General features: G+C 49.1%; 1 protein-coding gene across 2 annotated transcripts; it reads right to left on the minus strand.

Moving 5' to 3' along the window:
- Nucleotides 1-6756: 6756 nt before the first annotated feature.
- Nucleotides 6757-99070, minus strand: P2RY6 (pyrimidinergic receptor P2Y6). Of its 2 annotated transcripts, none has more exons than XM_048839504.2 (2): nucleotides 98962-99070; nucleotides 6757-15685 (listed from the first exon to the last, which is right to left on the minus strand). In XM_048839504.2, exon 2 carries the CDS (start codon nucleotides 15638-15640, stop codon nucleotides 14648-14650), a length of 993 nt encoding a protein of 330 aa, XP_048695461.1. In that variant the 5' UTR covers nucleotides 15641-15685; nucleotides 98962-99070; the 3' UTR covers nucleotides 6757-14647. The 2 variants fall into 2 exon arrangements, with proteins under 2 accessions (XP_048695461.1, XP_074982137.1); XM_075126036.1 differs by lacking the exon at nucleotides 98962-99070 and adding an exon at nucleotides 43032-43225.
- Nucleotides 99071-144179: the final 45109 nt, after the last annotated feature.

Genomic DNA, 144179 nt, shown 5'->3' on the forward strand with positions numbered 1-144179 from the left:
TAATTTTACCAGAAAAAGAAAATGAGGAGAGAGGAAATACGGTAACGATGAGTCCCCGGTTTGCCTTTTATTTTCCAGTGTATTCACAGGTTACATCTTTTGGATCTGCTTTGGCTACAGATATAACGCTTTTTAAAGATCTACTACCCAGCCCCTTGTCGGTTTTGTTTTGTTCTAACTTCTCTCTGAGCCTTTCAGGAAGACAGGGCAAGAATTTACATATTTTAAGGCCTTTTGCTTGTTTTCATGGGGTGGATTTCCCCTAAACATAAAAACAATCAAAAGGCCTGAGGTCTTAGGTTCCTGTCTTCTATTGATTTCAGTGCCTGGAGAGGCAGCTGAGAAAGCAATCGACTTTTCAGATTTGGAAACGCTGATGACGTTTTTCTGCCAAGGTTTCAAGTGCAGGGAAGAACCAGGGACATTGACAGTTTCACGATGTCCCCCTCTCCTCCCCCGCTTTTAATCAGCAATGAACTCTGTTTGTGACTTTTTAAAAGGCTTTTTTAATACATACACAGTCAGCTTTTCAGGGCCTGGACTAGCTTTTGCTATATAATTATACACCTCCGCCACCCCCCCTCCCAGTCTGGAATGCTGCTGCTGGGTATTACCATAATGCAAATGAATATTACTAATACTAATAGCTCAATAATTGACTTAGACTGTGAGTTCTTTGGGGGTGGGGGACTGTCTTTTTGTTCTGTGTTTGTACAGCGCCTTGCACAATGGGGTGGCTGGCACTCATAGGTGTTCCTACAAGACAAGTAATAACAATGTCTGTAGCTAAGAGACACAAAAATCATGGCCAAGGTTTTGAAAAAAGGTGTCTGAATTTGGGCTCCTAAATCCATACAAAGGCACCTAACAAGGAGGCCTTCAGCAAGTGCCCATTGACGGCAATCATTAGAATAAAACTTTATTTTATTCCTTTTTTGGTTGATTGGTGGGTACGCAAGTTCCCTCTGGGCTTGAACTTCCCCTCGAAGTGAACAGGGAAATTCTCATGGGCCGCCCTGGCTGAAATGCTGTGAGCTGAGACTGGAAAAGGGTAGCATCAATGAACTGGTGGGGGGCAGAGGAAGGCTCGTCCAGGTTGGGAGAGATACAAAGGAAGAGGGTCTTGCATACATGGCTAAAGGACCTAGAGGAGGCCAGGGTAGATGACTAGAAGTGGGATAGGGAAGAAGAAGGAGAGGCCCCGGGTTCCATCCCCTGCTACAGCCTCCCCATTCTGGTGACTTAAAAGGCCTGATAACGTTATGGAATTCACTGTCACTGGGGAATCTTTTGTGTAATCCATCCCCCTGCTCCCAGGATCCGGTGAAGGGTTCCCTTCAAGGTCATGATCTGCAGCGCAGGAAGGTGATGGAGCAGGGGTGGGCCACATGTCACCCCTGCTGCAGCTCTATGCAGATCCCCTGGAAAAAGGAATAGTGGCAGGATGTCTCCCCTGCCCTCCTCTCCGCAGGAAGGGGTGTCCTGGGAGCAGCCGGGACCAGGGGTGGCCTGATAGTGCAGCTCCATTGGAGCCATGCTGGCAGGGCAAGGAAAGGGGGTGTCAGGAACCTGGAGAACAGCATGGCTGAGTGGCAAACCCTTCTCCATCACAGCTGCCTCTTGCAAACGGGTAGGAGGGCAGAATCATGGTCTCGTCTGTGTCCACCTGGGAGCTTGTACAAACCCCATTGCCACCGGAATGTGGGGATCCCTGCAGAGATCCTGCTCCCTCAGCTCCTGACCACCTCCCATGGCAGAGGAGGTGTGACAGGGTCGTAGGATGTTTATGTGGCAAAGGATCACTGCTGGGCCAGGATCCCACAAACGGAGCCCAATTTGCAGCTGTCTTATTTGCTCAGCCCGGCACCGCTCCTGATAGCTGAATGGAAATTGCTCGTTGCTCCTGTTCCCCAGCATTAAAAGCCTCCGAGCTGGCAGACTAGTGCCAAGGGGATCAGGGCCCCATTGTGCTAGGCACTGTACCAAAATGCCCACAGGATACATAAATCAAAACTTTGGCCTCACCCTTCTGTTTTAAGAAGAGGTCAGCCCTGGGGCTGCGCTTATGTTGCTAACCCAGCCAGCTAGTGGGCCATGCTGTGGCCCCCACAACATTGCGTGGAGAGGTGGCGAGGCAGGCAGAATTCACGCCCGTCATTCCTGGAGCCCTGGCATGCTGCAAGTTGGCCTGCTGGATGGAGCTGGACCAGAAGGAAAACAGGAACCAGGCAAGAGGCCAGAGTAACCTGCTAGAGGGACACAAACCAATTACATCTTCATTCTCTGCAGCACTTTGGTTTCACTATTAAAGTTAGTTCTAGACACAATAGACCTTTTTCATCAGGACTCTTTCCAAACCTGACTGTGTTGCGCCCCCTAGTGGACATGGGGGAAGGTGACTGCTTCTACACTGGCAGTGTCAAACCTTGGGTATCAGAGGAACAGCCGTGTTAGTCTGTATTCGCAAAAAGAAAAGGAGGACTTGTGGCACCTTAGAGACTAACCAATTTATTTGAGCATGAGCTTTCGTGAGCTTTCTGATGAAGTGAGCTGTAGCTCACGAAAGCTCATGCTCAAATAAATTGGTTAGTCTCTAAGGTGCCACAAGTCCTCCTGTTCTTTTTACGGATACAGACTAACACGGCTGCTACTCTGAAACCTGTCATCTTGGGTAGTGTTTCTTTCGCATAGAAAGTATGTGGGAAAGTGAGTTAGGTTTTCACTGTTCACGGTCCCCCCCCCTCCCAGTTGTTGTTCTTCTAAGTGTTTTAGATAATTCTGCTTAATCTTTTCTCCAAACCCATGAATCGTCGGAGTGGCTCAAACCTGCTCCCATTAAAGTCAATGGTAGTTGTGGTGCTGACTTCAACACAAGTAGAGGGAGTGTGGTCTAGGGGTGGCAGGACTCCTTGGCTCCCTAGTCCTGGCTCTGTCACTAACCCAGAGCCTGATCCTGGACCCCTTATTCTGAAATGTGGTCTGTACTCCTGGGAACAGTCCCATAGATGTCAATTACTCTGTTACATGCAAGTATTTGCATACCCCTAATCTCAGTGCTTTGCCACAAAAAGTGGATGCTCCCGTTCACGGGACGACACAAGTGCAATGTAATCAGAGTGCACCTCTGTGTTTGGTGCCCCACAAATGTTCTCCTTCCAGCTCATGAGAGGCAAATGAAACCTTTTAAGAGAGGGTTCCTGTGAAGATTGCTCCTTTTAAAAAAATCCACTGTGTGAACTGTCCTTTAGTTACACTTTAACCAGCAAAAGCCAGCAGGGTAGAAAACCCCTCAGAAAGCATGGGGAAGGCTACTAGGCCCTGGTCCATTCTCATCCAGCCTTTAATCAGTAACTCATTGAGTGTCTGTGCCATGCACCACTAGGAACTAGTTATAATGGATAATTGGGGCCCTTTGTGCTTATTCAATTGCCTGGCACTTTCTGAAAAAGGTTTGCTGGAGATTTAGGTGCAGCCCGTTGGTGATGTGCCTCAGAGTTGGGCCGCTGGGTTACTGAACAGAAACCCAAGGTACTGCTGGGTCCAGTACTGCAGCTCTCCTGCCCTGTATGCTGAACTCTCTCGCTAATGTGGCAGGACCCGGTATTGGAACTGGACAGATTTCCACAAGGCTTCAAAAGCACCGTGTGTGTTTTAGACAGCGGTGTAGTCACGAAATTTGAACACCGCCCAACTCGCTGCTGCAAATGATGGTGCACAGAAAATCATTAGTAGCAATCCAAACTTCTTCTTGTGCAATAATATTAAGGCTTGTACCCTTTTGTAGGCTGCCGCCGCTAAGGGGTGACATTCAGCTCAATCCCAAGCAGGCCTGAGGTTCTGTGTGGCAGAGGGCAGACATTGTGTGAGAACACGGGCAGACTCTCATACTGAGATGTGTAGGGCTAGATGATTCCCTGCTTGCTGTTAGTCACCGAGGAGCTTCTGAAATACACACGTCCCCTCCACAGTCATGAACCCATTGTTTTAAGCAGACTCTGCTGTTATATCACAGGGTCTTCTTTCCCCAGTATGCCTGAACAAATAAGGTTCTCTTCAATAAGTTTCCTCCAGCCACTGTTTGTGTGTAAGTCTGCTAGCAAATGTAGCATTCCTTCCGGGCAAATGGTTGGGTCCAGGAATCCGTGGTGGGAAGCGGAGCCGTTCACCTCCAAACCCAGGGTGCAGATTGTGCCCAAGGAGCTGAAATGGTTATTTCTATATTCCTGGCAGTTTCCACCACCCACAGAGAGATCAACCTGGTCGCTGCCCCCAGGAGCTTACACTCTCACAATAGAACCACCCAGAGGGCAATGGCTGGGTAGGAGGCGTATGGGAGACCCCACTGGTGAAGTGACAACCCAGAGGGGATCCATGAAAGAAGCGGGTTTGACAAAGATCAGGGAAAGGGGAGAAAAGGTACTTAGCAAACAGGGATGGGGCCCAGGCCAGGAGTCCATAGCTGCAGGCTCTGGAGAGAGGCCAAGGCATGCACAAGTAGTGGGGACTGAGCCTAGCTCCATCCACCTGGGCTGATACATGTGGCAGGGCTGTGTGTGCACACACGCGTGCAGGGGAGTGGCGCTCTCTGGTCCGTGGGAAAAACAGGGCTTCACCCTTAGGGGTTCTTGCTCGCATCGGACTCAAATCCATTTAGTCAGACCTTCAGAATCACCTGCCCTTCTCTGAAACCTGGGCTTCAGGTCAGCGTTTCGGAAGCATAGCAGTGGCAGTTAGGAAAGGGGGAAAAAATCACCCCCAACCATCAGAGCTGGGCCAGCACAAGTCCCAGCGTAGGTGCACTTTTATCGGCAAAAAGGCCTGTTTCCGCAGAGCAGATTTCGCTCAGGGAATTGGTATAAGCTACACCCGCAGCAGCGCTCTTGCTACTGTGTCAGAACAGATAACGTGGACCAGGCCTTAGCTGTTGTCCTGTATGGACAAACCCAGCTCCTTCACTTGCTCTGCTAAAGCAATTCAAAATTAAACCAACTAGGCTTTCAGCGTTAAACTCCACACTCTGTCCAGCCTCTCCCTGTGCAGCCATCAACCCCAAGGCTTTCGAGGTGCAAAAGGGCATTCCTCTTCCAGACTCCATGGAAGAGATTGAGCACAAAAGGGACCCCATTATCCAGTTTCGGCTATTTTGTCAATCTTGAAATAAGTCTGTTGCTTCCTAGGAACTTCATAGTCAGCCTTTCTTCTGTCTCATGGCCATGCAGAACGTCACAGCAGCAGAGGGCATTGAATTCGGATCTTTCTGCTTCAAAAGCACAGGCCTCTTACCACGGGAGCTGAAGGAGAAGCGCCATTAGCTACAGCAGTATAAGGCTTATGACATGCAATTAAGTGGTTCTAATTCTGTCCAGCAGAGGGCCCTGGCACTCAGACACCGAAATATCTTAATGTAGCACCTCTACTCTGAAGGGGTAACAATGGCATTGAGAGGCTCCATGCTTCTGACCTGTCTCAGAGACTCCTGATCAAACGGGCTTAGATCATGAGTACAAACAGATTTTTTTTTCTCTAAAGGCCACAAACTCATACTGGGATCTGAGAGCCAAGCTGAGTTCCCCCGCCTCCAACCTTCTTCTGAATGATAATTTAGAATACAGATTCTGCAGGGGACAAACTTTGGCCTCACGGACCCCTGTGCAACCTCCTTGTCTTTTACGATGGGGGAAGCCTGCTCAAACTCCCTTTGACTTCAGTGACAGAACATTTGGGACCCCAGGTTCTTTAAAAACTTCCATTCTGTGTGGAGATCACCTGGAGATCTTTTTTGTGTGTGCAAGAGAAGCAGGTTTGCCCTAACATCTTTGCCCCAAATCCCTCACTCCGTCCCCACTATTATGCACCATGCTGTTAGTCTCTGCTGTGTACTGTCTTCTGTGCCAGAAGTGGCTGCACTTCAGTGATGAACAAGTATCTGAAATATCTCCACTCCCCTTATCAGTCCCTTAGAGGAGGCCTGGAAGCATCTTTGATGCTATCAAAAATGAAAACAACGCTGTCAACTGTTCTTCAGCTAGATTGCTGAGTCTGCTGTCCGTGGCCCCTTTCCTTGGAGAACATCAGAGAGCACCAACAGAGCCACTGACGTACTGGAATCTCCATTTTATTTCCATTAGGAATTCTGAAAGGACAATACAATAGTTTATCTTCATCTCAATGCTACAAACTTACGTCTGAGAGGGAGGTGGTAAAACAGGGCCCTGACAGTAGCACGGTGCTAGCAACGCCACCAAGCACGACCCAGAGTCACCGGACGGTCAATACATGCAAGGCACGTGCACTGGACAGCTCACCATCGACACAAGGGATGCACTGATCAAAGACGCATGATCCAAACCACACCCCACTAGCTGCAAGTGCTTCCCAAGGTGGGGCAGGGAGAGCACAGAACGTCGCGAGCGACCGGCGTCTGTCCGTCTCAGGCGGTGATGATGCCCTTGTCAAAAGCAGCAGTACTATCAGGCCTGGCAAGGAAAAGAGGGCAGCACCTACAGTTGCTAGGGGTACGGGACCATCACCTTGCCGAAGCAGAGATGAGCCCAAATGGACAAAAAGAACAGGAGGACTTTGGCACCTTAGAGACTAACCCATTTATTTGAGCATAAGCTTTCGTGGGCTACAGCCCACTTCATCGGATGCATAGAATGGAACATGTAGTAAGAAGATATATATATATATATATATATATATATATATATATATATATACACACACACATACAGAGAAGGTGGAAGTTGCCATACAAACTGTAAGAGGCTAATTAATTAAGATGAGCTATTAATAGCTCATCTTAATTAATTAGCCTATTAATAGCTCATCTTAATTAGCCTATTAATAGCTCATCTTAATTAGCCTCTTACAGTTTGTATGGCAACTTCCACCTTCTCTGTATGTATATATATGTATTAATAGCTCATCTTAATTAATTAGCCTCTTACAGTTTGTATGGCAACTTCCACCTTCTCTGTATGTATATATATATAATAGCTCATCTTAATTAATTAGCCTCTTACAGTTTGTATGGCAACTTCCACCTTCTCTGTATGTATATATATATTTTCTTACTATATGTTCCATTCTATTCATCCCATGAAGTGGGCTGTAGCCCACGGAAGCGTATGCTCAAATAAATTTGTTAGGCCTGGTCTACACTGGAGGGGGGATCGAGCTAAGATACAAGAATAGAGTAGCTGAAGTCGACGTATCTTAGATCGACTTAGAATCACTTACTTCGCGTCCTCGCAGGGCGGGATCGACGGCCACTGCTCCCCTGTCGACTCCGCTTCCGCCTCTCACCCTGGTGGAGTTCCGGAGTCGACAGCAGAGTGATCGGGGATCGATTTATCATGTCTACACTAGACGCGATAAATCGATCCCTGCTAGATCGATCACTACCCACCGATTCGGCGGGTAGTGTAGACGTGGCCTCAGTCTCTAAGGTGCCACAAGTACTCCTGTTCTTTTTGCGGATACAGACTAACACGGCTGCTATTCTGAAACCCAAATGGACAGGGTTTGAAGTGTGCGGCTTGGGCCCATCTCCATCACGGGCAGACCCATCTAAGATGGTACACCATCTCCGACCAGATGCTTCAGAGGAAGGTTACAATCCCCATAATGCATCTCATTGTTCCATATGGGCCTGATCCAAAGCCTATTAAATTCAGTGTAAAGATTCCTATTTATTTCAAAGGGTTTTGGATCAGGCGCTGGATTTCTTCTTACCCTCCAGATGAGAACTTCGTGGTGCAGACCTTAACTCTAGTCTGGGTCTATCTGAAGCTCTCCAGATCTTTCCAGCTCATCATCAGGCAGGATGAGATATTACTAGCAGAAAGTAAAATCCTGCCACTGGTTTTTATTTAAAAAAGAAGAAGAAAGCGCCTAGCAGCTGGGAAAAAACAACAGAGAGAAAACTATCCCAGAGGACGGGACTATGGAAGCAGGGTCTGCAGTCGGATTCAGGATTTGTTGTTCTTTTCTGTCTGGGGAGCAGAACAATGCAAAGCAGAGCATGGAAAATAAATCCACCCTTACACAACTAGGGAGGGAAAACCCTACAGGGATCTGTTTAAAATTTAAAGGGCCAGTTCATTCTTCCTCCTTCCCATGCAGTTGGTCACCCACATTTCTCCCTCCTCTTCCCCACTCCACCCCTTTCTTCCTCCTCACAGCAACAAGCAAGTTTTTTCCCCTCTGCACACCCTGGTCATTGTTTGGTGCCCTGTCCTGGGAGAACAGTGGAACATAAGAGTTTGTACAGCTTCAGCCATGGCATGTTATATTGCTCAGATCTGGATACCCTGTGTTTGATCTTCCCCTTCTTAAAGGAGGGGGTTTGGTTATGGTCAAATAGTGAAAGCAGGCAGGGGTGGGAACTGGATTTCCTGTCCTTGGCTCGGGGGTCGGGGAGCGGGTGTTATGCTGCAGGGTGCTGTTGCATGCCAGACTGGCACAATACGATATATTTACATAGCATAACTCATCGTGAGGTTTACTTAAGCCCATTAGGGACTGTGGCCACTCGTAACATTACAGTGGATAGAACCTTTTCACAACAGACAAGCCAAGCCTAAGTTACATGAGACCTGATCCAGATCTCCCGTACACCACGTTTATACTGGTGCAACTCTATGGGTTTCAGTGGCTTTGTACCCACTTCAGTGAATTTGGCCCAGAACGTCTGGGTTCAGAAAAGACCAGTTAATATTTTCTGCATTGCCTATGAAGCAGCTAAAGGGACTGGGGCAAGTCAGGGATCCAAAACAACCAGCGTGAGTCCTCAGTCCAGACTTAGTTTCCAGTAACAAATGCAGCCGGCTGGTCATTTCATCCCTAGAGTTAATTTAGGGCAGTGGGTTTCAACCTGTGGCCCACAGGCCCCTGAGGGTCCGCAGACTATGTCAGAGTTCTCCAAAGGAGTCCACACCTCCATTCAAAATTTTTTAGGGGTCTGCAAATGAAAAAAGGTTGAAACTCCCTGATTTAGTGGAATAAAAGCCAGCCAGCCCACATATTAAATTGAAACCCTGTCCCAGGGCAGTGCTATGAGCCCATTTACTGCTATTAAGGGATCCCTGGGACCATAGAGTTCAGAGGACATTTATAAATAAAACAAGAAATGGACAAAGGGAAATCGTGTCTGTAAATTCTAAACTGTCACTCAGCTCCATGTCTATGATCTTTCTTTACAGGCATCTCTTCTGGGCCTTCTCAAAGCCCAAATCCAGACCTAGAGTAGTCAGGGACAACTAATTAGCTACAGAAAAAGATTGCAGGGCTCTCAATCTGTCTGGGTGTCCCTCTCAAGTGCAGAATCCCTGCTGAGTCAGTGATGAGACCAGCCACCAGCCTGGCTGAGAGCTCTTTGTGTTTAGACTAGCACCAGGTCCAATCAGCACTTGGATTCGCAGTCTGTTACCCTCCAAGTTTGAAGCCCTCAGCCATTTTCAGCTTTTTGATACACACAAATTTCCGACTTACCCCTGTGACAGTACGGGCCTTCAGCTAGTTATCGTTCTTGGTCTGACAGCAGTGCTTAGGAGCCTTAGTCAAGATCAGGGCCCCATCGTGCGAGGCACTGCATAAAGGTAATAGTGAGATAGGCTCCCTGCCCCAAGGCACTTACAGTCTAAACAGAAAAGAAGGCCAAAGGGTGGGAGAGGAAACAGAAGCGCAAAGAGAGGACGTGACTTGCTCAAGGTCACACAGCAGGTCAGTGGCAGAGCCGGGACAGGAGGCCAGCTCTCGAGTCCCAGTGCAGATTCCTACCTACTAGAGCAGTGACACTCAGACTGAGGCTGGGGAGCCGCAAGTGGCTTTTTACTGCGTTTCCCGCGGCTCTTTGTAGCGCATGATATTAAAACTCTGGGTGATTTAATTATTAACCAATCAGGAGGCTTTTACTATGTTATTAACCAACTGTAGACTACTTGGTCAGCCATTTTGCTGTGAGAATAATTATATAGATATAAAAATTGTAAATGAAACAATGAATTCACACTCCTGGGGCTCTTTTGGGTTCTGCTGATGGCTAATTTGGCTCCTGAACCACTGAAATCTGAGTATCACTGAACCTAGAGACACTAAAGCACCTGGGAGTTTTGCCTGATGATGGTGGAAGTGGTCCTATCTACCCCAAGCCTCGATATGGCCCAGATAGAGGGCGCTGCTCTCAAGCAAATGTCGGTCAAACCCAGTGATCTCCACCAAGGAGAAGGAGGCCTGATAACCAGGCCAAATAGCTGCATTAGCACTCTCCCTAGGAGCTTTTCAGACACCAGGATCAACCAGAAGAAATGCCCCAATCCTAAGCCCATTGAGTCAATGGGAGTTTTTCCTACTGATGTCATTGGGCTTTGGGTCAGCCCTAAAGGCATAGGCACCGATTATGGTGCTCTGGGGCTCAAGCGTCACTGCCGATCAGCTGTTCTGAGGCTGGGGGAGGCACTAGTGGGAGGGCAGAGAGCCGTGAGCAGGCGGGGGCCTCGGGGGAGGGGTTGGAGCGGGGGCTGGAAGAGGAGGAGCGAGGGTGGGATCTCGAGGGGAGGAGCAGAGTGGAGGTGGAGCACCCTGGGGAAAATTACAGGTCAGCGCCTGTACCGAAAGGTGAATTCTGGACTGTAGATTTACATCTGGGGACCAGCTGGTAACGCCACGGTTACTCCACACAAAGTCCCTCTACAGCGTCTCAAAACACATGCACCAGATGGTGGCGGTTTAGCCTTTCCGTTCCCCCTAGGTAAGGTCCAATGTGGGTTCAGTGGGAGCTTTAGGTGGGCAAGAACTGGTAGTTCAGATCTAGCGTTTGCAGCCGTAGTGTCCAGTGAATGGCTAAGAGTTCCAGCGATGGACACCCTGCGGGATTTGTGTGTGTGGATGAGGGCACGTGTCACCTGTTGGCTCAGTGGATGCTTTGCCTTCGACCTTACAACGTCCATAGTACAACTTCTAGTTGCATCTGTAACCAGGCAGTGGCCTGGTTGGCTTGCCTCCACCGCTAACACTTGGTTAGCAACCATGGCAGCAGTTCCATCGCTACCTGAACCCTAGTCCAGCCCGTGGATGCTTTCCTAGAACTGCTTTGGCACAATGTTACCTTTGCAGTGTCCACGGTACCCCCACACCAGGCTTGCATCACTGGCTTGGCCCGGCCTGCTCCCTCCCAGCTGTGTGTGTGGTAGGACATCCCAGAAGGCATTGCTGCACATGCTGCTGGTGCCAGTCTGGGCACGCTATCGCCTACTGAGGCACTATGGGATAGTTTTCCCACAATGCACTGGTACAGTGCGGTCGGGGTGGATTCACATTATACTATTCATTTGGATTTCGGAAGTCCCCCAAAGTCTCATTCGGGGCCCCACTGTGAGAGGTGCTGTACAAACACAGATGGCGACACAGCCTTTGTCACAAAGGACTACAGTGAAGAGTATTATGCAAATGAGCTATGTGCAAAGCTTCATGGGAAAGAAGCTCCTGTCGGGGAAGTGGGATTATTCTTCAGTGCAAATGACTAGAGTGCTGCTCATGGCAATGGTTGTGGAAGCACCATCACTGGAAGGCTTTAAGGGCAGGTCAGACAAACACCTGTCAGGAATGGTCGAGTTATTACTTCGTCCCTCCTTGAGTGCAGGGGACAGGACTAGATGACCTCTCAAAACATCCACGGTCATCTTCCGGTCCTACACTTCTGGGATTCTATGGTTGGAGAGAGAGATGGAGCTGCCGGGGGGATGAGACTGGGAGAGGTGTGAGGCCTGGAAGGGACTGGCCATGGGCGGCACGTGAACTCCCGTTTGGGGAGGCTAGCCCCCTGCCCTGCCTCTTCTGCCCAAGGCCCTGCCCCCTCCTCCCCTTTTGCCTGAGGCCCCTTCCGCCACCCTGCTCTCACTGGCCGGCCCGCTCGCACAGCCCTGAGCCCCAGACAGCCTGCTGGAGCCTGGAGCAGTCTGGAGGAGCTCTGAGCCGCAGCTGGCCTGGGCTGAATCCTTAGCCCAGGCTCCCCAGAGGAGCTCTGAGCCCTGCAATGGCCCAGGCCCAGGGCTGCAGTGGGGAGCATTAGCAGAAGTTTGCGTCCCCCAGCCTCCATTACCCCTGGCCCATGGGAGTGGTTGGTTGGAGAAGAGGAGGGGTAGGTCGGGGTAGAGAGGAAGATGAGCACATCTGGTGCACTGAGACAGGGAAAAGCAAATGGTATCAGTAGAAGTCAGGTTAAATGAAGCAGAGTGTGGCTGTGTTGGGAATATAGCTGCTGTGTGGACACAAGTCCACCAGGTGTGGCGTAAGTGTCATCCACTGGTGCGGGTATATCTGGTCCGCTGCTGTGCTCACCCGCAGCGATAGACGCTGTTACAGCTGCCCACAAGAGGGGCTAGGTTCCTTAGCTCATGGTGTAAGTGCTTGTGCTTTTAGCTCTGGAGATCCCTGGATCAATCCCTGGTATATAGGCCAATGTGGCAGACGTCCCGTAAACAGCTCAGAGGACAAATGTCACGAGTGGCTATGACGTGACAGTGCTGGTCGACAGATGCCACCTCACTGCTCAGAGTAGTGCCTAGGAGAGGTCTGGCTACTTGTCTCAACGCTGATTTCAGATGCACCCAGCACGGGAAGATACAGCACCTACACTTCCCCACTGCATCAAATTCACCCCCACTGTCAGCAGATGCAACTCCACAAACTTCAAAGTGATTTTATCTGCGGTGTGCTAGATTACCCCAGGGCTAGCTTTGGCCCAGTATGTTGACTCCACCTTTGTTCAGTTAAATTCTTCAATTCTTATTTCATACCCTGTCCATACTCACTGGTTAGTTTCTGCTGCTAATCAAGAACCATCTCAGGCGTAAGCATTGACAATCATTCCAATCATTTCTTCCACTCCCACCCCTAAATTAAATGTTATTCAGTGATGTGTCACAACAGAGTTGATTTGCTTAAAAAGCCCAGTGCAGCCTGTCATGAGATGTAGCCATGCAGATGCTAACTCCAGTGGGGACTGAACCTGTGATATTCAAAAACACGGGTCTCTATTGCATGAGCGAAATTAAATAGCAGTCTTATATCTAGGATCTGCCACTAGAGGGAGATATGCTCATACACACTAAACCAGCGTATCATAAAACCACTGCAGCTATATTAGAAATTCTTTAAAAATATTCTGGTGTCTAGTTCCTTTTTTAAAAAACCCCACAAGATTAAATTGCCCATGAACTAGATCTTCGCTCAAAATGCTGGAGATGATGTGAGAATTCTTTTATAATGAGGGTGCCCAAAAATAAAATAAAATAAAACAAAATAAAAATACACCCGAGCCCTATTAGATCCAGTCAGGCAACTTATGAATCTTTAAGCAGTAGAAACCAGGAAGATCGCATTGTAAGGTGCTCAGATATTACGGTGATGAGAGTTGTAAGACGACCTAGATAAAATTGAATCAGACTGTTGTAGTCAGGTTAGCTTAATGATTGTGTCCTCATTGTTAACAGCCAATAATACTGTAGATGTACTCGCTAGATTTCCCTTTTCCTGCCCTCCCATGTGGATCAATCCTTTTGTAGACTCATGTGGTCCCAAGAGACCTATTGTCGTCTCTAAATTCCCAGTGTAGGTTTTCCTTGCATTAGTAAAGCAGCTTTCTGCTTGGGAAACTCAGCTGAGTTACTGTGGCAAAGCAGTGAAAAAACACTGGCTGGTGGATAAGATGACCAGATCCCAGTAATTTGTGCACTGGCAAGTAGCAGTTGATTCCCCTATTCCCGACCGGCTAGTTCTCAGAGGTGATCTCCTCTCTAGGGAACTGACGTGGAGGGAGATTTTTGTCCACCAAATCTAGGTAGTTGTAAACCAGAGGAAGCACTGAACTACTTGCTAATAACTGATTTCCCAAATCTACTGGAAACATCATTCTGAATGAAACACGTTGGGACAAACCCAGGTGTGCTGCAACTCCAGTGGCGCGGAGTGGAGCCCACTGTAATCAGCGTCAGAAGCACAATTCCCCACAAAACCCCGCGCGCGGTTGCTAGGGCTTTGCCAGTCAGATATCTGTGGCAAGGACCGCCAGTCCCTCAGCGGTCCTGCTGAAATCCACAGAGCGAGCAGCAGATCCGCAAAAAGCCCCGCTCCTCCTCAAAGGTGACAGCTGCGGTGCACCACAGTAGCCGTTCTAATACTGCGTTCAGACACCACCTAGCCCAGCCCCAAAACCTGCTCCCAATTATTTTCACTTCCCTCTTTCCAGCTGTTCTGGAACCTCTCCCAGCTCAGGCCATTTGCTGGAATTTTAAGGATAAACTGTTCTTAGCATGGTCCAGCCTCAAAGCACTTTCCAGGCCCTGACCAAGGTGTGGTAGGTCAGCATCATTTTACCTGTTATTTACAGAATATTGTTCTCCATCCTGCAGATGGGTAAACAGAGGCCCAGAGAGGCCCAGTGACCCACCCATGGCCAGAACTGGGAGTAAACTCAGAAGCTCCTGGCTCCCAGCTCTATGCTCAGGACCATCAGTCCTTGCCTCCTGCTCTCTCTCTCTCTGTTGCTGGGTAAAGCAGGGCTGGCTGCAATAAAGCCACAGCCGTTCAGTCCTCTGCTTCCGCGCAGCAGAACAGGACCCCTTCATTCTTCTTTCCCCGGAGCCTACGACTTGTAGGTGCGGCATGTGTCGTGTCTCCACTTGGAGCTCACTTTTTCCAGCAGGTGGCGTGTGCTCTCCCGGAACTTGCGCTGGGTGAAGTAGAAGAGGATGGGGTCCAGGACGCTGTTCATGCTGGCAAAGGGCCTAGTGCACTTGTAGGCGATGGCAAAGGTTTGCAAGACCAGGCAGGGCACGCCCGCCAAGGAGCGGATGATCAGGTAGATGGTCTTGGTCAGGTGGAAGGGGAAGAAGCTGATGGCGAAGACGATGACTACAATGATGATCATCCGGATGGCCTTGTCCTTCTTCTTGCGCACGGCCAGGCCTATCATCTCGTCCTTCTGGCAGAGGATCTTGGTCATGCAGCAGTAGCACACCAGGATGAAGACGAAGGGGATGAGGAACCCCGTGACTGTCAGCGTCATGCCGTAGGGGAAGTAGCTGGCGGAGCGGTCCGGGGGGCTGAGGTCGTAGCATACGGTCCTATTCCTCTGGATGCCCGTGGAGGCAAAGACGAAGGTGGGCAGGCACTGGGCGATGACGATGACCCATACCCCGCCGCACACCATCCAGGTAAACCTCTTGCCCCTCTTCTTGTGCCAGGATGACAGAGGGTGGCAGATGCCCAGGTAGCGCTGGACGCTGATGCAGGTGAGGAACAGGATGCTGCCATGCAGGTTGCTGTAGAACTGGAAGCGGACGAACCTGCAGGTGAAGTCCCCAAAGGGCCAGTAGTCCTTCTGCGTGTAGTTGTAGATGAGCAGCGGCAGGGAGCACACGTACAGCAGGTCGGCCGTGGCCAGGTTCAGCATGTAGATGGCAGTGCGGGTCAGCACCTTCCTGGAGAGCCAGATCTGCACAATGACGATGAAGTTCAGGGGGAGCCCCACCACAAAGACCACAGAGTAGACCAGGGGCAGCAGGATCTGCTTGAACTCCTCATGAAAGGTGCAGGAGTTCGTCGCCGCAGCCACAGTATGGTTCTCCATCTCCATGCCGGGCTCAGCCTAGACCCAGCAGGCCTTCCGGAGCAGAAGAGCCTGCAAGTAAAACAGAATGGGAGAGTCAGGAACTTGTTCCTCACCAGGAACCGTCGATACCCCGGCACGCACGATAGCCATGCTGACACCAAACTAGCCCTGGACCAAGGAGCACAAGCACATCACCCCTATCCAACAAATGACCCCACTGGCCCTTCATTCAGTTCAAGGTCCAGCTCATAGATCTGAAGGCCACCAACGTGATCATCTAAGGCTGAGCTCCTGCGTAGTCCAGGCCAGAGGATTTCACCCAGTGATTCCTGCATTGACCTCAGAACTACGTGCGGAGCCAAAGCATAGCGTCTCCTCCCGTCTTGATTTAGTGAGGCTGCTCTCCTGTCTGCCCCACCTCTCTACATTATCACCCAGCCCCAGACTGCACAGAATTGCCCCTCTCGCTTCAATATCCTTCATGGACCTTGTCTCTTCCCGTTCTGTTCCCCATTCATCTAGCACCAGCCTCCTCCCCTCCCCTCCCCTCATGATGTATTAATACCACTCTGGCGCCCAGAGACCCCACACGAGATCACAGCCCCGTTGTGCTAGGTGCTGTACACATGCACAGCGAGTCCCTGCACCGAGGCGCAGCCAATGAAAATGGACGAGAGACAAAAAGTGGGAGCAAGGAAGGGTTAGCTCTCCATGGGGCTTTGAGACAGACAGAGATTAAATTAGTTGCCCAAAGCCATGCAGTGAGTCTGTGTCAGAGCCACAAATCAAACCTAGCTATCCTGGATCCCAATCCAGTGCTTTAACCACACGACAATCCTTCTCCTTCCCGTTGCTGCCCTGTCGGTGCAAGTGCCTTCTCCCTTGCAGCTGCTGCCATCTCGCCATGCCTCTGAAAACATGTCTCCATCTCTTCCCCTCCACTGTATTATCCCGCTCTCCAAGCAGTTCATTCAAGTGTATAAAGCCCTTTGGGAGAGCTAGATTTTAGACTTTTTAGGGGCAGGGACTGTGTCTACCTCTGTGTTCACTCAGGGCTCGGTACAGTGGGTGGCTGATCCCGACCCGGGCCTCTGGGCGCTAGTGTAATATAAACACTCACCTGGCATAAATCAGCAGCGGCATCGCTTCACTGAAGTCAACTGAGCTACAGACAAGTGAGAACACGGTCCCCAATAAGCAATGGTAAACAGCGCACTTATGGAAGATGCTACCTAGTGTAAAATGGCCCAGAACTGGCCATGGCTCACTATGATTGCCTTGTGACAACGCTTATCCAGTGCATTAACAGCACTGGCATGCTACACTCATTGCACCCAACCCAGGCACCATCCAGGGAAGATCTCAGTGCCCCGTCTACACTGTGGCCTCTTTTGGCCGTCAAACAACCCCCCAGTCTCATCTGGAGCCAGCTCCACACAGACCAGTACCCACCAACACAAAGTGGCACCAGTCCCTGCCTTAACCTCAAATGCAAAACCTGCAGAAATATCACAACTGCTACGATGTTCCATACCCCACCCCCAACACACCTTTCAAGCTCCATGAGTCCTAAAAACGTCCATCACCACGTGTGACGCACCTCATCCAGTGCACTAAACATCCCAATAACAACTGTGTGGGGGACAGCAGACGATCACTCCGCTCGTGAATGAGCTCAAACAGGAAAATGATTAAAGGCAAAAACACCCTCTCACCCCTGGGCCAACACTTTTCACAAAGTGATCGCTCCATATCTGACCTCTCAGTCCTCGTCCTTCAAGGAAACCTGCACAACGCCTTCAAAAGACAAGCCTGGGAGCTTAAATCCATAGCTCTGCTAGACACCAAAAACGATGGACTTAATAGAGACACTGGATTTATGGCTCACTACAAAACTTTGTAACCCACTAACTCCTCTGTTGGCCTATGACTGTAGAAGTACCACCTGCCCACTTCAACTTGAATGGTCTCTTGCAACATGTGTTAACTCCTTAGCTGCTCCACCCTTTAGCTGTGATGCTCTGAGTGCCTTTCCCAGACCTGAAGCAGAGCTCTGCGTAGCTCGGAAGCGTGTCTCTCTCACCAACACAAGTTGGTCCAATAACAGAAATCACCTCACCCAACTTGTCTCTAGTATCCTGGGACCAACATGGCTACAACACTGCAAACAACAATGGGAGTAAACAGTCCAATGGTGATGGGTTAGTATGATGTGAACCAGAAATTATTAGATCCTGTAACAATAACAGGTCCTCCTAACATGGACAGACAGCTTTCTTCTTGGAACAGGCCATGGATACAAATGCCACAAGAGCATATAACGGGATGACAGGCAGCATAATCTTGGCAGAGAGTAACTAGATCCCCAGAGAAGGGTCTGCTCCAGTTGCCACTGACTTCCATGGGAGCCTATTGACTGCAATGGGAGTTGAATCAGGCCCTGGCTCCTTATCTATCAAGTGCCATGGGGCTGGAGCGTGTGTTAACTGCCTCCCCTCCTTGGCAGAGGGACTGTGCTCTGCGACACAGGGGTGCCCCGAGCGCTTGCCAGGAGCTGCGCTGAACACACACAGTGCCAATAGTGAGGCCTGACTCGGGCCGGCCTCCCAGTGAGTGCGACTGGAGCAGGGAAGGGATGGGGGAGGAGTTGTCTTGCCAGGCCAGGTACAGGAACCAGCAAGGTGACCAAAATGGCAGCCAAGGATCGGCCGTTAGCAGGGGGACGGGGGAGACTGGGAAGAGCTCAATCCCCTTGTCCCAGGAGGTTTGCTGGCGGCTGCTTCCCACAGGCGGACCGTGCCCCTGGAGCGCGTCAGGCCGGGACACGCTGTCGTGCTAACAATAACTGTTTATCTAAAAGACACCGGGTCGAGGCGGAAGGTCCTCTGGGGAGTTACGACTCCAGTGTCTGAGAATCACCGTCAGTGACGCAAGAGAGCAAGCGGGGCCAGACGCCCTGCGTCAAAGCCATTCCTGCTGGAGCCGCGGTGACTTGGATCCGGCCCACAGATGTGTGGTCTGCCCTGCGACTGTGCTCTGGCCAGCCCTGCTGGCATGGGGCCTGTGTGGTTAGTGGGCAGGATAACGTCACCGCCATGCTAGGCTCTGTGAACCCCATCCTGAGCGTCTGGGGGGAGCTCAACATCTCACGGGCTGGGAGAGCTCACAGGATTGGGGCCTACGCCAGATGGGCTCCGGAGCCACTAGGAGGTCATCAGATTGACAGCCTCGTGCCTTGAGCAAGAATGAGGTGGTCAAAAAGCACAAACGTGAGAGCGAACCAGCTGCTGAAATCTGAGCTTCGCTGGGAGAGTTCGGGACAAAACCACAAGCGTGAGAGAGTGGGGTTTGCAGCTGACCCGAAGGAACCCTCTAGCCCAGCACTGCTGAGACCAGGGGCGGCAGCATGGGCTAGCAAGCGGGGCATCGTGAGACCTGACTTTTATTCCCAGCCCTGCCACTAATTCCCTGTGTGATCCTGGGCAAGTCACTTCACCTCTGTTTTCCCCTCCGTGGTCTGTCTGCCTTGTCTTATTTAGACTGCCTTTAGGGCAGGGGCCATCTCGCTCTGTTCTTGTGCGGTGCTTGGTGCAAGGGGGCGCTGCTCTTGGTTGGGGCCGGTGGGTGCTACGGTTGGTCTGACTCATTATCGAGGAATTAGGGCTGTCAAGCAATTAAAACAATTAATTGTGATTAACTGCAGTTTTAATCACACTGTTAAGCAATAATAGAATCCTTTTTTAAAAGATATTTTTGGGGGTTTTCTATATTTGCAAATATGTTGATTTCAATTACAACACAGAATACAAAGCACACAGAGCTCACTTTATAGTATTCAGTTTGATTACAAATATTTGCACCGTAAGAAAGATAAACAGAAGAAACATCATTTCAATTCACCTCGTTCACATATTGCAGTCCAATCTTTATCATGCAAGGAGAACTTACAAATGAACGATTACGATATTTGCATAACTCCCTTCAGCTGAGCGAGCCCTTGTTTGGAAGGGAGGGTGGATTTTACCTCCGGGACTCTGCATGCGGCCGGTGAGGAGAGGCTGAGGCAGAGAGGCTGAGCTCGCCAGGCCCCTGTTCTCTATGGCAGCGTCTCTCAAGTCTTTTGTGCTGGTGACCCCATTTGGACTTAAAAAAAGTGTGACCGCCCCACACACACACACCTTCAGCCCCGAGGGGCTTAGGGCTTCAGCTCCACTCAGGGTAGGGGGTTTGGGGCGTGGGGCTCCAGACTTCAGCCCCCCTCAGGGTGTGGGGCTCTGGGCTCCAGCCCCACTTGGGGCTCCAGGGCTGGGGCTTCAGCCCCCCCTCCCCGGCTGCTGGCAGAGCTGTGGGCTGGGATTTCAGCACTTTTCCCCCCCGAACTCTGGGCTGGGGCTTTAGCCCCATGCTGCCCCCTCCACCCCGCCCACCAATGTCTCCCTCCCCGCCCAGACTTATACAATTAATTGACGAAAAAATTAACGTCTTAATGCCTGCAATTAACGGAAAACAAAATTAACTGCGCTTAAATGACAACCCTAGTACAGTAGGAATTTCTCACAGGTAGAAAATGAAGGACTAGAAGAACCATTGGAAGGGAGATGTATTTACAGAAAGCAATATAACCCCCGCGACACCAGTTTGTTCGTCCCAAGAGCGCTGTTGCTAGTTAAACCAAGAGCAAGAAGCCCTCGTAGAAAGGAAGATTTATGAACAATTAGCCAAGGAGAATCTAGGTTGAATATCAGCAGGAACTTCCAAATGGCGAGCTGTAATGGGCCGTGGAACAGACTTCCAAGGACAAGGGAAAGACACTCCATTGCGTGAGACATTTAAAACTAGAGTAGTCGGAGTACGAGCGGTAGGGGTAACAACGCTGCCCCGGCCCGTGGAGATGGACGAGAGGAGGGGTGTCCAATGCACTGAGGGGAGACGGTGGAATTGTAGGGTAATTATGGTGCCTGGGGCTGGAGCATCATTTCAGGTGTATATATTCCCCCCCCCCCAGCGCACCCTGCACACCCACTGGTGGCTGAAGGAGGTCTGCACAGAAATTGAGGGGACAAGTACAGCCCGTTTGTAGTGACTGAACATTTATTTACTGTTAGTGCAGGTGTTACCGCTGCAGTCCTCATCAGAGCGAAAAGTCTGTTCCCCTTGTGGCCACTGTTGTTCCTGCCCTTTGTTCCTCTCCTTTCCCCATCCTCCTTTCTGTTTCTCTCCTTCTCCCTGCTCTCTCTCAGTCTCCTCTGTCCTGTCCTCTGCATGTCTCCCCCTGCAGCAGCTCCCACCCTACCCACTAGAATGGTCAGTGATTAATGAGTTCTCACAGACTTTAAGGCCAGAAGGGACCTGCGTGATCATCTTCTAGTCTGACCTCCTGCACACCGCAGGCCACAGAACCCCACCCATCCACTGCTACGATAGACCCATAACCTCTGGCTGAGTTACTGAAGTCCTCAAATCATGATCGAATTACATGATTTCAATTCAAGTTCAATTCAATTCAATTTCAAGTTACAGAGAATCTACCATTTACCCTAGTTTAAACCTGCAAGTGGCCCATGCCCCATGCTGCAGAGGAACGTGAAAAACCCTCAAGGTCTCTGCCAATCTGACCTAGGGGAAAATTCCTTTCCGCCACCAAATATGGTGATCAGTTAGACCTCGAGCATATGGGCAAGACCCACCAGTGAGACATCTGGGAAAGATTTCTCTGTAGTAACTCAGAGCCCTCCCCATCTAGTGTCCCATCATCTGCTGTTGGAGATATTTGCTATTAGCAGTCGCAGATCCGCTATATGCCAGTGTAGGCAGTCTTATCACACTGTCCCCTCCTAAACTTACCAAGCTCAGGCCTGAAGCCAATTAGGTTTTCCGCCCCCACTGCTCCTCTTGGGAGGCTGCTCCAGCCTAAACTTGTTGATGGCCAGTTTATAGCTATTTGTTCTTGTGTCCACATTGGTGCTTAATTTAAATAACTCCTCTCTCTCCCTGGTATTTATCCCTCTGATGTATTCATAGAGAGCAATCATATCTCCCCTCAGCCTTCGTTTGGTTAGGCTAAACAAGTGAAGCTCTTTGAGTCTCCTCGCATAAGGCAGGTTTTTCATTCCTTGGATCATCCTAGTAGCCCTCCTCTGCACCTGTTCCAGCTTGAATTCATCTTTCTTAAACATGGGAGCCCAGATCTGCTCATTTAAAGTTGACGTGTCACTTAAAGTCAGAGTAATAGGGGTCGGGGAGTTCACCCCTCTAAGCCATTGTCTCAGGCTATCTGCAGACGCAGGCAAGCAGTACTGCATCCATTACGTTTGATTCACATTGGGAAGGGTCTCTTGGCAGCCAGGAGGGCTAGAAACTTACCTTTTTTTAATATTAAAGCTGAGCTACAGCATCTGACTGTGCCATGCAGGCTATGTGACTACACAATGGAGAACAGATCCGGCCTACAGGCCGTGTGTTGGACTCCCATCTAACAGCGCTGACCTCCTCTCCCTTGGATGATTTCCTTGTACAGTTCCTTTACAAGTTTTGTGTGGTGCCACTTCCTTTGATATCAGGTAAAAGTGAAATTAACCAGGCAGATACAGCTTTCGTCTCACGACTATACGGCTGATATTCTGAGATACACATATGCATATGTACACACACGCATGCGTAAAAACATATGTTTTTATGCTATGTAGTATAATATCCGGTTAACATAGAACTCCACCAGTGCAGGTGGTCTGATTCCTGAATTTCAGAGCTGCTGCACAGTGCCTGTGACTTCCGTGTGAGTGATAGATTCTGCTCACCTATGAAAACTAGACCTCTGTTGTTTAGGCACCGGAAGTTCGAACATTTTGCCTGAAGTGTGTATCCATGTAATTTTATACACAGTGGACTAACTTCTGCTCTCAGTGACACTGGTGTAAATCCAGAGTAATAGCCAATGGAGCTACTCTGGGGTTCCTACAGGCCACCACTGCAGAATCTGGCCCCAGGCATATGCCACCACTATTCCTGTTGTTGCACCCATCAGCAGGGATTTATGAATGAGCGGATGCCATGGGATGTACACAGCCCTGGAGATTCCTGCCAGCAGATGAAACCTTGGGAACATGGTCCTGGTTAGCCAGGCTGGGCTGTCTCATTGCCATGGGAGCTCATTAACTGTCCAAAGCATGTCTTAGGCCTTGTCTATACTGGGGATTTTAGAATCATAGAATCACAGAATATCAGGGTTGGAAGGGACCTCAGGACGTCATCTAGTCCAACTCCCTGCTCAAAGCAGGACCAATCCCCAACTAAATCATCCCAGCCAGGGCTTTGTCAAGTCTGACCTTAAAAACTTCTAAGGAAGGAGATTCCACCACCTCCCTAGGTAACCCATTCCAGTGCTTCACCACCCTCCTAGTGAAAAAGTTTTTCCTAATATCCAACCTAAACCTCCCCCACTGCAACTTGAGACCATTACTCCTTGTTCTGTCATCTGGTACCACTGAAAACAGTCTAGATCCATCCTCTTTGGAACCCCTCTTCAGGTAGTTGAAAACAGCTATCAGATCCCCCCTCATTCTTCTCTTCTGCAGACTAAACAATCCCAGTTCCCTCAGCCTCTCCTCATAACTCATGTGTTCCAGTCCCCTAATCATTTTTGTTGCCCTCCGCTGGACTCCTTCCAATTTTTTCCACATCCTTCCTGTAGTGTGGGGCCCAACACTGGACACTGTACTCCAGATGAGGCCTCACCAATGTCGAATAGAGGGGGACGATCACGTCCCTCGATCTGCAGGCAATGCTGCTACTTATACAGCCCAAAATGCTGTTAGCTTTCTTGGCAACAAGGGCACACTGCTGACTCATATCCAGCTTCTCGTCCACTGTAACCCCTAGGCCCTTTTCTGCAGAACTGCTGCCTAGCCACTTGGTCCCTAGTCTGTAGCTGTGCATGGGATTCTTCCGTCCTAAGTGCAGGACTCTGCACTTGTCCTTGTTGAACCTCATCAGATTTCTTTCGGCCCAATCCTCTAATTTGTCCAGGTCCCTCTGTATCCTATCCCTGCCCTCCAGCGTATCTACCTCTCCTCCCAGTTTAGTGTCATCTGCAACCTTGCTGAGGGTGCAATCCACACCATCCTCCAGATCATTAATGAAGATATCGAACAAAACCGCCCCAGGACCGACCCTTGGGGCACTCCACTTGATACCGGCTGCCAACTAGACATGGAGCCATTGATCACTACCCGTTGAGCCTGACAATCTAGCCAGCTTTCTATCCACTGACACAGCCACTGGCTCAGGCAAAGCCACTACAGCGCATTATTTGTGCCGGTGGAGTTTGCCTGAAGCTGGAGTAAGGTGCACAGCCCTAGGCATAGTTTGACTTTTATATTTTTGGGGGGAGGAGCAGCTCCAGTCAGGCCAATGGGGCCGCATGTGTGTGCTAGGGGAAAATTCCGTGCCTGCCCAGAGGGGCACCATTTCAGATTTTTCTGGGGGGAGGGGGAGAGGAGGGCAACTTTAACCATGATTTCAGGGACTACATAGGCAACTGAAAACTATATGGTTTTTTTTTTGCAGATAATAACTTAGAAATTATCTGACAGGAGCACTGTATCTAATTCCTGTATCAAGAAAGAAAATTAAATGTTAGACCCACTCAGCTCTAATACTAACATGTTCTGTCATCTTGTGGTAAGTCACTTAAGGGACACTGGTTAGGTTTAAAATTGTAATGTTTATTCTTACTCAGATACACTTACTGATGTTAGAAGTGACCATCATGATCATCTAGTCTGACCTTCTGCACCTTGCAGGCCACAGAACCTCACCTACCCACTCCTGTAATAGACCCATAACCTCTGGCTGAGTTACTGAAGTCCTCAAATCATGGTTTAAAGACTTCAAGTTACACTATTTAGACATCATTTACACTATTTTAAACCTGCAAGTGACCCAAGCCCCATGCTGCAGAGGAAAACATAAAACCACCAGGGTCTTTGCCAATCTGATCTGGGGAAAATTCCTTCCCAACCCCAAATATGGCAATCAGTTAGACCCTGAGCATGTGGGCAAGACTCACCAGGAAGATAACTTGGAAAGAATTCTCTGTAGTAACTCAGAGCTCTCCCCATCTAGTGTCCCATCTCCAGCCATTGGGGATTTTTGCTGCTAGCAGTCGCAGATTGGCTATATGCCATTGTAGGCAGTCCCATCTCACCATCCCCTGCATAAACTTATCAAGCTTATACTTGAAAACCAGTTAGGTTTTTTGCCGCCGCTGCTTCCCTTGGGATGCTGCTCCAGAACTTCACTCCTCTGATGGTTAGAAACCGCCGTCTAATTTCAAGCCTAAACTTGTTGATGGCCAGTTTATATCCATTTGTTCTGGGATCCACATTGGAGCTTAACTTAAATAATTCCTCTCCCGCCCTGGTATTTATCTCTCTGAAGTATTTATAGAAAGAAATTATATTTCCCCTCAGTCTTCTTTTGGTCAGGCTAGACAAGCCAAGCTCTTCGAGTCTCCTCTCATAAAGCAGGTTTTTCATTCCTCAGATCATCCAAGTAGCCCTTCTCTGCATCTGTTCCAGTTTGAATTCATCTTTCTTAAACATGGGAGACCAGAACTGCACGCAGTATTCCAGATGAGGTCTCATCAGTGCCTTGTATAATGGTACTCACACCTCCCTGTCTCTACTGGAAATACCTTGCCTGATGCATCCCAAGGCCGCATTAGCTTTTTTCACAGCCATATCACATTGCTGGCTCCTAGTCATCCTGTGATCAACCAATAGACCCAGGTCTTTCTTCTCCTCTGTCACTTCCAACTGATAAGTCCCCAGTTTATAGCAAAAATTCTTGTTGTTAGTCCCCCAAGTGCATGACCTTGCACTTTGCACTATTAAATTTCATCCCATTTCTATTACTCCAGTTTACAAGGTTCTCCAGATCTTCTTGTATGATATTCTGGTCCCCCTCCATATTGGGAATACCTCCCAACTTTGCATCATCTGCAAATTTTATTAGCACACTCCCACTTTTTGTGCCAAGGTCATTAATAAAAATGTTAAATAAGATTGGTCCCAAGACCGATCCCTGAGGAACTTCACTAGTAACCTCCCTCTCGCCTGACAATTCACCTTTCAGTGTGACCTGTTGTAGTCTCCCCTTTAAACAGTTCTTTATCCAACTTTCAGTTCTCATATTAATTCCCATCTTCTCCAGTTTAACTAATAATTTCTCATGTGGAACTGTATTAAATGCCTTACTGACATCCAGGTAGATTAGATCTACTGCATTTCCTTTGTCTAAAAAATCAGTTATCTTCTCATAGAAAGATATTAGTAATTAGTCTACAATTACTTTCTATCATTTAGACTACTTTTTGCAGTTCACCAAGCTTGGAACAGATCATTTAACTTTAGGAAACATCCTAACAGCTCTTTCTTATCTTAATCACCTGTTAATCACTGTGTTTATAAACAAAAAGAAAAGGAGTACTTGTGGCACCTTAGAGACTAACCAATTTAAGGTGCCACAAGTCCTCCTTTTCTTTTTGCAAATACAGACTAAGATGGCTGCTACTCTGAAACCTGTGTTTATAAACAAAATTCTGACTCCCTGCCTCAGGGGCGCAAGCTGGGAGCAGTCTCCTGTCTCCTCTGCAGAACTCCTTATATTGCACACTTAGGGCTTGGCTACACTTGCAAGTTAGAGCCCATTAAAGCAGCCCCGGGCGCCGTAACTCCTGAGGTGTCCACACTGGCAAGGCACATAGAGAGCCTGGACTCTGCAGCTTTAGTGCTCTTGGTAATCCACCTCCACGAGAAGCATAACGCTTGCTGCGCCCTGGCTGAAATGCCCAGGTGTCAGCGTGACTGTTGTGAGTGTGTGTGGTGTGTGTCGGGGGCGGGGGAAGGGCGGTCTGCTGCTGTCTGAACTTACAAGACAGCATGCTGACACACTCTCAGCCCCCCCAAATCACACTGTCTCTCCCCCCACATACACACAACACACTCCCTGTCACACTCCACCTCCCCCGCCCCATTTGTAAAGCACGTTGCAGCCACTTGCACACTGGGATAGCTACCACAATGCACTGCTCTTTGTGGCCTTGCAAGAGCTGCCAATGTGGGCCGTGCCGGTGTGCTTGCAGCTGACAGTGTGAACACACGGCAGCGTTTTCCCTGCTGCGGTCTCTGAAGGCTGGTTTAACTCCCAGCGCTCTACATCTGCAAGTGTAGCCATGCCCTAAGGCAGGGGAGGGCCAACCTGAGCCTGAGAAGGAGCCAGAATTTACCAACGTACTTTGCCAAAGAGCCACAGTAATAAATCGTCAGCCCCACATCAGCTCCCCCTCCCACGCTCCCAGCGCCTCCCACCCACCGGCAGCCCCGACGATCAGCGCCTCCCCCTCCCTCCCCACACCTCCCGATCAGCTGTTTCGTGGCATGCAGGAGGCTCTGGGGGGGAGGGGAAGGAGCGAGGGCACGGCAGGCTCAGGGGAGGGGGCGAGAAGGGGGGGACTCGGGGCAGGGCCTGTGGCAGAGCCAGGGGTCGAGCAGAGACCTCCCCCCAGCCCCGGCACACTGGAAAGTTTGCACCTGTAGCTCCAGCCCCGGAGTCGGTGCCTGTACAAGGAGCCGCATATTAACTTCCGGAGCCACAGGCTGGCCACCGCTGCACTAAGGCCTTGTCCACACTGCCACTTTACAGCGCTGCAGCTTTCTCGCTCAGGGGTGTGAAAGCACAACCCGCGGAGCGCTGCAACATGGCAGTGTAGACAGTGCACCAGTGCTGGGAGCTACTCCCCTCATGGGGGTGGTTTCTTTACAGCCACCTTGAAGCGCTGCTGTTGCTAGCCAAGACGTGCCCTAAGGCGGCCTGCCCTAAGGAGGCTTGCAGGTTGGGGGCGTGTGACGTTGCACTCTATACGATTTTATGAAAATATGCTAATGAGCGTGAATACAATGTAACCGGAATATGCTTCATGCAAAAGGTCTCTTGTCATTACAAAGCTTGTAATCTACTGAGCGTGGTCATCCTATTTGCACAACTGTATCGCTCTTGTGGCACCTTAGAGACTAACCAATTTATCACGAAAGCTCATGCTCAAATAAATTGGTTAGTCTCTAAGGTGCCACAAGTACTCCTTTTCTTTTTGCGAATACAGACTAACACGGCTGTATCGCTCTTGTGTCTGAACTGAGAAATATGAGCTAGAACCGAGGTCCTATGCAACGTGGGGGCCATTAATGGTGGTTTGGAATCTTGATGGCTCCCATCAGCCAGGACAATTGACTGTGGACGGCTCTGTTTGCAGGCAGGCCTTCCTGTGCGCCAGGCTGGGAGGAATGAGGGCTTGGAGCAGAGGCGCCGACTCCGTGGGTGCTCCGGGGCTGGTGCACCCACAGGGGAAAAATTAGTGGGTGCTTTGAACCCACTGGCCGCCAACCTCCCTCCGGCCCGCCTCACCTCCTTCTCTGCCTCCTCCCAGAGCGTCTCCGCTCCTCCCTCCCTCCCAGCGCTTGCTGCTGCCAAACAGCTGTAGCAAGCGCTGGGAGGGAGGGGGGAGGAGCAGGAACGTGGCACGCTCAGAGGAAGAGGTGGGGAAAGAGGTGGGGATTTGGGGAAGGAGTCGAATAGGGGCAGGGAGGGGGCGGAATTGGGGTGGGGACTTTGGGTAAGGGATTGGAATGGGGGCAGTGGGAGAGGGCGGAGTTGGGACAGGGACTTTGGGGAAGAGTTGGAATGGGGGCAGGCCGGGGGCAGAGGTTGGGGGGTCGAGCACTCACCGGCGCCAGAAGAAGTCAGCGCCTATGGCTTGGAGTCTTACAGGGCCATGTGATCATGTCACATGAATTGGAATCCATCTTTAACCTGGTGCTTTTCCATTTAGAGGGAGGGGTGGGAACCCAGGGAGGGACAAAGGATTCCTGCCTTGTGCAAAAGATATATAAAGAGGTGGAACAGAACAAAGGGGGCTGCCATCATGAGAAATCCCCGAGCTACCACCTGAGCTGGAACAAGGGCTGTACCAGGGGAAAGGATTGGGCCCAGACTAGGAAGGCGTCCAGTCTGTGATAGAAGCTTATTGGAACATTTCTGAGGGTGAGATTTTATCTGTATTCAGTTTTCTTACTGTACTCGGCTTAGATTTGCGTGTTTTATTTTATTTTGCTTCGTAATTCACTTTGTTCTGTCTGTTATTACTTGGAACCACTTAAATCCTACTTTTTGTGTTTAATAAAATCACTTTTTACATATTAATTAACCCAGAGTATGTATTAATAGCGGAGGGATGGGGGTGGGGGAGAACAGCTGTGCATGTCTCTCTATCAGTGTTAGACACGGCAAACAATTTATGAGTTTACCCTGTATAATCTTTATACGGGGTAAAACAGATTTATTTAGGCTTTGGACCCCATTGGGAACTGGGCAACTGGGTGTTGGAGACAGGAGCCCTTCTTAAGCTGTTTTCAGTTAAGCCTGCAGCTTTTGGGGGACGTGGTTCAGACCTGGGTCTGTGTTTGCAGAAGGCTGGCGTGCCTGGCACAACCAGGCGGGATTCTGAAGTCCCAAGCTGGCAGGGAAACGGGCTCGGGGTAGTCTCAGCATATCAGGCGGCAGCCCCTAGGGGGTTTCCGTGACCCAACCCATCACAGGGGGCAATGCCCCTCCCCCCGCAAAATCCAGCCATGTGCACAGCTGCTTTCAATCTACACTAGGGGTTTTGAACCGGTGCTGCTGGAAAATGGCTGCCACTGGGGAAAATGCTCACTACTGCTAAGGTCTAAGAGCCCTCCCTGCTGTTTTAGCACAGGCAAGGGACAGCAAGGGAAGAAGGATTGCAAAGAGGAAGTGATGAGCTGCATATAGGGCAGGAAGTACTTTGCACATATCTGCCAGCCATCAGACAGAACCCATCTGCTAAAGCCCACAGAGATCCTCCTGGCATCCTTGTCCTAGCTCTGTAAGGTACTTACCTAGCCGTCATCCTCAGAGCATCTGAGTGCCTCACACTCTTTAAGGTCTTAGCCTCACAACACCCCTGTGAGGCAGGGCAGGGCTGTTATCCCCATTGTACGGATGGGAATGGGGACTGAGTGACTTGTCCAGGGTCACACAGGGACTCTGGGGCAGAGCTGGGAATTGAACCTGGGTCTCCTGGCTAGTGCATTAAATCCTAACTCCTGTCCTGCAGGAAGGGTGTCCAGCAGGAGCTGTGTCACTCAGTGAAATTCACCCAGACTCTACCCTGTCCTGCTCCTTCTTGGCTCTGGGGAGGGGAGGGCACTGGATTTCCCCACTTGGGCCTCCTCTTTGGAATCCACTGGAGACTTCCCCCACTCCAGGCACCCGGGGGATGGGCTCCATTGCCCTTCCTGCCAACCACCAAGCAGCTGGGAGAGGAGCCCCGCTGGCAGCTGGGAGAGGAGCTGCATTGTCCGTCCCCATCCTCCTGATGCAGAAAGGAACTTCATTCCCCCTCCCTCACTCTTCCAGCTCTTGGGGGCGGGGCGGGGGACAGCCCCACCCTCCCTCTGCACCAATAAGCTTCATTATGCCAGCTGCTCCCCCTGGTGGGGGATCCTATGTGGCAGGGGTCTCCAATGCTGGGGGGAGGAAGGGGGAACGGATGAGGGGCTGGAGGGGTGCTTTCCCCGCCCTGGGAGCCTGCACCCCGTGGAGAGGGGCAATGGGTGGTCCAGGAAGGGGCGACAGGCTGGCCCTGTGTGTGGATGATACAGGGGCTGGGTCAGCTGGCTATGCAGATGTGGTGCTGTGATTGCAATGAGCTGAGCTACTGCAAGGCAGCTGGGCCTGGTGCCACCAATTCCTCTTTCAATTCCAGCCTCTCTAGTGGCCGTGTGTTGGCTGTCACATCCCCTCCCCGACAGCCTGAGGCTGTGGCTCACCGGGTCCAAGAAGGAAACAAAAACGAGAAGGAATCCAATGAGAGGAAGAGCTCGTGGCCGCAGCCCAAGTGACTGTCCTGCTCCTGGGCTGAGAGTGTGTTTGGCATTTCGAGAACTGGCTGCTGCAGTCATTAGATTGGGGGAGAGGTGGCTGGGACTCCCGGGGGTTCAGGCTGCACCTCTAGCTCCTGAGCCTGGGTACGGCAGCAGCTGAGATTCTGAACAGGGAGTGTTTAAATCCCCAGCAGACCTTCTCTGAGCATGCTGCTAAGGATGGTTTTGTGGCTGGAGCCTGGGGATCTGGCTTCTCTTCCCAACTCTGCCAGCACTGTACTGCTGGGTCCTTAGGCAAATCACTCCACCTCCCTGAGTCTCGTTCCCCGCCCCCAAGAACATGGCTACCACGGCTTACTTCTCCCGGGGGGGTGGTGAGGCTACACACGCTAGGATTTGCCAAGCCCGTTGACATCCCCCGGCAGAAAGCGCTAACTGTAAGTCAAAGCATTATCGTCACTGTGAAGCCAGCACAGAGCTCTTTCTTGGGGGGGCAGAGATCGAGACTAGCAGCGGTGCAGCAGGCCAGCCATAAAGGGCGTCTGCCAGTGCTGCACGGGGAGTTGGGCCAGGCCTGGGGTTGAGTATCCGCTATTAATCCCTTGCTCTTTCGCACGCAGGCGGACGCACCATCCATTCCATTCCCCCTACGGGAGGCTGCTCGACGCCCCTGTAATAAGAGTTCTGTATTGGAAGGGTTCCTCTGCACTGCATTAAAAGCCCTGTGGCACGGCTGTTGCTGGCCCGGATCAGCGGACTCGGGCGGCTCGGGGAGGGGGTGGGTGTGTGGTGGTCAAAAAATAGCAGTGTAGACATTCAGGCTCGGGCGGAGGGCAGGCTCTGAAACCCTGCGAGGCGGGTGGGTCTTGGAGCCCAGCTCAAAACGGCTACACTGCCAATTTTGAGTCCCGCAAGATCGCGTCTATTGACCCAGGCTCAGAGACAGTGCTGTGGGTTTTTTGCTGCAGTGCAGACGTACCCAAAGAGGCTCCTGGGATGCCCTGGTGACTATCTGGCCATCAGACTCCAGGGAGGGAGGGGGTGATTTCCCTGTATCTGATGGGCTCATTCAGTATCACCCCCATCAGACAGGATGTCTCCCTCCAGCTACTACAGAATACAGCAATGCGTCTCCTCAGCAACCCAGGCCACCAAGACTGCACCGTCCCTGTCTTCTGCTCCCGACATTGGCTTCCCGGAGAGTCAGGGTCAAGGGCTTGGTCCATCTCTTCACGGTTTTCCATGGCCTGGGCCCAGGGTGCCTAAGATTATCTAAAGCTCTAGGATGAAGACTATAGTCAATAACTGCCCCCTCTGGCACAGTGGAGTGCTCTGCAATAAGGGTGAAGCGCCCTGGGGGGGCTGATCCAAGCAGTGGAATGAACTCCAGAAATTAAGGGCGATCAAAACCTCCCCATCTTCTGCTCCCAGGGCAAGAGACAGTTCTCTGACCTGTCTTCTCTAATGTAAATGTAAAGAAACATGGACATAAAAGCCCTCCACTCTATGCACAATTCTTCCCCTGGGGGAGGGATACAGAGAGAATGAACCACATGTGACAAATGTCAGTTATATCACAAAAACGGCCATCCTGGGTCAGACCAATGGTCCATCTAGCTCAGCATCCTGTCTTCCAACAGTGGCCAAGGACAAGGTTCTTCAGAAGGAATTAACAGAATAGGGCAATTATCAAGTGAGCCATCCCCTGTCAGCGAGTCCCAGCATCTGGCAGTCAGAGGTTTAGGGACACGCAGGGCATGGGGGTGCATCCCTGACCCTCTTGGCTAATAGCCATTGATGGACCTATCCTGCTAGGACTCCTCTAATTCATTTTTGAGCCCAGTTATCTTTCTGGCATTCACAACATCCCCTGGCAATGAGTTCCACGGGCTGACTGTGCGTTGTCACATAATACATGACTGGAGGTGCTCAAATACTGTGATGATGAGGGCAGGATAAATACCTAAGGATAGAATAAAGAGAGACTAGAAATACAAAGCCCATTGTTTGCCCTTGGACGGAGTGCACCAAATAAATCCTCAGGAGCTTCTGAAATGACACTGCATTCTCCTGTCATATACTTGGTCCAGCAGCAGTTTGCCCTAGTACATAGAGCAGTGGGTGAAGTAGCAAGAAATGTGGGGCTCTATTCCCAACTCTGCCACGGACCACAAGCAAATCACTTCACCTCTCTGTGCTGCTCTTTCCCCTCTAATCCTTTGTCCGCTTAGACTGCTAGCTCTCCAGGGCAGGGACCGGCCCCTCCTACGTGTACTTACAGCACCTAGCATAATGAGGCCCAATCTTGGAGGGACTGAAACATTTCAGGAACAGAATCCATGCCTTGCTAGCCAGTGCCTTTGTCTGCCTAGCGCTGTCAGAGCTGCTCTGCTTGGTTACAGTGATGAGAAAGCTCAGCTGGTTGGAAAATTCCAAACCAGTTAAAAGAAAAGGAGGACTTGTGGCACCTTAGAGACTAACCAATTTATTTGAGCATAAGCTTTCGTGAGCTACAGCTCACTTCATCGGATGCTGAAAGTGGAAAATACAATGAGGAGATTTATATACACACAGACCATGAAAAAATACACATTGTAAGGAGAGTGATCACTTAAGATGAGCTATTACCAGCAGGAGAGTGAGGTGGGGGGAGATAAAACCTTTTGAAGTGATAATCAAGGTGGGCCAGAAATGTGCTGGAAATGGCCCACCTTGATTATCACTTCAAAAGGTTTTCTCTCCCCCCACCCCACTCTCCTGCTGGTAATAGCTCATTTTAAGTGATCACTCTCCTTACAATGTGTATTTTTTCATGGTCTGTGTGTATATAAATCTCTTCACTGTATTTTCCACTTTATGCATCCGATGAAGTGAGCTGTAGCTCACGAAAGCTTATGCTCAAATAAATTGGTTAGTCTCTAAGGTGCCACAAGTACTCCTGTTCTTTTCACTAACCAGTTTACGACCAAAAACTAATACATAGGATGTCACATGGTCTGGTGGGTTGGGCACAGGACTGGGAGTCAAGTGTGCTGGGTTCTACACCTCGCTCTACAACTGACTCACTGTGTGACCTCAGGCAAGTCGCTTCATTGCTATGTGCCTCAGTTTCCCCATTTGTTACACAGGGAGAATGATACTTCCCTTATAAAGCACTTTCAGATCTACAGATGTACGCACTGTGGGTGCAATTTTTAAAAGCTCCTAAGTGACTTAGGAGCCCAAATCCCATGGATTTTCAATAATGGAGCTACGTATATTAGGTGTGACCATCCAGCTCCCAGTAAACTGAGTGTCAGTGGGACTTCAAGTACATGTACACAGCAAAAAGAAAACCTCCCACCAAACCTGCTGCAACAAGCCTCCGAATCCGGGTCAAGTGAATCAGGCTTGCACTGCAGGGCTAAAAATAGCAGGTTATGTCTACACTGATATTTGTAGCCTCACAGAGCTGAGCTCTGAACTCACTGCTGTGGGGGTTTTTGTTTTGCTGTGCAGAAATACCCTATGTCTCCTGGGTCATTTCAGGTGCTTTTGAAAATGTTACCCTACATCCCTAGTATTACCACCTACCTATATAGCACAGAAGCCACTTCACATACCTGTCGGGTGGAATATCAAACATCAGAAGAGATAAAGAGATTGATAACTTACCAGTATTTTGCAAAAAGTACCCATGAAGATTATTTCCCAGAAACAAAATATAAAAGCCACTCCCATACCATCTTCAGGCTGGTATTGCTAGTCTAATTTCTATGGATTTCTTTTCTAATCACTTGCTTTGTAGTGCAGAGCTTATGAATCCAAGTTTGCCAAAGAAAAGCCCGTCATTCAGCCCCTGAAAACATGGCCAGCATCTGAGAGTTTTGCTAAGTGATTTTTCTGTTGTGGCAAGACTTCCTTTTATCATTCAAGCAGCACAACGAAAACATCACAGGAAAGGAAACAGAAAACACTTGTCCATTCGGCACAGAACGCAGAGCCTGCTGCTGTAAAAGTTGCATCAGCATTTCTGTAAAGCAGCGCGAATATCAGCGGTTTTGTAATAACGATAATGAAATTTTGCTCTTCTCTTGCAGCATCCAGGCATGGAACTCTAAGCACTTAAATATTCTAAGCACTTGAATACACAATTTCTTATGCATGTCAGTTACAGCTTTGAGATCAGGCCCGACAGACCCATTTCAAAGGTGGGGACACTGAGGCAGTGAACACCCATGTTTTCATAAGCAGCCTCTAATTTTAGGTGCCCAATTTGAGGTGCCCGGGGCCTAATTTTCAGGGGTTCCATAGTTCCAGCTGAAGTCAATAACAGCTGCAAGCAGCTAAGTAGTTCTGAAAAATCAGGTCCCAGGTGTACAAAATCCCGAAGTTAGAGGCCACTTTAGAAAATATAGGACTTCACCTGAGGAGACAGCAGGGGAGTGGGGAATAGGACCCAATCTCCTGACAGATTTCTCTCTGCAGCCGGTTTTGCCCCTGGTCAGGTTAGCAAGGAGCACTTTCAAAGGCTTCTACAGTGCAGAGGGATTGGTCCCTTGCTGACCCAGCTAGGAGCCAATCTGGAGAAGACAGTATAAATTACATACACAGCTCTTTGTGCAACGCCAGCGATAACCCATCCCGCCATGCCATTGGTGGGATTAAAAACTGTGTCAGCATCAAGTGTAACTAGCATTACAGAACACCTCTGTGGTAACGTTTGTCCCATGCTTCACAAATGTTGGGCCAGATCCTCAGCTGGCGTGAAGGGGAATAGCATCACTGACCAGATTCTCACCAGGTGTAAAATGGCACAGCTGCACTAACTTCAATGCCAGCATCTCAGCAGGTCATGCCTCAGCTATTCATGCTGTTTTTAAACGTGAGCTCTTTAATGCCCTGATCCTGCAGAGATCCTCCTCCCCCCAGAGTGGGCCCTTGTGCCCATGTGAAGACCTGTTGAAGTCATGGGTACAAGGGTCCACCCATATGGTTGCCCTTGCAGGATCAGGTCCTAATACTGATTTTAACACACACACACACACACACACACACACACACACACACACACACACGCCCTTGCGTGCAACCACCAGCAGCCAAGAACTCCTGAACAAATGACAGAACAAGCCAATGTGTGTGTGTGTGATGGAAAAAAACACCAGTCCAGCATGGAAGCACGCGTCAGCTTCCAGAGTTATTTAAAAAAGGACTATAATAGTAAAATGTATGGAAAATACCTTGCCAGGGCCCCTTCACAACCTTCCCTTAAAAAGAAAAAAGACATAGCATTGTTGTGACGGGGACTAAAGGCTGGCTAATATTTCACGAAAGGGAAGATCCTTCCCCGATGATATAACCTTGCATATCACTGAATCCAAATACACAACCCCCCAGCTGTTCAAAACTCTCTTCTTAATCAACCACCTGCCTGTCCCCCTGGTGTATTGACTCCTGATTATACAAACGCCCCATGATCCAGTCACATCTGGTGTAACTCATGGGATCCAATCCCTTCGTCTGGATTCTGACCTATACTGTTGGACACAAAAGATTCACCATGCTGCTATGGCTTGAAATGAGGCTAATTAGCCCAGAATTTTCAAAGGGCTCCACCCAGATTTTCTGAGGAGCTCAATGAATCAGCACCAAGTTCTTCTGGTCTTTGGGGCTCACCGCTGCTCAAGTGACTGCATGCCTTGTGCATGGGAGACCCTGGATTTTGATGCCTTCTCTGTGTCATTTTCCAGATCTACTACCTAAATCATATTTATTTGGTTGTGTCAGGATTTAATTCACATGCACCAAACAACAGTTGGGCTTGGATACAAATAAAGAGCCTTACAAAGGTGCTGGGCTATTTATTTGCCTGTTGGATAGGTCCATCAATGGCTATTAGCCAGGATGGGCAGGGACGGTGTTCGTAGGCTCTGTTCGCCAGAAGCTGGAAATGGGAAACAGGGGATAGATCACTTGATGATGACCTGTTCTGTTCATTCCGTCTGGGGTACCTGGCATTGGCCACTGCCAGAAGACAGGATATTGGGCTAGATGGACCTTTGGTCTGACCCAATATGGCCGTTCTTATGTTCTGGGCTCCCACTGAAGTGCCCAGGAAATCAAGCCAAGAACAATTAATTGGCCTTAAATATCCCAGGCACTGAGCATCACATCGGTGTCTAACCCATCCGTCAGCAATGATGGCCAAACAATCTGGCCACACAATTGGACTGTGCAACGTGTATGCAAATTAAAAAAAAAAAAGACTAAATAGACTCACTTCCCCGAACAGCTCCAGATCCTCCCGAGAATTCCTCCCGTTGGGTAACGGCCTGAAAGAGCAGACGAGCTTCACTCCTGGCCCTGGAAGTCAACTAACTTGTGCCCAGTCGAAGCTCGGTAGGGGAGATGAATTGCAAGGGCCCCCAAGCTGAGGATGTCCTGTCCAGGGGCTGTTAGATAAAGCTTCCCAGCTGACATCAGTAGAACAGCTGTTCCGTTCTACTGCACCCCTCACCATGGTATCTGAGCTTTTCTGTGGCTGTCTCTGGCATAGCTGGAATGCAAATTACTTTACAGGGTCATAAATTTCAAGGCTAAAAAGGAACACTATGATCACCTACATAAGAACGGCCACACTGGATCAGAACAAAGGTCCATCTAGCCCAGTATCCTGTCTTCTGACAGTGGATGATGCCAGGTGCTCCAGAGGGAATGAACAGAACAGGTAATCATCAAGTGATCCATCCCACAGTCTGACCTCCTGCGTAACACAGCCAATGAAACCCCTGCAGTGATTCCTCCTTCTCTCTGAACAACGTACTGGTGAACAGGAGTGTATCCAACCTCGATGTCAAGCCCCCAAGTGATACAGAATTCACACTCTGTGATAATCTATTCCAATGGTTATTTATTCTTACTGTGAAAAATTTGCATCTTCTTTCCAGTTTGAATGTTGCTGACTTCCAACATATGATACTGGATCTTGTTATACCTTTGTCTGGGGAAAAGCACTATATAAGAGCTAGGTATTTGTCATGGAGTGTGCGGGAGTCAGGGCCCTGCACCTCCCACTTCCTGCGATTCACTGTGACTCTCAGCCAGCCAGTAAAACAGAAGGTTTATTAGACGGCAGGAACACAGTCCAAAACAGAGCGTGCATGTACAGGAACAGGACCCCTCAGTCAGGTCCATCTTGTGGGGTAGGGAGCCCAGACCCCGTTCTGGGCCTCCCTCCATTTCCCCAGCCAGCTCCAAACTGAAACCCCCTCTAGCCATCACCCCCAGCCACACACCCCGGCTCTTCCTCCAGCCTTTCTCCAGTTTCCTGGGCAGAAGGTGTCACCTGGCCCCAACCCCCTTCTGGGCTGAGGTTACATGCTCTCCCATCGTCCCTCAAGTGAAGTCGCCCCCTGATATCCCGCCACCATCCAGCACCAGTGCAGACAGTCCCAGGAAAAGTCCCACCCAACATTCCCAAGTCAATACTCCCCACTCCGTCACAGGATTATTATTACTGAGGGAAAACTAAGGCCACGTCTAGACTAGAGCGTGTACCGCGGCACAGCTGTACTAGTGTGGCTGCATTGCTGTAAGATCGCTCGTGTAGCTGCTCCATGCCGACAGGAGAGAGCGCTCCCGTCGACACCATTAAACCACCCCCAGTGAGCGGCGGTCGCGATGTCAGGGAGAGACGCTCTCCTGCCGACATGGTGCTGTCCACATGGGCGCTTCTGTCGGTGTCACTTACGTCACTCGGGGGTGCGTGTGTGTTTTTTCACACCCATGAGCGACATACGTTATACTGACAAAAGTGCGAGCGTCGACATAGCCTAAAAGCGTTTTGTTTGGCCAGTCCAGCTAAACAAAATCTGAGAGGGGACCTGATTGCTCTATAACTACATCCGGGGGGTGAACACCAGGAAGGGAGAAGAGCTAGAGTAGGAACTGGCCATGAGTAGACTCAGGCTGGAAATCAGAAGGTTTCTGACCATGAGAGGAGTGAGGGTCTGGGGCGGCCTCCTAACAGGAGCAGTGGGGCACACGATGTACGTGGTCTGAAGAGGGAACTTGACCACGTTCTGAACGGGATGATATGACAGGGGCACCTGCGACAGCGGGATGTGACAGGGACACACTGACAGCCAGCTAAGCCGTGTCTCTGCACTCTGGAAGCGCCAGACGGGCACACTGGCAAAGCGGGCGCCATGTGGAGAAGGGGACTGAAAAGGGTGAAGCTGGCCACAGTGCAGAGAGGGGAGGGATTTGTCCAAGAGGAGAGGTTGCTATGGAGCCCAGTAGCCAGGGCAGCCCCCAGCCCGAGGCAGTGACTAGCCTTCCCTTTTCCCTTCCTTGTGTAGGGCAAACACTGCAACCCTGAGAGGGGCTCTGGACACCTGCCCTGTGTCAGTGGCCTGTAGCTGGTTCTGAGCGGCAGGGACGGGAACTGGAGGAAAATAGACTCAAAGGACCCAAGGAGCGAGCTCAGCTCCCGCAGGCAATAGCAGGATTGCCCAAGAGTGGTGGTTCTGGAGGGAACCCAGGGGCAGGAGACGTAAAGAGATGAAGGCTAAGCCCAGGCTGACTACACAGGGACTGATCTGGATTACCTGGTGGGCCCTTCCAGCCCCATGGTAAAAAGCCCTCTAAAAGGTAAAAAGCTTCTCCCTGTGTGGGTATTTATACTGCAATTCAACTCCTTCACAACCTTCTCTTCAATATGCTAAATGGATGGAGTTCCTTAAGTCTCTCACTCTAAGGACCACAAATACTTTCTGTGGCTCTTCTCTAAACCCTCTCCAGTTTTGACACTGGTTTTCAAAGTGTGGGCCACAGAAGAGGATGCAACGGTCCCAGCAGTGCCATAGGCAGAGGAAACAGCAGCTCCCTGGCCCTGCTCGATATTCCCCCATTAATACATCCAGACGTTAGCCCTCTTCGCTACAGCATCCAGCTCGGAGCTCCTATTCAGTCGGTTCTGGATAAAAAAACCCTCAGCTGAGTGAGTGGCATAGGAGAATGAACAGAAAGCCAGTGCACCCTCTAGAGCGCGGGCATTAGATGCTTTCTGGGCATGATGCTGACAAAAGGGGGCAAGACTTTTACTTTTACTTTTACTGCAGGGCTACAGGAATTCAAGATGTCATACTATCACCTCCCCCAGCTGGGGAAACAATCTGCTTTGTCCTTGAGCCCATACAACTGGTCTGCTCCGCCTCATGGCTATGCTCGTGTAAATCATAGAATCATAGAATATAAGGGTTGGAAGGGACCCCAGAAGGTCATCTAGTCCAACCCCCTGCTCGAAGCAGGACCAATTCCCAGTTAAATCATCCCAGCCAGGGCTTTGTCAAGCCTGACCTTAAAAACCTCTAAGGAAGGAGATTCTACCACCTCCCTAGGTAACGCATTCCAGTGTTTCACCACCCTCTTAGTGAAAAAGTTTTTCCTAATATCCAATCTAAACCTCCCCCACTGCAGCTTGAGACCATTACTCCTCGTTCTGTCATCTGCTACCATTGAGAACAGTCTAGAGCCATCCTCTTTGGAACCCCCTTTCAGGTAGTTGAAAGCAGCTATCAAATCCCCCCTCATTCTTCTCTTCTGCAGGCTAAACAATCCCAGCTCCCTCAGCCTCTCCTCATAACTCATGTGTTCCAGACCCCTAATCATTTTTGTTGCCCTTCACTGGACTCTCTCCAATTTATCCACATCCTTCTTGAAGTGTGGGGCCCAAAACTGGACACAGTACTCCAGATGAGGCCTCACCAATGTCGAATAGAGGGGAACGATCACGTCCCTCGATCTGCTCGCTATGCCCCTACTTATACATCCCAAAATGCCATTGGCCTTCTTGGCAACAAGGGCACACTGCTGACTCATATCCAGCTTCTCGTCCACTGTCACCCCTAGGTCCTTTTCCGCAGAACTGCTGCCTAGCCATTCGGTCCCTAGTCTGTAGCTGTGCATTGGGTTCTTCCGTCCTAAGTGCAGGACCCTGCACTTATCCTTATTGAACCTCATCAGATTTCTTTTGGCCCAATCCTCCAATTTGTCTAGGTCCTTCTGTATCCTATCCCTCCCCTCCAGCGTATCTACCACTCCTCCCAGTTTAGTATCATCCGCAAATTTGCTGAGAGTGCAATCCACACCATCCTCCAGATCATTTATGAAGATAAATCAGGAACAACTCAATCAATGCAGTTACACTGCTGCAAGGAGAACCAAGCCCCATAAGTGTGGCTGCAGCGGGCGTGGTTAGGGATGCATTTCACGCATGGGCCCACTAGGTGGCGCAGCTTAGATGACAATGGAAGAACGGCCGGGAACCTTGGATAAAGCCTTACACCAAGAGCAGAGCTCTGGGAGCTACCTCCTGAGTCCTTCTGGTTTCCATTCTAATCATTCAAATTAAGGGGCCAATTCATTCTCTGGTGTAAATCTAGTGACCTTAACAGATTTCAGAGTAGCAGCCGTGTTAGTCTGTATTCGCAAAAAGAAAAGGAGGACTTGTGGCACCTTAGAGACTAACCAATTTATTTGAGCATAAGCTTTCGTGAGCTACAGCTCACTTCATCGGATGCATACTGTGGAAAGTGTAGAAGATCTTTTTATACACACAAACCATGAAAAAATGGGTGTTTACCACTACAAAAGGTTTTCTCTCCCCCCACCCCACTCTCCTGCTGGTAATAGTTTATCTAAAGTGATCACTCTCCTTACAATGTGTATGATAATCAAGGTGGGCCATTTCCAGCACAAATCCAGGTTTTCTCCCCCCCACGAAACAGAGTTGCCACAGGGATGAATTTGGGCTCGGTCCTGGTATTTAGTCCTAATGCTCTTTAACTGGAATCCTTCCTCTAAAGACGGGGTTTTCTCTGTAACATTTGCAAAGGGTTCCGACGAGGAAAGTGCTGCACAAGGGCTACGTCTAACCGTGAAAAACAAGCCACGGGGCCAGGTCTAATGCAGTGAGGGCTCCCGAGCAGCTGTGATCCATCCATGGCCCAGGATTAGTCAGGGACCAGGCAACAAGCCCTGCCCCCAGGGAGGTCACAAATTAGGATTTAACCCCTTGGGGCTACTGTAACATATACAGTAGAAGATAATAGTAGAGACAGGGGTGTGTGCATAAGTCAGTCACAACAGTGGTCTCAGTAGCCACCAGCCTATTCTATGATTCAACCTCAACCCACTTCCCAAGCTACCACTGGAGCCAAACCATTCCATGGGGAATAAAAGCCACAGCAGGAAGAATAAGAGAACAGATCAGCCAACGAAGATTTGAAATGTGTGTGTGTGTCTGTCTCTCTCTCTCACACACACACACTCTTTAACAACCAGTGGCAGTAAAAAGCATCAGATGCTACAGGTCCAACTCCCACTGAAAGCAAGGGAAAGATTCCCATTGATTTCCATTAGAATTGGATTGAGCCCTAAATGATCAAAATTAAACTAGGCAAAGTTAGGGCTAGTTGGTTTCCCTGCCCCACTGAGGTTTAAAAAGTACACACACCCGAACAAGATGCATCGGCCTGCTCGCAGACAGATCTAACAGTACCAATGCCTGCATGCCAAAGTGCGAGGTCCTCAGATTTTACATAGTGCGCAAGAGTGTTTAAATGCTGCTATTACATACAAGTCGCTAGAGATGATAAAGTGTTGAAAATACGGTAATCCAGGCAGCCAGGAATAGAAGACACCAGCATTCGTACAATGCCTTTTGTCTTTTACGCATTTTACAAGCAATAGCGAATTAATCTCTTGCTGCACCTACATACAAAACTTACATGGATCCTATTGCCAACCACCCCAGCACCTCACAGTCTTTCAATGATTTATCTTCACCAGACCCCTGTGAGGTAGAGAAGCATGATCCTTATTTTATACCAGGAGAAACTGAGGCACAAAGAGACATTTCCCCGTGGTCTCACAGGGAGGCTGTGGCCGTAGTGGGAATTGAAACCAAGTCTCCTGAATTGCAGGATAACACCCTCACCCTGGACCATCTGCTTAGACATTGATCTACTTAGATTAGACATTTTATGCCCACCCCCCCGCATCACCCTATTACCTAAGTAGGAGAGGAAGGTGCTGCAGGCCAGCTGCCAGAAGCCCAGAGGACCCTCAGGCCGTGGCTGGAGAGAGGGGAGTAGAGCCGAGAAACCTACAGGGTCTGGTTCATGATGGGGAGTCACAGGCTGAACCCGGAGTTCAGTTCATGATGCAAAGAGGCTCCTGCAGGTTCAAGTTTGTGAACACACCTCCAAGGCGACCCTCCCACCTCCTGCCTTGCTCCCAGCCTCCAGAGAGGTTCCTTTCCATCTCTGTGAGGTCACCCAGACCCCTCCCTCCCAGGGCAGCGATCTTTGTTCAAGCCGATTTTAAAAATGCCGAGCAATGGGGCTTTGGCTGCCACTGGGAGATTATTCACCTAGCTCCATGCCTCCTACACACAGTCCATCACTTACCACCGCTGTTCTCAGGGAGGCGGATGGGACAGGGTGCTTGGCTGGTGGGGCAGAGGGGGTTTACCCAAAGAGCGAACATCTTGCCCCCATGCTTGCAGAACACAGCATCCCTGCAGCTCAGCTCAACGAGGCAGATGGGCCGGTCTGAATATTGTGTTCTGCTCAGGTTGAGTGCTGGGATGCTGGGGGAACAGCAGTAGGAGCTCAGCCCGAGGAGATGGTTATATAGGCTGCAAAGGGCTGGAAATAAAAGAAGCAGAACCGGAAAGTCAACTGATTGATGTCTCGGGTGCCAGAGTGAGGAACAAGCACAAGAGTGATAGGATCAGCAAATCTGGCCTGTCAGTGGAGTCCAGCAACCACATCCTGGGTCCAGATAAGAGGATGTAGGATAGCAGAGAAAGACCGGAATGAAGAGCTTTGCAGCAATCAAGTGTGCTAGTGATAAGAATTGCTATGTAAGTCACAGACAGAGTGAGCCCTACCCTGGTTGCACTGGTGGAAATCGGAGCTAGAGGGCCAGAGACGGGGATGGGGAGGAAGACTGGGGTCAGCCCATTGCATTTGTTTGTTTACTATTAAAATTGGATCCACACCTGAACTGAACAGAGAACAGTGATGTGAGGTTAATGAGGCCAGATTTGTCTATTAGAGTCTCAAGGACACACCTGCCTTTGGAAGGGACTTGGCTCCAGCAGAGGAGGATAGCTATTGTCATCAAATGGACTAGGCTATAAAAGACACCCTATAGAGGGATAAGAGCAATGGTTCCTGCCCTACGGCCTGTCCATGGACACTTGCTCTCCAGGTAGCCACGGACCACTGGCCGATGGCTTGTGTAGAGCTGGTAGATGCCATGGTTCGATGGTTATAATCTATTTAGGAAGTCTTGAGTGGGCAAAAGGGGAGGGGGGGTGGCACTCTATGTCAAACAGGCTGTCATAAATATAAAGGGAAGGGTAAACCCCTTTGAAATCCCTCCTGGCCAGGGGAAAGCTCCTCTCACCTGTAAAGGGTTAAGAAGCTAAAGGTAACCTCGCTGGCACCTGACCAAAATGACCAATGAGGAGACAAGATACTTTCAAAAGCTGGGAGGAGGGAGAGAAACAAAGGGTCTGTGTCTGTCTGTATGCTGCTCTTTGCCAGGGACAGAACAGGAATGGAGTCTTAGAACTTTTAGTAAGTAATCTAGCTAGGTATGTGTTAGATTATGATTTCTTTAAATGGCTGAGAAAAGAATTGTGCTGAATAGAATAACTATTTCTGTCTGTGCATCTTTTTTGTAACTTACGGTTTTGCCTAGAGGGGTTCCCTATGTTTTGAATCTAATTACCCTGTAAGATATCTACCATCCTGATTTTACAGGGGGGGATTTCTTTATTTCTATTTACTTCTATTTTTTATTAAAAGTCTTCTTGTAAAAACTGAATGCTTTTTCATTGTTCTCAGATCCAAGGGTTTGGGTCTGTGGTCACCTATGCAAATTGGTGAGGCTTTTTATCCAACATTTCCCAGGAGAGGGGGGGTGCAAGTGTTGGGAGGATTGTTCATTGTTCTTAAGATCCAAGGGTCTGGGTCTGTAGTCACCTAGGCAAATTGGTGAGGCTTTTTACCAAACCTTGTCCAGGAAGTGGGGTGCAAGGTTTTGGGAAGTATTTTGGGGGGAAAGACGCGTCCAAACAGCTCTTCCCCAGTAACCAGTATTAGTTTGGTGGTGGTAGCGGCCATTCCAAGGATAACGGGTGTAATATTTTGTACCTTGGGGAAGTTTTGACCTAAGCTGGTAAAGATAAGCTTAGGAGGTTTTTCATGCAGGTCCCCACATCTGTACTCTAGAGTTCAGAGTGGGGGAGGAACCTTGACACAGGCAATACCTGTTTCCAAGTCACAGGTAACTCAGAAGAAAATGATCTTGAATGCTTACGGATCAACGTCCTAACAGAGAAAGCACAAGATGGGGTCTTGGTTGTATCTGCTGTAGACTTTCAAATCATACTAGGGAACAGCACGACCACTTCCTGATGGAATTACCTATAATACGTAGGGGAAAAAAACCTGTGTGATCATGCAGGGCTTCAGTGTGAATGACTGATGCTGGGGATCTCATGCTGCCAGTACTAAAACAGCCTTGGAATTTCTAAACATTGTAGATGACAGTTTCTTAACTCAAAAAACGTTGCAGCCAACGTGAGGGAATTCTATGTTAGACCTCGTCCTAACAGATACAAAAGAGCTGATCACAGAACAAAAAGTCAATGGTAGCTTAGGTACAAGTGATCATGACTTGATCAGATTTCTAATGTGCACGCAGAATAAAGCCCAGACCAGTAATATACATACTTGGCCTTTAATAGGGCCAATTTCACAAAGATGAAAGCAATTATGAGCCAAATCAGCTGGAAGGAAGAATTTAATCAGAAAAATCAGAGTGATAATTGGCAATCATTTAAGAACACCTTATTGATAGCCAAAAAGCCACAATCGCACAAGTGAGGAAGAAGGCTGGTTAAAAAAAAACCCACCAACCTGGTTTAGAGGGGAAGTGAAAGCAGTTGTAAAAAATAAAAATATATAACAAATGGAAGATAAAGGTAAAATGCTGAAGTCATATATTTAGACTTCTGTTGTAAGACATTTGATTTGGTGCTGCCTGACATTTTGATTAAAAATTAGAACTATATAAAATTAACCTGGCACACATTAAGTGGATTAAAAACCTGCTAACTGATAGGTCTCAGAATGTAACTGTAAACGGGGAATAGTCATCAAGAGGGTGTGTTTCCCGTGGGGTCCTGCAGGGATCTGTTCTTGGCCCTCTACTATTGAACATCTTTATCAATGACCAGGAAGAAACCATAAAATCATCATTGATAAAGTTTGCAAATGACGCAAAAATTGGAAGAGAGGTAAATAACAAAGAGGACAGGTCACTGATTCAGAGCGATCTGGGTCACTTGGTCAATTGGGCGCAAACAATAAATGTATTTTAATACAGTTAAATGTAACTGTATACATATAGGAACAAACTTATAGGATGGGGCACTCTATCCTAGGAAGCAGTGACCCTGAAAAAGATTTGGGCATCATGGTGGATAACCAGCTGATCATGAGCTCCTAGTGTGACGCTGTGGCCAAAAGGGCTAATGTGATGCTTGGATGCATAAACAGGGGAATCTTGAATAGGAACAGAGAGGTTATTTTACCTCTGTATTTGACCCTGGTGCAACTACTGCTGAAATACTTTGACCAGTTCTGGTACCCACAATTCAAGAAGGATGCTGATAGATTGGAGAGGGTTCAGAGAAGAGCCACAAGAATGATAAAGGATTAGAAAACATTCCTAATCGGGATGGACTCAAGGAGCTCAATCTAGTTATCTTAACAAAGAGATTAAGAGGTGAATACAGTCTATAAATACCTGTATGGGGAACAAATATTTAATAATGGGCTCTTCAATCTAGCAGAGAAAGATCTAACACATTCCAATGGCTAGAAGTTGAAGCTAGACAAAGTCAGGCTGGAAATAAACTGTAAGTTTTTAACAATGGGAGTAATTAACCACTGGAACAACTTACCAAGGGTTGTGGTGGATTTTCCATCACTGATGATTTTTAAATCAAGATTGTATATTTTTCTAAAAGCTGTGCTCTAGGCATTATTTTTGGGGAAGTTCTGTGGCTCATTATACAGGAGATCACTAGATTATCACAATGGTTCCTTCTGGCCTTGGAACCCATGAATCCTCCTCATATTTGGCTGCTTCTGCACGTGCTCACTCTTTTCATGGCAAAGAGCGAGGGGGCTTGTAAAAGCCAGTGGGAATGAGGAGAACCTCAGCTAGCTGCCTCCGCTGGTGGGATACAGCTATATAAGGAGGAGAAGCAACAGGAGCTTAACACATGACCAAAGCAGAGACCTCTTATCTCTCCAACTCTCTCCTCTTCCCTGTTCTTCTCTCTTGACACCCATCCCAACTTGTGGGGTCATCTTTCAGCCCTCCTGCTCCCCACACATCCAGGCCACGTCCAATCCTGATGCTTCTTCTTCCACAACATACACAAGAGCCAATCCTTCCTCTTTGTCTGGGTGGAAATGCTTGTCCATGCCACCATTGCCTTCCCTCTCGGTTATTGTGACCATCTTCTCCTGTCTGGCTTCCCTAGAGACCCACATCACCCCCTTCGGTCTACTGACGACTGCCACAATGTTCTTCCAGACCTGTTGGTCTGACCATGTCAAACCCCCCTGACCTCTTCGCATCCCTCTGCTCACCCCATACAATCAGTTTAAAGGTTCGAGACTCTACACAGCTCCAACCCTGATCTGCTTCAGGACCTCAGCTCCCGTCTCACCCAATCTACCCCTCTACTGCATCCCTGATGCCAACTTCAATGCTCCTTCATCTTCTTCTCTGATTCCCATTTCTGTGTGTTCTCCCCACACTTCCCCCTACCTGTGGGATGACTCCCCCATCCCAGTTCAACAAAGCACCACAAACTTCTTTACATGCAGTCTCTCCACAAAACCCACTTCTTCCCTGCTGTCAAGAAGAAGCAAGTTGCTGAACAATGCAGCCAACCAGATTCTGCCATTGGTGTCCATCACCACAGAATGTGTTGGGAGAGTAAACCCCACCTAAATGATCTCCAGACTCTGGGTATCCCATGCATCCCATCTGCCTTTCAGGCTGTAAGCTCTTTGTGGCAGGGACAGTTGTTATTTGTGTGTATTGTCCCGCTCTGAGCACACTGTTGGCATTGAACATAATAACAGAAGTTCCATCTGTATGAAGGCCTGTAGGTTGAAGCTCTTCCTTTGTTCCTAGAGCACAGACACCAGCATTGCTACAGACCTCTCTATCTAGATCAGTGGTGCCCAAACTTTTCCTTTTGCGCCCTCCTTCCCCCAATAACGGAATGGGTCTGTGCCCCACCCGGGCTGGGAGTGGAGCCGGGAGCGGAGCTGTGGCCCGGGGGCTGAGCTGCAGCCAGGGCTGGGGCCGGAGCAGAGCTGGGTGGCACCCCTCCAGACGTTTCTCCATGCCCCTTTAGGGGGATGCACCCCACAGCTTGGGGACCACAGAGCTAGATCCTAGCTTGGCTCCTGTTACTCTCGAATCTGAGCGTCTTACAGTCATCACGGAACGCGTCAGTGCAACATCCCTGCGAGGTGGGGAAGGCGTAACCTTCCCGTGTTACACTTGGGTAACTGAGACACAGGGAGCCGGATTTTCTGTTGCCCTGCCTTGCGGGCTAGTACAGTGTGGGTGTGAAGTGCCACCGGATCAGAAGAGGTTCATTTCACGCTCACTTTGCAGTGGTGTATATGGCTCCACAAGGACAATAGCGACAAACCATGACAAGCCCAAGGCCGACAGAGAAAGGGCTGGGAGCTTCAGTCAGATCATAGAGCCATAAGCAGGAGACCCTTCTCTGTTGCCTGTGAGCGGCAGACCTCTTCTGAGCTGCAAGCATGGAAATTTGCCTCCCTGAAACGAAGCAACCGCAGGAGCACAAATATGGCAAAGACAATGCGAACGCACGACTGATTGCAACTGGAGCTGAAAGAGCCCAGGTCCCACACCCCTTTACAGAGAGGATATTAGTCATGCTCCTGGAAAACCCAGCGCCGAATACATCAGTAATTGCTTAATAGCAACGCAGCGGCCAAGCGCCAGGAAGGAGCAGTGACACTGTCCTTAACGAAGTCTCTGGAGGCACAGGGCGCACATCCAGCCTTTTTTTGTGTATTGATATTTCACTGAACAAATAAACCTCGCGAGTGATTCAGCACGTTGGGAATGGGACTCCAGTTTGGACAGCAAACCGCAGGAGCTGACGCCCGGCCAAGGAGTTCGAGGAGAGTTTAAACAGACGACAACCACTGTTTGGCCAAGCCCACAGATATCTGCAGGGCCTAGGTTGCCGAAGCCAGAAAACATCCAGCGTCCCCATTTCCCTTTCAGAGCAGCAAAAGAAAAAAAGCCGGGGTTTTGAAAGGCTGGTATTCACCGTGGCAGGACAAGAGGGAGCAGGGCTCTTGGTTGCATCGAGAACCCCAAAGTTTCAATAAATCACATGGGGCAGGTGAACTTTTCCGACCCACCCGGCAGTGTCAGTACACAGGGGGGTGAGGGAGATGAGGAGGTGATGCATTACGTTATACTTGCAAACGGAGTTAGCGTGGGAAGAATATTTGGAGATTCTTGGAAGGAAGGGGCTAGTGATGGAGTTCGACAACAGTGGCTACGACTCGCGTTTCCGCACTTCTGTCCATAGGTAATGCTGTTGTTCCCAGCAGAGTTACGCCAGCCTCAAACTGGAGTAACACCAGAGAGCATTGCAAGAGGTCCAGTGGTTAAGGAACTTACCAGGAACTCAGGAGAGTTGGGTTCCATTCCCAGCTCCGACACAGACTTTCTGTGTGACCTTGGGCAACTTACTTAGCCCTGGTCTACACTGCGGGGGGAGGGGGGAATCGATCTAAGTTAAGCAACTTCAGCTATGTGAATAACGTAGCTGAAGTTGACATACTTAGATCGACTTACCGTGGCGTCTTCACTGCAGTGAGTCGACTCCGCCTGTGCCTCTCGCGGAAGTGGAGTACAGGAGTTGACAGGAGAGCGCTTGGGGGGGTCAATTTATCACGTCTAGACTAGACGCAATAAATTGATCCCCGCTGGATCGATCGCTGCCCGCCAATCTGGCGGGTAGTGCAGACATACCTTTAGTCTCTCTGGGCCCCAGTTCCCCATTTGTGCAGCCCGGGCCTGCTTCCCAGGGGTGGGGTGAGGATAAATATGTTAAAAGGGCGTGAGGTGCTCAGACACTAGGGGAGTGAGGGCCAGATAAGCGCCTAATCTAGACAGATAGTCACATCCAAAACACCAGGTGGGAGTGGTGACTCTTGACACTCTCCCGGCCTCAGCACTTAGCAGGCCTCATGGGGGAGCCAGTAGGGCAGGATCAGGCCCAGACACGAGACAGGCAAGAGATCATTTCACTCGCCAGCAAACTGCAGCCCCCTCTGGGGTGGAGGGCAGCAGTGATATTCCCCGGGGCTCTGCTAGCTCTGCAGTCACAACTGGTAGAGAGAGGCCTCAAGAAAAAGGCCTGTCGGTGGTGTTTGCGTTCTACTGGGATCATAGAATCATAGACTATCAGGGTTGGAAGGGACCTCAGGAGGTCATCTAGTCCAATCCCCTGCTCAAAGCAGGACCGATCCCCAGCTAAATCATCCCAGCCAGGCCTTTGTCAAGCCTGACCTTAAAAATATCTAAGGAAGGAGATTCCACCACCTCCCTAGGTAACGCATTCCAGTGCTTCACCACCCTCCTAGTGAAAAAGTTTTTCCTAATATCCAACCTAAACCTCCCCCACTGCAACTTGAGACCATTACTCCTTGTTCTGTCATCTGCTAACACTGAGAACAGCCGAGCTCCATCCTCTTTGGAACCCCCTTTCAGGTAGTTGAAAGCAGCTATCAAATCCCCCCTCACTCTTCTCTTCTGCAGACTAAACAATCCCAGTTCCCTCAGCCTCTCCTCATAAGTCATGTATTCCAGTCCTCTAATCATTTTTGTTGCCCTGCGCTGGACTCTCTCCAATTTTTCCACATCATCCCCTGTCCGGTCCACGTCCCCCTCCTTTGAGTACCCTGCCCCATTTCTGCACACAAGGGCCAGATTGTCCTGTGATGCCCACAGTCCAGCGAGTTAGTGGCTCTGAATGTGCAGCCGGGTAACCGAGCACAGAAGCGTTTACTCTCAGGAAAGCGCCTCCTTTCAGTCCAACAAATAGACTGTAAACAAGCCAGGGTGTTAGTTTCTCATATTATGCAAGAATGCAGGAGAGGGGGGGGATCATCATTGTTCCAGGGGCTACCTTCCATTAGCAGGACTGCTCCGTAATTATGTGAGCATACAGTGATTCCTCCTCTTCCCCCCCCCCCCCCCCCCCGCCCAGGGCAACGGTTTGGACGCGAGCCAGGCTGCGTGGTGCTTGCAGAGTGAACAGCGGAGACCCTGCACTGGGCACCCTGCGGCAGCCCACGGGGATGGCTCACACGCGGGATCTGCGGAGGGTCTGCGGAAAGCTGCATTCCTACAACCGTCACTGCACTGTCCCTCCGCCGTTGGGGGATATGGGAGGAGCTAGGGACAGCAGAGCCCTTGCTGACTGGAGCTGGCCCTCTTCCGACGTCTATGAGCATTTCTGATGGGGGGAGGCAGGGAATAGAGGTGGGTCTCCTCTCCATGGGTCTGATCCCATCAGTGGGAGCCTTTCCATTGACTTCACAGCTCAGGCCCCATGTGACTGATCTTCACTAAGCAGGAAAGGCCCGAGACACAGCAGGCCAGGGTTCAGCTCTCTGGTACCCTGGCGTAAGCCAGGTCAATGTCCTTGGGCAATGCAGTAACATCCCCTTGGCCCTCAGCATCAGTGGGGCCTGGCTGGTCATTCCCCTTAGCCAGGTTTGATCGTTTCTCCAGTCTGCACCCTGCCCGCTTCCTGTCCCGTCCCCAGCGCCCCGAGGGACTGGACCACTAGCGTGTTGGTGGGCGGTGCCTGCCAGAGAGATTTCCACCTTGCTGCTGGGGGTTCATTCTCACCACCCTGCCAAACTCACCCACTTGTCTGAGTAGCTTAGAAGAAACATTTCAACCCAGGTGCCCACACTTCGGCACCGGTATCAACAGCTCGGCATCTAAGCAAGGGCAGCTGGCTCTTCGGAGCAGCCACTGAAATCAACATGGGGGCTCAGCACCTGCAGGAAAAACAGTCAGTCCTTTTGGACCTGATTCTGTGAGGGGCTGAGTCCCACATCTGGAAGTCAGCTGGAGCTCCCGGTGCTCAGCACCTCAAAGGATCAGGCCCTTCCTGTTTTGCTTCCCCTGGGCTTCCCCCTTGGATGGCTACCCACTCTCTGAAGTGGAATTGTTGTTGGATGCTCTGCATTCATGGAGCAGCAGTGACTCTAGGAGATGGGGTTTAGCTGAATATACAGCACAAAGGTCTTTGGGAATTCATATGGCCAGGGTGTCAGCCAGCCTTGGGCCAGCACACGTGCGAGCTCTGACATGTGCTTTCCATCATCACCTTCCAGGACTGGAAAGCTTTGCCTGGCTTGGGCTGACAGGAAGCCATTCATTCCTGCCTTTCTACGGGTGCATCTACGGTTCGGTCACTGTGCTGGGTTTGGCAGGGTGCCTCCAGATCATGCTTTCTAGAGGTCATAGCTGCTCGAGTGTCTCCGGGTTAATCTGCTTCTCCTTCTCCTCTTTCACAGTAGAGGATTTCTGCCCCTTCGCTAAAAGCAAAGAGAAGAACAGAGAATCTCTCTCCCACCCCACCCCCCTGGGAAGAGCAGAGATTGGTGGAGCTTGAAAGAACAAGGCTGGTGTTGTTTAGATTGCCCTCCCACCCCAACCCCAGTGCTCTTCCCCCTTTGCCACAGGATACTTGGTTTCTGTTCACAGCGGTGCCATTTCCTCCCTCTGTGCCTCAGTTTCCCCATCTACCCTTTGTCTGTTTGGCTGATAATCTCTTTCATTCAAGGACTGTCTCTCCCCATGTGTTTGTACAGCACCTAGCACAAAAGGGCCGTGATATCAGTTGGGGCTTCTAGGTGCTACCATAATACAAACCATTTTCTTTTTAATTGGCTGTTGTATTAGCATGATCACTAAATCCAGATCCGTGCAATTGCCTAATACAACCTAGGCATGCAAGTAAAGTATCAGTTTTGTTAGGTGGGAAGGAATTCTGCTAGGCACATTTTCACTGCCTCTGGTGGTCACTCCCAGAAGCTGCAACATGCCTAACCTGGGGACCTGGGGCCCTGGGGCTGTCAAAAAGGGGCAAAACTTTTTCCTGCCCCAGAAAGAAAGCAAAGACTGTCAAGCTGACCGTTAGAGTCAAGTATCCCAGGGCTCAGCGACAGCAGAGACACGTCCGCACCATCCCAGAGTAGCTTTTGGAAAGGAGCTGTCGACCTGCAGCGATCGCTACAGGTGATAGTCACCCCTGCACAGATGCCTTGGGGAAGGAGTAGGCGCCACTCAAATTCACCCCCGTGCAGAGGGCCTAGCATAAGGCTTGTGGGAATACGCAGGCCTAACGTTGGGTCCCTCCTCTGGATATTTCACCCTATAAGCAGGTGCAACTAAAACCAAATCCCACTGTATTAAAACTAGTTTAGATACTTATATAGCCCCCATCACTGTAGTATCTGAGCAAGACACAATCTCTAATGTATTTACCTTCATAACATCCCTGTGAGGCAGGGCAGGGCTATTAACCCCATTGCACAGATGGGCACAGAGGCCCAGAGAAGCTAAGTGACTTGCCCAATGTCACACAGGAGGTCTGTGGCAGAGCGGGGATTTGAACCCAAGTCCTCAACTAGTACCCTAAGCCCTGGACTAGCCTTCCTCACCAAGCAACACAGCAAGAGCAGAGTTCAGCATGGGTCTTCAGCTCCCTGCTTGCGCACGTCAGGTCCTGGAGAGAGAAACAGTTCTGTGGGCCTGTAGCATTGTCAGACTGGTTCCGAGGGCCAAATGCAGCCAGGACAGACGTTTTCAAGGAGCCAGAGCAATCGAGTTTCGCGCTTTGGAAGCGTTTCTGTGGCAAGCAATTTTCCCTTTGGAGGGGAACATGCCAAACAAATCAAGCAGCAAAGAAAGATAACAAAGTTTCCAAGGCAAACACACATTATTCAGAAAGACCATAACAGTAGAGATGGCCCGGGCACGTAAAATTCAGATCTGAACCAAATATACCCAAGATGAGGAGGGGGTTTGGCTGTGGCGTGGGATGGATCAAGACCATCCCTGATAGAAAGCAAAGCGATTTTTCAGAGGCAGCTGCCCAGAGCACCCCATTTAATCAGGCACCCTAACCTGGGGTGTGTGCCGGGTACTTGACTGCGGCAAGAAAAAACCATAACCAGAAACCTGCTCATGCGCTTGAGTCCCACCTCCAAAGTATAGACAGCAGCAGGCAGCCAGCTGGCTAGAAAAGTCCCTGAGTAGCTGGCTAGAAGACAAGATCCTCGCCTGAACTGGGAGGTAGGGAACAGAGAGATAGGAATGAAAGAAGTTAACAGCATTCTGGGAAACAAGAGTGGAGGCCCCAGGAGAGGCTCTTCTCCAATGCACCTAAAATCAGACTCGCCTCACTTGGTATTTCTAGACCTGCTGGGTTTTTAACTCCAGGATGTTTCATGGTGGGATCTGGCCAACATTTCCTGAGGTTCTCACCCGGAGACACTGGGATTTTTGAGGGGCAAGGTTTTTGCCTGGGTAGCACTTAAAAGCCACGTCGCTCACCCAGCTCGACCAAAGAGCTAAAAAGGTGGTCGATTTCGCTGCTGAAAATTGCCTCTTACAGAGCGAGTGCTGTAGCCGTGTTGGTCCCAGGATATTGGAGAGACAAGGTGGACCAGCTTCTGTCGGTGAAAGAGACAAGCTTTGCATAAGCTTGACAGCTTGTCGCTTTCGCCGACAGTCCAATAAAAGATATTACCTCATCCACCTTGTCTCTCTTACAGAGCACAACAGACAAGCCCCAGCTGGCTTCTTCTGCTCCATAGCTTTCAGAGAGGAGTCACTTCGCAGAGAAGCAGAAGGCACAGGGTCAACTATTGCCCTCTGAGAAGTGAATGCACCGATTTCCTTGGCGATGTTCGACGTGATCAAAGGGAGGATTTGGCCAACAGAGTTTTCCCCTTTCTAGTTGCACATGCTCCATGCTGAAGTCAGCAGAGCAGTTGCTTGCATTGCTTCTGTCCAAGGCTGGCCTGGGGAGGGGAAGATGGGTTTGTATTAGGAAGGAAAATAAATGGTTGCAGAAGATGAAGGGGTGAGCAAAGGCTGTGGAAAAACTGGAAAATGTCCAGCGGAGGGCAACAAAAATGATGAGGGGACTGGAACACATGACTTAAGAGGAGAGGCTGAGGGAACTGGGATTGTTTAGTCTGCAGAAGAGAAGAATGAGGGGGGATTTGATAGCTGCTTTCAACTACCTGAAAGGGGTTCCAAAGAAGGTGGATCTAGACTGTTCTCAGTGGCACCAGATGACAGAACGAGGAGTAATGGTCTCAAGTTGCAGTGGGGGAGGTTTAGGTTGGATATTAGGAAAAACTTTTTCACTAGGAGGGTGGTGAAGCACTGGAATGGGTTACCTAAGGAGGTGGTGGAATCTCCTTCCTTAGATATTTTTAAGGTCAGGCTTGACAAAGGCCTGGCTGGGATGATTTAGTTGGGGATTGGTCCTGCTTTGAGCAGGGGGTTGGACGAGATGACCTCCTGAGGTCCCTTCCAACCCTGATATTCTATGATTCTATGAAAGGTTGGACTAGCAAATGTCACACCTTGGGAAAAAGCAAGGACCCGGTTAGCCCACATCTTAGTCAGGATTCAGGTTTGGAGAGGGAGAGCCCGGACTCGGACACTGGGGAACATAAAATGCTACAGTGCCGTACTTGTTAATAATTAAAACCTGCCATATCAATACATGTAAGTGCCGTGCCTGAGTTTGGAGATGGGAGCACAGCAAACGAGCAGGCTGATCAAACACCAGGCGGGCCCTGGAACCAGAGAACAAATCCAGATCCTACCCAAAACATTGGGGGATTAATGTGATGCACGTGCCAAGGGTAGAATCTCCTGCATCTCATTTCCTGCTCATCAGCAGAGGAATAAAAGGCTTGTTAATTCCACAGTGTTCGGTTACTGTGCAAGTGAGGCTGAGCAGAACAATGCAAAGGTTTGACTGAAATCCCAGATAACAACAGCCTTGTCCTACAGTTCCCCTCAAAGCACTTAAAGCTGCCCCACAAATTAGGGATCACCCTAGACACCACTGAAATGCAGCAGCTGTTTGACAGCAACACGAGACAACAGTTTAGGGCCGGAAGCGAAGACGACCCTCTCCAAGGGACACGGCAGGGGATGGATTTAAATAGGCAGAACACCATTACCTCAGCTTGGATTTGACCCGGGATACCCTTTGACAAGGAGGGCCATGGGATCCTTACGGACTGCAGCTAGTCAGGAGACCCCTGTTTTTTCTGCTCATCCACAAGACGGAGTCTCCAGCAAGACAGTTGTCCCTTGCACCGTGCTGGGATTCTGATAGGACAGTGAACTGGACACCACCCCCCCTCGGACGTTGAACCTTCTGTCGTCCCCCATTTAAGAATGGATCTGCTCCTCGCCTGCTTAGCTTGTAGGGATCCCAAGTAGTGCTGATTGGGAATTTTTGGACATAAGGGTTTTTCATAGGAAAAGGCCAATTTGTCATACTGTGGGAAGCTATCGGGCTTGACACAACACTCATTGGGAAGGTTTATCAGAGCCAGAATGGAATTTCTGATCCAAACGAGAGAGAGAGAGAGAAACACACACACACTCAGCCTCCTCTCCTCTCCCCCGCCCTCCCCCTAGACTAGCCATCAGTCCAAGTCAGGGCACTCCCTCTAAATCTAGGGTGACCAGACTGCAAGTGTGAAAAATCAGGACGGGGGTGGGGGGTAATAGGAGCCCATATAAGAAAAAGACCCCAAAATCGGGACGGTCCCTATAAAATCGGGACATCTGGTCACCCTATCTGAATCAGGCAAAGCAGGGACTTGACTCTAGGCCTCCCACCTCTCAGCTGAGCGCCTTGACTACTGGGCTATTGGTTATTTTGGGGTTTCTCTCTCTGGGTTTTGGTTCATCCTCACCTGGAACACTAAAAAATTTTGGAATCTCGAAAATTTTCCTGGGACAGGAAAACCGCTTCCCTCCCAGCTCTGATCACAATCCAAGATGGAAGAATAAGACTGACCTGCTTCTGTTTAGGTGTCAAGACAACCTTGGTTCGTAAAGGAGATTAAATGACAGATGTCCTCTTGCCGTGTTGTGTAATTAATCCCCAAGTGGCATGAAGTGTATCACAGAACGTGTCCTCTCATTGCCTTGTGATCAATTGTTCCATCACCTTTAATACACCTCACTGGGAACTAGACCCTTCCTTTCTGATCACTCCCAGGACAAATGCTTAGAGAAATTTATTGGTCCTAAAAGCATCCACATTCATCCCATGCCAGAGAGTTTCTACAGCTGGTCTAGATCATGAGATACCAAGCCTTGAAATCCACATTGCTCATCACCACACTTCCCCTTCCCACCACTTCATTCACAACAGCCAATACCCCGGGAATAACTAGCGATCAGAACCTTTGTGCTTTACCCTATTAGCAATCTAGGTCCCATGGACTGAAACAGGACAGTTACAGCTCTCCATGTCCACACAGCTGTGACACTGGGCTCACGCAGGTCACAAGACAGCGACCAAAATCAAAGTAGAACAGAGGCAGGGCAAGACAGCAAGATAGTCACAGGCCAGTGCCCTTTGGCGATCCAATATTGCAGGACCTGCCTGGGCTAGAAACACACGCTACCTGCATTGGAAAGCAGAGATTCAGAGCTGGCAAGGGGTCCCTGGTGTTCATTTCCAGTCCCAAGCGTTTGCGAGAGACCAGACTTTAGAAATGTCATAGGCTTCTCATTCTTATGAAATGGATCCTGTATCGAACGACAAAGCCTTGACCTTGGCCTTGGGCATCCAGCTATTTGGAGGCTAATGACAGCCTCACAAGATGTAACGAAGTGACCATCAGCAGCCACATTGGTCGTGAAGCGAGAGGGCAGGAGACAGAGGTGATAGCTTAGCGGCTTGGAGCTGAAGAAAGATCACGGGCTGGAGCCTGTGGTTGCACGGGCTGCAGCTGTGTATATCGAAGAAGAGCAATAGCACGCTGCATTCTGGAATGCTGGGTCATTTTGGCCAACCCTCACCTGGCTGGGAGAGTCGTGAAGATGCGTCTAACGTGAATTTTATTGCTCTACCGGGGATCTTTCTGCATGACTCCCACCCTGCTGTGTTACTTCCCGTTTTACTGGGAGTCAAAGTAAACACCTAAAAACCTTAGGTCAGGCAATCAGCTTGCATCTTTCAATATTTAACGTTCGCTGTGCAAACACGCAGCTTGCCTCAGCTAAAATTCCCCAAGACCTAAAGATCAACACGTTGGATGAATGCACTATAAGGTGGGTAGAAAGTTGGCTAGATTGTCGGGCTCAACGGGTAGTGATCAATGGCTCCATGTCTAGTTGGCAGCCGGTATCAAGTGGAGTGCCCCAAGGGTCGGTCCTGGGGCCGGTTTTGTTCAATATCTTCCTAAATGATCTGGAGGATGGTGTGGATTGCACTCTCAGCAAATTTGCGGATGATACTAAACTAGGAGGAGTGGTAGATACGCTGGAGGGCAGGGATAGGATACAGAGGGACCTAGACAAATTGGAGGATTGGGCCAAAAGAAATCTGATGAGGTTCAACAAGGATAAGTGCAGAGTCCTGCACTTAGGACGGAAGAATCCAATGCACCGCTACAGACTAGGGACCGAATGGCTAGGCAGCAGTTCTGCAGAAAAGGACCTAGGGGTGACAGTGGACGAGAAGCTGGATATGAGTCAACAGTGTGCCCTTGTTGCCAGGAAGGCCAATGGCATTTTGGGATGTATAAGTAGGGGCATTGCCAGCAGATCGAGGGACGTGATCGTTCCCCTCTATTCGACATTGGTGAGGCCTCATCTGGAGTACTGTGTCCAGTTTTGGGCCCCACACTACGAGAAGGATGTGGATAAATTGGAGAGAGTCCAGCGAAGGGCAACAAAAATTATTAGGGGTCTGGAACACATGACTTATGAGGAGAGGCTGAGGGAACTGGGATTGTTTAGTCTGCAGAAGAGAAGAATGAGGGGGGATTTGATAGCTGCTTTCAGCTACCTGAGAGGTGGTTCCAAAGAGGATGGTTCTAGACTATTCTCAGTGATAGAAGAGGACAGGACAAGGAGTAATGGTCTCAAGTTGCAGTAGGGGAGGTTTAGGTTGGATATTAGGAAAAACTTTTTCACTAGGAGGGTGGTGAAACACTGGAATGTGTTACCTAGGGAGGTGGTAGAATCTCCTTCCTTAGAAGTTTTTAAGGTCAGGCTTGACAAACCTCTGGCTGGGATGATTTAATTGGGGATTGGTCCTGCTTTGAGCAGGGGTTTGGACTAGATGACCTCCTGAAGTCCCTTTCAACCCTGATATTCTATGATTCCTCTTAGATTTGTTAACATGATTGCCATTGCAACAAGGGGGAGGAAGAGCCTGCCTTGATATCAGTCCAAAGGTATGTTTCTGTGGAACAAACCCCCAATCAAATAATAGCCACCCCCCCACACACAAAATGACCCTCCTCTCCCCCTGCATTTGCTTCTCCTGTGGACAAACAGCATGTTCAGCAAAGAAGGGTAAAAGCCAAGACAGAACCTGAAATTAAAGGAAGAGCTTGGGTGAGTTTCCAGGCTGACTGTCAGGTGGGATAGCACCAATAATAGACCTTACTGGACTGAAAAAAATGTCCTCCCCTACCTTTCAGTTCCTGTTGGAAGGACACAGCACTACTGATTACATCTGCAGAGAAAAATTCACTCCACGGGAGAGGAGTAAGACTGAGTGCTAGGTCTTGGTCCTCAGACCGCCGCACGATGAAAAAGGTGATCTCCAGAACCCAACTGTAGTCCCCAGGGTTCAGTTCATTATCATCTGATATCTACAATTTCAGCTCCAAATCCATCCCTGCCCTCCGCATCCTGTCTCCCAGTTAAGCAATGTTAAAGTCAGTGCGAGTAGTTCCCTGCTGTAGAAATTTTACAGTCAATGAGAAAGCCAATGGACCAATCCACGAGGGGCTCACTCTGAACCTTCACGAATCTGGGGAGCATCAGACAGTTACCACGTTAACCCCTTGGGATCTTATTTTACTATGACTGCCGCCAATGTTGCTCTAACATTCCTGTTCAATCCAGTGGAGATGTAGCACTGGTTGATAGCCTGGGGGAACAAAATCCTCTATCCCAGCTGGTGTGGGCAGTAGCAAAACCAACTTCCCGTACCCTGTCCCATCGGGGCGCTCCACACCTGAACTGGGAGGAGACCATCTATAGGGCTGCTGTGTAGGTCAGTCTCCAGGGCCCAGTCAAGCCTTGGCCGCTCTGATGAAAATGCCAACAAGGTAGCCCAATTACAGCCATGCTGGCAGTGTGATCGCTTCTCCACCTGGGAATTCAAATGCCCATGGTGTCTAGATGCCAATTAATCCCAATGCCAATTCACCCCCACAGTCTAGATGCCAATTAACAGGCCAGTAATGAGCCATCCATCTCTACTGCTCTGAGCTAGATTTGAACCGCTGGCCCAAGCCAGCAGGGAGAGACTCTGCATCCCATCGCCAACCCCCAAAATCCTTCCCTGAAAGCTGCCCACTTCTTTCAGACCCAGACTATGCTAACATGATTTCCCTTCGGCATCAAAGGACCCTGCTGGGAGCAGGGCACTCCGTTAGATTTGCAGCACTGTTATTAGGTGGCTATTCTATTGAGTGGATTCATTCAAAGCACCGGTAGGAATCAAATCAGCCCCAGTCTGCACAGAGCAGGATATTACTGCACTAAGCAGATGCCATCGTAAAGCCCAGAACCCCAATTACTAATGTCAACTGTAAACAGGGCACCACATGGCTACGCTGCAGCATTGTTGTTGTTCCCACAGGGATGTTACACAACTGTGAATGATTCATACATTGTAAAAGCCAGAAGAGACCATTGCGATCATCTGGTCTGACCTCCTGCATAGGACAGGCCAGAGAATTCAGCTAGCACTTCCTGCAACAAGCCCCTAATAAATATGGTAATACTCGGGAACCAGAAGAGCATGAGATTAATGAAGACGAATCTAACATTAATTGTATGGCTCTACAAAGGTCTTACAACCCTGATTATTAAACCATCTCTTTTAAGATGGAGTCCATATTATGTTTGAGATCCGTGGAGTTCATGTCTCTGTAACATGGGGATGATACTTTCGTACCTCCTCGGGGGGGTTGTGGGGATTAGTTTGCACAGTGCTTGGAGCTCCCTGGATAGAAGGCGCTATGAAAGCGTCATGTGATTTTTGTACAAAAGGAGGGTAGCTGATGAATACTGCAGTCCTGCTACGTGATTCACACAGAGGTCTAGGAAAGGAACATGGTTAAGTCCTGGTAACATGCTTTGACAAAAAGAAAACAAGCCGGTCCTAGAGATATCGCCAGAACCAGATCTCTCTGTCCTCTGGTCCTGTCTTTTCTCCCTTATAGGACACTTAATCTCAAGGGGACAAAGAAAGAATAAAAGAGACAGTCTCATTTATTACTGAAGATCAGGGTTGTTACTGACCCACCAAGACAGTGGCACTGAGCCGTGATGTATAAGGTTAGTCACATGACATTTCTCTAGGGAACAGATGACTTACGCTGGTGTTACAATGATCTGTGATCATTGCACCATGAGCTGAGAAATCCAGTAGGATCTCCTCTCACAAGCGAGGCTGGGTCAGCCCTTGGATAGGTGTCCTCTCCAGCAGCACGTAGGAGCTACAGCAAGAGATGCTGGTGGGTTAGCTGGCTGAGCGAAGTGAGGGCTAGCCACTGTTTTCCCCAGGAATTGAAATTGGGGGGAATGGGGAGGGGTGTTCAAATTTACATGGGGGGGAGGTCAGGGCCGATGAGGGGTGAGACCGTGAGGGTGAAGGTGGGCTGTATGGCACCATAGTAAAAACTGAAAAATGTTTCATGACCATTTTATTAGATTTTAAAATCATCACACAAATTAAAGTTGGCTACTCCAGCCTTCTATAAAGCACGACATCTACATCCTTCTTGGTGTCTTGTTATAATTTTGCACAACTCTATTAATGAACTTCTTGAATGCAATGCATTTATCTTTGGTGGCTTCTCGTGTGTCCAGTACTTCCGTTCCTTCAATTGATATGCTCATTACTTCAGTCACATGATCAGACAGAAGGCGACTTCTTTCAAAACACAAAATTCTAGTCAATGATGAAAAAGAACGCTCAGCTGTAGCTGTTGTGACTGGGAGTAGCAAGAGATGAATTCCTACTTCTTTCAGCCCAGGAAACAGAGCACAAAGATCGGGTCAAGCCACTAGCGATGATAAACAAGAAGTTGAAGTCAAATCTTCATTCATTCGTCGTATGATATTCCACTCTCTGTTCAAATTCTCTATTCTGTCCTGAGCCCACAGCAGCCCCATTGCTGGTAGTGCCTCACTCCACTCAGCTGTCGGTGTTTTATAAGACAGGGATCTGTCTTATAAAAGGTTGAATAGAATCTAGAAGTTGCTGTTGTAGATTTTTAAGAATCAAGTCTGTGTACTTTTTCAGTTGTCTTAACACACACTTCTTGTCCTCTTCACTTAAGGATTCAATATAAATGAATCATAGAATATCAGGGTTGGAAGGGACCCCTGAAGGTCATCTAGTCCAACCCCCTGCTCGAAGCAGGACCAATTCCCAGTTAAATCATCCTAGCCAGGGCTTTGTCAAGCCTGACCTTAAAAACCTCTAAGGAAGGAGATTCTACCACCTCCCTAGGTAACGCATTCCAGTGTTTCACCACCCTCTTAGTGAAAAAGTTTTTCCTAATATCCAATCTAAACCTCCCCCACTGCAACTTGAGAACATTACTCCTCGTTCTGTCATCTGCTACCATTGAGAACAGTCTAGAGCCATCCTCTTTGGAACCCCCTTTCAGGTAGTTGAAAGCAGCTATCAAATCCCCCCTCATTCTTCTCTTCTGCAGGCTAAACAATCCCAGCTCCCTCAGCCTCTCCTCATAAGTCAATAATGCCTTCATTAGTCAACTTCTGGACTGAAGTCTTTGCTTCTTCCAGTACTTTTTCAATGGACAGCTCTCTGATTGATCCAAATGTAGCTTCTATTGCTGGACAAAGATCTATGACTGTTGTAGCAGATGCCTGGATGGCATTGTTTAATGGCCCAAGTGGTTTCAACAGTAGATTTACAAGAGAGAGAATGGCAATAGTCTTCTCTGAATGTAGTAGCAAAAGTAATCCACCAGCCTCACTACTTAGATCCATCCCATCTTGGTAGACACTTTTCAAAGCCAGTAACAATGGCTGAAATAATTTTAAGACAACAGCCAAGGATCGCTCATGAGAAAGCCAGAGGGTTTTCCCAGGGTGGACTAATTTGAACTTCAGTCCCAGTGTATCTTCTATATTTTCCAAGATATTCAGTCTTTTTGGACTCTTGCTGAAAAAAGAATATAATGAAGACATTAAATTTATAGCTTTTTAAATGTCTTTTGAAGAGTCTGCAGCTTGTACTAATGCTAGTTGGAGTAGATGGCCTCTGCAGTGTGTATAGGAGAGACTAGGGTTACACTTTTCTCTGAGCAAAGCTTATGCTCCACCATGTCTTCCAGAGAAGTTTGCAGCTCCATCAGATGCACAAGCAGCCATCTGTTTGGGGTCCCCTGACAAGCATTTAACTCTTCTAAGATGTGGGTTGTTACAGATGCAGGCAATCTGTCTTCTATAACTTGAACGTCTAGAACTGCATCTATTGGCCTACCACTGACATCAAGATAACGTACACAATGACTTAATACTTGATGACCACTTGTATGGGTGCATTCATCAGCCACGTATGCAAATTTTTTGAATGTGGTGAGAGAGTTCTTCACTTTTTCAACTGTTGAGTCTTTCACTGTTGCACCACGTGCGTCTAGCCAGTCAGTTGAGTTTCTTGCAGAAAGACAGTGAGCATTTGCTGGTCTTGTTTGGAACCAGTGTTCAACTTCAGGATGAACAAGTGACAATGCACTTAACATTGGGCTCCAGTTTGTAGTATGTGGTATCTCTTGCTTAAATAGAAAGTATGATGCCACAGCCATGTTTGTTCTCATGAACTGTATTGTGTCTCCAACATTCTTAACAGCCTCATTAACACTCACCGGTGTTGTCCTTGGTCAGTGGAGACTCAGAGTTCAGAGGTGCTTTCACATGAGTTCATCTCCGAGGTGGGGGGCAAGAAGGCACCTTGCTCGTTCCTCCAGCTGCTCACTGTTCGCTCTGGCCACTGTTGTTCGTTGTGCCATCATTCACGCCATTGCTCTGTTGCCAATGGCCCTGTGCCGTCACCTTCTTCTGCCACCTGCCACTGTGAGCTCTGCGAGTTGGTCCCTTGAGGTTCCACTGGCTCTCAGTGATTTCAGCTGGGCTCTCAGTGGGGGAACCTCTCTGCTGGTGCAGACTGGGCCGTCTCTTCCACAGAAACACTGTCCCACAGCAGGACTAAGCACTTAGACCTGATTATCAGTGATTTCAGCTGTAGTGGTCAGTGAACAAAAACAAAGACTATCTATGGAGCCTTATCAGCTCTGTCTTTAAACAGTGGAGAGGGGCAGGTCAAATCCTACTTGTGACTCAGACAGACCATCAAGCAAAACACCTGTCCCCACCCTCTCTCTCGATGCCCTCAATCAACCCAGGCTAAGTACAGTTCTACTGCCCTTTACTCATACAATAAGAACAACATTTCATTACACCCCCACCCCATTCAAGTGATTTGTAACCCAACCCCAGCCAAAATCTGTCACTTGGGCAACACAGCTCTGTTTGCTGGATACCTAGGTAGATTAGGTGTGACTGTAAATACAATCTGGTCCTGAAGCCTTTCCCCCCAGCCCCCAGCTCATCACTAGCTGTCAGGGAGAGCTCATTTAGACTTTGCTTACAAATCATAATTTGAAATTATTAGGTTGGCCAACATCATGGAAATGAATGCACTGATATTGTCATAAAAAAACCAACAGCTGCGTAAGGAAGCTAGTCTCTGTTCATACTTTTCAAATCTATGATACTTTTTCAGATGCACGTATTTTATCACACACTGTATCTGCTTTTAAAGTGTGTATTAATGTTTTGATTTCAATTCAAATTTCCAAACAGTCACTACATTGGCAACATGGCATGTAACTAGTTCACAAAACTGGGGGGTGGGGGGTTTTGGGGTTGTTCACCCCCCCACCCCCGAATTTCCCCACGGGGGCGTGTAGAGAAATCCCTGGCTAGTTACTCAGTGTGACAGCATTTTCTGTTTGCAATGCGGTAACGCTGTCGTGTTGCGGCAATCAATTCCAAAATTCCAGGGAATGTTCTAGGCACCAGTGGGCACAACCCTGCTCATTCTGGTGCAAATCAGGACGCCGGAAAAGCCTGACTCATGGCAAAATCAGGGCACCCAGACAGCCTGGTGCTGCAGGCAAAGGAATATCTCTGCTGTCCCCTATTGCTGCCTACACATATCAGGTATCTTGAATGGTGCCTTAGGATACATGCTAACTATTTAGGCTAAACAATCTGTTCCATTTTGTATTTCACTGCGACACTTGGAATGCTTTTCCCAGACCTGAAGCGAAAGCTCATCTCTCTCACCAACAGAAGTTGGTCAAATAAAAGATCAACTTCCCCACCTTGTCTCTCTATGTATCAGAGAGAGCAGCGCAGCTTGGCTGCATGGGGAGGTTGTCTGTAGTCTGAACTCTTAACAGAAATAAGACAGTCTTAGAGGGAAGGTTTGAAAGGGGGCAAGTGGAGGACCCAGGGAATGGGGGGAAGCAAGGAGGGAAATGAGGTCACCTGCCGCTGCTGACCCTTGAAAATAAAGCTGCATCGGAGAAATATCGCCAGCCTATGAGCTATCCCTGGCAGCTGTCCAACCAAGCAGGGCTCTTGTTTGGGAAATGTGTGCGTTTGAAAGCCAATGGGAAAAGCAAATGTATTTGCCTATTAAAATTTCAGTAGTGAAGTCTCTTGTCTGTTTTGCAGTGTACAGTACCTTTGTACAATGGGCGTACTGCGTTGCCACACTGTTCATTTCATTTCGTAATTCCAGGAAGGCAAACGAACTCTTCAGTCTCACTTTTTTTTTTAAACTGAGTAAAACCAAACAAAAAAACCCAAAAAACAAACAAACACCATTCTGGGAAACAAGAGATATGATATGTAGCCACATCTATCTGCGGTGAAGTCTATCACAGATTAATTCTTCTTGCACTGTGTTTTGGAGATGATACGCATTATGCGAGTGGCAAATGTTATTACTACCCTCTATGGGAATAGTACGAGTTTCTGATGTGGTTTGGGAAAGCAAGATTTGAAACAAGTCCGTAAGACGTGATCATGGGATTTCGGTTGCTAACACGTTTTACCTAATGTGGTGCATCCAAATCGCTGTTCGCTACAGAGATGAGTAAGTGCTCCTGGTGCATTGAACTTGTTATGCCAAGAGCTTGGATCTATCAAACAGAGGCATAAAGGTCACAAGCTGCAGGAAGAAGCAGAAGCATTTACAAGATGGAATCCTTAAACCAGATTTCCAAAGGTAGCCAGTGATTCTGCATACTTCATGTGAGAGTCTAGGCAACGTTGCCTAGTGGATAGAGAATTGGACTGGGACTCAGCTCTGCTCTGCCACCGACCTGCTGGGTGACCATCACGTCACCCCTCTGTGCCTCAGTTTCCCTATCTGTTAAATGAGGATAATGATGCTGACCTCGTTTGTAAAGCACTTTGAGCACTACAGATGACATTATTTTCATTTTACAGATCGGGAAACTGAGGCACAGAGCAGTGCAATGCCTTGCCAGTAGCTCAGCGACAAATAAAATCCAGGTCTCTGAGTCCCCAGTCTAGTGCCACAAGTAGGGAGGAAACATACAGATTCCTGTACAAACATCTATCAAACCCTGTAGAAATCAGTGAATAATTAGATCCTTTTCATAGCTTTGTCCAAGGGATAAAATTATCTATTAACTCCATAGGAGAAACGAAAAAACGATAGAAAGGTGATCTTTTGCATTCAATTCTATGGGACTTTCCCATAAGGACATACATGCATCAAACAATTAAGATTCCCAGTCTGTAAAATGGGAATAACTTCTTTTCTCCCATCCTTTGTGTAACGTCCTGTCCCTTTAAACGTTTGATCACTGGCTCCTCCTCAGTGCAAAGCCTCATGTTCGTGTTAGAATCAGTTTTGCAGCTGGAACAATAAAGGGAGTACAGCAGACAGCTGTGTTTATATCCGCTCCCTCCGTGTCACTCTCTGGCTCTTCTGGGTCCAGAGGTAGAACACTGACTGTCTATTCAGACTGTGAGCTCTTCGGGGAAGGGACTCTCTCGTGTGTCTGTCCAGCCCCTAGCAAAATGGGTCCCTGATGTCGGTTGGGGTCTCTACCGGAATGCAAACAAGCAGTAATATTTTGTAAAGAGTGGGAGATTAAAAAGCAGATGGGAAAACAATGAAAAAGAGTATGCAAAGTGCATTCGTATAACAAGGTTAGTTTGCTGTTATAAAAAGCGATGGATGATCTAAAACCATCCCACTATTCTTCAAGGCTGCGAAAGGGTTTGTGCCGATTACACCCTCCTTGCCAGAAGTCAAAGAAGGGGAAGCTTGTACTCTCCTTTGTAGCACCGGAAAGCACACATCCCCCACACACCAAGCCCCAGCTGAAGATCTTTTTTAAGAGCAGGCATTCGAAGTGCTCCCTGCACTGTATTAAAATGCAGCTGGCATCTTCCAGGGTTTTGTTCTGAAAAGCACTAAACAGCTCAGCAAAAGACTCCATCTTTCCCATTGGTAAGTTACCCCCGACAGAGGGAGTCCATGTCTGACACCAGATGTTCAGAAGTTTTGCCTCTCGTGTGAATGAATGGCTCCAAAATGTCTTTACTTGAGAAACCTTTGAGCCCGGTTTCCCAGAAGTTGCTGAATGGAGCCGGGGGGGGGGGGGGGGGACGACCAAACAACCCAGCGATACAGCCAGAGCATCTCCTTGATGGAAGGAAAGCAGCATTTCTGTTAAAAACAAAATATACGTATCTAGGATGGACGATCTAGTAGGCAAGCTGTGTTCTGTGTTGCCATGGAAGGGCCTGGGGTGGGGTCGTTGGACTGAGAGATCACACAGCCCAGCCACACTTTACTGGGGTCTCCAGTAGTTGCTGCAGAATTTAAGCTTTCATTTTAAAACCAACCCACTAACCCACCCTGCCTGGAACAGACAGAGAGCCCCAACAGGTGCGATCTGCCTCCATTCAGCTTAACGGAGTATTAATTCTGAAACATAAAACGCTGATGATACATCGAAGTCGTTAACTATTTCACTGCTGACCTTGCTTGCAGGTCCAGCCAGCCAGGGGTAGAGATTGTACTGTAGAGTACCATGACTCCTTTGTTCTCCATTACAAGTACTGGAATGGGTTCAGATTGCCAGCCCCGGCCTTCCACTCTCTAGCAGCAGCATAAGTGGGAGTCAGCCAGGGAGTCCTGTGGGAGTTTTGACTAACTACAGGAAGCACTTTCCAGTACAGCTCAGCCAGAAAGCTGGTGACTGTGTTTGAATAATGACCCGCTTCTATAAATGAACACTTTCCTACCAGATGATCCCCAAGCACCTTTTAGAGTTAAATTGCGGGCCAAATCCTGCTTCCCTTTTAGTCAGTGGGTTCCATGGGTGTAACAGAGCATAATTTGATGCCACGCAAGAATAAAATCACCCACCATAGATCCCAAGGCCAGAAGGGACCATAGTGGTAATCTAGCCTGCCCTCCTGTATAACACAGGCCAGAGAACTTCCCCAAAATAATTTCTGGAAAGACAGCCACCTCTGGGGTGAAATGCTGCAGGAGTGCACAGCCACCCCATTTAGGACGGGAAATGAGGAACGGTGTACTGATGTGAAAGGCAGGGGCCATGGCGGGAAGGCAGAGTGCAATTGACCGATTCAGATTGGGCCAAGACCATGTGCTTGTGAAAAGTGCCAGAGGATTTTGAGCGGTAACTGCGGCTATGTCTACACTGTGAACCTTACAGCACCACAGCAAGCTGTGCAACTATTATAGTACTGCTGTAAGGTACGTGGTGTAGCCGCTCTTTGTTGGCAGGAGAGAGCTCTCTTGCTGACAAAATAAAACCACCCCTGAGGGGTGGCAGCCTTGTCGGCAGGAGAGCATCTCCCGCCGACAAAGCGCTGTCCACACTGGTACTTTTCGTCGGTAAAACTTCAGTCGGTCGGTCGGGGGTGGGTTTTTTTTCCAGACTCTTGACAGACAAAACATTTTGCCCATGAAAGTGCAGTACAGACATAACCTCCAGATTACACCTCCAGCTAGAGGTCTGCTTGGGCTTAATTTTGATATCCAACAGACACCCAAGCAGACCAGAAGCAATCCCGACTTGGATGAGTCCAAGAACGAGGAGTTGCTTCCGGCCTGACCCAAAACCTTCCACGTGTCCCTGTGCACCCTGCCAATGTGCGCATTAAGTTCGTTAATGTGCTTTGATCTAGTCCGCATCAAAGTGCATTAGCAAACTGTTTGACTGTAACACTTTGATCAAAGTGCACACCTCACGGAGGCTAGATCATAAGAAGATAAGAACGGCCATATTGGGTCAGATCAAAGGTCCGTCTAGCCCAGTATCCTGTTTTCTGACAATGGCCAATACCAGGTGCCCCAGAGGGAATAAACAGAACAGATCATTATAAAGTGAGCCATCCCCTGTCGCCCACTCCCAGCTTCTGGCAAGCAGAGGCTAGGGACACCATCCCTGCCCATCCTGGCTAATAGTCATTGATGAACCTATCCTTCATGAACTTAACTAGTTCTTTTTTGAACCCTGTTATAGTATTGGCCTTCACAACATCCTCTGGCAAACAGTTCCACAGGTTGACTGTGCGTTGTGTGAAGAAATACTTCCTTTTGTTTGTTTTAAATCTGCGGCCTATTAATTTGATTTGGTGGCCCCTAGTTCTTGTGTCAGGAGAAGTAGTAAATAACACTTCCCTATTCACTTTCTCCACATCAGTCATGATTTTATAGACCTCAAAACATATCCTCACTTAGTCGTCTCTTTTCCAAGTTGAAAAGTCCCAGTCTTATTAATCTCTCCTCATACGGCAGCCATTCCATACCCATAATCATTTTTGTTGCCCTTTTCTGAACCTTTTCTAATTCCAATATATCTTTTTTGAGATGGGGCGACCACATCTGCACGCAGTAGTCAAGGTGTGGGCATACCAGGAATTTATATAGAGGCAGTATGATATTTTCTGATCAAAGTGCACGAATCATGTTTGACTGTAACAGTTTGATGAGCAAAGCGCATACAATCATCATCAACCATGAAGGCATTTTCCTGTACAAAGTATCAATGAAAAGAAATATGAAAGAACAGCGTTCACATTTTATGTAAGGAGTCGATAACCCATTTTTACCGACAGACAGCAAAAAGACTGATGCAGTTCTCGAGGAGACATCAGCCGCAGCATTGATTTCAAGATCTTTAAGCAGCAAGGCACAGCTCTGACAAACAATTATGCTCTCATAAACAATTAACTACAAAAGACTTAACCAAAATTACTAGTAGCGATACAAGCGTCTTCATTTTAATCAAATCATCCTTCCTACTTATTTCCTAGTTAATGGACAGACATGAGAACAAGTGAGGAATTTCAAACTTCAACATGAAAGGTTCAGTTACTAATTAACATCTTTCATGTTAATTGCAGAGGAATACAAGACTTGAATTAAGTACAAGAAGTTCAGAGCTTCAGAAGTATAGAAGTAAACCTCAAATGTACAAATTAAACGTCGTTTTCAGTATACATTGCTGCACATCATTCCCTAACGCGGGCGACAGCAGATCTGCTGTAGCACTCAGCAACAATCCGATGCGCGTAATGGACTCTCATGAAGTCATACCAGGGGTGGGCAAACTTTTTGGCCCGAGGGCCACATCTGGGTATGGAAATTGTATGGTGGGCCATGAATGCTCACGAAATTGGGGGTTGGGGTGCGGGAGGGGGTGAGGGCTCTGGATGAGGGGTTAGGGGTGCAGGAGGGTGCTCTGGGCTGGGACCGAGGGGCTCAGAGGGCAGGAGGGGGATCAGGGCTAGGGGAGAGGGCCAGGGGTGCAGACTCCGGGCAGTGATTACCTCAAGCAATTCTTGGAAGCAACGGCATGTCCCCCATCTGGCTCCTGTGCGGCCACGCAGCTCTATGCACTGCCCTGCCCGCAGGCAGTGCCCCTGCAGCTCCCATTGGCAGCGGTTTCCAGCTAATGGGAGCTGCGGGGGTGGTGCTTGGGGAGGGGGCAGCGTGCGGAGCCCCCTGGATGCCCCTATGCAGGGGAGCTAGTTGCACAGTTTGGGGTGTGTCCACACAGCAGCTGTCCTATCACCATGAGCAGGTTTTTACCCTCACACCTAGCTCCCTGCCTGTGTTTTCAGCAGTATATTCTGGGAAGCTATCCTACAATCCCTCAGAGCAGCGTGGGTATTGTTTAAAAGCTTCCCTGCCCTTCCCATGAGGAGTAGGGGGTTTCTTACTCAATAACCATGATCCCCTGCTTCTGGAGTCACATGGCGGACCTTCCTGGCCCTGCAGGTTGCTGCATCCTCCAGTGTCTGGTTGCTGCTGCTGGATAGCCAGGTCGCAGAGCGGGACAGACAGAGCACTGGGAAGCAGAAGCAAATGCAGAATTGTGTGTCCCTTGGAAGTGCCAGAGTGAGCTGTGAGGAGGGCAGACACTGGACCAGGCCACGCGCCCCTCACCCGTGGGACGGTGACGGGTTGAGAGGTGCTGTGGATGTTCCAGGCTGCTTTTGTCCACGTGTGTGTGGAGCCAGCCGCTGTCTTACAAGGGGAAGCCACCCATGAGAGCTGTTGTCCTCGAGGACTAGGGTGTTACCTGCCCACATGCATCTGCTACTGCTCCCCAGCAGACCTCGCTGGCTCGGGGAAGCACACAGCAAGGGGCATGACACGGGAGCGGGCAGTGCAGTAAAGCAAGTGCGACCCATCTCAGTGTTTCAATATCCTCGAAATACTGGAGGGCACTGTCCGAGGATCAGGCTTCCCAAGCTGTGCTGGGGCTAGCAATGGGACTCCCTGCCCAGCTCTTTCCTCCTCTCATGGGGCCACCCAACTCTACAGCTGTGAGTCCTGCTGCTCGGTGGGCATGCAGGCATGGTGGGTCACAGAGGGTGCTTGCTGGCTGTAAACGTGGCTAGCCTGGCGAAGGCCAGAGCAGTGAAGAACCCCAGCTTGTATGATATTAACCGTGGCCACAGAGCTGGAGCTCCCTACCTCACCCACCTCCTGAGTCCTCCCGTGCAAGAGCCACATGCTCCATTTGTTCACAGCTTCCCAACGAGAGCCAGTAGAAAACGCAGAGTTGGCAACACCAGACCCAGGAAGCACGCAGGGACGTGCTGTTCCCAGTCACAGGAGAGCGCTCTCGCCTGGCCAGATTGGTTTATTTGAAGCATGAAGTGCTGCGTGAGTCCCTCACCCGCTGCATTATGCCACACGCTTGGTCACAGACCCAGAGGCAGTGCAACCCTCCTCTCCCTCCAACGCCCGTTATACTGCGGCATCATGGTCACGGGCTCCGGCGCATTACAGATCCCCTCCACAGACCCAAACGTATCAGGAATTTCTGCCTTCTGTAGCACCTCTGGGGCAGAGAGCCACAATCAGTCGTCCGAAAACCATTATCCTTTATATCCCCCTTAACGCTGCTGCTGCCGTAAGGCATCAGCGAGGACTCTCGCGGAGACCCTCTGTCAGCCAGAGACCTACATCATCTCAAAACCCTTCTCTGTATGCTGGGTTAACGTGTTATACTGGAAAAGCCATTGCTACAAAGCTGGTCTCTAATGCAGCCCTCCCATTATTATCTGTCTTACAGTAACAGCGATCAGGCCTCCAGTGTGCTAGGCGCTGTACATATACACATCGTCAAAGAGACCGTCTCTACCCCAAGGAGCTTACAAACTCAATAGTCAGGACAGAAGGGTGGGAGAAAAGGATTATCATGATCCCCATTTTACAGATAGGGAAGTGAGTGGATTAAGTGACTTTCCCCAGCTCACACAGAGACTCTATGGTGAGGCCCAGACTTGAACCCAGATTTTTAACTGCTCATCCAGTGCTGTACCCAGACACACCCCTCCCTTCACGTGGCGCTTGACATGCGACACATGGAGCCGCTTGCAGCTGTGGGGACGAAGCAGAAGGGGGTTCGTTCAGAGGGAGACCTCTGAAGGCGATTGCGTGTCTCACTCCGGCAGAGAAGGAATCCACCATGAGTTTCGAGGAGGCTTTTAAAAGATCACTTGAAAAACAAAAATCATCAAGGCTTTCACAGCTTGGCAGCCCTCCTCTGCTTGTTGGACAAGACTCTCCATCGGCCAGAGGCCTCCCCAAGACGTGTTTGCGCCGTGAATCCAGGGTTGGTGTTACTTCTATTACTGTGGCACATAGGAACCCAGCCACAGCTCCGGGCTGTTAGGCATTGTACAGACAACTCACAACAAAGCCGATGGCCTCTGCCCCAGACAGCTGACAATGTAGGTGTCAGACAGAGGGACAGAACAGATTAAACGGTAACGCATCTCCCTCTTTGGCAAATCATTGGCTGATTGTAACATCTTCAGGGCAGGGACTGTCTTTGTTCTAGGTCTGCCTAACACCTAGCGCAACGGGGCCCCGATCCACCCACTCCCCTAATACAAACAGACTGAAAGTTCTCTGGGGCAGGGGCTATCTGTACAGCACCTAGCGCAATGGGGTCCTGGCTCAAATAAGGATGTTATTGCAGAACAACACTCTAGCCTACCTAGGATTTGGAGGCCTCATGTCAAAAAGGCACCAGGGGAGGTGCAAGACCACCCAAGAAATGGATTGGTTGCCCCCCACCTAGGCTGTCCCCATTCTCTTTGGGCCCTATGAAATGTTGGGGGACAGACTGGTTGGCAGAAAAGGGATTCGATTGTGAGCTGTGCTCATCACACACACAAAAATTAGGACTTTGCTCAGGACAGATTTGTCAATCTCTCTTGTTTTCACAGGCAAATATTTGTACTGGGAACATGAGGGACCCTCTCCCGACCGTGTCAACACCCCCCAGCCACAGCCCTGTGTGCAGCAGAAATGCCACAGCAGCCCCGTGTGAGGCTGGGACAGCTCCAGAGGGCAGAGCTGAGGGCCAGCTGCCTGCAGCTGAAAGAGGCCCTTGGTAGGGGGAGACTGATTAGCCAAGAGAGGAGCCTGCGTTATTGTGGGCGTAGAGAGGGAAGCCAGGAAGATAAGGGGGAAAAGCCACAGTGGGGGGACAAAGGGGTGCCATAAGGCACAAGGGAGTGACATTTCTCCCCCTCAAGAGAAGCTTTTCAATTAAACCAAGCGCCAGGGGGCTGTTTGAGGGGCCCTCTGGGGAGTTTTAGAGGATTTTTTCCACTCCCTTCTAGGGAGCGGCTCTAAAAGGATTGGGCATTTATATGGAGATCAAGACTCTCCAGAGTTAAATGATATAAATGGGATACTTTATGCTTCAGGGCTTAGCCAATCTCTGTTAGAGACCAGGGTGAGAGCTAGGTAGGGGGCAGGCACATCACCCCACTGGGAGTTTCTTGCACCTTCCCCTGAAGCATCTGGAGCTGGCCACTGTCAGAGACAGAGTGCTGGGCTAGATGGTGGGTCTGATCCAGTCCAGCAGTGTCAATGTTCCTGAAATGTAACAACGGTGCACCCCGACTGCTAGGAAGATATGTGGCTGGGTGGGTAGGGTGAAGGGGTTGAGGGGCCTGAAAAACCGCCTGTTTAGTGGGAGACTTCTCCCTGTCACACGCTGGCAGCTATCCAGCCTTCCAGTGCTGCACTGCTGTTTCTAGGCAGTGCAGGAAATTGGGTATGTTTCACTCTTACTGTCTGTCTATCACACTTCCTCATTTTGGACCCAAATTATCTCTGGCTCGACACAGGAATCTGATGTCCCCACTTTTACATTTCCTAAGTATTTGTTGCTCTGCAATAAAAACCACATTCTCCAAGCAGGCACCCATCATGAGTCAGGCCTCCAAAATCACAAGGTGGGCTTTAAAAACAATGAGACAAACAGTCATAATTTGGGGGGTCTTTTCATGCCCCTTCCAGGATTTCAGCCTTGAGGATTCCCATTTTCAATCTTTTCTTTGCCACTACAAGGGCTAGAAACCTGCTTCTTTTGAAATAAAAGCTGAGATTCTCCCATAAATCACCTGACCTCAGCAGCTGAGGCTTTAAGAAAATCGCCAACTATCACAAGCCTCATAAATAATAAAATCACAAGAGTTGGCATCAGTGCAGTAGCGAAGGGTCTTGCTGATGTCGAGATGACGGTGATTCGTCATTTTTTAAGGCACCAGACAGAATTTTACACCTACTTATTGGTGTAGGTCAATGTGTTAGGGGACCTGTTTTCCCCTCAGCCTTCGCAAACAGGAGAGCACAACGGAACGAAGATACAGAACCTGCTGCTCAGAGGGGAAGGATGGTGCCGTTTCCAGCAGTGACCTGCGCCGCCTGCCACTCAGGAAGGCACAAGTGGCCACGGAGCCCCTAGTCAATTGCACAGTGCTGCCCCAAGTGGGGGAAGGGAATTTCCTTCCTGACCCCTACACTGAACTCTTTGGGCCTGATCCAAAGCCACTAGTGTCTTTCCATAGGTTTCCGTACACTTGGGCTCCAACTCTTTATGCTGAAAAACCCTGGCTCAGCAGCGCACTTGAGCATGTACTTAAATCCCATTGCACAATGGGAGCTAATCACATGCTTTAAAGTTAACCACATACTTAAGTGCTTTGTTGAATCGGGGCCTAAATCACAAGGCTCGGCAATGCAGAGCCAAGAGACAGATGTCACAGAGAGCCGAAGAGCATGTCCACGCTTCGAGCTATGGGGACGATTCCCAGTTCACAGACTCACCTGCTCTAGCTTGACCCAAGCTAGCGTGCTAACAGTAAAGTGTAGCTGCAGCGGTGGGAGGTTACTTCTCAGCATGGCTCCAGGTGCCACTAGAAAAGATCGCTAATTATAAGGATTTATTAAGCTCTGGAATAGGTTTCTGAGAGAGGTTGTGGAATCCCCTTCACGGGAGGTCTTTAAGAACAGGTTGGCAAACACCTGTCAGGGATGGTTTAGGTTTCCTTGGTCCTGCCTCAGCACAGGGACCAGATGACTTCTCGAGGTCCTTTGCAGCCCTACATTTCTATGACAACGTGTAAAATAATATCAGGCTTCACAGTAAACAGAATATAATTTTTCTTGCCCTTTCTGTTCTCGGCAAGTTAGTTAAATTTACACAGTAAACATTTATGTCAGCAAATATTTTTAAGGCAATCTCCAGCTGACTTTTTCAAAGCGGATGTCTCTTTCAAGTCACATCAAAGCAATCGCAAGTACGTTGCGGCTGTCTCTTGTCACTTAAAGGGATAGGCACTACTTTTCTTTTTTATTATTTGAGTAAAGAAGTTTTAAAAAGCTTCTCCATTCCCCAAAAGTTCAACATCAGGGCATGCAAGAAATGAGCAAACTTCGAACTGGAAGCAAGAGGTATATTTTTAAGGATATTTTAGCATTGGAACAGATTACCAAGGGATGCGGTCAATTCCTCCATTCCTGGGAGTCTTTAAATCCAGACTGGAGAGAGTATCTAGCGCAATCACAAAGTGTTGGGCTTGGGTGAAATCTATGGCCTGTGTTATGCAGGAGATCAGGCTAGATGATCAGAAGAGTCCCTTTAGATCTGAAAAAGTCCGTTTACAAACGGATGGCCCGCAAACTGGGCACAAACCAGCTTGTTTAGTTTAACTAAGGATCAGCGCCAACATCCCAGCACTGAGATATGTTTATAGTGAGTACAATCAAGTTTATTATCAAAGGTTAAGATTTAAGAGGTGGTGAATAAGGATAATAATGGACATAGAAATTGTTACATATAAAACAAAAGGTATAATGTGGTTCCTAGAGTCTAAATTTAACTTTAACAGGCTAAAACCCTTGTCTAAAGTAGTTTTGCCTCACCTAAAGCAACTTCCCAGCATCTCCAATCAATATGACTGGGATCCCCATTTCATGAATACAAAACGTGCTGTCCTTTTACCTTCCTCTTATATCCCCAAAGTCCATTGTTTTGTCCCCAGTGTCAGGATGACCTCCATGGTTTATTCCCTGGTGGGCTAGCTCCATGTTGCCTTCACATCCTCATACTGATGTTCTATGCAAATAGACTTATATTTGGTGGGCTTACAATGCTTATTTTGCATGGGATCCAAGACCGACAGGTGAATATAATACATCCTTTGTCTGGTCAAAACCTGCTTGTCAATCCTATTTTGATTCAGACTTCAAAATTTATTTTCCAATATCTGTAAGCAACTCCTTAAAGAACATCTGTACATACATCGCACAGTGATTATGAAGGTCAGTATGACAATAGCTTTTATCAGATACCTCACTTGACCCTAGTTGGATAAATACCATGGAAGCAGTGCATTGGGTGTAGTAAGTTTGCTGGGCCTGTCAGGAATTGTTGTTACAGAGCAATGAACACTTTGCTAGTTGGTACTGAGGGGTTATTAGGGTCACAGCTGCATCACACTGGATCCTGCCATAGTACACCAGCCGTTCCCAGTGAACGCTGGGAAACTGTGAATGGTTATCTCGGTGGTCACGATCCTGCAATATTTTATCAGCGCCAAAAAATTTAAACAAGGGTATGAAATCCTCATCCTGTGAGGTACTGAGCATACCCTAGAAGGCACTGGGAGTCCTCAGCTCCCGCTGACTTTGATGGGAGTAGCTCAGCACCACACTAGTCAAGACTAGGCCCCATTACAAAATCCACTGTCATATTGCTCTTCCTTCCTTCAGGACCTGCCCACTTTGGGGACCTGATGGTTCAGGAGACTAGAAAGCATCTAGCCTGATCATGAACAGAGTCAAGGTTAGGTGGGCAATGCCCCAAAGCCACCACATTGCTGATGGCTATTTGGGGACCTGTGTGAAATGCGTGGTTGGTCTAGTGAACAAATACACACCACTAGCACTTCCCAGCGGGGCAGGGGTTGGGAGACAGAATAATGAGTATAAGATAAGTACACTATAGACTATAAATAAGATGCACATTTTTAACATGGAGGGTCATTAATCATTGGCACAAGCTACCGGGGGACGCTGTGGATTCTCTATCACTTGAAGTCTTTAAATCAAGACTGGCTGTCTACCCTAGCTCAACCACAAGCCATGGGCTATGGAAGGAATCAGTGGGTGAATTCTCTGGCCTGGCCTATGCATAATTAATAATTATGCATAAAATTCTGGGGGCTTTTCATCCTCAGAACACTACAAGCCACGCCTGGAAGTCACTTCACCCAGCAATGGGCTATTTCCCAGGCATCCTGATATCATGGCGACGGGCACAAGTGAAAGAACCTCGACGGAAAAGATTTGTACAGTGGGGGAGGGGGGGAAACAGAGACAGATAAACGTCACAATGCTGCTGCCATTGAAATCAACAACAAAGCTCTCATTTGGACTAGGCCCCAGATAACGGGAAGGAGTTGGTGTCAGGCATAGGATTAGCAGTTGGAATTCTCGGGTCCCAGACCTGTAATCCGACTGCTAGATAAATGAATGGAAACTAAATTTCCTGCTCAGTCCTAGAAATGGTCCCTCCAGAATGGAGCGGAGCCATCTTGGTACAGCGACATGGGAATCGTGTTCATTTTGACACGACAGCCTTTTAAATACACCAACAGATCAGGATTTAAAAAAAAAGAGATGGCATCATTTTATTGATTAAAAAACAAACAAACAAAATAAAAGACACCCTGTGGGCAAGAAACAGAACCTCCCCCCTGCACAAGCCACAGCTTCTTGCTCATATTCAGCTAAAGCCCCACTCCATCAGTGCATTGGCAAGTCTGATCCAGAGACTGGCGTGGTATCATACCAAGCATCTGCCTTCCCCCGGCACAAGACACTGAGCCTGGGTATTTATCGCATCTTGCAAGACTGCCTACGAGCATATAGCCCTGTGTGCTACCGTTACTCATTTGTTACCTACCATAGATAAGCTGCTTTTAGGGCTGATGATGGCAAACGAGGAATGGAAAAAGGCTTGAAGGATTCATATCAAAATGCTTGCAAACATACACATAGTAGCTGATGCAGCACACAGACTCCTAAGCCTTTTGAGCCATGCAAACCTCAGACCTGGGGCCCAATTCTAGCCTCCAATGCAGTCCCTTAGCTGCTTAACCACCTCCTGGGGAATACCTCTGATCATGGACAGTCCCTTTGGGAAGCATGGGGCCAGCGTAATGGCCCTTGGCTGATCCCATGCACAGCCCCTGGCACAGGGTCATGCTGGGGGAGTAGCGAGGTCATAAGAACAGAAGAGCAGCCATACTGGGTCAGACCAAAGTGCATCTAGCCCAGTACCCTGTCTTCTGACAGTGGCCAATGCCAGGTGCTTCAGAGGGAATGAACAGAACAGGTGATCATCAAGTGATCCATTCCCTGTCACCCATTCCCAGCTTCTGGCAAACAGAGGCTAGGGCCACCATCCCTGCCCATCCTGGCTAATAGCCATTGATGGACCTATTCTCCAAGAACTTCTCTAGTTCTTTTTTGAACCCTGTTATAGTCTTGGCCTTCACAACATCCTCTGGCAAAGAGAACCACAGACTGACTGTGCGTTGTATGAAAAAAATACTTCCTTTTGTTTGTTTTAAACCTGCGGCCTATTAATTTCATTTGGTGACCTCTACTTCTTCTGTTAGGAGGAGTAAATAACACTTCCTTATTTACTTTCTCCACACCAGTCATGATTTTATAGATCTCTATCATATCCCCCCTTAGTCGTTTCTTTTCCAAGCTGAAAAGTCCCAGTCTTATTAATCTCTCCTCATATAGAAGCTGTTCCATCTCCCTAATAATTTTTATTGCCCTTTTCTGAACCTTTGCTAATTCCAATATATCTTTTTTGAGATGAGGCGACCACATCTGCACCCAGTATTCAAGATGTGAGCATACCAGGGATTTATATAGAGGCGATACGATATTTTCTGTCTTCTTATCTATCCCTTAATGATTCCCAACATTCTGTTCGCTTTTTTTGACAGCCTCTGCACATTGAGTGGATGTTTTCAGAGAACTGTCCACAATGACTCCAAGATCTCTTTCTTGACTGGTAGCAGCTAATTTAGACCCCACCATTTTATATGTATAGTTGGAATTATGTTTTCCAATGTGTATTACTCTGCATTTATCAACATTGAGTTTCATCTGCCATTTTGTTGCCCAGTCACCCAGTTTTGAGAGATCCTTTTGTAGTTCTTCGCAGTCTGCCTGGGACTTAACTCTCTTGAGTAGGTCGAGAGCAGATTTGGCTCTGCCTATTCAGAGCTGATGGAGTAGCCCAGGCATGTTGCTCACAGCAGCCCCTGGCGGGGGGCCACAATTTGAGAGGCCATCTTTGGCCCACCCCAACCCCTTGGGCTGAGCTCCCGGGAGAGTTCAGACCGAGGATTCCAGAGCCAGCCAAGAGCAGAGAAATCAAAAATAAACATTGCAATCAGACTAATTCTTCAAAAAAAATGTTAAGGCTAGAAACAAGAAAAAAGAAAAGCGTCCTACATTTTATAATGGCCTTTTAGCAGAGCGACCAATCGGGCAGCTCAGGAAGGGGAACATTATCGTTTTGGGGGGAGAGTCTACAGTTTGCGTGCACACACCCTAATGAGCCACCAGGACACAGCCAAGGCCAGGCACGTGGGACGCCCGCCATGTTGGCTGACACTCCTGGGATCTCCAGAGCTAAAAGAACTGGCTCCAGCGGTAGCAGATTGAGCTAAAGACTGGGGCTCCTTAGCTGAGGCTGTACTAGCCTTATATCCTTGGTGGACTGGGCACAGAGAAGTCCCTGTAACACACAGCAGTGGGTCATGTCTATGCTATGGTTGAGAGCTTCAAAGCTGTCAAAGGGATATGGATGCCTAATTCTCATTATGATTAATGGCCTTGGGGTAGCTGAGTCCACTAGGCAGCTTTGAAAATCTCAGCTTTGAAGTACAGTTTGTGACACTTCCTTGACTTGGTCTTTTTGCTCTGTGTCTAGCACGATGGGGTCCTGACCCAAGACTGGGGCTTATAGGCACTTCCACAAGACACATAATAAATAATCATAATAATAAGTTCTGTTCACACACTTGTTTTTCCCTTCCCCATGACACAGCCATAAGCCAGCCATGTTTGTATGTCCACACCTACCACGCTGCCTGACTGCTTTTGTATGCGTGCATTCTGGGAAAATCTGGCAGCTCTCCCATGGTTCTGTGGTTAAGGCAACCTCTAAGGTTGCTGTGATGGGTTTCCAACCATTGCAAGAGAGTGCAATTAATTCTTCTTTAAAAACAAAACAAAAACAGCCCACCACCCAAATTTTCCCAGTGACAGATAACTCCCCCCACCCCCACTCATTTCTATTAATATTAGGTTTTGTAGCGATCCCCTACACACGTACCCCATGTACTTTTGAACCTAATTTGGTCAATTGATAGTGTGCCTTTTAGTGAGACAAATTTACAAATAATGAGGTAAGAGCCCAATACTGCAACATGCTAAGCTCCCTTATCTGCCTGCGATGTCAGCACGAGTTTAGGGCAGTCCGGGATCAGTGTCCTGACTGCACTGAAAAATTAATGAAATTACACCATCTAGGCTAGAAAGGAGGCCAAGGCACTGTATGTCTGATCACCGAGCTCTGGCATGGTCCATTAAATACAGCCCTGCTTTCCTCTCAAAGCAGCTCCTAAAATAAACAAACATCCCCAGCTGTAAGATTGCATTCAGGGGATCTGGAGATCTAACTACAGGGCCAGACGAATAAGGAAAATAACTGGTCCTTAGAGAAGGAATTCATTTAATCCGGGGTTCTCAAACTGGGGGTTGGGACCCCTCAGGGGGTAACGAGGTTATTATGTAGGGGGTTGTGAGCTCTCAGCCTGCACCCCAAACCCCGCTTTGCCTCCTGCATTTATAATGGTGTTAAATATATTAAAAAGTGTTTTTAATTTATAAGGGGGTTGCACTCAGAGGCCTGCTATGTGAAAGGGGTCACCATAGAATATCAGGGTTGGAAGGGACCTCAGGAGGTCATCTAGTGCAACCCCCTGCTCAAAGCAGGACCAATCCCCAATTTTTGCCCCAGATCCCTAAATGGCCCACCTCAAGGATTGAACTCTCAACCCTGGGTTTACCAGACCAATGCTCAAACCATTGAGCTATCCCTCCCCCTAAAAACCAGTACAAAAGTTGGAGAACCACTGATTTAATACATGCCTCAGAGTCCACAGAGCATCCTCGCCGCCACAAGAAACGGAAAACAAATGGCTCGGGTTTACTCATCTGCCTCCACATTCAAAAGTCCGTCAGGCTGAAAGACACAACAGGGTCTATCGTCCTGAACTAAGTCCAGTTCAATATTCAATTTCATGAGGCAGAGAGAAGCCCAGGGATTTGTCATTTAATACATTCTTCTCATACTGCTGTTTATTTTCATTCCGCTACCTGAAATCCCTCTGCAGTTTCAGCTGAATGTGGTTATTCTTTATTTCCTGTTCTAAACTCTTGTGTAACGTTGCTGCCATTGGAACAGGTGCTGTGCTGCTCCCCAGAGGTAGCTGCACATTGGGGGCGAGTAAGAGGATTCCTGTGTCCATACTAAGTACACTGGAATCCTTCTGAGTGAATAGCTCTTCTTATGCAGGTGCACGTCATGCCTCCAGAGATGAAGCTGAGTTCCATTTGGCACTAAAAGCAGGGATTCAATCTCTTCGTTACGTATGAAAAATGCACCGTATCCTCCCCCGACTCGCAGCACTTACTCTTTGCATACAGAATGAGTTTTCAGAGCGTTTACAAGTAAATCTGTACCTCGTGCAGGTTGACGTAGCCCTGTTTGAAACGGGACTGCACCAAAGTGAACTAGGTACCTTTCAGTTCGTGCCAGCAGCCTCTACATGGGGCAGTTAGAGCGCTCTACAGTTCACACCCCCATAATCTGGCCTGCGGTATCGTGTGGACAAGCCGTAAGAGACAGTCTAGCACTCGGAATGCAGTCTGCTTCATGACATGAAAGGGAAACCCCAGCACAGAGCATTGGCCACCAGGTCTCTAAGAATTCCCTCCCTCCAACAGGTTACGCTACTCGCTGTGAACTAGAGGGGCACAGCATGTCGTCTGCTACTGCCCTGCCAAAAGTAACCAGAGAACTGACCAGCAAAATAAAACCTCCTGAGCAAGGGCAGGATAGCAGAGGCGAATGCCAGCTGCAGGGACGATTCTGCTGGTACTGAACCTGACAGCCGGACTATGGGCCCAATACCCTGCTGGCTCCATGCACGAAACTTTGCTGGGAGCTGCACCCTTGCAAACAAGGGTAATGTCAGCCATACGCCACAGGCCTCTGCTGAGCCCTCAATTATCCACCCGCAGTAGGGCCGCCAGATGCCTGGTTTTCGACTGGAAAGTCCAGTTGAAAAGGGGACCTGATAGTGTCTAGGCAGATCTACTGATTGGACACCCAAAGTCCGATTGCTGTGAGCAGGAGAGTCGGGGAGGCGCCGGGTCATCATCTGCTCCAGCCCCTACTCAGCCGGGGCTGCCTCCTACCTTCCTCAGGCGGCTGCAGCTCCCCGCCCCGGCTCTGCGGGCAAGTCCCTCCTGACCCGGACGGGGAGGGGAAAAGCAGCAAGTGACAGGAGGGAGGGGGAAGAGGAGTGGATGGGGGCAGGGCCTCACGGGAAAAGGTGGTACAGGGGTGGGGCCTCAAGGGAAGAGGCGGGGTGGGGTGGGGTCGCAGGGAAAGAGGCGGGACAGGGGCGGGGCCTCAGGGGAAGAGGCGGGGCAGGGGCGGGGCCTGGGGCAGGGGAGGTTCCGGCACTCCTGCTGGGAGTGTCTGGTTTTTAAATATTACCACGCTGGCAACCCTAACCAGCAGCAGAGCGAAGGGCCACATGTGGCCCAGCACAGAGGCAGCTGCTGCCCTGGGGAACAGCCCTGCTCAGTGCTGGGATCACCTCCACTACGTGCCCCAATATCACCCAGCCCTCCTCAGCACCAGCTTGACACCCACCCGGAGCTGGTAAAGAAGGGAACGAGGGCAATACCCACCAGCGCTGGAGAGGGCAGCTGGAAAGGGTCAGTGGACAAATGGGACTCTGTGCTAGAGGGGAGGGGTGACTGCTTGGGCCTGAGCCATGTCACCAGAGTATGGAGTGTCGCCTCCCAGAGCATGCACTGAAATCTGCAGGGGAGGTTAGCAAGCTCTGCCGAGCTTCTCACCCTGGCTCTGCTCTCTCACCGGAGAGACTAAACGCGTGCGCAGACCAAGCAACCCGCACGCCTCCAGCTGCTATGGGCCGCATTCTCCAGCCAGCTCAAATTCCTGCCCAGGCAATGCAATACTCCGGGTGGGTCATCGGCACCGGGGACCGAACCTGGGACGTCTGGATCTAAAAGCCACCACCGGCGCTAAAAGAGCCAGCTCAGCTCTGCGGGAGCCACCTCATCAACAGCTACATATGGCCCCCGCTGCTCGAGGGGGCCAGCATGCCACCCTGAGTCGGGGGTGGGTTATACTTGCACCCTGTGTTGTCATTTACACCTGTGCCCAGGCGCGGTCTGGAGTTAAAATCCTGGATTGCAGGCGCCCTAAGCATCCAGCCCATCTCGCTGCTGAGCGACAAGCCCAGTAACCCGAGGGGAACACGGGACTAGACGCGATGAGGCCCAAGGAGGGATCTTGGAGTTAGCCATTCAAACAAAGGTGATCTCAAACGGCCCTGGGACCATGCTCCAAACTCCAGAGGGACATGACAGCATAAAGGATGGACGCCTGGCCAAGGTGGGACTGAGAAAGAGAGCCAGGGTCCCTGCCCAAAAGGGCTTGCCCAACCCAAGCAGATAACACACCAGACCGACAAAGGAGGTTGTGAAGGACGAATATTTAACCCTTGATTATTCCACCCCCTTTCCAGTTATTATTCCCACCACCACCAGCTTCCTCCCTCCCTCATTTTCACGCAATGTAATGACGTCTCAGACTTCCTACCCGCTCGCCCCTTTCCTTTAACTGCCTGTAACCATCATCAACTCCCTTCCCACCCCACCTCCAAATCCCCACATTCCTCTAAAGTCTACTGCAAAGCCAGACATGAACCTGATTAGACACATCAACAGGATGCTGGTGGGCCGGCAGGGAGGGACTCTTCCCCTGCCTGGAAGGTTAGAGGATGGGGAAGGAAATTCTCTGCTACCGAGTAAAGGCAGACTGGAAAACAACCTCTTCTCTGGCTGGAAGTGTCTGCTCATTGCCAGTCCACAGGTGGTGGGAGCTCCTACTGGACAGCAGGGACTGGGGAAATAGCCCCTCCTTGCCCTGTGCATAATTTCCTGACAGGCTGAGTTAGCAAGTCAAGAGTACACGGGTCTGTTTAGATTGGGAGAGAGAAAAGAGCACAGCAGGAAGACCAAAAAAAAAAAGCTGCACACAATGGGCCTGACCCTCCTTTCGCTCACAGCGCTGTAAGCCAGGAGCCACTGCACTCAAGTCAGTTATAACAGTGGGGAGCCCGGGGGCAAGAGGGAGATCAGGCCCTATACACACCTCCCTGCCCACATCCCTTGCATGCTCCCAAGTGACGGCGGAGATTCTGCAGAAGAGCAAAAATGGCAGAGATTTACAATTGCAGAACCTGTGGTTTTCCTCAGCTGGAGATTTCCATGTGCCAGTCACGAGCGGAATGAGACAGTGGCTTTGAGCTGGGCCCATGGACCCTTAACTTCCCTCAGTGATTGTTATCGGACTAGTAACAGCCGTCGGACAATGAGCGTTTGCTGCAGTGGCACCTGTGTTATTGTTGTTTGTGTTGCAACAGCATCTAGCAGTCCCATGCATGGACCAGGGTCTCACTGAACTAGGCGCTGTACAAACATTGAACAAAAACCACAGTCCCTGCCCCAAAGACCTTACAAGGCAGAGAATTCTGAGTCATTTAGCCGAGCACCGGTTTCACTCCCCCGGCTTCCCAGGGACTGATAAAAGCTTTGTGGCTGCTCCATTGAATTCTCAATGAAATCAGAAAATACCACTTGTGTTTTCTTACTAAATTGAGTGGAAACAAACCTCTCTTCCTGAGTGGCTTCTAATTCTCCAACCTCCTGGGACTATTATTTAGAAACGCAGTAATCACTGTTAACACGTAATAATAATAAACACTTCGCTCTCAGCTTGGGATCCCAAAGAGCTCTGCAAATAGTCATTAGATGCAGCAAACCTCACTGTATGGCAGCTAAGCATCACGATCTCCCCTTTGAAAATGGAGGCACACAGACGAGGCTTGCCTGAGACCACACAGCAAGTCAGTATCAGAGCCAGGCAGAGAACCCAAGGCTCCTAGTCCCAGACCCGCTGCTGTAAACGCTGATCTCTGGGGCTGTCTCAGTTAAGCCTTTCCCAAACCCTTCAAAAGCCAGATCCTCTGCTGATCTAAATCAAAGTCGTTTCATTCACTTCACTGGAGTGACACTGATTTACACCACGGAGGATGTGGCCCTGTGTATTTAAATGAAGAAACAAAACATGGTCTCAACCCTACAAGTCCCCGACATGCAGAACTTCCACTGACTTCGGCAGGAGTCCCTACTGCAGAGGGCTTTGCAAGCTATTAGTGGGTTTGTCAAGAGCTGCTCTTTTGCAGTAAACAAGTGCTTAACTTTTAACTGGATTAAGCTGCTTAACACTGTCTGCTACGTGCCCTCGCTGGCACCATAGGGCCATAGCAGGGCCAGTTATTGACCTAGTTAGGCAGCCCTGTAAAAATGCCGCCCTCTTTCGCTCCTCTTGGCATCCCACCCCTCCCACTCGCTACTGGAATAGCGCACGGACACCTTGCTGCTGTTTACGGATAGACGCTGCCCAGTGCAGTTCACACAGCAGACGCCCGCTGTAATTTTGCCCAGCGACGTTGTTCTTTCTTTCCAGTCTGAATAGCTCAGTGTGAGAAGCTGAGTGGAATCACTGTGCCCAGCAAACAGGAGCTAAAATTTCATTGTGTTTGGGATCAGCATCGGACACGATTTATGGCCAGACCTGGATCCCCAGCACTGTCTCTGTTCTCATCCCCACCTCCTCTGATCCACCCCCAATGTCCCCTATTTCCCCTGCCTCAGTGGATGTGATTTTCAGAGGGGCTGTACACCTGCAGCTCCCACTGACTTGAGCAGGAATTCTCCTGAGTACTCAATAGGTCTGAAAAACAGACCTAGTTCCTGTTCCCACAGTGACCGCGTCCCTGAAACGCCCTGCTCCAAAGCTCTTGTAAACTGAAATCCCTCCAAAACATTCAATAGGGACATGTCGCCCACCAGAAGTTAATAATAAATCTAACTTATCTGAACCACCACATGGCCCAGTCTTCCGAGGAAACCATGTAGGCCTGATCATTGTATCCCTTGTCCCATCCTGTGTTTCTTAATGACCCTCACTTGTGTCCAAACCGAGGCTGCAAGATTGCCAGGATGCAGACCGTGTCCTTCTTGGTTTCCATTGAGATGCCTGTGGCACTTTTGGAAAGCCAGAAATAATCAGTCCTGTAAATCATCTACATAGAACCTCGATATTCAGGCCTAGCATCACAGTATCCAGATTCTACATCTGAATAACACCGAGATCCCAACACACCTCAGATCTTGGCTGTAGCATAGGTGCACCCTAGTAGACATTATACACAGTGATACTGTCATACAAAGAGTATCCCCTCTTTAGAGGTCACTGAAAAGTAGAGAATTCTGTTCCTGGCTCTGCCACAGGCTCCTGTAGGACTTTGGGCAAGTCACTTAATCTCTCTGGGCCAAAGTGCTCCATCTATAAAGCGGGCCTCATTGATGTGTGTATTAAGCTAGTGCCCAGAGACCACACTCAGGGATCTGGGCCCTATTGTTGCTCTCCTCTGGACTCTCAAAAGACAGACCCTACCCCAAAGAGTTTACAATCTAAGTATAATAAGATGAGACAACTGGTGGATACAGACAGGTGGGGTGAATCCAAGGTAACAGCACGATGATTATGATACATTTGTACCACGCTCATCATATCATTTCAATATTTCTTCAATGACTCGGATAATGGAATGGAGAATATGCGTATGAAATTTGCGACACACGCAGAGAGAGGGGCTGCAAGCACTCAGGAGGACAGGATTAGAATTCAAAATGACTTTGACAAATTGAAGAATTCGCCTGAAATCAACAAGATGAAATTCAATAAAGATAAATACAAATAAAAGATAAATGCAGCTGGGGGTTACAGTGGATCACAAATTGAATATGAGACAATGTGATGCAGTTGTGAATATGGCTAATATTTTCGGGCATATTAACAGGAATGTCATATGTAAGACGTGGAAGGTAATTGTTCCTTCTACTCGGCACTGGTGAGGACTCGGCACTGGTGAGGACTCGGCTGAAATAATGTGTCCAGCTCTGGGTGCCCTACTTTAGGAAAGATGTGGGTAAATTGGAGAAAGTCTAGAGAAAAGCAACAAAAATGATAAAAGGTTTAGAAAACCTGACCTATGAAGAGAGGTTAAAAAAAAAAAAAAACTTGGCATGTTTAGCCTTGAGAAAGTAGACTGAGGGGGACCTGCAAACAGTCCTCAAATCTGTTAAGGGCTGTTATAAAGAGGTTGGTGATGAATTGTTCTCCGTGTGCACCGAAGTTAGGACAAGAAGTACATGTCTTCATCTGTAGCAAGGGTGATTTAGGTTGGATGTTAGGAAAATCTTTCTAACTAAAAGGGTGATTTTAAGTTCTGCAATAGGCTTCCAAGGGAGGCTGTCAGATCCCCATCACTGGAGGTTTTAAAGAACAGGTTAGACAAACACCTGTCTGGGATGGTCTATTTGTCCTGGTTCAGCACAGGGAGCTGGACTTGGTGACCTCTCGAGGTCCCTTCCAGCCCTAGGAGTCTATGATCAGCATGATAAGCAGCAGTCACACCATGCCAGCTCTGCAATCAGTTTGGAGTGGTCTGCAAGCATCACAGCACAGGCGAGTTTGGGGGACAGATTTCGCTTTCCCAAGAGCTCCTCTTTGGTCACCCTTCCTGTTTTCTTTTCCCTTTGTCCCTATTTCCTTTACTGTTCACGGCTTGGTAGAAGTGGAATAACCACAAAAGATCGACTTTTCAACACCCAAAGGGGAATGTTTATTTTATGTGGGAACCAATTGCTCCTTTATCGCCATTAAGAAGCCCCTTTAATCTCAAAAGATCTTTACAAACATCAGCCGAGTAATCCAGCTTCACAACACCACATCTCAGGGAGGAGAGCATCACTGTGCCTGTTTGACACATGGTGGAATGGACTCTGGAAGTCAATGAAGTTCCCAAAGGTTCTGATTCTCCACATCTCCCATTAGCTTCGGTGGGAGCTGGGAGCAATCAGCACCTCTGGAAAACCAGGCGACATATGATTTGCTCCAAGCAACACATTTCAAAAAGGGCTCAGAGACCAATTGTGATGGGGTGGGTGTGGGTGGGAAACCACATTTTCATCAACATTTTTCAAGGGGGCAAACCTAGGATTTCCGAATCAGCTCTACCCATTGGCCAAACTCCCCCACAGATAGCAGCTAGCTAAGGTACTTACAGGGTCTCCATTATCATAGTATCTGAGCTCCTCACACTTGTCAGTGTATTTATTCTCACAACACCCCTGTGAGGTAGGGCAGCACTCTTGTCCCCAGAGTACAGATAGGGAACTGAGGCATAGAGAGACCTAGAGTAGGTCTATGCTGCAGTCACACACCCATGGGTGGCCCATGCCAGCTGACTCGGGCTAAGGACCTGTTGAACTGTGGTGTAGATGTTCGGGCTCAGAGAGACCCTCCCACCTTGCAAGGTCCTAGAGCCCAGGCTCCAGCCGGAGTCCTACGCTGCAATTAAACAGCCCCTTAGCTCATGCTGCACGAGCCTGAGTCAGCTGGCACAGGCCAGCCACGGATGCCTAACTGCAGAGTAGACAGACCCTAAGTGACTTGCCCAACGTCACATAAGAAGTCTGCGGCAGAGTAGGGGACTCAACTAATTTCTCCCCAATCCTAGGCTAGCACCTCAGCCGCTGGACCGGCCTTCCTTTCTAGGGCCTACTGAGCCTGGAAGGGAGGCTTGTGTTTCTCTCAACCCCGCTTTGCTCCAGCCTGTTTGCACGGGCTGTGTGCCGGGGCTGAGATTCGGCTGTATATGCGGAAGCTATGATGGCAAATGGTTCCAGGCCCCCAGACTGGGGTTGGATTGTGGCAGAATCAGGAAACTGACGCGGGGATAGAAACCAGAGGAAGTCTCCTTTGTTTATCTTTTCTAGCTGTGCAGAAATTGCCCCTCAAACGTTACTGAGCCACTCTTCCCAGCAACGCGTTGCCTTGTGCTCGCCACGACCATCGCTTTACCACTATGTACTGAACAGTCAGACCCTGGAGAGACAACGAGGGGGAGGGAATATCTTTGATGGGACCAACTTCTGTGGGTGAAAGAGACCAGCTTTCACACTACCTCGACCCACAGAAATTGGCTCCACGAAAGATATTATCTCACCCACCTTGTCTCACTCAGAACACAGCTACGAGATGGGCAGCCCGTCTCCCTTTGCTGACAGAGGGATGCATGAAGAGGGAATGCAGGTTCTCTCATTGCAGTGGCTGCCTTCTTTGTGCATCTGACAGCACTTACACCTGTGGTAAGCAAACCCTTTAATACAGATGCATCCAATTGCCTTTCCCAGAAGCTCCCACCAGTACTCGGGGGAAGGGGTGTGATTTCTGTGGTGTATGGACACTTGTCCAACAGGAACTGTTCCAAGATCTGCCTATTCAGCTCACATAGGACACAGAACAGCTGTCAGATGGTAACTTCTTGCAGTCACTATCTTCCTGATCCTGCAGAAGCATCTGCAAGCAGGGACCCTCACTGCCAAGAACAGTCCCATTGGCTCTGCAAAATTGAGGGCTTGGCCTGGACTGAAACTGTTGATTTAAATGGGGAGGAGATTCCTAACCTGTTGCCATTCCCCAGAGCAATCCCATCCCTCAGCTTCTGCTGTCTTGATTACATGGGAACTGTGCCATTAAACCAGTCAAACCGGCTGAATGTCTATGATACAGGAGATGCAGAAAAACAACCCAGAGAGAGAGACACACACATGCACAAAGTATTGGAAATTCCCCATCCATTCTGAGAAGCGAGCTCAGGTTGGTTCTCAAAAAGTGGTTTCAATTTTACAATTCTACAGAGCACACCCTTCACTTACGCTGACGGCAGCAGAATCCCACCAAGGGTGCAAGTTTAGCTGGGCAAGTAGGTGACCTGCAAACGGGGATATGGTTCTTTGGAGTTTGTGGCCATTTTTTTGTTGCATAAAGATCGTCTGTAGAGTACAGCTGTCTCCCCTCCCCTCCAAAAAAAAATCTGTTTGTTTTTTGTTTTGTTTTTAAATATTAGAACTTCAGGTCTTGCCTTCCCTGGTTTTTTTCCTGGATACCTCTATGGATGACTAGAGAACTAGGAGTTTATGACAAGTACTAAGGAAGTGAAAACCGAGCAACTGAGAAGGGAAGGAATACTTTAGTCAGCCTGTTTAAATGCCTTTGTTACTTTGCTTAACCTCCATTTCTACTCCAACGCTTGGCCCCATAAGGAAAGCATGTCTCTGTTAAAAATTCAACCACTTGCTTTGCTGCTACAGCTAAGGCCTGAGAAAGGTCCCCATACAGTTCTCCACGCTCCCACGGAGACCTCCAGTGGATACGGGGAAGACAAAACTCAATATTCCTGATATTTATAAGGAAAAGAAAATGATATAAAAAAGCCAAGCAGAAAAGGAAGGATGGTCCAGTGGGGAAGGTACTGGGCTAGGACTGCAAGACCTCGGTTCAATTCCCTGCTCTACCCCGACGTCCTAAGTGACTCAGGCAAGTCACAATCTCTCTGGGCCTCAGGTCCCCACCTGGATATGGAGATCACAGCACTTTTGTCTCTCATAGGGGTGTTGCCAGGTTAAACACATTAAAAGATTGTGAGGTGCTCCAACACTACAGTAATGGGGGGCCACTCGAGTACCTTAGACAGAAAAATAAGCTTCTTCTATTAATAAAGTCAAGACTTCCTTGTATAATCAAAAGAAGCAGAAAAGAAGAATCCAACTTTATTTTCCTTTCCTGGTCACCTTTAAATAAAGGTTGACAAAACCCTACAACACTCAGGTTAGTTGAAATTGCCAACAAACTGCATCTAACTGTATTTGGATGGCATTGTAATGCAGGTGTTCAGGTCAGACCCACTGGAGTGAACTACACACACAGTCTTGCACATTACTATTTTCTAGAATTCATCCACCCCCTTAGACTTGGTATTAGATTACAATAATTAAGAATTATATTGCCCTCCCTCAGCCTCCACCCTCAACCCAGCTGTACAAATCGGATTTTACTGGAAAACAGATTGTGATGCACCTAAATTTGGCATTTCCAGTAAAATACAACCTCTAAAAAGTTTGTATTGTTCTTCAAATGTGGGAGAACATACATTTCCTTGCTGGTTTAGTTGACAATAGCCAGCCACTATTTATAAAACTCCTCTAGCACTAAGGGCGCCTAAATCCAGTTTAGTTTCTTTGTTTAGACTGTACTGGATGAATAATTACATCGAGAGACAGTATTTCTGAGTGGACAGAGCACTCAGCCGTCACTCAGGAGACCTGGGTTCTATTCCTGACGCTGCTGCTGACCTGCTGGGTGAGCTTGGTTAAATCGCTTGCCGAAGCTCCTTCACTGCAGGTTTTCAAAAGGAGGCTGGATAGCTGCTTGTCTTGCATGGTCTAGACACAACAAATCCTGCATCTTCGCAGGGGGTTAGACTAGATGAAAACCTTCTAATCCTATGGTTCTATGCGTCTATCGCTCTGTGCCTCAGTTTCCCCATTGCTAAAATGATAGTGACCTTCTTTTTAAAGAGCTTTGAGAGCTACCGATGCATCATGCTATGTAGGAGCTAGATATTGTTATTAGATAACCCTGGACTTGGACAATAGGAAGTTAATAAGAGGATCCCCCTTTCCCTTTTGTATTCTCCCTGTAGTCACTAAGTATCCATCCTTTGTTGTCTGTGGCTCAAGCCATCCCATCTCCTCCCCTCCCCAGTAAGTAATTCCAGGAATTAATGCATGTAAATTTGCAGTGAGTTCCTGGGAGGATAGAGGTCAAGGGCTCAACCAATGAAGTGGATACTCTGCGGTCAGAATGCATCTCTGGACATCTGTGAGACGTCAAGCTACCGGGAGTGGCTCACACTCAGTCTGCCCTGATGCTGGTGCTCCTGTTAAGAAGCAGGGCACAGACCCCAAACTGGTTGTGAATTCAAAACTTAGATTTCACCAACCAAGTATCAAGTGTGAACTCCTCAAGGACTACAACAGCCTGAACATGGAGTCACAGACAGTCCTTTTGGGTACTCCAGTACACCTTGTCACCCAGGTAAGCTTGCCTTTGTGATAGATGGTCCCTTACACCAAAAATCACAATAATATTCAGGTTACTTCCAGTCACTTACCCCTGGTCACTTACACCTTAAATCCTACACCAAAGACAAGGCTGGTAGCCAATCCAATTATAAACTAACTGAAGATTAACTAAGAACAAGAAATGAGTGGTTTACAAGGTTAAAGCAGGTAAACAGACACACGCAAAAGAGTTCAGTATTAAGTTCCAAAAGGTAGCTATATGTCCCCTAAGGCTAACCCGGGCTAAGCAGCTGGGGATCCCTTCCTTATGCTTAGAAATCTTGCCCTCTCAAAGTCCAAGCAGCATAGAGATAGTTTCTTCTTGTCAGGGATTTTTATTCCTTTCCCCCAGAGATCAAACTGATGGGACGAGTCCTCGTGCACATCTCCTCTTCATGGGGAGAGCAATTAACAAAATCTTTTGTTCTTTGTTTCACCACAGCTCGTTGGGTTTCAATGGGCCTTCTTGGTGGGCAAGACCTAACACCTTCTGTAGCAAGCCAGCATTTTACATTCATTAATGCTTCTTTCCTGTTTGGTGAATTACACAGTTACAGAGGTTTACAATGCAAACACTCAATGTAACCTTACAATACTGGATACAGATGTTATGAGATTAATACATGGAGCAACTTACAAGCATTTCATAAAGTCTAAACACTAGACACATTCTCATAAACTTAACGTCTGTTTTAACAACACTAACAGAAGGTCTGATGCAGAGAGACCATCTCCCAGCTTGGCCCCCACCACTCCCAACAGGCCCCATTCAGCAGGGCAGTTTTCCAAAACACTGGGGACTGATGGAGAATGGCGCGGTTTGTACGGGGTAAGGGGAGTCGAAGAAGAGAAGGCCTGTCACCCCCCGCCCTCCCCGGCACAAAGAAACAAGGAGGGAAATGACAGGACTCTAAGACTTTACTTGGCTTGTGCATTCACTTGTCTAGGTATCTCAGGGCTTGATCCTGCAAGATGCTGTGCAGCGACAACACTTGTTAACTTTCAGGCCCAATCCTGAGCTCACAGAAGCCAATGGCAAACACCCATTGACTTCAGTAGTGCAGGACCAGCCACTTTAGAGGGAGCTGAAGGCACTTCGCACCAGAAAGTGCTCTGGACTTTGCAGGACTAGGCCCTAAACTACTGTCTAGCTGCAGGATTGCTAGATTTTTAAAGTCAACAGACAGTGAAAAAGCTTGTGCACCCACAATCACTGATCAGGTTGGGATTCGCACGTGTGTATCACTGGAGCACCCACGGACCCATCATCAGCCAGGTCAGGGGCCAACGGTGCTCAGTGCTGTACAAACTTTATCTTAAAGGGAGCAGGACTCAAGTCATCCCGGTGAAGCAACCCCACTGCCCTGCATCCACTGACCAGGAAAGACCCAAGACAAGTTCACTAGAGCCTGCAAGCTCCTGTGCATGGCAGACTCTTGCACTTGCATAGAGCCACTGACTTCAGTGAGCTTGCAGGATCAGGGCCTCGGTTTGGTTTTCAAGTTGATCTACCCCTTGGCATTCCACCATGCCAGGCCCTGGAAAACCAGCCGTGTTCATTTCGAAACAGGACTTTCCCACTAGCCAGAAGCACTGACCAGATTCCATTCATATGCCATCTAGCAGACAGGGCACTGGACTGGAACAAAAGAGCCCTAGGTTCTATTCCTGCCTCTGCCACTAGCCTGCGGGCTGACCGAGGACAAGTCATTTCATCTTCCTGTGCCTCAGTTTCTCCATTTGTATAATGGGGATAATGATACTGAGCTCCTTTGTGAAGTGCCATATAGGAGCTAGGTATTATTACATTCATATTTCCAAGTATGGGTCTAAACAGCAGAACAAATTTATACAATTGACAGTCATCCTCTGGATCTTACTGACTTCTATGAATACCACTGTTGTCTAGCTTGCAGAGTCACCCTAGGTGGCTAACATCTGCAGCATCTAATTCTTTCCATACATCTCTACATAATTATAGCTGGTTTCTTACAGTATCAGCACCCAGTTCTGCACTTCTCACTTAGACAAAACTCAAAGCTTCTGCCTGTCTAAGGAGCACAGGATCAGGCCCTTAGCTTCCCTCTGCCTTTACCGATTAACAAGAAATAACAGTTGGCCAGTGCACTGCGTTTTATTATTCAATTCCTAACTGTAAAGGTAGCTAAGCAATGGAACGAATTATCTAGGGAGGTTGTGGAATCGCTGTCGCGGGAGGTTTTTAAGAGCAGGTTAGACAAACACCTGTCAGTGATGGTCTAGATAATACTTAGTCCTGCCACAGGAGGGGACTGGACTAGATGACCTATTTTTGTGATGCATTCCCTGGGAAATGCAGTCACTTGAAGTATGATCCCTGCATTTTGACAGGTTTCAGAGTAGCAGCCGTAATTGGTTAGTCTCTAAGATCCCTTCATTGTTTATACTCAGAGGAGCAAATATTGGTCCCCAAACCCAGCAGATACTGTGGCCATGGAGCGCCCTGACCTAGTGTGCTCCTAAAGAGCATGTGCGTAGTCTTCTTCTACACACGTTGCCCTCCTCCCCGGCACCCCCTCACAGCGGCCCTGAAAATTGGCCCTCGCCTCAATTTCCCATTTGAGTCCCCAGTAACTGCGTGGAAGCAAGTTCTCAAGTCCATCAACATTACTGTTAACCAAACAAAATGCAGCCGTCCCTCAGAATGGGCCATATCACCCCACTGCAAGTCGTCCCTGAAATCATGGCTTCGGTCTCACCTCCTGGTGTCCTCCGCCAGACCTGGATTCGTTATTAGTCCTCCTTCTAGCAGGAGCGGCTGAACCACCCTAAACGTGGGGGACCACAGGCGCCAAAAACTGTGACCCCGTTTCCCCACCCCCACACTGCCCCTTCCCCCAAGACTCTGCCTTCCACTCGCTCCTCTCTGCCCCCTCTCCCCTGTCGCTCGCCCTTACAGATGGTAAAAAGTGGTGGGCCAATGGCCCCCTGTCCTGTCCTGTCCCAGCGCCTCGGCTCGAGGACGTAACCCTACTCTTCCCAAGGGGACAGCCACCGCCTCTCTGCTGGGAGTATCCTCCCTTCACTGTTCCTGGGGGTCCAGCTCTCCAGCAAGGAGACAGCAGCAGGTAACTTCCCACCCATCATCTGCTCCTCCTCCCTTCAGTCCCCTCAGGCCCTTGGCTACAGCTCTCTGGCTTAGAGCCAGCTGGCATCTCCCTCTGCTTCTGTTGCGGATGCTGCTGCTTTCAGCCCTCTCCAGCCCTGGCTCTCCGGCCTGGGGACAGCAGCCAGCAAACCCCTCTTGCTCCTCTCCTGCATTCCCCCTGGACCCCCCTTCCCTCTGTAGCAGCTCTCCTGCCTGCGACATCGCTAACATTCTGGTCTCCTTCTCACCAGGTCCCTTATAGACCCCCAGGTTCTGCCCCGCCCTCTTAATTGGCCCAAACGGAGTACCTGGACCGAACAGGAGCTCTGAGCCCAGTTTCATGGAACAGGCCAGCCCCCTTGTTACAGGGGTGCTGGGACGTTGTGCCTTGGCTCCAGATCCCCTACAGACCACTCCACACCTCTCTCCAGCCTGCAGGAAGCAAGCACGTGGATCCATGACTGCTGGGCAGATTTTCAAAGGAGCTCAGCACCCAGCTGCTCCCATCTGCCTCATGCTATTCAGTCCTGCCTACATCAGGGAAGGGGTATGCAGAAGTCATCGTGGACTACTGCAGCCAAGGTGCCTGTGGGGTATGGAGTGGGCTTCCTTCCCCTCCCCCCGCCATGCCAACAGAGGTCCCAATGCACAGCCCAGTTCCTCAGTCTGAGCTCTGCATAGAGCCCTGCGCGGATTTGCAGGGCTCTTAGCTCTGCAGCTAAAACTGCGACCATTATATTTAAGCCCCATTTGCAATAATTAAATTAAGGCAATAACTTCATGTTTTCCAGCATGTTTTACAAGACACTGACAAGTTCCCCTAAGGACACAGATGCTTGTCAAGCTAACTTAACTTCTCTGGACAAGTCCCCAGCAGTGAATTACCTCTAGCAAAGAAGACTCCATCCTGATAGCAATGCAACACTGATCCAAACAACTTGAGTGCCTGCCAAAATCTGACCAGGCCATCACACACACAAAGGGTGTCAACAAATTCACTATCGGTTTGAGAAAGCAAGAGAGTGTTAAATCACGGAAAGAGCCAGTCAGTAAAATCCATTTCAAAGAGACTGTCAGGAAAGATATTCTGATAGGAAAATGCTTCCAACTTACTAGACGGATTCCGGCAACATCTTAAGTGCAGATATTGAAAATTAACGGATTATTAATTAATATTTTAAAAGCACTTTGAAAAGTGCTAGGTAAGAGGCAAGCATTATTAACAAACACTCATGTAAGTGATCTTACTGCACGAAACTGATCAGGATCCTGAAGATCTTGTAAATATTTGTTCCAATTCATGGAATGGGTCAATCAGGGGCATAAAACACCAGGGGGGGAAGAGAGCTACTTTAGCTAAAGGAATGGTTGGCACAAGAAAAAATGGGTATGAACCTGGCCATGAGTAAATTTAGAGGAGAAATTAGAAGATGAGATGAGAAATTCTAACCATCCGAGGAATGAGTACCTGCAACAGGTGCCTAGTAGGAGCAGTGGGGGCAAACAACCAAACTGATTTTAAAATGGAACTTGATAATTTATGAACGAGATTACATGACGGAGTTGTCTGAGATGGCCAACACTGGACTCGTGACCCAGGAGGTCACTTTCAGCCCTAGGCTCTTGCAAACAGCAACACTAAACATCTACCTTCAGAAAAACTCCCCCATCGGATGGGCAAAGAGGAAAGCAAACCCGGCCAACTGCATTAAAGAAAAAGTGGGGAAAACCGATAACATACTGATGCGTATGAACCACAAATGAAGGTTAGCTGAATAAAACCTGACTTAGAAATTGTTCGTTTTCCTTATCGCTGATATTGTTTGAATGTGAGTAACACAAACCAACACAAAACACTCTTACCTCCACCAACCCCTTCAAGCTCAGGACAGAGGCAAATTGTATTACCAGTAGCCCTGACCCGGCAAAAGCTTATGTGGCTATCATTGTGTATTATTTGTATGACCACAATACCTAGGGCAGGTATCCACCAGGACCCCTCTGGGCTAGGTGCTGTCTTCTAAGCATATGCAACTGCGCAAAGCCAGAACACAGGGACAGTTGCCCATGCGATAACTTTAAGCATGCGAGTGGCACGACTCAGCGGCTGAAAGCGAAGCCCGTGTCTCAAGCTTTGCAGGATGTGAGGCTGGTGCTTTAACGCTGCGATCTCCCCCGGCTGGTTTCGGGAAGGCGGCGCGCAGACTTTGGCCATGCCAGCCCCGCTCAGAGCGCCCGGAGCGGCCCCGGGGAGCCCGCCCACCCCAGCAAGCCCCCCGGAAAGAGCAGCTCCCCGGGGAGAGGCGGAGAGAGGGGCTGGGTCACTCACCGGCTGCTCCGTCCTCTGGCTCGGGGGGCCCCGCCTGCGGAGGGGAAGCCTGGGCCGGCGCTGGGGCGAGGGGCTGGGGCGGGCCGGGGACCCCGCGCTGGGGCGCGGATCACTCTGCCCGGCCGCTCCGCGCGGCGCCCGCCCGGCTCTCAGCGCCAGCCGCCGCCTCCGCTCGCCTGCCCCGGCCCCGCGGCCCCGACCCCACCCCCTTGGGGCGCTGCCAGGCGGCTCCTTCCCTCGCACACCCGCGCCCACCTGTGCGCGGAGCGGCGCCAGCCCGCGGCGGGTCCCTGCCTGGCGGGGTCCCGCTACGAGGGGAGCCGCAAAGGAGGAGAGGACGTGGCAATGCACCTGCAACGCAGCTGGGGTTTGGGGGGGGGCAGGGGGTAGGTCTGGCAATGCACCTGCAACGCAGCTGGGGTTTGGGGGGTAGGTCTGGCAATGCACCTGCAACGCAGCTGGGGTTTGGGGGGTAGGTCTGGCAATGCACCTGCAACGCAGCTGGGGTTTGGGGGGGCAGGGGGTAGGTCTGGCAATGCACCTGCAACGCAGCTGGGGTTTGGGGGGGCAGGGGGTAGGTCTGGCAATGCACCTGCAACGCAGCTGGGGTTTGGGGGGGGCAGGGGGTAGGTCTGGCAATGCACCTGCAACGCAGCTGGGGTTTGGGGGGTAGGTCTGGCAATGCACCTGCAACGCAGCTGGGGTTTGGGGGGGGCAGGGGGTAGGTCTGGCAATGCACCTGCAACGCAGCTGGGGTTTGGGGGGGCAGGGGGTAGGTCTGGCAATGCACCTGCAACGCAGCTGGGGTTTGGGGGGGGCAGGGGGTAGGTCTGGCAATGCACCTGCAATGCAGCTGGGGTTTGGGGGGTAGGTGTGACAATGCACCTGCAAAGCAGCTGGGGTTTTGGGGGGGTACAGGGGGTAGGTGTGACAATGCAGCTGGGTTGGGGGGGCAGGGGGTAGGTGTGACAATGCACCTGTAACGCAGCTGGGTTTTTTGGGGGGTACAGGGGGTAGGTGTGACAATGCACCTGCAAAACAACTGGATTTTACCAGTAATGGGGGGAGGGTGGTGCATCTACGAAACAGCTGGAGTTTCCTGGTAATTAGGGACAGGGAGCAGTGCTTCTATAAACCAACTGCATTCCACCAGGAAGGGGTGGGAAGAAGCAGTTCATTTGCAAAACAGCTGGATTTTACCAGGGGAAGAGGAGGGGAGGGGAGAGACCACTGCATCACAGATTTATTAAATGATTGTGTTTTATCAAATGCACCATTAAATCTGGAATAACTAAATGCCCCCTAAAGGCACAATAATTAATAAAGGCACAAAGCAATAAATGCACAATTAAATCGTGGATGACAGCGATGGGAAAGACCTGTTAGATCTTTCCTGCTGGCTGTTCCCTAGAGTCGGATCCAGTCTAGTTTTACACATCTCCAGGGATGGTGTTTCTAACCAGTTCCCTGGGGAAACTATTCCATACATCTCTCTGCTGAAGTTCTTCCGGATGGCCTGGCTTCCCTCCCCCAAGAGGCTTATATGCAGCTCATCTCTCTCACACGGGGCTGGAGGGTATACAGACTACATACCCACTGTTTATTTTTCCAAGATGAGTGGACGCTCAGTCTTTGGCAAGCCTGGGCACAGGTTGTAATTGCTGGGAGGGTGAGGGACTGGGAGCCAGTTGTCCTTTGTGACTCAGTTGTGAAATGCCTGGAGGGGGACACGCACATACCTGCAAGCGGCGACAGGAGGTAAATAGGCTAGCGTGCCACAACATATTCAGCCAAGGATCACGGCTGGGAAGAGACGCATTACCGGGCTGCAATAAGTGGGTGAAATGCTATGCAGAAGAACAGATTAGACGACCACAATGGCCTCGATATCTGTGACCGTTAACAGCCATATGTACAGGGGACATGGGCAGCGCAGCTGAGACAAACTTCTTCTAAGAGGAGGTGGGAATTCAGCTCCTCAAATGTTTGGAAGAATTTGCCTAGGGATGTGATGGATTCTCCAGCATTTGAAGTCCCTACATCATGACCGGCTGTCTTCCTAAGAGATGCGGATTAGCACAAGCACAAGTTCTGGGCTTGATGCAAGAATCAATGGTTGAAATCCTCTGGCCTGCATGTTCTGCAGGAGAGACGAGGTGGGTAAGGGAATGTCTTTTATTGGACTTATTTCTGTACAGAAGCTGGTCCAATAAAAGATATTAACTCACCCACCTTGTCTCGCTAATATCCTGGGACCCACATGTCTGCAACCGTGCTGCCCCCAACAATGGATGTTATGCAGAAGGACAGATCTGTTCTCACTTTATAATACATGGTCCTCCCTTCTTGGACCCGGGGAAGAGACCAGTCAGATATTAGGGAAATATCCAGTTAGATTTATTCTGTTAAATCATGTGATATCACACCACAGGTGCCAGAGCCAGATTGACAAAGAGCCAGAATACAATAAAAGCTCGGATTGAACCCAAACAGACTGTACCTCCAAGGCAGTCTTTATGGATGAGGCAGAAAAGAAGAGCACCAGCTCACGCACAGCATCGGTTCACCGTCATGATGGTGCTGGTTGTCACCTTATCGGTCAATGCTACAAGAGTGAATTGCACTCACCAGGTGCAATTTTTAAAATCCTTGTGAAACTCGCAGGTAGCAAAGACATGAAGCCGAATGCAGCCTCTGGCTTCAGGCTGCCCGTTAGCAGCCCAGCCGACAGGGAAACTCCGAGACTGACCCTGATCACAAGCCTCCGCTGGGGTGCAGTCAAACACACCGGGCCGGGATGTGTACATACCAGAAAACACACCCTGTGTAACTGAGCACAACACCGGCACTGAAATAGAGAGAAACGCCTTCTGGGGCAGGCGCCTGAATGCAGTGCAAGCCAGGGACAACTTCACTGAGCTCAAGGGGGTTCGACTGGTGTAAAAACAAAGTCAGTGAGAGAATCAGGGCCCAGGACCCTAACTAGACATTGTTTAAGCCCAGGAAGTCGGCCTGGAGCATGTCCCTTTTCATTAAAAGTTTTATGCAATGAAACAATAGAATCAGGAGCTTAATTTAAACAGCTTGCTCCAATGGGTCTCTGTAGTGATCAAGTTCTGTCTAGTCTGTAAGTTTATTGATTTCTGTGTATCCCACGCTCCTCTTAGACTCTTCTTAGCATGTGGAAAATTCACTCTTTAAAAACACATTATTACCCACATTGTCAAGTTGTCACCAACTCCAAACTCCCCAAGCCATGAAGTCTGGGGCTCTCCCTGCTCAGCCCAGCTCCCCATAGAGAGCTCAATGCCTCCAGACCTGCCAGTTGCCCACACTGAGCTGCAGAAAGTTATTCAGAGCCTTGCTCGTTTTTCTTTCCCCATATCTCCCCGAGCAGCTGCAGGCATTACTGGGACTGCTGCCCTGGCTAGGCTGACACACTAAGGATTGAACCAGGGACCTCCAGAGCCTTGTAGCATAAGCTGCTACAACTTGAGCTAGCGGCCATAACAGACTCATATCCTCTGTGTCTCGACAGAGGGGGGATCTGTAACATACCCTCCCCAGTGGGTTACATTAGCACCCATCCCTTCGTCTTCCAGCACCAATGCAGCACCCAACGCTCCAGCGGACCTTTCTGAGCCATGGCCTTCCCCCCACGGTGCTTGTTCATTGTGGACCGTGCCATTCTGCTATGGGGATAGCCAGTCTATATTGTACACAGCCATGCCAGCCTAAGCACCTCTCATATTCAGTACTCAGCAAGGCACCACCTCGGGGCAGTTGTACCATCTGGGGCCGTCAGCCAGCAGCAGCAGCCAGTAGCCTCATGTTCGGCATGTTTCCAGCTAGGCAGGAATAAAACCCTTCTTTGTCTGAGCATGGGGCTGCTGTCTGTGTGGCTGTCACAGATGACCCAGGGGAAGAAGGGAGGCGGGGAGAGAACCGGCCAGTGGCCAGATTCTCTTGGCTTCCACCAGCCCAGTCTGGAACTGATGTGGCTCCTGGTGGGAGAGGGGGCAGGGTGGACTGTAACTGCAGCACAAGCCCCCTGCAATCCCTGCTCTGCTGGGGTGCCCAGAGCTGGCTGTGCAGCCGTGGGTGGGCCAGGAGGAGGACGTGCTGATTCTGTGCCCCTCTCGGACATCTGCCGTTGGATGGAACTTAACACTGCTTCCCAGTTGTAGAAGCCCTGGGAGACGCAGCGGCAGCTATAGTGCGGCCAGCCTACCCCTGTGGCCAACTGCTTCCGGGGATGCAGCAGGCCCCAGTGCACAGAAGAAAGGACCGTGTGCTCCTCCTGTGGAACTGAATCTGGCCCTTTAATACCGTAGTGCAATCTGGCTTCCTAAGGGACTGATTGGGAACCTGAGTGAAAAGCAAATCTGTAAAGGAGACAGATGGGGAAGCGGCCAAACGAGAATATACAGAGTCAGTCAATGCTGCAGGGAAAGAGGAGGGCAGCCAAGATGCAGAGTGAAGTAATGCAGCCAAAGTGGTTAGCAAACGAAGCACGGGCAAAAGAAATAACAGCGAGCCAAGGGCTCCATTGATAAAGGAGGAGGGTGATGAAAGCACTGAGGCCTGTTAAATAGCTGCGATACTGAAATTATGTTTTAAAATCTGCCTTTCTTTGATTAAAGGAAATTGCCACAGAGGTTTAGCTGTTAGGAAGTAATACACACCTTGTAAAAACAGCTGTTGATAACGATCAAATAGGGGAACCCTTAGAACGGTCAGTACACACATGTCAGCAACTCCAAATGACAGGCATCACCAGGTGTTAAGGTCAGACCAATGTTCCATCCAGCCCAGAAACCTGTCTTCCAACGGTGGCCAATGTCAGGTGTCCCAGAGGGAATGAACAGAACAGGTAATCCATCAAGTGATAGATCCCCTGTCGTCCTCCCAGCTTCTGGCAATCAGAGGCTAGGGACACCCAGAGCATGGGGTTGCATCCCTGACCATCTTGGCTAATAGCCATTGATGGACTTATCCGCCATGAACTTAACTAGGGATTTTTTTTTAAACCCTGTTATAGTTTTGGCCTTCACAACATCCACACGACGCGTTCCACAGGTTGACTGTGCTTGCATGAAGAAGTACTTCCTTCTGTTTGTTTAAATAGGGAGACAGCCAACAAACTTACCAAACAGCGGACAACTACTTCTGAAAAGTCGTGGAGGCTCTAGGGCTGGCTAAACGTGCTGCTGATTTTCAGAGAAGGAAAGCAGAGGCGATCCTGGCACCTGTTGTTTTGTAAATCTAACGTCAAGAACAGAACAAATGGTAAGAGAAAAATCATGATGGCCCAGATATTTAGTCACTTACCTGCTATTGAAATCAATGGAAGTTAGGCACCTAAATACCTCTGAGGATTTGTGCCTAACTATCTAGTAGACGGGGGGGTGGGGGGGAACCTTTTTTCTATCGGGGCCACTGACCCACAGGAAAAACCAGTCACAGGCCATACACAGCCCGGGGGAGAGGGGGGAGGCTCAGGGCTTCCCTTAGGCTCTGGGTTGGGGCCAGAAATGAGGGGTTCAGGATGTGGGAGGGGGCTCTGGGCTGGGGCAGAGGGTTGGGGTGCGGGAGGAGGTGAGGGCTCTGGTGTGGGGCTGGGGATGAGGGGCTTGGGGTGCAGGAGGGGGATCTGGGCTGGGGCCAAGCGGTTTGGAGTGCAGGAGGGGGCTCCAGGCTGGGGCAGAGGGTTGGGGTGTGGGAGGAGCTTTGGGGTATGGGCTCCAGGAGGGAGTTTGGATGTGGGAGGGGACTCAGAGCTGGGGTGCGGATGGGGATGTGGGGTCTAGGAGGGGGTTCCGGATGGGGGTTGGTGTGTGGGGGGGTGGGGTCTGGGAGGGAGTTAGGATGTGGGAGGGGATTCTGATCTGGGGCAGTGGGTGTGGGCTCCGGCCCGGCGGCACTTACCTCAGGCGGCTCAGCGGGGCTAAGGCAAGCTCCCTGCCTGCCGGGGCTCCGTTCTGTTCCCAGAAGCTGCTGCCATTTCCGGCCCCTAGGCGGAGTGGCCAGGGGGCTCTGCATGGTGTGTGCTGCCCACGAAGCCAGCGCCGGGGGCAGGGGCACCGCATGGAGTTTCCCTGATTGCCCCTGCTCCTAAGGGCTGCAGAGACATGCCGAGAGCTGCCAGGAACTGCATGGAGCCGACTGGACTTCTGGCACCCCGGCGAGCTGGTGCTCGCGGCTCGAGCCCCATGTGAGGGGGGGTGGTGGTGCAGAGGCTCGGGGCTTCCAGCCTGCGGCGAGGAGCCTTGCCGTGGGCTGGATGAAATGAAGCAGCAGGCCGTAGGTTCCCCTGAACTTTGGTGGAGCCAGGTCCCTGTGCTCTCAGATTGTTGGAACACAGGCACCATGGGCCCATACAACTCGCCACCTCTGGGCTCAACAGCTTTCATGCACGTTGCCTTCGTCGACTCTTTGGCATCTCTTGGAGGGACAGAGTCACTGACACTGAGGTGGTCAAACGGGCCAGCATACCGAGCATGCACGCGCCTCCGCTGGCTTGGGCATGTGTGCCGAATGAATGATGGGCGCATCCCAAAGGAGATTCTCTACAGCGAACTGGCATCTGGAAAAAGACCCAAAGAACACCCAAAATTGCGTTTCAAGGATGTGTGCAAGCGAGACCTCAAAGAAATGGACCTGGACCTGGACGTGGATAACTGGGATGATCAAACTCGCAGCCTTTGGAAACAAGAGCTTAACAAAGCTCCTCGGAGTTCCAAGAGGAAGCCGTCCAGCCTAGCAGAGGAGAAAACAGCTCGCAGAAGGCAGAGCCCGAAGGGTCAAGGTGCGGCAGAGATGTGGCAGAATCAGATTGTCTCTCTCGAGTTGGTCTCTTCAGGCACGTTTGCAGCTGCCATAAAACCAACTGAGTAAAATCTTTACCTCTCAGGGGCTCATACCCCTGGTCTCTCAAGACTGAAGGATGCCTTCTACTAAGCATTTACTAAGCATCATGGTTGTATGAGTGCCTGATCCAATTCCCACTGATGTCTAAAGGAGTCTGTCTGTTGACTTCAGTGGCAGTTGGAGCAAGTCCTTTGGCTTGCGCCCTTCAGTGGCTTAAGAGTGTGAGTGCCAACCGCAGGGCAGATTGAACCCGAACCGGAGAGACAAGGTGGGGGAGGTAATATCATTTATTGGACCAACTTCCACTGGCGAGAGAGAGGAGCTTTCATGCTTACAGAGAGCTCTTCTTCTGGTCTGGAAAAGGTACTCCGAGTGTCACAGCCAAATACAAGGGGGAACAGATTGTTTAAGCATAAGTAGTCAACGCATATTATATTTCAAGGGACCATTCAAGTCCCCCCAGCCCCACCTGCTGCCCCCAGGCAATTTAAAAGGGACTCACATGGCTACAATACTGCATACGACAACGTTAAGAACCAGGGCACAAACCCCAAATTGGCGGTGTGTTCTATACTTAGATTTCCCCCACCAATTATCAATTGTAAACTCCTCAGGAACTATAACAGCCTTAACACAGAGTTACAGACAGTCCCCTTGGGTACTCTGATCTGCCTCGCCACCCAGGCAAACAAACCTTTGTCATAGATGGTCCCTTACACCAAGAATCACAGCAATATTCAGGTTACTCTGAGTCCTAAAGGACCAGTCGCTTATCCCAGGTCAATTGTACCTTGGATCTCACACCAGAGACAATGCTTGTAATCAATCCTATAGTAAACTATATACAGATTTATTAATAGGAAAAGGAAATGAGAATTATTTACAAGGTTAAAGCATGTAAACATAGATATACAAATGAGTTACAATCATAAGTTTCAAAAGGTAATAGAAGCTTCTATAATAAGCAAACTCAGTATGTCCTTTAGGGCTAACCCAGGAGAAACAGCTACAGACCTCTTGCTTATGCCTAAAAAACTTGCCCTCCAGAGTCCAAGCAGCACAGAAATACTCAGTTCCTTCTGTTTGGGGTTTTTACCCCCTCCTGCCATGTGGTCTGAGCAGCAAAACTCAGATGATGGGGGGGAATCCACTTGCATGACTCATCTTGATGGGGGAGAAGAGCAGAGCAACCAAGTCTTTTGTCCCCTTTAATATCCCATTATAGTCCTTCTGGCGTTGATGGACCGTGCCTGTTGGGCAGGACGTAACACTTTCTGTTGCAGATTGGCACTTCCCACTAGTTGTGTCTCTCCTGTCTGGTGATTTACACTGTAACAGAGACTCACAATACAACCACTCAAATATTACTTTACAATATGGGATACAGAGGTTACAAGTGAGATTAATGCAGGCAACAACTCACACGCATTCAATGAAGTCTAAACACATTCTTATAATTTTGATACCTGTTTTAATGCACAGATGAGCCAGACTGATTCCAGCTGTGTATTTGTCAACGTTCCACTGCGGCATGGGGGATGCAGCGTCACACCCTTAAAGACCAGATCTTGGCAGTCAAGCTTTGAGACCAATTATCGGCCCTACACCTAGCCCCTATGTGCTGCAAGGGGTTGAGGAAGAATCTGTCCAGAGCAGGAGGAGCACAGGGCTGACATAAGCAATCCTACACCATCTCCCCTTAGCAGCGCTGGTGCCGGTGGTGTATCAGTGATGAAAGGGATTAGGGTTTTACCCGGACAGTCCAGTTTTTGGCTCCTGTGTCCAGGTGCCATTTAGGGTTGTCGGATGCCTGTTTTTCGACAGGAAAGTCCGGTCAAAAAGGGGACCTGGCAGTGTCCAGTCAGATGTACAGACTGGACATCAAAAGTCTGGTTATCATGGGGCAGGGGGAGGCACCGGGTCATTAACCCACGCCAACCGCTGCTCAGCCAGGGCTGCCTCCTACCTGCAGACAGGCTCCTTGTCAGGCTGCAGCAGCTCCTGTTCCAGCCCCCAGCAGAGGGAGACCACCTGGGGGGTGGGGAGGGGGGAAGGGGAGATGATTCAGCAAATGACTGGGGGAGGGGGAGAAAGGATCGACTGATGGGGCTAGGCCTTGGGGGGGAAGAGGTGGAGAAGGGGGCAGGGCCTCAGGGTCCAGTTACCAGCAGTTAGAAAAGTGGAAACCCTAAAGGATGCAACCAGGGCTATATGCAAAGTACGCAGCTTCATAGGGCACCAGGAAATTTGGGGCACCAAATTGCCCCAAATTTCCTGGTGCCCTACGCAGCTGCATGCTGCTCCAGTGGCTAGCCTGATCCCCTAGCTGGCCAGGAAAGCTGCCCCCACCCCTGCTCTGCCTCTTCCTTGTGGCCCTGGCCCCTGCTCTGCCCCAGCCCTGCCTCTTCCCACCCCTGCTCCGCCCTGCCCCCACTCCACCCCTTCTCCAAAGCCCCTGCCCCTGCTCCGCCTCTTCCTTCCCCTGCTCCGCCCCAGCCCTGCCCCCACTCCACCCCTTCTCCAAAGCCCCTGCCCCTGCTCCGCCTCTTCCTTCCCCTGCTCCGCCCCAGCCCTGCCCCCACTCCACCCATTCCCCTGAGCAATGCCCCGGGGGACTACAGGAGGGGTCGGGCCCGCCCTGCAATCACTGGGTGGCAGGAAGTGGAGCAACCCAGCCCCAACCCACTCCGCTCTGCCAGCTTGTGCTGGGGGGCAGTTCCCCCCTGCCTCCCAACCCTGTTCCTGTCCCTCCACGGAAGCCTGGGGCCACCCCCCATGCGGGAGGGCTGCGTAGGGCACCAAAATGTCTAGGGACGGTCCTGGATGCACCTCAGCATTATGGGAATTCTAGCCTGCAGCAGGGAGGCTGTTATAAATTAGAGCAATTCCTGGGGCTGCTCTGATTTATGCCGGCTTCTTTGTGGCTCCTGCAGCAGCCCAGAACATGGATAGCTTCAAGTCACCTTTGTTTCCCCTCCCCCTGGGCCGTGCCTTTCTGTGCGTCAGCCTAAAGTCTGCCCCTCGTTTTAAAATGAATGACAAAGGAAATGGAGGTGAAATTACATTTGGATTTCAGTCAAGCATTTGATAGCGTCTCCTCTCTTGCCAAATTAAATCAAATTGGCCTGGATTGAAATTGGTTTCCTGGATTGAAAACCTGCTGACGGAAAGCAAACAGGAAGAGTGGCAATGGACAGCAGGTATCGAGCGGGAGAGGGGTCTAAGGAGGAGCCTCCAAGCTAGTTCCAGTCCCTAGTTACATTTGATTGATCCTATGAGTTAGAGATGGAAAACACCTATTGATAAGGCTGCAAGACTGTAAGAGGTATGGAACAGCTTCCATATGAGGAGAGATTAATAAAACGGGGACTTTTCAGCTTGGAAAAGAGACGACTAAGGGGGATATGATAGAGATCTATAAAATCATGAGTGGTGTGGAGAAAGTAAATAAGGAAGTGTTATTTACTCCTTCTCATAACACAAGAACTAGGGGTCACCAAATGAAATTAATAGGCAGCAGGTTTAAAACAAACAAAAGGAAGTATTTTTCCACACAATGCTCCATCCGTCTCTGGAACTCTTTGCCAGAGGATGTTGTGATGGCCAAGACAGTAACAGGGTTCAAAAAAGAACTAGATAAGTTCATGGAGGATAGGACCATCAATGGCTATTAGCTGGGATAGTCAGGGATGGAACCCCATGCTCTGAGTGCTCCGAGCCTCTGTTTGCCAGAAGCTGGGAATGGACGACGGGATGGATCACTTGATGATTACCTGTTCTGTTCATTCCCTCTGGGGCACCTGGCATTGGCCACTGTCAGAAAACAGGATACTGGGCTAGATGGACCTTTGGTCTGACCCAATATGGCCGTTATTATGTTCTAAGACAGTTGTGATTTTTTTTTTTTATTCAAAAGTTGCGGCCATGGCTTGTTAAAGTTCCAGTTCCAGGCATGCAGCCTGCCTTCCAAAGCCAGGCAGCAGCACAGAAGAGATGCAGTGTGTCTTGCTGGGCTTTCGAAGGCAAGCATGACGGGGGGGCGTCCCAGACAGATCTGAGTAAGTCGCATTGCGACCTGGCCCACCGGGTCGCAACCCCACTCAAGTTTACGGCGACTATAAAAAGTTGTGTTGTGTGTTAACAGTTCATAGAGTCATAGAGTTTAAGGTCAGAAGGGATCATTATGATCACTTAGTCTGACCTCCTGTGTAACACAAGCCATGGAACTTCTGGTTCCTGCAACAAAATCACGGCCAGCCATTTTCTTACAGCCTTACCTATTGATCCATCGGTATTAGCTATCTGGAAGAAGGCTAACGCCCCATGATAATGAAGGAGCAGTTCTGATTTCAATGGGACTACTTAAGGAGTAAAGCACTACTCACCATGAATAAGGGTAGCAGAATCTGGCCCTCAGTTAGCTAATAATGATAAACTGGGGAGACGTTGATAGTATCCGGAAGCACAAAGAAATAACAGAGAGGTTAGAAATATGGGCAGGAAATAGCGACACGAGGTCGAGCTTGGGAAAATGCAGCTATTCCATTTGTGGAAAAAGAATCTGAAATGCCGATATTCAATGGAAGGGAGAAACCTGGTTAATGGTGACTGGAGAGCAAGTGAGATTTGAATTTACAACGCAATATGGCAGCCAGAAAGTCCAATGTGACGAGGGCTCTACTCACAGAAACATCCTGTCTTGCTCCCAGGAAGCTTTCAGATGTTGATGACATAACAGCTGGAATAACATGTTGAGTCCCGGCCTCCTCATAAGCAGAAAGATGTGAGTTAAAATATCAAAAATTATCTGGGGACTAAGGTCATTCATTTATTTATAGAAAGATGAAAAGAACTACATATTTATTATTTATCTCAGTGTTTGTCTGCCCAGGGAGTTATTCCAGAATAGCTGTTCCTGATTAATTTACTGTGTGGATGCTCTTATTCTGGAATGAGTTTATTCCAGTGGATTAATCCAGGGATTAAGCTAATTCACAATAAAACACTCTTATTCCAGAATAAGAGCATTCACACAGGAAGTTAGTCAGGCATATGTAGTCTGCTTTCAATTCATACCCTACCTTAATCTGAATTAATTTCTTTGTGTAGCCAAAGAGATGGCCAAGAGGGGACAGATAATTGAAAAGTATAAATACCAAGGAGGAAAAGGAAATATTTAAGTGTTTAAAGGAGAAATTATTGAAGATAATTTAGAATATCAGGGAAAATTTGATAACAGGGATAATATCTTTTAGACTATGAATGAGTCTCCCAATGGAAGAACAGACTAACTACCTCTTTTGTGCTGGTAATTCATACACCGATGTTTAGTAAATCACTGAACACTAATCACCTATTTGTAGTATTGATCAGCAGCTTTCACAGATCCCCCTGCTGGGATGAGAAACAATCACCTAGTGAGTTCAATACTCTGCAGGCTAAAGACTAAAAGTAAGATTAGCTAAACAGCTTTCTATAGGACCTCGTTATCAGGTGCCCTTCCCACCTTCCAGAAGTTTCTAAATTCCAGCAAACCAAGCCCCCCAAGAGCTCACGTTTCCATTTTGTCCACATGCAATGACAGTGAATTCTAACTACTAACCACTCCCCTTTTCCCAGTCACCAAATGACTCCACCCAGTCTCCTTCCCCTATAGACCTGAGAAGAACATTGATGGTTCCATCAGAATAATTAAAATTTTCATTCACAGATTGAATATTTCTAGTAGTGTGTGTGTGTGTGTGTGTGTGTGTATAAGTAAAGGGGCCATGTAAATTCTTCACAGAACTTCAAAATAATAACTTTAATAAAACCTGAAAATCCCAGTAAAATACCCCAAATACCACTAGGTTGGGTTTCTTGATAGAAAAAACAAACCAACAAACTTATTTTCACAGCCCTGACATGAGTACAAATGGAAGATTGCTTAAAGTTGTTGGGACATTGATATTTTTAATCGACAATGATCGGATAACTACAGAAATAAAGGGGGGAGATTATCAAAAAGCTCCTAAGGAGCCACAAGTTTCATGGGGAGTCTAGTGGCCTCAGTGCTTCAGAATCCCACATTTTTGAAAATCAACCCCAAAGTTATTAGTATTCAAATTAGATTATTTAACGGGACGGCAGTTACTACAGTATAAAACCGGACCCAATGGCTTATCTTTGTATCCTTTGAAAAAAGTTCAAGGTTTAGGGAATTGCCCCATGTTTTCGTGGTTCCTTTGAAGAAGAAATCCAAGTCCTAGACTGATTATTTAGGCTGAGTGTGGTAATCACAATAAATCCAGTGATGTTTGGAACTGAATCAAACAAGGGCTTAATCTTTGATCCCAAGAGTTCTCCTTTATGTTATATTATAGTTTACACAAGTCACTTGGCAGCACTTCGGATAATCAAAAGAAATTTCCTCTTCCAGATTCCATTTGTAATTACAGACCGGCACAGACCAGGACTTTGAACCCAGCCCAAGCCCCTTCCAATTCCAGAATTGTTTATTTACTTGTTTCAGGAGTTATGAATCCCCAGATCTGAACCACATTGGTTCTGTGTAGGATGCAAAACTATACAGGGGCCCATGTGTCTGGTATAAATGGGGCCCGAATCTTTGAAAACAGCTTGAGCTACTTCAGTGTAGTCACAGCCGAACCCAGAAATTATGTTGTTATAGGTAAGGCACTGGGCTGGAACTCAGGAGACCTGGGTTCAATTCCCAGCTCTGCAGCAGATTCCCTGTGTGATCTTGGGCAAATCACTTAGTTTCTCTGTGCCTAAGTTTCCCATCTGTAAAACAGGGATAATGCTCCCTTCCTCCCATCCTTTTTCTGTCTTGTCTATCTAGATTGTAAGCTCTTCAGAGCAGGGATTGTCTCTCAGTATGTATATGTGCAGTGCCCACTAGAATGGGACCCCAATGTCAACTGGGGCTGCTAGGAGCTATTGTATAATAACAACACACCTGAGCGCTGGTTGAACCCCAAACCCTATCTGGATCTTGACCCATCACTGATTGTGGTACACATCTGATGAAGTGAGCTGTGGCTCACGAAAGCTCATGCTCAAATAAATTGGTTAGTCTCTAAGGTGCCACAAGTACTCCTTTTCTTTTTGCGAATACAGACTAACACGGCTGTTCCTCTGAAAAATGTGCATGTGGTGGCTTTGTTATTTTGCTGTCTAGATTGTGGTACCAAGGGCTTGACTTGACTGCAGATTTAACTCTAGTTATAACTGGAGTGTTGCCCCTAATTCAAGTCCCAGCCGCACTCACAACCCATAGCACGCGTGAGATGGTGCTTTTACCTCCGATTGGCTGGCTAAAGCTCAAGTTAGCACAGCTCGTCATCAGCTAGCCTGGCTGCTCTGTAGTGCAGATGTACGCTGGCTCCACTCAAGTGCTGCTGGTCCTCCAGCTGGTCCTCCTGGCCTTCCCACAGTTCCCCAGAAGGACAGCAAAGTTCTCCCACAATTCACTGGGAAAGAATTCATAGAGCATCTCAGTTTACCGCACTGCACGGAACCATGGGATGCACCTCTGGAAGTCCTAGCGACTCAAACGAGTGAGCGAGCTCCCATGCAGACACAGCAGCTGGAGTGTTATTTCGTAGCGGGGATGCTTTCGCTCGAGCGAGGCTAACTTGAGTGGCGATAGCTCAAGTTAGCTTTGCAGTGAAGACAGCCCCTAACTGAGACTAGAGAACGTGGCCCAGATTCTGATCTCAGCTACACAAGATCAGTTTTCAGAATAGCAGCCGTGTTAGTCTGTATTCGCAAAAAGAAAAGGAGGACTAGTGGCACCTTAGAGACTAACCAATTTATTTGAGCATGAGCTTTCGTGAGCTACGGCTCACTTCATCAGATGCAAATCTGGAGGCACTCCAATGGCTGACAGATCCTGGCCCTGCACACCCTTACTTGCACACAATCAGTCAATGGGAATATTCAACTGGTAAAGGCTAGTCGTGCAGGAGAGAGTTTGAAGGCACCATTGGTCCATTGCTTTACAATGGTTAAAATAGGTCATCTCAGTGATCCCTCCGTTTCACAAGAAATGGGGTCCGAAAGAGTTACGAATAATACCTAGGTCTTCTCTAGTGCTTTGCATCCGTAGGTCTCAAAGCGCTCGACAAAGGAGGTAAGTATCATTATCCCCATTGATGAGGAAACTGAGGCACAGAGTGGCAAATGACCTTCTGAGGAGAGGTGGTTCGGTAAAGTTAAAGACCAAAGCCCAGACTTTCGGAGGTATTTAGGTGCCTAACTCCCATTGAGAATCTGGACCCAGTATCTTAGGCTTTTGTTTTGTCAAGCAGGAGGCCACTAATGAATTAAATTAATCCCTGGGGTGAGTGCATTGACTGCAGTGGATGAATTTGGCCTTGTGAGACTTTGTGTCTGCTTTATTTTCTGTACATTCGGCACTCTATTTTCTATAATTGTATTACCAAGGATCATAGGCTCTTCGGCCACTGCTAGCTAAGCCCTTTGTTTGCCTTAGGGTTTGATAATGCATCCTGCTTTGCACGATACTTCCCTTGGCTCACTTTGTACAGCTGTAGTTTGTTTTATAATGCGTGGGGTTTGTTTTATTTTTTAACATTGATGATATTGAGCATGGCCACAAAGGTCATTGTTTCATCACATCAGTGCTGGAAGATGGTTAATTAGTCATGGTGACAAATGTGCAATTGCTTCTTTAATTCTGATACTGAGAATAGGTCTCACAGGCCAGATTTATACCAGGATAACTCCAGTCGCTGAGTTCAATACAGACACTCAGATATAGTGCAGTGAAAATGGGAGGAGATTCATATCCACTCTGGTTCCTGGTTAGGTAACATGTTAAAGAAGCTGCAGCTGGTCTATAAGCTTGCCCAGGGGGAGGTATTTGAAATAAATCCATTTTGCCACGCACAAGGCATGTAAGTTATGCCATTCGTCTCCTGTTCTGTTCCTAGGATATCTATCATTGCCACAGGCTTCTTTTGTATTTCTGCGGTGTTTGAGTGGTAGTTACACACGGTTTCTGGGATGCCTTTCTTGGGAGAGGGATCTTATTTTGCTATGTGTTTGTACAGCTACTGTACAGTTTGTACAGCTACTCCCCATCCTGCTATTAGTATTTATTTGTATTACAGTAGCATCTTGAGGGCCCTAACTGAGATTATGGTGTCATTGTGCTGGGCACTGTATAAACACAGTGAGATATGGTTCCTGCCCTGAAGCGCACACATCTTAAATAGACAAGACAGAAAGAATGTGAGAGGGGAAACTGAGGCACAGTGACTTGCCCAAGGTCAGCCAGCAGAGCAGTGGCAGATCTGAGAACAGAACCCAGCTTTTCAGCACTCTAGTCCAGTGCCCTAGCCAATAGACACTAGCATCCTCCAAAGAGAAAATCAAAGAGTAAACAAGCACAGGCTGTTGCCTTCAGTAGCCCTGCACATACTTACACACCATCCAGCCCTTTATCTCCAGATTGCTTTCAAGGAAAATGGCAGTGGTTTGTTCTCATTTTAGATCACTAGTGAAATATTCAACTCGGGAAACTGAATTCTCAGAACCCTAAAACACCTGTCACTGTTTCAGTATTTCCGTCAGTGGGCGGGATGCTGGGATCTGTCTCAACAGGAACAAACCTGATGAGACAGGCTGTGGCAAAGGAAATTCGCAGCCCAGGCCAAACACAGGAGACATTCCAAGCAGAGGTAAGGTCACTTCTAGTCCATTGTTACAAACGTATTTTAATTCCGTCCCCTAGGCACCACCAGCAGGGGAGGGGGAGGGCATGTATTTCTATTTAGGTGGGTGAACATTTCCAAGCTTCGGCATGGGGGACTTCCCTGCTTAGGCATCTGAATAAATGGTTGGACTTTCAGGCCACCTGCAGCTCCCACTGCCTGAGGAGAGTGGGGTGTGCAGCTCCTTTGAAAACCGGGCCACTCTTATGTAGGCGCCCAACTTTATTATTACTTGTGTTACAGCAATGCCAAGAGGCCCGGCAGCAAGATCTGGGCCCCATTGTGCTAGGTGCTGTACAAACACCTAGTGAGAGACACTCCATACCCCCATAGTGTTTACAGACTAATTTGACAAGACAGATAAAGGGTAAGAAGGGAGAGAGAGGCACAAAGTGGTGAGGTGAGTTGCCCAAGGTCATTTAGCAACTCAGTGGCAGAGCTAGGAATAGGTCTCCTGACTCCCAGTCAGTGCTCTGTCTACTAGATAGTGCTGCCAACCCCAGCTTTAGTCACCCACGTTTGAAAATTTTGCCCATTGGACTTTATCATCTCAGTAAAGCTCATTTCTCACATCCTCTTACCTTACCTCTTACAAGCCTGCCAAGATGACAGATTTGGCCCTGATGATTCATTATTAATTTAGATTTTATTTAAGACCTTCCCAGGTTCTCTCAGCAAAGTCCCCTTGCTGGTAGCTAGACACAGCGCTGACTGGCTTAGATACTGCATTGCAGCCCTCTGCCCGAAACGTTCACCATCTTTCATTCTGATCTCAGATGCTGGGGGGAAGACGGACCCTGTGCAGTAGGCAGGGGCCTATCAAACTTTCCTTCTTAAAGAGTTCAGCACTATGAACGGTTGACACCAGCGGAAGAAGGGGCCTCCACCCCCTCCCCAAACACACACATGATTAATGCGCTTGTCTTTTCACAGGCTTCCTCTAGCCACACAGGCACATCCTGATCTGCCTTCTGGATGTGGAGAGCCATTTCCTTTGGTAAGATTTCACGGCTGTTTCCAGGATTTACTTCAGTCCAAAATTAAATCTTCGGAGCTCCGGGGGCCAGGTTGTGTGTGTCATTTCTATCTTTAGGCAACACGGCCTCCCACGATCTGCCCAGCATTGCTCCACCTATTCCCCTCCTATTTCTGTCCCCCAAAGGGGGGCCTGTCCCAGAGCCCAGTCAAGTCAATGGAAAGTCTCCCCCTGCCTTTGAATCTGCTCCCCTAATACTAGAGTCTAAGAGAGCGGAGGGGGGGTGGGGAGTTGAGGGGGGTTTGAAGACATCTGCAGAGGGGCTCTGCTGCCTGTGAGCACGGCCCCAAAGTGCGTGGCACTGTCCTGTTAGGGTGGCGCTGGGCATGGACAGCGTCAGCACAGTCCCTCAGCAGCCTCGGCTTGAGCCCCTGGCGGAGTGAAAGCTACCCTGAGCCCCAGCAGGAATCCTGAGAGCAGGAGGCAGGTTTGCTGCCTGCCTGTTTTGGGTGAGCCCCCCTGGGGCCCAGCAAGCCCAGCTGTGACAGGAGGGGTAACTCCATGTGCCAGCAGGACCGATCTGTCCCTAATAGGGAGGAAGCATGGTTCGGTGATTAGGGCACGAACTTGGGACTCTAGAGTCCTGGGTCCAGTTCCCTTCACTGCCACAGACTTCCTGTGTGATCTGGGCAACTCACTTAGGCCTGGATCCTCAAAGGTATTTAGGCACCTAACTAACTTAGAGCCATTCTTCGTGAAGTCCTATTTCCAATTCCCCAGGGCCATTGTTCTATGTTAGTCTGCTCTAGCCTCTCCAGACTACAAGCCTTCTCCCTGTCTACACAATTTAATTTAGTTCTTTTAGGCCATGTGATAACAAAACTCCTACAGGATAAACCTCCAGAGCAAGTACACCCAAAGAATAGCTTGAAAAGTGACTCAAAGCACATTGAATAGGTCACCTGCTCTGAGCTGACATGATCCACTAAAGCATTTGCCAAGGTGCAACTGGAGCCCTGCAGGTGAGAGGAATCCTAGCCCTCTCCAAGCACTGGGATAGCTGTCAGTTTGCGAGCAACTTGTGTTGTTTGCTTTGGGCTCTACAGCACCTTAGCTCTTGGGAATACAGCCCCTGAGCTCTGGAATCCAGTGGTTGCCTGTGGGTATAAAAATATAAATACCTCATTCTTATCATCCATAGATCTCAAAGTGCCTTACAAAGGAGATCAATATCATTATCCCCATTTCACAGATGGAGAAACTGAGGCACGGAGCAGTGAAGTGACTTGCCCAAGATCACTCAGCAGGGCAGTGGCAGCACTGGCTAGACCCCAGCTCTCCTGGTCTAGCACTCTATCCACACTGCCAGAGAGGGGAATTTGTTGTGGGTGAACAAAAATGACTGAGCTAGTCTGTGAATCTGAGCTGCCAAAGATTATTACCCCAGTTCTGCTGAAAGCTGTGACTACATTGAAACATGTAGGGGGAACATTCCCTGAAGTGGGATTCAAAGACAGGAAGGGCCTGGTGACAGGAGGAGAAATTGACTTCAGTGGAGTTGCAGCTGCTTGTGCCAGATCTGAATTTGGCCCAGCAGGATTGAGTGGTTCAGAGGAGGAGAGAATTTCAAACAGCTGGGGCTGGAACAACAAAGAGCAACGCCACCCAATATGCCCTCCCCTCGCCCTGCAGCGTCTCAGGGTACGTCCACACTGCAGTCAGAGGTGCTTAGATGTACCTGAGCTAGCTTCATCATATAATTGCACTGGCTGCGCAAACCCATGCAGGAGCCTGGGCATGTACTTGGGCAGCTAGCTCATGCTGACATCCAGACGGCTGCAACTTCCTGCTATCAGTACCGGAGCTAGCTAGATCAAAGCTGGCTCGGATCTACCTACCTTTGCTCCGATCACACCTCTGACTGCAGTGTAGACATACCTTGAGTTGTCATCTTCTTATCTCCCCAATCCAGACAGCCAAGAACCCTCCTAGCTCCACCCCATGTGACAAGCACACCCTGATCGCCCTCCTCACCTGCTAGAACACTGATGCACTCCCAGCTGCCCTGACCTCCCCCAGCACCATGTGGGACCTGGAAGCCTGCCTGGCCTAGCCCTACAATGCAATTTATGCACTCTCTGATGCGAATCTGTTTTTGCAACATAAAAAGGTGGATTCTTCCTTCCTCCCTGCTTAGATGAGGCTCCCCTGCCACGTGCCACCCTCCCAGAGCACAGAGCTAGGTTCCCTGAGCTTTCCCTTGCTTACCTTCCGTTTCCCCCCACTGTTCATTCATACAGCCAGTCAACACGTGAACCCTGGGCTCCCGTGAGCCTGCACCCAGGAATACGCCAGGCACCATCCAGGCACGGTCCCTGCCCCCAAATGTTTAGACTCTCACTAGGACAATTGGAGGATAACCTTAGAGCACTCGACTTTTTCAGGAATCGGGGTGCAACAATGCAGCTTCCTGCAAGACCTCCGGAGTCCGCAGAATTGGCCCGGGATGTGATGGGGCCACGGTGGCTGGGAGATGTACGGATTTAGTGTCTCCCTCTCCAACAGCCCACACTCCTACAGATCTGGCCTCCTGGAGCAGAACCCGCAGCTCCCCAGTAGTGGCTGCTCCGGAGCCAGCTCCGGGGGGCGTGTTATCAGTGGGGAGGGGTATTCAGAGGAAGCTAACATGGACAACATCAGCATGATCTCCTGCAGGACAGTTCCCCTGGCTCTGAAGGAGTATGATGCCACACCCCTCCCCAGCCATACCCACAGCGCACCAGAGCCCCTCAATGCAGAGGGAAGTTAAACAATGCCACTTCAGCTACTCACCCCCTGACCGGTCTATTTTTCCAGCCCATTTCCTAGCCTCCCTGGGGTTTAAAGTGGTCACGTTTTGCAGGTGCCTTCTCTGTTGTTTTCTGTGTTTCCAGCCAGGAAAAGATTTAAAATAACTTCCAGGCCACTCGTTACTATTTCCTCAATCGTTTGTTGTCTTTGGCTAAATCCCCAGAACCGTATCGCCAATGGCCCAGATTTTTCCTATTGCACAGTAACTGCTCCCAAGTCATAACCAGGAGGTAACTTCTGCCCGCTCCACCGCAGGGATGAAGGGTCACGGTGGCAATCAGAGGAATAGCTTGAGCTACAGGATAGGAGGCCGGAGTTCTACTCTCAGCGTGGACCTCAGGAAAGACACTGAATCACTTTGTGCCTGGGTTTTCCTGTCTATGAAATGAGGATAAAGACACTTGTGGTCTTGGCCCTGGGCTGGGGATCTGGTTCAATTCCTGGCGTTGACAGACACCGAGTGTGATTTTGGTAGGTCACAGTCTCTGTGTGCCTCAGTTTCCCATCTATAAATGGGGTTAGTAGTCCTTCCTTCTACCCTTTGTCCCTCTTGTCTACTTAGATTGGAAGCTATTCAGGGCAGAGCCGGTTTCTTAGTACGTATCTGTATAGCGCCTAGCACAATGGGGCCAGGAGCTCATGTGCGTCCTCTAAGTACTATGGAAACACAAATAATTAACAGGGGCTAGAGAGGTGGAAAGTGTTACTCTTAAGATCGCATGAAATGAAGTCTGAGAGGAGGATGCACATGGTAGCACATCAGTTTATGGAGCTGAGAGAGCGAACGCATTAGCCAGTGCCCTGTGTCTGTCCCTCAGCCCTCGGATGAGAGTGCGTGCTTTATAGCCCCTACGGTACAGTGAGTGCTGTGGGGAGAGGTTTGACCTTGCAGAGGACTTGCCTAACTCAGGATAGCATGTGACGAAGAGGCTAAGGAGTAGCAGAGGCAGATGCTGGCACACTGCTAGAGAGCCATTCGCCTGAGATGCTGCGGGAAGCGTTGGTAGTTGGACATGGAGCCCTTCGCCACTAAAGTCCTCAGCTCCTATCTTGCCTGCTTCAGCCATGGAGGCCCACAACCTCTGTGCTGGCCCTCTCTGCTGCAGATGCAAGGAGCAAATGGCCTTGGGGAGTGAATGACTTTCTCACCCCTAAGCCGGGGTGAGGCACAAGATGGAGAAAGCTGCTGCTGCTGCTATCATCCCTGCAGGGCTGGAAGCTTATCTACATGCCAAGGCAGCACCCTCAAGCCATCACCCGCAGCTGGAAGTGAGGAGAGTGTATTATCTAGTCCAGGGCTGGCTTCAGGTACAAGCCATGTCTAGAGCGCCAGCTCTTGGAGTCACGTGATGAAATCAGAAGTTCAGCTCTTGTTATTTTTTTTTAAACCTATATTTCTAGCACTCATGGGTGCAAAGAAAAGCTTGAAGGCATGACGTGGGTGTAACTCAGACCTGCCTAAGTCTGCAGAGAGCCTGACGCAATAGCTCCAAGAGGTGTGAACTGCCCCATTCTTCTTAACATTAACACTTGCTGCTACCTCAAGGAGGGGTGGGGGTGTGGTGCAGTGGGGATGGGGCTGGCATATGAGCTATGGCTAGGCCTCCAGATTGCCTTGAGCTGGTCTCTCTTGAAAGAGAGAGAATAGAGATGCAAGGGAATAAGGGGTGGGGACACTGGGGAAAGCAGGATAGGAATAAAAAACACCCCATAAGGTGAATGAAAAAAAACAAAGGAGACAACATTTCCACACCCTTGGTCCTGGGAGCATCTGCATGAGGATCCTTCCCTGCCTTTTCACATCCACCCTGAGTCCACAGGGCTGGGAGCCAGAGCCATCCCAAGCCGTTCCACCCGAGGGGAAGCTGGAATGGATGTTTCCACTGGAGGGGGCAGATGCCTTATTTTCTCCATCTGTCAAGTGTGGAGCATCATGATTCCCAACCTCGCTGCGGTGATGGGAGGGTTAATTAGCTGCTATACATACCGTGATTTGAACATCTATCGGTGTAAGGAAGCACAGGAGGGTATAATAAGCCTTGGTTTGATCATAAGCTTGGCTGGAGCATATGGATCCATGTCACCTACATTGGTTTAGGAAGCATTAGCCCAGTCCCAGATATGAGTGCAGAGCAATATTTGAAGGTTTAATGAGGACCAGGGGGCCTTCATTAGACTGAGAGCAGATGAAGGGGAAGGAAAATCAATGGGCAGGTCAGAAAGACCTGGTCTTAGCAGCATTTTGAGAAATTAGTAGGGGGACTTTTAACCCTGCAGCTATCCTGGCTCATACGCTTTTCCTGAGCTCCCAGCAGAGCAAGGAACAGCTGCCAATATGCTGTTATTCTTATTACTGTGATGGACTGAGCGCTGCTGGGCACTTTACAGGCAGGTAAAAAGAAAAGGGTCCTTCTCTGGCCAGTCTACAATCCAGATCCGTCAAAGCTTAGGGGCCCCAGCCTAACTGTCTGTGCACTTGAGGAGGCAGCTGTGGACGCAACCCCCTCCCGCAGCTAGACGCTTTCCTGTCTCATCCCTGCTGTCAGGAACCTTCAGGCCAGCTGATTATATGGACAAAGAGAAGGAGGAGCGGATCGTCAATAAATCAAGATGTTTGCTGGGGTAAAGGTCTGTTACTGAGTGCAGGAGACAGAAGATAGTGCAGAGGTGGGCAAACTACGGCCCACAGGCCACCTCCGGCCCACCGGACCGTCCTGCCCCGCCCTTGAGCTCCTGGCCGGGGAGGCTAGTCCCCGACACCTCCCCAGCTGTTCCCCCTCCCCCGCAGCCTCGGCTCGCCGTGCGGCCAGGGGCTGCATGGCGGGGGCCGGGGAGAACAGGCTCCCCTGCAGCCTCCAGGGAGCAGGCGGGCGGTGCGGGTGGTAGGAGCGCGGTGAACGCGGGCGGAGGACTCGGGAGGAGCAGCGGGCTGCTGCGCAGCCGGCCGGAGAGAAGTGGCGCTTTGAAGGGGAAACCACCTCTCTGCGGCTGCCCCTGCTCCTCCTGAGTCCTCTGCCCGTGTTCGCAGGGCCATATTCTGAAAGGGGCTTTTGGGGGGGTTGGATAGGAGGTGGGGTCCCGGGGGGGCCTGTCAGGGGGTGGGGGTGTGGATAGGGGTTGGGGCAGTCAGGCAGCAGGGGGGTTGGATGGGGCAGGGGGTCCCAGGAGGGGGTGGTCAGGGGACAAGGAGTAGGGGGGTTGGATGGGTCAGGGATTCTGAGGGGGGTAGTCAGGGGGTGGGTCGTGGGAGGGGGCAGATAGGGTTAGGGTTTGGGGAGGCACAACCTTCCCTACCTGGCCCTCCATACAGTTTTGGAACCCCAATGTGGCCCTCAGGCCAAAAAGTTTGCCCACCCCTGAGATAGTGCCTACAAATTTAGAAAGCATGGTAACATTGGGGAAAATCCATCTTGCCAGTAAGTTTGTGGTTTGGTCTCACATGTATTGAAGTTGGCTGGTGTGTAAATACCACTGCCCTCTACTGGATGGAACCAGAACTGCTCCAGTGAGTGTCATAGGCCCTATGCACCCTTAGTTCAGGTGCTGTTGAAGCAGGCGGATCTGAGCTTTACAGTCACTGCAGAGATCCGAGTTGCTCTTATAGACATTAGAGAAGGACGAGACCTTGAGCCTGACCCAAAGCCTGCTGGAGTCAATAGAAAGACTCCCCCTGACTTCAGCGGGCTTTGGTTCAGGCCCCAAGGCAGGATTATTCCCTGATGCAGAGATGTATCTCAAGCAATCAAGCTGCCAGCACTCCCCTGGGGAACCTGTTCACCATCCAATAGGTCTCACTGCTAGAAATGGTTTTTTCAGACTCAGCCCTTTGCTCATTTTCTTTCTGTCTATGGTTCTGATCATCACAGAATCTGAGCTTCTCAAATCTTTAATGTATTTATCCTCAGTACACACCAGTGCAGATGGCCAGGGCTACCATCCTGCTCTGACAGATAGGAACTGAGGCACAGAGAAACCAACTGACTTGCCCAACGTCACACAGGAAGCCTGTACCAAAGCAGGGAATTGCACGCAGGTCTCGGAGAGCCTAGGCTAGCACCCTAACCACTGGGGTGTTCTTCCTATGCTCCTCTCTCTTACAGCCCACGGGCTAGGATAGTGGCTGATATACCTATGCAGAGGTCCTGTGCCCATCCCCTAGCTGCTGCTTAGCACCTGTCCCTTTGGGAGCAGCGTGGAGACCCCTTTTCTATTGGCAGCAGCTGCTTTACCCTCAGTATAAACCCCGCCTTGGCACAGCCCTGTTGCTGGGCTTAAGTAATGCAGAGGGCTCCCCATAGGGAGCAGAGTTTAGTCTGGAGAACAGTGGGGGTTTTGGTATGCTGTGACCAAGCTAGTTATGTGGCTGCTGGGAAGAGTGGTGGAAGCTGTATCAGTTGGCAAAAGAGGCGAGGAGCTCATCACAGTGGGACTAGGGGTCGTTTAAATAGATGTGTTTTGTACAACTAAATGGAACAGCTGTAGCTCTTTGATTAGTAGATGGCTTTGACACCAGCACGAAATGGATCACACTGATTCTTTTGCTGGGGTTTTCTAAAGCCGAGTTTTTTGCTTGACCTGAGGGGGTGGGATTTGGGTCAGAACTGGAACAGGAATTCTTGAGGATGCAGGAGAGAACATTCACTGCAGTTATCACCCAGGAAACATGAGTCATCCTGGCACCAGCTCATAAGGACAGCATAGTAATGGCTGTGGGTAGTCAGGGTTGTGAGTGTTTCCGGAGTCCGGAGTTCAGGGGTGTTTCCGGAGAGGGGAGAGTGTGTGAATATATGGATATTTAATCCATTACAATAATAGATGATTATTACAAATACAGAGTACAAGGAGCTGGGGACAACCACAATGAGATTTAGATGAACAGAATTATTAGCATCATACACAGAATTACTGATTGACCTAGAGAGTGTGTATATTTTATGTAAGTCAGGTTTTGATACTGGGATGTGAGTTAGAGGTGGGAACCTGAATTAATATGGTTGTAAGAACATAAAAATGGCCATACTAGATCAGAGAAATGGTATCCTGTCTTCTGACAGTGGCCAGTGCCAAATGCTTCACAGGGAATGAACAGAACAGGGAAATTTTGAGTGATCCTGTTATCCAGTCCCAGCTTTTGGCAGTTGAAGGTTTAGGGACACCTGCAGTGGGGTTGTAGCCATGGCCATCTTGGCTAACAGCCATGGATGGACCTATCTTCCACGAACTTCTCTCATTCTTTTGTGAACCCACTTATATTTTTGGCCTTCACAACACCCCTGGCAATGAATTCCACAGGTTGGCTGTGTGTTGTGGGAAGAAGTACTTTCTTTTGTTTGTTTTAAACCTGCTGCCTATTAATTTCATTGGGTGATGCCTGCTTCATGTGTTATGTGAAGGAGTAAATAACGCTTCTCTCTATTCACTTTCTTCATGATTTTATAGCCCTCTATCATATCCCTCCTCAGTAGTCTCTTTTCCGAGCTGAACAGTCCCGGTCTTTTTAATCTCTCCTCAGACGGAAGCTGTTCCATACCCCTAATTATTTTTGTTGCCCATCTCTGTACCTTTCCATTTCTAATGTATCTTTTTTGAGGTGGGACGACAAGAACTGCATGCTGTATTCAAGATGAGGGTGCACCATGGATTGATATAGAGGCATTATGATATTTTCTGTTTTATTATCTATCCCTTTCCTAATGGTTCCTATCATGCTGTTTGCTTTTTTGATGCCACTGCACACTGAGCAGATGTTTTCAGAGAACTATCCAGGATGACCTCAAGATCTCTTTCTTGAGTGGTAAAGCAGCTAATTTAGACCCCAGCGAATTGTAGGTACAGTTGGGATTATTTTTCCAACGTGCATTACCTTGTACTTATCAACATTGAATTGTACGGCACTGAGCACAATGGGGTCCTGATCCCTGACTGAGGCCCCCGGGCACTACCATCATACAGATAATCAATATTTACTCTTCAAAGAGGTCTTGCCCGTCCTCTATTTATCCACAGCACACGGGCGACAATCCGCTTTCCACACCCAGCCCTGCCAACGTGTCTCAAACCCCGCCCCGGAGGGATCACGCTGGCCTGTGGCTGTGAAATAGCTCAGTCGCCATGACTATGTTTGGGAGCTCAGTCTACCGGCCATCGCTATCTCTCCATTTACCAAGGTGCAGTGGCATTGGGACCTCAGTGATGGCAGAGGAATTTAGCAGGGTGGACGCTTGTTTGCTGGAAATGGGACTGAGACCAGACTCGTGACTCCACACATGTGCCGTAATGCTGCTGTTAGGGAGAGAGAGCAGGATGCAACTAACACACCTCCAGGCAAGTGGCTGAAGCCAGGGGTGCCGGAACAGGGGGCCATGGCCCCATCCCTTTTTACTGGCCATAAGGGTGAGCAACAGGGGGAGGGGGTGGAGAAGAGCGAGCGGGCGCGGAGAAGAGCGAGCGGGGGCAGGGCCTCAGGGAAGAGGTCATGTGGGGGGGCGGGGCCATGGTTTGGGCACCAGGCCCCCCCCACCACACTTTTAGGGAGCTTCCACCTCTCCTGGCTGAAGGTTTGCCCTGGTGCTATCAAGTTGCAGCAGATTTGGGGCTGAATGGCCCACCCCAGCACAGTGACGCATTGCTTTGTACAGCAACCTCTTGAGGCAGAGTGGGCCTGAAACTAGTTCAGGAGAAAGCACAGTGGATGCTGGTGTCACTCAGTGTCAGAGACCAGCAGGGGTAACGGCTCTTGGCTCTGTTTCATATAGAGGAAGTTTCAAGGGAGAGCCTGGCAAATGTGAAATGAACAGGGGTCACTGCTCCGTCAAGTCACTCTCAGGGACACTGCTCTAATCCCTTCAGTGATGCTCACATTTGTCGGGATCACTTAGCACAGAGCTCCCAGACTGCCTAGGAGTTAGCAGCAGAAACATTCCCGCCCTCTCTCTCCCCCCATCACCTCATCTTGTGTCAGACTAGACTCAATTAAATTCCATCCCACCATTGAAGAGTAAAACTAATTTCATGCCACAGGGAGATCCTTACATTGGATTAAAGAAACAAATAGGTTTTTCCACCTAGCCATGGGCAGAATATTTGCAAGCAATTTCCATAGACAACACCAGCATTCTTCGAACCCCGAGATACGCTGCCTGCCAGTGGCCAGCTGGTGCATCTGCCTGTTGTTTTTAATTGATCTAATAGGGCTACATGATTTCCTTCTCTCTTTACAGCCACAGACATCCCTTTGCTTTGTATCGAGCTGCCAGGCACTAACAACGCAAATGATGACAAAGTAGAGTTCTGTGCTAGCCCCAGAGTGCCAAAGGCCCCACCAATCAACACAGAGAGGAAGAATAGCCTGGTGGTTAGAGCACTGGACTGGGACTGACAAGTTCTGGGCTGAGTTCTCCATGTCCAATCTGGGCATATCACTCTCTGGGTGTCAGTGCCCCTTTTGTAAAATGGGGGTGATAATACCTCCTTCATCCCACCCTCGGCATGTCTTGTCTATTTAGACTGCAAGCTTTGGGGTCAGGAACAGTCTCTCACTATATGTCTAGCACTGGGGGGCCTGATCTCAGATGGGACCTCTAGCCACTACTGCAATACAAATTATAATAACTGTTAATAAAAATGTATCTGTTCTGTGCATAGAGAAACCTCTGTGTTCAGTGCCTTTCGCGTGGACTCAGATTCACTAGGAATTAAAAATCCTGACTTGTAGAACAAAGGGATTAATGATACCTTCCAGGGATGCTTAGCCTCCTCTGACATTTCCTGGACCAGGTGTGTCATCATCATGCCTGCAACACCAGCAAATGTTTGAACTGTAACTTCCTTTATTCATGGCCAGGCCTTTCCTGTGCCACCCACGATTAGAAGCTGGCAACAGATACCAGTAGATCATTGTCCCAGCTTTTTCACTGGAGACGTGTATGGGCTAGAATTAGTGCAGCACTTTCCAGAGACTTGTCTGCTTTGTTGTTTGAACCATTGCTCCAGTCTATTTGCAGTGTTGCACACACAAAAAGCTATGTTAAAAGACCATTATTGAGGTTGCAAAGTCAAATACTCAGATGCTAGGAAATCTCAGAATCAAGGTTGCCTTGCAGCCTTAATTTGGCCCCCTTGTGCATATACATTATGATAAAGTCTTTTAAGTATGTGATCACATACTGTTTGTTTTTCTCTCCTCATCTCCTCACTCAACCAGTCCCAACCTCCACCTCTCAATTCCCAGTCCCAGTCCCCTCCAGCCGCAGCCTCCTTGTGTCCCAGTCTACTCCCCCTTCTCCCCAGGTCTGGAGTCAAGTCAGGCATCTTCCTCCTCCAAGCTGCTGGGGCCCAGCCAGGTGGGCAGGGGCACTGAGCACACAGAAGAGACAGGCTTCCTGCTCTCAGTTCAGGGGCCTGGACCTGGTCCTCACCTAATACAGCCCCAAAACGTAATTACAGGGAAAGTCCTCTTCACCCCTGGGCTGGAGCATGCTCAGTGCAGACAGAATCTTTGGGGAATTAGGCTCTAACACGCTTGCAAGTCTCTACCAAGTGTGTCCCAACTGCCATTTTTCAAAGGCTTATAATTTGGCCAAATTTGGTGGGATTTCCACAGGGACAGCAAACTGCACTTCCCTGACCCGCAGGCCACCTCCTGGCCAAATGTCAAGTCCCTGCCCCAAAGCACAGGGGTGCTAGAGCAGTGTTTTACAAAGTTTGAGTCGCGGCATGTAAGACACTGGGTCGTCTTGCTCAGCGCCCAGGGACCCTAGTCGCTGTGGTCAGCACCGCCGACAGGGACATTAAGTCCCATCAGTGGTGCTGCCCGGCTGAGGCAGCAGGTCCGGCTTCTAGGCAGGGGGGGCCACGGGACTCCGTGTGCTGCCCCTGCCCTGAGCACCGGCTCCGCACTCCCATTGGCCAGGAACTGGCCAATGGGAGCTGGAGGGCACAGTGCCTGCGAGCGAGAGCCGTGTGGAGCCACTTGCGCCCCTCTGCCTTGGAGCAGGACCTGCTGCTGGCCGCTTCCAGGGCGCAGCACGGTCTGCAGTGCCAGGACAGGCGGGAAGCCTGCCTCTGCACCCTGGCTGTGCTGCTGACCTGGAGCCGCTGGAGGTAAGTCCACGCCCCAACCCTGTGCCCCAATCCCCTACCCCAGCCCTGAGCCCCCCCAACCCCCTCATCCCTGGCCCCACCCCATAGCCTGCACCCCCAGCCCAGAGCCCTGACCCCCTCCTACATCCCAACCCGCTGCCCCAGCACAGAGCCCCCTCCCACACCTTGAACCCCTCATTCCTGGCTCCACCCTGCAGCCCTCAACCCTGTACCCCAACCCTCTGCCCCAGCCCTGAGCCCCTCCCACACCCTAAACCCTTCATCCCCAGCTTTGTTGGGTCACAGGCATCAACAATTTTCTTCAACTGGGTCCCCAGAAAAAATGTTTTAAAATCACTGAGCGAGAGCATCATACTTTTTTAAAAGATGTTTAAATGTATGTTTCCCTATCCTTGTTCTCAGAAATGGCTGAACTGGTTTTGGTGACATTTTTCATTAAACTTCAGCCTGAGGCTGACACCTGGCATGGAAAATTTCAGCCCAAACGCTTAAAGTTTGGCAAAGTAATAAGCAACTGAAAACAGGGTCTTATAATGGGAAGTGTCAGGCAACCTTAATAATAGGTGGCACCACCAGAACTCCTAAAATAGATGTTTATTGAGAGACCATCAAACTATTCCATGGTCAGGCCTGGATTCCCTGTCCCCCAGCCCAAATCACACAAGGGTCTGATCCGGAAGAAAAAAAGAAAACCCACTTTTATGGGGCTTTTACTTTTATTGTACAAGGAGAATAAACAAGCAACAAAAGTAGCCGCCCCTAAGGCAATGCAGAGCATGCATGGCAGCTAATGATCCACCAATATGGGCAGGAATTTTGCCCTGCTTTGTAAGCCCCTTCATTACAAATAAGCATCGGCCTCCTTAGCCGAGCCAGGCACCTGTGGTTTCCATTCAAGGGTCTCAGAGCATTATACAAACCTGAATGAATAAAACCACCCAGGAAACAGTTAGCATAATTTCACAGCTAGATAAACAAGTTATGTGCCCCGCAGCTAGCGAATAGCAGAACTGGGAGTAGAACCCATGCATGCTGGTGCCTGATCTATTAATACTAGCTAACTAGATCATTCTCCACGTCTAATTTAAGACTTAATCCCTCCCTAAAGCATTGTGTCATGTCCCCCCCATCAACTTAGGGCCTAGTTGTCATGGGAAGATGGCCATGTAACATGGCTTCTGTATTTCTGTTCTGCTTTTCAGAAATGTGTGAAGTACACTGGAAGAGGGGGAAAACGGAAGGCAGGTCAGGTCATTCAAGGATTTTGCCTTTTTCTTATTATGGGATTAGCTCCAAAGATTCAGAACCACTGAAACACAGGACAGTCTTCTCTGCTACATCTTCTAGTGGTGAACAAAAAAGATTAATTCGCTGTTGTGTTCATTAGGCTTAAGAAATAACCTGAAGGGCAAAAATTTCTTTAGGGTTGGTACCCAGTCTCCAGGTTCCTAAGGGTGAGTTCTGGAATAATAAAACGATGGTCTTCCATGGTGCTTTTCATTTGAGGATGCCACAGTGCTTTGTAAACATTAACTCATTTGAGTTTGTTGCACCATGGCAGTTTAGGCAAGGAGTGTACAGGGATCACTTTCCTTCCACAAACACTGTTAGGGGGCTTATTCCTTCACCCACTTACTTCCCTGGTCCTTCTCGCATGAACAGAGAGCAACAATACCCGAAGTCCAAAGGTGCAAACAATTCGATGTTTATTGGGGTGAACTTCCAGCAAGCATGATTCCAGTTTCCTTCCTTAGTATCCTCCTTCCCAGCTCTGACACCACAAAGCCTTACACCTGTGTCCCTGTTCCCATTCCTGCCCTTAGCCAAACATGATTCCAACTTCCTTACTCCCATTCCCTGTTCCCATTTCCCCCTTTAGCAAAACATGATTCCAATTTTCTTACCCCCATTCCCTGTTCCCATCTCACACACCCACATGCCCACCCCCCGTCACTTCCTCATTGACTACAGATTATATAGTAAAACTTGAGTTCTGCTTTGCTATACCTTAACCAATCATTTTCCTGAAATTTAACTAACCAATCCTAACATATTGTAACATGATTATGTAACCAATTATATCCCACCACCTCAATTAGTTTACACCCAGCAAAATTAATTATACAGCAGACAGGAACAATCACAGAACCAGACAGAGATTATACAGACAAACAACAGCAAAGTGGGAACTATAATGACAAAACAATACAGAAGTGAGGATTTCACATCCCAGCTATTGATAAGTGAGTTCTTGCCAGACAGGATGCTATCAAACTAAGTTTCCTTTTACATTTTCTAGGCACTTCCCTTCCTCTGGAGGTGATAGGAATACAATCCTGTCCTGATAGTGCCTAACAGCCCAATAGCACCTTATTTCAATGTGACTAGTTTGGAATGTGAGGATGTGACCGTTCGCTTCCCAGCTTATGGCTGCCTCTGCTGCTTAGCCAAAGGCCTGAGCCTAAGCACAGGGCCACAAACTGTCACAGTAAGAGAAGGCCCTTACACCAGCAGACAGTGGTTTTGATTCTTTCTTTTATACCTCTATCACTAGCCAAGTGATAAGAATACACCTAAATTCTTAGAGTATAGGCCTTTACAGACAGTCCTGAATATCTATATCCTAACACTCCACCCCTTTTTTTTCTTTTTCTTTTGGGATCCTCCTGCCCAGGTATCCCTGGAAAAGCATAGGACATATGGCGACACATTTCCTGATAGGGCCAGGCATCAAGGTGGAAGGTGTCGATATTCCATTTGTCCCACTGCCCCTTGTGTAGTATTGTGCCCTGCACCTTCTCTCATACGGGCATACCACACCTATTCCAATTAGTGTTCCAGACTTCCCATTAGAGTGGGCCTGAGAAGGTTGGGTCCGGGTTGTCTAGTACACTGCAGGGTTTGGAGGGCTTATTACATTCCTAATAGGTTATCTCCCTATGCAACATAACACAAGTACAGTTAACAATACAAAATCCACAGCAACACCGAGTCCTGACCACTGCAGTATGGTCCAACATCCGAGACACCCCCAAAATACTGCCTCTCCTCCTTCGATGGGGTCACGATCTTGTGTCCAGTTGCTGGCAGTTGCAACAAGCTGCTCCTTCAAGTTTTGTATGCTTTTGTCCATATCATAAGTCCATTGAATGTTCACAGAGAAATGGGATATTGTCCAAACCAGCTTGACCACTTGGTATGGAATCAGGCAGTAAGCCCTGGCTTATTCACAGCAATAAGATTCACAGATCCATTTGTGCACCAAAGTCCATATAGCAGCATGTAGATGGGTGTAGTTTGGTTATGGGCTGGTGTAATTGTGCCCCCAGTAATATGTACATTCCCAGCAAAACACCTTATACACAGTACATCCAATTGTCCACCCCTTGCATAGGCCATTGATCCTGCTCCTCTATAGTCATAGGAGAGGGGCACATCCAAACATCTTCTATTGATTTACACTATTTTACACACCCCTCCATTAATTCCCAGTGAGCTCCTCCCCTTTTTATTATTTCCATAGGGCTTGTGGGGGCCACCTTAGTTGCCATTCCATTTCCAGGTACCACGGTAGCTATTACACAGGTGCTGGCCTCCTAGTTGAGAATTTGCATTCCCATACACATCTTCCCCCCCAGGGCCAGCCTTTGGAAGCCATCCCCCACCCACATCGTGAGGTTTTCTGTTCATTAAAACACAACAATGCTAGCAACAAGACAAACACCACAGACAAACAACACAAAACATAGATCCATGGTATTCTGGGTTATTTTTCCCGCTGGCGCCAGCTTGCTTGTAGAGTGTCTGAAAAACAAAAGAAACAATTTCCTTCCCCATGGTGGGGACAGATTACTGCTTAATAATACCACCACTTTCTTTTACAAATGTCCTTGCTACTTGCAGGAAAAACAGAAGAATTACCTCCAGACTGTCCTTATTTTGTTCTATAGTCAGGCTAGTGAATTACCCCACTCACTGGTCATTTATGAAATTCATGAGATGGTGTACCTCAGTTTCCCCTCTTGTACAACAGACCAAGTTTGCAATAGTTTCTCTGCTGTACCAAGCTTTAAGTTTATTCTCAGGTAATAGCTGTGACACAGCTTCAGATTTTAGCACTGTACACACACACACACACACACCCCTTAAGGTTAACCTGTCCCCCTTATTTTCAGGCTTGACTTGTTTTTTTCACCTCCCTTTCCTGAAGGGCCATAATCTGAGTCTTCTAGTAGCTTGTTTGCTGACCAGATGTATTCAGTTATTTGCAGCTCCTTTGTGCCCATCAGCTAGGTAATTTGCATTTACACACAGAGGCTTACTAGCTTGCTTTTGGATCCAAAGCTGTTAGCAGCTCAGACACTGTCTTAAAAGGGAAGCGTTTTACTTCCACCAGAGTTCTGATTACTTTCCACTTTCATCTCCTGCTCCAAAACACAGCGATCTGAAAAAGAAAGCACAACCTATTGTGGCTCCTTTTGGAGCCCTATTAGGATTTTAATGAAGTACCATGTTTTATTTGCATTTCTTTTACTCCTTTTCCAATATACACTGCACATGTCCTGGGAAAATACAAATTCCTTCCATATAGTTTAACCTCCATAACATCATATTAGCCAAATTAATTTTACACAAGGTATAACTGCCTCCCCCATGCCCACAGAGTTTTCATGCAGAACCCACCAAAGCAACAATCTGATCCCCCAGAGCCATCCCAAGGCTCAGTGTTCCCATCATTCCTCCCCTTTTCCTTTTCTTTTACCTGTGCGCACACACACAAAATTCTGTTTTGCCTAACATCCCTTGCACTGTGATTACTCTTTTTTACACAACTGTACCCCGATTACACTTCCATCTTGTACAACTAGACACAACCAGGGGCAGTCAAGTTAAGTTCCAAAAGAAACCTCTTCCATCCTTTAGTGATTTTGACATTACCCAATAGTCAAATAATTTTGCTCAGATTCTCTCTCTGCCTGCTGCCTGCAGCAGTCCCTTATAGACCATTTCTGTGGGAAAAGGGCCCATTTTCCCTCAGAATAGCTATAAAGGCTTCTGGGGACAGAAGCGTAGTGGTGATAGTAGCCACTCTACCTGACCCCCTTGGAAAATTTAATGACCAAGCTTCCATCCAATGTGACTGCACAGAGTTGCATATACAGTTACATTTATATAACTGGGTTTTATCATTAAACAAAAACTTCCTTCTTGACATCTCACATAAGTATCCAAAGTACCCTCCATTAAAACTTCAGAAAAACAAAAGAGTGTGGAAAGGCAGGTTGCACTTTGAAACTTTTATTTTTTTTTTCCTTCACTCCCCCAGGACCAAGTCTCAGATCCAGTCTCTAAAGGTGGTCTGTTAACTCTGCTTTTGACCTTAAACCCTTTTGTGCCAAATCATCTTTCACTATCCCTAACTAATTTACAACCCTTCAGCAGCCCTTGCTGAAGCAGCACCAAACTTGAAAGATTACTGGCAGCTTCCCATAATGCTGCCCTTACTTCAAACCTCTCAAGCAGACTGAAGTGCCTCTTTTCCTTGGGAGGCATTCAGTCCCCATGGGCAGGGACCTTCTTCCCCTACCCATATACCAAGGAGGGTGGGCTCCTCAGCCACCCCCCATACCTCTGGGTCCCCTAACACTTCCTCCATTTCCTTTTTAATCTTATCCCAGGTTGACCCCTGTACCTGGTATGGGCCCTGGTCCTCCCTTATCCATTTATCCAAAAAATCCTTTACCCTGGCTTGCCAGAACCCGCAACTACCATCACGAGAGTTCGCGATACCCCCTCCAAGCAGCTGCGCGGACTGTTGGGGAGGGGGACTTACAGGCTGCCACTCACCTATCCAATGCGATGCATCCGAGTCACGGCACCAAGATGTTAGGGGGCTTATTCCTTCACCCACTTACTTCCCTGGTCCTTCTCGCATGAACAGAGAGCAACAATACCCGAAGTCCAAAGGTGCAAACAATTCGATGTTTATTGGGGTGAACTTCCAGCAAGCATGATTCCAGTTTCCTTCCTTAGTATCCTCCTTCCCAGCTCTGACACCACAAAGCCTTACACCTGTGTCCCTGTTCCCATTCCTGCCCTTAGCCAAACATGATTCCAACTTCCTTACTCCCATTCCCTGTTCCCATTTCCCCCTTTAGCAAAACATGATTCCAATTTTCTTACCCCCATTCCCTGTTCCCATCTCACACACCCACATGCCCACCCCCCGTCACTTCCTCATTGACTACAGATTATATAGTAAAACTTGAGTTCTGCTTAGCTATACCTTAACCAATCATTTTCCTGAAATTTAACTAACCAATCCTAACATATTGTAACATGATTATGTAACCAATTATATCCCACCACCACACCCACTGTCTAATGCCACACAGCAAGGCTGTGCATTCACACAGGACAGGAAGTGAGGACGAAGACGATATCCTGTGGAAGCTGCAGGGGGACAGCATGTACTTGCCAGATTCTGGGTTTGGAATTTGGCCAGGACATGGGAATAATGCCCCTGCTCTTATGAAAAGTGTCTCTTTGATGATCCCATGTGGTCAAGACCTCTTCCAACAACATACGGCCATGTTGGTTCAGTACTGACTCAGGAGGAAGAGTGCAGCTGCTAAACCACCATTAACAATTCTTCCACTACCTAGATAGGAGACACTCAAGGAATGCCTAAATTCTGACCCAGGCCTCCCCAACATAGCTTGTAAGATGTGGCAGGAGCACACACTGGGGTAATCTTGGGCACGTCCCTTGATCTGTCCCTACCTCGATCGACCACCTATAAAATGGGGATAGTACTCCTTCCTTTCTCCCACCCTTTGTCTTGCCTATTTAGGCTAAGATCTTCAGTCAGGCACCATCCAACTGTGAGTTTTTATCATGCCAAGCACAGTGTGGACTCAATCTTAGTTGCAGCCTTTAGGTGCTACACCTCCAAATAAGGGAGAAGAGCCTGAGGGTTTGTCTACACTGCACACTAAGCCCAGGTCTGTGTGACTCAGGCTTGTGAATTCAGTGTTTCCAACCCATGGGTTTACCATTGCTGGACCCAGGTCTCAGAGCCATGCTAATGCATCCTTACTGCACTATGCAGACCTTCTAACTCGGGTCTCTGCCTAGACCTGTGTCCACACTGCAAAATGACAGGGCTTGGACCCAAGTCACAGTGGGACTCAAGCTGTGAATACCCCCCTAGCAGGGTCCTAGGACTTGCGTGCTTGCTTGCTCTCCCAAGTCAGACCAATGTGTATGGACGGAAGGGGGCTGGGTGGGCTCAAACCAGAGTCTGAGCCTGGGCTAAGGACTTGTCTACATTACCCGCTGGATCAAAAGGCAGCGATCAATCCAGTGGGGGTCGATTTATCTAGTCTAGACATGATAAATCAACCACTGAGCGCTCTCCTGTCGACTCCGGTACTCCACCAGGGCGAGAGGCGCACGTGGAGTCGACAGGGGAGCGTCAGCCATTGACTCACCACAGTGAAGACACCGCGGTGAGTAGATCTAAGTACGTCGACTTCAGCTGTTATTCACGTATCTGAAGCTGTGCAACTTAGATCGATCCCCCCCAGTGTAGACCAGGCCTTAGGGCGCAGTGTAGACATATCTTTAGACTCCATTAAGTCCACTAGGGACTTTGCTACTGATTTACATGGAAGACGCCCAGATACTACAGGTGATGGACAGCAGTATAAAACCTCAAGAGAGACAGAAATAATAAATAGCAGCAAGCGTTTGGCCAGATCTGAGGACTGAGCCTACAGTGTAATGGCCAGACATCCTTCCAGGACGGTGTCTCTATTTTTGCCGCACGACTGGAACACACACTCACTGGCCAGGACGTAACCTCAGAAGCCTTGGCAGCCTCTTGTAAACAAGTCTATAAATAGCGACAATGCCCAGATTTCTCGTTCTTAAATTGCAAAAATTTCAATAGTTCCACGAACAAAGAGCTGAAACCATAACAGGGGAGAGTCCAGTCTCCGTGGGCCACCGTTATTGACTGGCTAGGTGCAGTCAGGCTGGGCACCTTTGTCCCACTCTCTATTCAGAAGCTTTGACTTTCAGTGACATGCTAACAGGTGTTGGGACTGTGGCTTCAGTCAGATTCTTTGATTTGTCTTAAATGCCGCCGTGTTGGTATTTTCTTTTCAAGCAGGGATCTAAACAACCTGTGGTGCAGAGCTACTGCCCAGCTCCTTTTTCGCAGCTCTGAGGTGAAGATGATGGTTCAGATTCTGCCCCAACATGCAGCCCAGGAAGGAGTCCAAACTGGTGTGACTTACATCTTCTTTTGGTTTCCACCTCATCTCACTCTGATAAAAGTTTTTTATGCAGAACTTTTCACCATGGCATCTTGGCATGTAAGTTACACAGTCACGCTCGGCAGATCAAATTTCTGCTCCCACCAGTCTGTGGCAAAACTCTCCTAGATTTCAGTGGGAACAGGAATTGGTCCTGTTAGACCTGATTAAAATAATTGTTGGGAAGTTGGAGAGGGTGCGGAGAAAAGCTGTGAGAATGACCCCAGGCTGGGAAAAATGCCTTCCCGGGAGAGACTTCAGGAGCTCAATCTGCTTAGCTTATCAAAAAGAAAATTGAGAGGTGACCTGATTATGATTTCACAGGGAGAAAATATAGAGTATTAAAGGGCTTTTTAATTTAGCAGAGAAAGTCAGAACAAGAACCAGTGACTGCACCTGAAGCCAGAGATATTCAAATTAGAAATAACAGGTTTCAGAGGAACAGCCGTGTTAGTCTGTATTCGCAAAAAGAAAAGGAGTACTTGTGGCACCTTAGAGACTAACCAATTTATTTGAGCATGAGCTTTCGTGAGCTACAGCTCACTTCATCAGAAATAAGGCACATTTCCCCCCCAAACCGTTCTGGTGATTAACCATTGGAACAAACTACCAAGGAAAGTGTGGCTCCTCCATGTTTTGAAGTCTTCAGATCAGGACTGGAGGCCTTCCTAGAAGATACATTTTAGTCAAAGATAAATGATGGGATCAGTAGAGGAGTAACTGGGTGAGGTTGTCTAGCCTGTGTTATACAGGAGGTCACACTAGGCCTAGTAGTCTCTTCATTCTGGCCTTGAAATCTATGCATTTACCCATCAGATGCTATTCAGCCAAGGGTATGTTGACAGGGTGGATAGATCCTGCTCATTGGTTTTTGGAAAGAGGGCTAAAGTTTGCTCCCTTAGCAACAGAGCTAAGCCGCTGTCTGCCTTTAGTGCTGGGGAACAAGTGCCGGGATGCAGGTGAAATGAATGGCTCCATTAGAGATTGCAGACTGGGACTAATAGAGTGGAAAGAGTTCTGGGAGTCGTTCTGAGTTTGGACAAACACAGACCAGCCTCCCCATGGGTTCTGGGACAAACGCAGTCTGTGAGAGTCATACAGTTACTGTCTGGGGGGTCAGATTCCTGCATCTTGGCAGCAGGTTAGAGTAGCTGACCCTTGTGGTCCCTTCTAACCCTGTAGTTCTATGATTCTAGAAGCCAAGGGACCTAACTAGGATGATCTGGCGTTTGTTGTCTGAGCCTTGTTACAGGGGGTCTGATTGTCTCCCAGGGACAGTTCTGTACTTGTATGTAAGGCACCGTAAGAATGGTCTGATTGTCCCAGAGCCCCAACAGGACATTTCCCCTTGTGTTTATGTAACAAATTCCGGACAATGTATGCAGGGGGAGGGTCAAGATGAAAGTCCCAAGACAGAGCCAATTAACACAAGAACAGATGGCTTGATTCTGCTCCCATTGAAGTAATGGGATTTTGGCCACTAACTGGCGAGAGGGTCGGGTTAGGCCAACACTTCATTACAGTGGTGGGGCAGTTAAGGCAGAGGCAGGTTGGATCTTTAATAGCCAGTTTTTCTAAGTGCTCTAAAATACACCTTGAAATATGCTGTACTTCATCAGGGCTCAGGAAGGGGTCAGTGGTTTAACTTTGAGGTTGTTTGAGCAAGATACAGCTCCCCCCTTAAAAAAAAATCACGTGGTTCTTGGCTTTTGTTTTGCACGAACCCGGGGCTCAAAGGATTGGACTGATCCTCCTCAAAGTGGTATCTCCTGCTCAACTTTCAACTCAGCTAGTGTCTGGCGCCCACTGTCCCTTTGGGGACACTCTATTTCAAACGTTCCTTCTGGTGACAGGGGCCTCGCCAAGGCAGCTCGAGTCGGTGATTTTTGCATGTGCTGCAGGACTGCTGCTCTGTGACGGGCAACAGGCACATCCAATATCAGAGGCTCTCAGGACAATGTGCTGTAGCCATCAAGCAGGAACTATGCTCACTGATTCTGAGTTCAAGTCCTGCCTCTGGCACACCGCGGAGTGTGTCTGCTGTCCACGTTCTTGCCGTTTGCCTGCGTTGTGCTCTTGTAGCGGGGAGCTGCAAAAAGGGGCTTTTGAAACTTTTGCCCCAATAGCAGAACTTTTCCAGTTAGAACCAGTATTTGAAGGTGCTCTAAAATCCACATGTGTATTCAGATTTATTTGAAAACTGCTGTGTCTCATCAGAGCCAGGAGTACGGTTAGTGGTTGTGATGTTATTGACTTGAACTGGGACTGTAGAGATCATTGTTGCAACCAACGTCCTGTAGTGGCACAAAATCTTATATAAAGGGGGTCAAATGAGGTGTCTAAGACAAGGTTATGGTTTGCTGATTATGCTGTCTATCTGTGTGTATCATTTTTGTAGTTGAAGTTATGAATATTGGCTCTATACTGTCTGTATTTCAAACTTATGCTATGCTTCTGGGTGACACCCCAGACAAGTTGGTGTCAGCTTTGCCTAGCCTGCTGGATGGCCCATTAAGGACCATCAGCTACACAACTGACCCACTGAGAGAAGGCAGACACACCTTGTGACTCAGCAAGGCGTGCAGGGACCTGCCTACGGACAGACGCTAAGGTTTTTCCAGGCCATGTGATGGACAGCTTGCCTTTGGGACAAAGAAAGCAGAGACCACATGGCAAGAGAATATAAAAAGCTGCTGCAGCTCCTCCATCTGGTCTTCAGTCCTGCCTCATCCCTCTGGAGGGACTTTGCTACACTGAAGCTTTGAACCAAGGACTGATGACCCATCCCAGCTGTGGATGTGCGCCAGAGACTTGATTTAAACCTGCAGTTTATTCTACCACTGCTGCAAGCCTGAACCAAGAACTTTGCCATTGCTGTATGTCATTGATTCCATTTAACCAATTCTAGCTCTCATCTGTATCTTTTTCCTTTTATGAACAAACCTTTAGAGTTTAGATGCTAAAGGACTTGCAACAGTGTGATTTGTGGGTAAGATCTGATTTGTAGATTGACCTGGGTCTGGGGCTCTGTCCTTTGGGATGGAGAGAACCCTTTTTCTTTTACTGGGGTATTGGTTTTCATAACCATTTGTCCCCATAATGAGTGGCACTGGTGGGGATACTGGGAAACTGGAGCGTCTAAGAGAATTGCTTGTGTGACTTGTGGTTAGCCAGTGGGGTAAAACCAAAGTCCTCTCTGTTTGGCTAGTTTGGTTTGTCTTGGTGTGCACAGAAACCCCAGCCTTGGGCTGTAACTGCTTTCTTGAAGCAATTGGTCCTGAACTGGCATTCTCAGTTATGTCCTGCCAGAATCAGAATCGTTACAGTGGTGCAAACAGATTCATAGAGTTTAAGGCCAGAAGAAACCATTAGATTATCAAGCCTGACCTGTATAGCACACGCCACTAAATTTCATTTGTGATTCCGATATTGAACCCAACGACTTGTGTCTGGTTAAAGCAGAGTCTTCCAGAAAATTGTTGCTACAAGGAGGAAGAAGAAAAATTGTTCTGTTTAACCTCTGAGGATGGGACAAGAAGCAATGGGCTTAAATTGCAGCAAGGGCGGTTTAGGTTGGACATTTGGAAAAACTTCCTAACTGTCAGGGTGGTTAGGCACTGGAATAAATTACCCGGGGAGGTTGTGGAATCTCCGTCATTGGGGATTTTTAAGAGCAGGTTGGACAAACCCCTGTCAGGGATGGTCTAGACAATACTTAGTCCTGCCATGAGTGCCGGGGACTGGACTAGATGACCTCATGAGGTCCCTTTCAGGCCTATGATTTTATGATTCTGTGAAAGACATCCGGGCTTGATCTGAAGACATCAAGAGATGAAGACTCCACCACTTCCCTGGGTAGTTTATTGCAATGGCTAACCACCGGCACTGTTAAACATTTGTGCCTTATTTTCAGTTTGAATTTGCCATTGGTTCTTGTTCTGCCTTTCTCTGCTAGTTGGGGGCTCATTTGGCCAAGTGGTTCCTCTGATACAGCCCCTCCAATAAACAACAGTCAGACTGCTCTAAGCCCCACACGCACAGAGAGCCTGTCAAAGTGGCATGCCACAGCAAGGGCCGGGGCGGAGTTAGTGGAGTAAATACGGGGTTGTTTGATCAAAGGGGGAGGACAGTCAATGCACGATGAATGAGAGAATACAGTTCTGTCGGACACAACCCAAAACATAAAATGGCACATTTACGTAGCTTTTCTCCTGGCTGTTTATTACGGGGTAGGCTTGGTTGGAACATATGTGCCGAATATCCTCTTGCCAGCCCCAGGGGGACAGTGTTAAGGTTGTGGGGCTGGTGGGTATCTTAACTCTGTATTCCCTAGTCTGCAGAGTAGGGGTGCAGGAATTGGGGGAGGACAGGGGTCCATGGCCCCATCACTTTTAAAAGTGGGAGGGCATAGCTTTTTAGCAGCCATAGGGGTGAGTGATGAGGGGGTAGGGAGGAATGAGGGGGCGGGGCTTTGGGGAAGAGGCAGCATGGGGGAGGGGACTCAGGGAGAAGGGGCCGCGCAGGGTCGAGCCTTGGGAGGAAGGGGTGGCGTGGGGGGGCATGGCCACAGTTCAGGCGCCGGGGGCCCCCCACTTTAAAGGAGCTTCCACTGCTCCTGCTGCAGGGGTTTCAGTGCAGGGACAGCTGAGGTTTGAGAAGAGTAAGATGCTGTTGCTCAACCTGATCTTTGCATCAGTGAAGTTTTTGGGCAGTGAATGGTGATTAACTCACCGTGGAGTCATAGGGCAGCGGATCTGTGGCAGCCCCTTGTTAGCCTGGGCTTTGACAGCAAGTACACAAAAGAAACAACGCCAGGCTTCTTTCTTTAATGCAAATATTGCAGTAACTGAGCAAACAAGCTAGTTCGTAATCCAGAGAGCTCAGATCCTGTTGACAGATGACTGTTAACTGCCAGGTAGCTTAAAACCCAGTTGGCATGGCTTCAGTTTCCAAACCTAGACAGTTTGTATCTGGTCACTGAGCTCCCAAGCCTTTGAACAGAACAACCCTCCCAATGGCTGTCATCAGGAGTCAAAGCCAGGATCTCCAACGTTAAGAGCAGAAGCTTCTACAGTCGGAGGACGAATTCACCTAAAGGGTGGCTGTAGCAGGTTCCAGTCCTCTCTAGATCATGCAGAGGCAGATGCAGAACCCAGAGACCAGTCACGAGTTACACATACTTTCACCTGAGTAAAATTACTCATGTGTGTGACATCCCAGTGGCTATAATGCTGGCACCCCAAACCGTGCCTAAATTAACTGATTATTATTTGTATTATTGTAGGACCTCAGAGCCGCAGTCATGGACTAGGGCCCCACCTTGCCTGGTGCTGGACAAACACAGCGTAGAAGAACTTGCATCCAGCTATTTGAGGAGGGACTTGGGGCTGTTATGACATGACCTGGTTTGCAGCCCACAAAATGCTCCCCGTATGTACCATGCTGTATCCAATGGGACAAAACACTTCATAGGACCGGAGAGCCCACATATGTTCATGTGACAATGGATGTGGCTGAACAAACACCTGACTTTGTGAGTCTTGCTCTGTAGCTTACTGAATGTCACGTCCGGGGGCTGGGGAGCAGCATTATGAACACAGCTGCCCTTTGGGTCTCATGGGGTTTCACAAATGTCACTGTGCCTTGGCTAACACTGTGCATCACTGATTATGGTAACCAACAAACATGCATCCACCATCCATGGTTTTATTTCTCCAGCTTTATTGACATGATGGCTGCGTTCTTGGACAACAAACTGGGGATTGAACCAGAGACCGCCAGAGCTAAAAGCATAAGTTCCTCTACGTTAATCAAAGAACCAACCCTCTGTAATTAGGGGCTATAACAACTCCTATCCTCTATGGACTGGCACAGAGGGGGACTTGACAAATATGCTCACCTGTGTGTTACATTGACAGAGCCATGTGGTAAGAGCAGGAGGAGATGACAAATCTAGGTATGCTTCTGGCTACCTCACTGTGGTATCGAGGCACCTCTCAATTCTTGTGGACTTCTCCTCCCAGCTCTGTGCTCACCAGGTGCCCCACTCACTTTGAACCTGGCACAGCTTGCTTTTCTCATCAACATTAAATGCTTCCTGGCAGATCAATGATCCACCTGATCCAGTATCCTGTCTCCAGCAGCAGCCAATGTTACGTGCATCACAGGGTTCAGTGTAAAATGCACACTATGCACCTTGTTGCGTTATCAGGGAAATTTGTCCCTAACCAAAGTTGTCGATCAGGGTGTGCACTCTAGTGTGAGGTCTGGCCAAGGCAGGAGAGAACTGCTGGAGAAACACAATCTGCGTAAACAAAAGTAGGAAGCACAGAGCTGGCTGGAGAGAATCCATTTCAACTGGCACCGGTGACGTACCTGTGTTCAGAACGCAGCTATGGCACTTTAGACCTGACTGCTCTACTTCGTTCTAAGAATTTCAGACCAACGAGCATTATCCTCCAAACAGCCCCATTAGCACCACCCCCCCATCAGTGACCTTGAGTGCCTTCCAGCTAACTCATATCACCGCTGCACTCTTGTCAACAGTCTCAATGGAGATTGAACCGGCATAGAGAGAAGAATGGGCAAGTTCCACTCCCACAGCTAGTTCCTCCTGGTCAGGTAAGGCCGGTATTAGAGGAGGCTTATGCTGCTGCTGGTTTTGCTGTTCTTGTTGTCTGGCTAAAGAGAGACCTTTGGTTTCCATTAATCATCCTATACCTTGCACCAGCGCTATGCCCACTTAAATAAATAGCTCCAGTGATAACAGCCAAATTAACTTCCAAAGGAGAGTCAATAAAGAACAAACAACACTGGACGCTTCTTTCCTTAAAAATAAAGAATTCCTTCAGGCGGATTCTAGGCTACTGGAAAAATATGAGCTCGGTAAGAAGTTTGTGGCTTGAGCAGCCAATGGCCCTGGCTCTAATCTTCCCTAGATTCCCATGTGTGTTAAATGCTTCAAAAAGAGGTCAGGATGGGATATAAAACCTCACTGCTAAGTACTAGGTGAGACTCCCCTGGGGCCAGATTATCGCACATCTGTTGCTGCTGGGTTTCTTGCACTGTCCTTGGAGCATCTGGACCTGGCCACTTTTGGGGACAGGGTAGTGGGCTGGACGGAGCATGAGCCCGGCAATTCCTCTGCGTATAGACAGTTCCAGGGCAGGTCTGGCTCTGTTGGGCGTGATTAAAAAGACTGGGACTGGTCATCTTAGAGAAGGGATGACTGGGCTGGGAAAAAATATGACATGGAAAAAAATAGTGGGTGCTCAGCACCCACCAGCCACAGCTGTTTGGTGCTGCCGCTGCTGATCAGCTGTGTAGTGGTTCCCTGGATGAGCTAATCGGGGGTGCCAC

The sequence above is a fragment of the Caretta caretta genome, chromosome 1 (assembly GCF_965140235.1).
Source record: "Caretta caretta isolate rCarCar2 chromosome 1, rCarCar1.hap1, whole genome shotgun sequence".
NCBI classification, from domain to species: domain Eukaryota; kingdom Metazoa; phylum Chordata; order Testudines; family Cheloniidae; genus Caretta; species Caretta caretta.

Bases quoted from the DNA above. Each gene is read 5' to 3' on its own strand.
- P2RY6 (XM_048839504.2), bottom strand. From the start codon at position 15,640: ATGGAGATGGAGAACCATACTGTGGCTGCGGCGACGAACTCCTGCACC.